Source organism: Amblyraja radiata, chromosome 7 (assembly GCF_010909765.2).
Source record: "Amblyraja radiata isolate CabotCenter1 chromosome 7, sAmbRad1.1.pri, whole genome shotgun sequence".
Lineage (NCBI taxonomy): Eukaryota > Metazoa > Chordata > Chondrichthyes > Rajiformes > Rajidae > Amblyraja > Amblyraja radiata.
In genome coordinates, this window is record NC_045962.1 from 86,206,780 (window position 1) to 86,350,037 (window position 143,258).

At 47.4% G+C, this 143,258-nt stretch overlaps 6 protein-coding genes across 10 annotated transcripts in view; 5 read left to right on the forward strand and 1 right to left on the reverse strand.

Annotated features, from left to right (window-relative positions):
- The first annotated feature begins 10,559 nt into the window (after window positions 1–10,559).
- On the forward strand, window positions 10,560–22,289 carry LOC116974906 (tubulin alpha-8 chain-like). The gene is made up of 4 exons (XM_033023515.1): window positions 10,560–10,595; window positions 14,795–15,017; window positions 16,979–17,127; window positions 21,298–22,289. Exons 1-4 carry the CDS (start codon window positions 10,560–10,562, stop codon window positions 22,270–22,272), a joined length of 1,383 nt encoding a protein of 460 aa, XP_032879406.1. The 3' UTR covers window positions 22,273–22,289.
- A 31,868-nt stretch (window positions 22,290–54,157) lies between these two features.
- Window positions 54,158–62,539, reverse strand: LOC116975603 (ensconsin-like). 3 transcript variants are annotated; one of them, XM_033024906.1, is made up of 6 exons: window positions 56,609–56,789; window positions 55,459–55,640; window positions 55,105–55,308; window positions 54,801–54,992; window positions 54,636–54,707; window positions 54,158–54,495 (listed from the first exon to the last, which is right to left on the reverse strand). In XM_033024906.1, the coding sequence occupies exons 1-6, from the start codon at window positions 56,646–56,648 to the stop codon at window positions 54,271–54,273; spliced, it is 915 nt and encodes a 304-aa protein (XP_032880797.1). In that variant the 5' UTR covers window positions 56,649–56,789; the 3' UTR covers window positions 54,158–54,270. The 3 variants fall into 3 exon arrangements, with proteins under 3 accessions (XP_032880797.1, XP_032880796.1, XP_032880798.1); XM_033024905.1 differs by lacking the exons at window positions 55,459–55,640; window positions 56,609–56,789 and adding an exon at window positions 62,169–62,539; XM_033024907.1 differs by lacking the exons at window positions 55,459–55,640; window positions 56,609–56,789 and adding an exon at window positions 62,169–62,539 and having other exon boundaries at window positions 54,358–54,494; window positions 54,618–54,707.
- A 422-nt stretch (window positions 62,540–62,961) lies between these two features.
- Window positions 62,962–98,366, forward strand: LOC116975600 (tubulin alpha-1A chain). 2 transcript variants are annotated; one of them, XM_033024901.1, is made up of 4 exons: window positions 62,962–62,980; window positions 90,988–91,210; window positions 93,518–93,666; window positions 97,314–98,366. In XM_033024901.1, exons 2-4 carry the CDS (start codon window positions 91,030–91,032, stop codon window positions 98,292–98,294), a joined length of 1,311 nt encoding a protein of 436 aa, XP_032880792.1. In that variant the 5' UTR covers window positions 62,962–62,980; window positions 90,988–91,029; the 3' UTR covers window positions 98,295–98,366. The 2 variants fall into 2 exon arrangements, with proteins under 2 accessions (XP_032880792.1, XP_032880791.1); XM_033024900.1 differs by lacking the exon at window positions 62,962–62,980 and adding an exon at window positions 84,478–84,616.
- Window positions 98,367–105,161: 6,795 nt separating this feature from the next.
- Window positions 105,162–118,850, forward strand: LOC116975601 (tubulin alpha-1D chain-like). The gene is made up of 4 exons (XM_033024902.1): window positions 105,162–105,286; window positions 114,118–114,340; window positions 114,483–114,631; window positions 117,071–118,850. The coding sequence occupies exons 1-4, from the start codon at window positions 105,284–105,286 to the stop codon at window positions 118,043–118,045; spliced, it is 1,350 nt and encodes a 449-aa protein (XP_032880793.1). The 5' UTR covers window positions 105,162–105,283; the 3' UTR covers window positions 118,046–118,850.
- A 7,069-nt stretch (window positions 118,851–125,919) lies between these two features.
- LOC116974908 (tubulin alpha-1C chain-like) lies at window positions 125,920–133,297 on the forward strand. Its single transcript, XM_033023516.1, has 3 exons — window positions 125,920–126,178; window positions 130,620–130,768; window positions 132,184–133,297. Exons 1-3 carry the CDS (start codon window positions 125,920–125,922, stop codon window positions 133,150–133,152), a joined length of 1,377 nt encoding a protein of 458 aa, XP_032879407.1. The 3' UTR covers window positions 133,153–133,297.
- A 9,821-nt stretch (window positions 133,298–143,118) lies between these two features.
- dnajb2 (DnaJ heat shock protein family (Hsp40) member B2) overlaps window positions 143,119–143,258 on the forward strand; it is a 53,764-nt gene continuing 53,624 nt past the window's right edge. For both annotated transcript variants that reach the window (XM_033024909.1, XM_033024910.1), the window contains exon 1: window positions 143,119–143,212. The gene's annotated coding sequence lies outside the window, so the exon portion shown is untranslated. The remainder of the gene's footprint in view (window positions 143,213–143,258) is intronic.

Here is a 143,258-nt window from a genome sequence, read left to right on the forward strand (position 1 = left end):
GCGCCTACGGCCCCTCCGACCACCACCAATCACTCACACACATTCACACACAGGCAAAGGTGGGTGAAGTGTCTTGCCCAAGGACACAACGACAGTATGCACTCCAAGCGGGATTCGAACCGGCTACCTTCCGGTTGCCAGCCGAACACTTAGCCCATTGTGCCATCTGTCGTCCCAAATGCACCAGCCAAGGTCGGTTTGGGGCGCTGAGAGTCGGCTGCCCTGCCAGCAGTCTGTTCATTATTTCAACTTTTTTTTTAGTGTGTCCAAGTGTGCTTTGGTGTCTCTCTGTGTGTCTTATGTGGGGGGTGGGGGGGAGGGGAAAGGGGGAAGCCGTTTTTCAGTCGAGAGGCGACTTTTTCCACGCCACTTCTCCGCCTCCCCTCTCGCGGCCTAACGGCTTGGATTGGAGCGGCCTTTCCCGGAGTCGGGCCCAGAGCTTCAGCAGCGGGCACAGCGTGGACTTTTCCATCGCAGAGCGGGGGCGAACCCTTGCGGGGGGGGGGGGGGGGGGGGGGGGGTGGCCAGAGATGGGTGCTCCGATCGCTGGCCTGGTGACTTTGACATCACGGAGCTGTGATCAGCGGAGGGATTTGTTTGCAAGTAACAACACAACATACAGTAATCAATTAATAAAACATTAAGAATAAAACATTAAAGTTTAAACAAAATACCAGAGCAAAAGGAGGCTGCAGATTTTTGGTTATTGAGTAGAGCAACTACTCGTGGAAATTTATTTTTTTAATGTCTGGCTGTGGCAGCTTTGACAGTCCGGAGTCGCCTTCCAGAGGGAAGTGATTCAAAGAGTTTGTGGCCAGGGTGAGAGGGCTCAGAGATGATTTTACCCGCTCGCTTCCTGGCCCTTGCAGTGTACAGTTCATCAATGGTGGGAAACATAGACAATAGGTGCAGGAGTAGGCCATTCGGCCCTTCGAGCCAGCACCGCCATTCAATATGATCATGGCTGATCATCCAACTCAGTATCCCATCCCTGCCTTCTCTCCATACCCCCTGATCCCTTTAGCCACAAGGGCCACATCTAACTCCCTCTTAAATATAGCCAATGAACTGGCCTCAACTACCTTCTGTGGCAGAGAATTCCACAGATTCACCACTCTCTGTGTGAAAAATGTTTTTCTCATCTCGGTCCTAAAAGATTTCTCCCTTATCCTTAAACTGTGACCCCTAGTTCTGGACTTCCCCAACATCGGGAACAATCTTCCTGCATCTAGCCTGTCCAACCCCTTAAGAATTTTGTAAGTTTCTATAAGATCCCCCCTCAATCTTCTAAATTCTAGTGAGTACAAGCCGAGTCTATCCAGTTGCAACCAATAACCTTCTCGGCTGATCTAAGGCGATGGGAGCAAAGTTTAACGGAGATGCGAGGGGCAAGGTTTTTTACACAGAGGGCGGTGGATGCCTGGAACATGCTGCTGGGGGTGGGGTGGTGGAGGCAGATATGTTAGTGGCGTTTCAGGGACGTTTGGGAAGGCACATGGACATGCAGGGGATGGAGGAGCAGGAGTCACGTGCAGGCAGAGATGAATCTGAAGAAGGCTCACAACCAGAAACATCGCCTATCCATGTTCTCCACAGATGCTGCCTGACCCGCTGAGTTACTCCAGCACTCTGTGAAACGGCACCTATCCATGTTCTCCACAGATGCTGCCTGACCCGCTGAGTTACTCCAGCACTCTGTGAAACGGCACCTAACCATGTTCTCCACAGATGCTGCCTGACCCGCTGAGTTACTCCAGCACTTTGTGTCATTTTTGGTAAACCAGCATCTGCAGTCCCTTGTTTCAAGAGTAGGAATGTTACAACATTTTGAGATGTTAAAAATCAAGCCTGTAATTTATCCCATCAGATAAAGCATAAAAGTAATTTTAATTTGAAACCTAATTCACTTTCATATCTTCAGTATTAAAAAAGTTATGGTCATTTTCATACTCGAAAATTAGCATCTTGTTCCCTATTGCTTTTCGATTGACTTAACACAAAAGCTGTGATCGAGGACAGTCAATTGACATAAAAGCCTATAACTTTATTAAAAATTAAGAGAACTGAATGAAATTTTCAGTTATTATAGATTGAAGCATTCTGATACATCCTACTTGGATGACCTGAAATTAAAGCATATAATTAGTTAACCTAATTGTAGCTAATTACAAAATTGAACGTTGTGACGGAAATAGTAATAAACACTCAGAATGCCTTGAAAATTCAAAAATATGATATTTTCAAGATCAGATCTTTAATATTATTGTAACTTTAAAACAAATAGTAAATACCCAACACAAAATTCATATTTATCATTATCATCAAATCAATTAAATTCATCTAAATTCAATTGCTGGACCTAAACAAATATCCCATTCTTAAGAAAAGACTAAAAATAATTGTTTAAATAGCCAAAGTATCCAAATAACAAACTGATCCCATTCACACAAGAATTCACAATATAACATGATTTTTAAATCTAGCTTTGTCATGAATTTGTATGCCAAACGGAATGAATTTAATGTTTAATTCCCATAAATTAATCCAGAAACATCCACTCTCAAGACAATCAAAATCATTACTTTTTTGCACAATACATCTGACTAAAACTGTACTGTGGATATTTAGTATGAAAATATTGATCATGGATAGACAATAACACAAAATATAGATTGATTTAGATGTTCTTATGACATAATTGTGCAAACAAAATAATGAATTTGATTATCTTGAGAGTGGATGTTTCTGGAATGTGATCGATTGCAATGTTGCCGCTGCCATGATTTAAGCATGACACGGACGATTCGTATCGGGGCCTAAATAACATTTTTTGCATCAGCAGATTAAAATGAACCACACCAAATAGCAAGATAATATGTTAAATAAACGACATCACTTTTGTTTTGTCCTGCACTTGCGATCCATGATGCTGAAGGCGTTTTTAGTCGTTTTAATTCAATCCAGGGACGCAATCAACCAGTGACTTTTTTTTAAAATCGGAGGCGGATTTTCTTCATCAGCTAGCAGTCCGAGGAAACTCCTCTCCGACAACCAATACAAACCTGCATTTTAATCTCCCCCCCCCCCAAAGCGTCCACAATCGCACGCACAGGCAATGAACTGGCCTCAACTACCTTCTGTGGCAGAGAATTCCACAGATTCACCATTCTCTGTGTGAAAAATGTTTTCCTCATCTCGGTCCTAAAAGATTTCCCCCTTATCCTTAAACTGTGACCCCCTTGTCCTGGACTTCCCCAACATCGGGAACAATCTTCCTGCATCTAGCCTGTCCAACCCCTTAAGAATTTTGTAAGTTTCTATAAGATCCCCCCTCAATCTTCTAAATTCTAGCGAGTACAAGCCGAGTCTATCCAGTCTTTCTTCATGTGAAAGTCCTGACATCCCAGGAATCAGTCTGGTGAACCTTCTCTGTACTCCCTCTATGGCAAGAATGTCTTTCCTCAGATTAGGCGAACAAAACTGTACGCAATACTCCAGGTGTGGTCTCACCAAGGCCCTGTACAACTGCAGTAGAACCTCCCTATACTCAAATGACGTCACAATGCCTCTGCTCCTCGCGGCGAACTCTGCAGGTTTTCCTGCTGGCCACTGTTTTCCATGAGCTGCGAGTAACGTGCCCCCCCCCCCCCTTCGCATAACCCGCACTCTGACGGCCACCCCTTGAGATGCCGAGCAGCGCCCGAGTGCGGCCTGGCCGTAGCGCCCCGCCCCCGCCCACAGCCCAGCTTAAAAATAGAAGGAATTTGCCTTGGTGCTTTGCTCACAAATAACAACACGATATACAGTAGACAATTAAAAATAAAATGTTATAATTTAAACACGTGAAGAATAAAATACCAGAGCAAAAGGAGGCTACAGCGGACATAAATATTATTAAAAAATAAAATAAAAAATAAAAAATAAAAAGAAGGGCCAAATGGCCTCCTCCTGCACCTATTTTCTATGTTTCTATAAGCCACGATCACATTGAATGACGGTGCTGGCTTGAGGGGCCGAATGGCCTACTCCTGCACCTATTGTCTATTGTACTTGAATTTGGCCTGATTGTATTTATCTGCCTTTGGAAAGTTGTAATTATATCAGCTTCTAGTTTCCTCTGGTAACCTGTTCCAGATATGGACTACCCTCTAAGTGAAAAAGTGCCTCTAGCAGTCCTTAAATCTCTCCCCCTTCACCTGTGCCCTCTAGTCTTAGAATCCTCTACCCTTGGAAAAATACTGTGAGCATTCACTTTATCCATTACAATAGACAATAGGTGCAGGAGTAGGCCATTCCACGCTGTATCTCTAAAATAAATTAAGCTAAACTAAACTAAACTAAGCCTTGATATGTATCCTGGCAACTCATGGCATCTATATGCTGTATGCAAATGCATTAAACAAATATGCTGCTATGAACAGCTACAGTTTGCATACAGGCAGAAGACAAGCTAACACAATGTATCCACTAGTGGGAGAGTCTAGGACCAGAGGGCTCAGAATATAAGGACGTACCTTTAGAAAGGAGATGGTGAGGAATTTCTTTAGTGAGAAGGTGGTGAATCTGTGGAATTCATTGCCACGGAAGAACGTGGGGCCCAAGTCAGTGGGTCTTTTTAAGGTGGAGATTGATGGATTCTTGATTCCTCCCCATCTTCTCTGAGAGATCTCCTCTAATTTGAGGAAGGACATCCTTGTGATTGAGGCAGTGCAGCGTAGGTTCACGAGATTGATCCCTGGGATGGCGGGACTGTCATATGAGGAAAAATTGAAAAGACTAGGCTTGTATTCACTGGAGTTTAGAAGGATGAGGGGGAGATCTTATAGAAACATATAAAATTATAAAAGGACTGGACAAGCTAGATGCAGGAAAAATGTTCCCAATGTTGGGCGAGTCCAGAACCAGGGGCCACAGTCTTAGAATAATGGGGAGGTCATTTAAGACTGAGGTGAGAAAAAACGTTTTCACCCAGAGAGTTGTGAATTTATGGAATTCCCTGCCACAGAGGGCAGTGGAGGCCAAGTCACTGGATGGATTTAAGAGAGAGTTAGATAGAGCTCTAGGGGCTAGTGGAGTCAAGGGATATGGGGAGAAGGCAGGCACGGGTTATTGATTGGGGACAATCAGCCATGATCACAATGAATGACGGCGCAGGCTCGAAGGGCCGAATGACCTCCTCCTGCACCTATTTTCTATGTTTCTATCAGATCTGCCAACACAACTGGGAGATTCCAGACTGGAGTTTCGAAGGATGAGAGGGAGGGGATCTAGTGGGAACATGTACTTCAATGTACGGGTGTCAGGGGTTATGGGGGGAAGGCAGGAGAATGGGGTTGAGAGGGGAAAGATAGATCAGTCATGATTGAATGGCAGAGTAGACTTGATGGGGCGAATGGCCTAATTCTGCTCCTATAACATATGAAGTTATGGAGATGGATACCAGGAAGTTGTACCCTACGGTGCCAAGTTCTTCACTGCCCTTGGACTCCATAGTGATGTCGGGCTTCTATCTAGGATGATGAGTGGGACATGGGACCTTGAGCATGGTCCACCATTCACCCAGGTCATGAGTGATCCACATAGCCAATGCCATCTCAATCCAACCACATCTCTGCCTTCAATGTAATGTGATGTGATGCTGCCTGACCCGCTGAGTTCCTCCAGCACTTTGTGTCCGCAGCCTTCAATGTCATAGCTTGGACCCATTATACACAGACCTTTGGGGCAGAGTTCCAAATGTTCATCCACTCTGTACGATGAAGTGCACCTTGATTTCACCATTGAAATCCACATTGTGAGGAGAATAGAAACATAGAAACATAGAAAATAGGTGCAGGAGTAGGCCATTCGGCCCTTCGAGCCTGCACCGCCATTCAATATGATCATGGCTGATCATCCAACTCAGTATCCTGTACCTGCCTTCTCTCCATTCCCCCTGATCCCTTTAGCCACAAGGGCTACATCTAACTCCCTCTTAAATATAGCCAATGAACTGTGGCCTCAACTACCTTCTGTGGCAGAGAATTCCACAGATTCACCACTCTGTGTGAAAAATGTTTTTCTCATCTCGGTCCTAAAAGACCTCCCCCTTATCCTTAAACTGTGACCCCCTGTCCTGGACTTCCCCAACATCGGGAACAATCTTCCTGCATCTAGCCTGTCCAACCCCGACAGTCCCCTCGATCCGAGTAGTAGCGGTCAAATGCGGGACAAGGGCGGTCCCATACGGGACAAACCAATTTAGCCCAATATACGGGATGTCCCGGCTAATACGGGACAGTTGGCAACCCTAGTGGCGGCAGGGCTCGTAATTAACGGTTGCCCAGTTGCCAATGGCCACCTAATGTCCCGCCGGGCAACCTAGCCCGGCTTGACACTGCAGATGCTGCTTTATACCGAAAAAGGTGGTGTAGCTCAGTGGGTCAGGCAGCATCTCTGGAGAAAAGGAATAAGTGACGTTTCGGGTCAGCGACGGCTGTAGTGCGGGGTGGCGGAGGGTCGGAGCGAATGACAGGCCCGCACAGCAGCAGCGGCAGCGACGTCGGCTCCACCTCTCTCCGCACCGCGCCCACCCTCATAGCGACCGTGCGTGCCACTCCGCCAACAGCGATAACCACTTTCCACACTGATCCCCATTCCCGCCTCTGTTCAGTCCTCACTGATATCCCTGTGCTCCCGTCCCCATCTACCCCCCCCCCCCCCATCTATTCATCCTGCATTGATCACCCTATCCGCCTCGCATTGATTCTTCTGCCATCCCCCATTTCATCCCACACTGGTCCCCCAATTCATCCTGTAATGAGGCCCCTTCCCATCCATCCTGCACTGCTCCCCCATTCATCCTGCACTGATCTCCCAATCCATCCTGTACTGAACCCCCCCCTCCATTTATCCTGCACCCATCCCCCCATCCATCCTGTACTGAACCCCACCCATCCCGTACTGACCTACCCATTCATCCTGCACTGATCTCCCAATCCATCCTGTACTGAACCCCCCCCCTCCATTTATCCTGCACCCAACCCCCCATCCATCCTGTACTGAACCCCCCCATCCATCCCGTACTGCTCCCCCCATTCAACCCCCACTGACATCCCCTGTACTCTCCCCTCACAATTTTACATACTCCAACCAACACACACTAATTCCCCTGCCTCAATCCATCCATCCCGCACTGATTGCCTTCTCAACCCCCCCCCCCTCGCCATTTATCTATCCTACACTGATTCACCCACTCCCCCCCCCCCCCCCCGACCCTACTGCGCTGGAAATGTCTTCAGAGCGAACATTGACTATGTTTGATAACGGAATGCAATCAAATATGTTTTAATTCCCAATGTTATTATTTGTTTTAATCCATAAAGATGGATTAATTAAATTGTGAACACGTGAAACATTAAAACCGCAGTGTTCGATTGTCACTGCTACCGTTGACACGTTATTACAGAATTCATTTTAACGGCAAATCAATGCTCTTAATATGGAGTATCAGTACTGTAGTTATTTAATGAGCAACATCCACAACTATACGTTGGATTTATCCAAGTTTTACCTCTACAGTCGGTTATATACATCACAAATTCGGTCAGGAGATATTTCAGTTGAAATTGTAATGTTAATTCTGAAGTGAGAATGATGTAAACAGCATTTATCAATAATTTTTTTTAAAATCTGGAGCGTACAAACTGGGTATCTTCATTGCTGTTCACAACACGTACATCTAATCTACATGTCCGGTAGTGTGGCGTTTTGACACCTTTAAACATTTTGCCAAAAAAACATTTGCTGCAGTTATGTCCTTTGGCCATCTCTTGTCAGTTCGTGTAATGTTTAACCTGTCAGATGGGTATAGTCAGTTTTAACAGCTATTACCATAATGATCATAATATAGAAATTTCCTTGCAACCTGTATATTTTGTTGTGGATAAATTATGTGGGAAGCGAGAGTGTTTCTGTACCAATAGCAATAACGACCCATGCTATGTCCATGTCATGATCATTTTCGGTCCTTCACAGAAAACAAGCTTGCATCAATCTGTTGTGTGCATATATGTTACCATGGTCCAGGATTTATTGACACAGGTTGATCATACGCTGAATAATCCAACCACATTTTTGTTTGGAAGTGGAACGAAATAAAGAAATTGCATTAATTGCAATGTGTAAAAAGAGTTGAGATACTGTATTATAATTTTGCTGCATGTCATTGTGGTATATATCATGACTTGATTGGTGAATGCGTTTAGTTTGTGACTTTATTTGAAGCAGAAATAATATGTGAATTCGTCCGAGCACATTATCGCACGCGTCATGCAAGCCGTCTTAAATGACCACCTAAACTATCATAGAAACATAGAAACATAAAATAGGTGCAGGAGTAGGCCATTCGGCCCTTCGAGCCTGCACCGCCATTCAATATGATCCTGGCTGATCATCCAACTCAGTATCCTGTACCTGCCTTCTCTCCATACCCCCTGATACCTTTAGCCACAAGGGCCACATCTAACTCCCTCTTAAATATAGCCAATGAACTGGCCTCAACTACCTTCTGTGGCAGAGAATTCCAGAGATTCTCCACTTTCTGTGTGAAAAATGTTTTTCTCATCTCGGTCCTAAAAGATTTCCCCCTTATCCTTAAACTGTGACCCCTTATTCTGGACTTCCCCAACATCGGGAACAATCTTCCTGCATCTAGCTTATCCAACCCCTTAAGAATTGTGTAAGTTTCTATAAGATCCCTCCTCAATCTTCTAAATTCTAGCGAGTACAAGCCGAGTCTATCCAGTCTTTCTTCATATGAAAGTCCTGACATCCCAGGAATCAGTCTGGTGAACCTTCTCTGTACTCCCTCTATGGCAAGAATGTCTTTCCTCAGATTAGGAGACCAATACTGTACGCAATACTCCAGGTGTGGTATCACCAAGACCCTGTACAACTGCAGTAGAACCTCCCTGCTCCTATACTCAAATCCTTTTGCTATGAATGCTAACATACCATTCGCTTTCTTCACTGCCTGCTGCACCTGCATGCCTACTTTCAATGACTGGTGTACCATGACACCCAGGTCTCGTTGCATCTCCCCTTTTCCTAATCGGCTATTTGGCAACCTAAAAAGTTGCCTAGGTTGCCCAGCTGGCAACAGGAAAAAAAAGTTAAGTGAGAGCCCTGGGTGGGTTTATGGAACGAGCTGCTGGAGAAGGTAGTTGAGGCAGAGACAGTCACAATGTTTAAAATACGTTCAGACAAGTACATGGATAGGACAGGTTTAGAGGGATGTGGGCCAAAAGCAGGCAGGTAGGACTAGTGTAGATGGGACATGTTGGCTGGGGTGTGGGCAAGTTGGGCCGAAGGGCTTGTTTCCACATTGTATGATGCTTCATTGTTAGTACATCTGACAACAAAACACTCCTTAAGAATAAGGGGTAAGCCATTTAGAACGGAGAGGAGGAAACACTTCTTCACACAGAGAGTTGTGAATCTGTGGGATTCTCTGCCTCAGAGGGCGGTGGAGGCAGGTTCCCTGGATACTTTAAAGTGAGAGCTAGAGAGGGCTTTTAAAGATAGCGGAGTCAGGGGATATGGGGAGAAGGCAGGAACTGGGTACTGATTGTGGATGATCAGCCATGATCACATTGAATGGCGGTGCTGGATTGAAGGGCCAAATGGCTTACTCCTGCACCTATTTTCTATAGGCAAGTATTTCTTACTTTATTGAATTAGTTATTACAATGGCCTGGATTAAGAGATCATTAATTTAGCAAGTACAAAACTCAACTGGCTCACGACCATCTTCTACAGAAAGAAACATCAGCTTGGACATTCATGACGTCAGATCCTTTTTTAAAGGGTTGACTCTCATTAGGGAGAATTGCAATTGCAGTAGATTGCAAATTATCTTAATTGCGATCATTTGACCAATCTGCAGTGTAGGCCTTTCAACAGCTGTATAAATAAGACACCATGGCAGTTGATTATTGTTGATAGCTTTTTTGTCTTATTCCCCAAACTGGGATCATTTTCTTCCCCACAGCAGCCACCTCAGAGAGAGGGAAAGAAAGACATTTCAAAATGGTGAGTGTGTTCAAAATGGCCAAAATCTAGTTCAGTTGAGTTTAGAAGAATGAGGGAGGAGGGAGGGAGGGAGGGAGGGGGGGGGGGGACCTCATTGAAACATACAGAATAATGAAAGGCCTGGATAGAGTAGATGTTATATTTGTGAATGTTCCTTGTGTTTTATGACGAGCTGGGTTCATATGAGATAAGTTCAAAGAGACTGCATGAAACTGCAGAGTTGTAGATGCAGCCCAGTCCATCGCGCGGATAGGTATCTAATCTGTCGGAAGGAACTGCAGTTGCTGGTTTAAACTGAAGATGGACACAAAAAGCTGGAGTAACTCAGCCGGACAGGCAGTGTCCCTGGGGAGAAGGAATGGGTGACGTTTTGGGTCGAGACCCTTCTTTTAGACGAGGAATGGAAACGAGATCTAGACTATGTGAGAGAGAGATGTAGAACAATGAATGAAAGATATGCAAAAAAGCAATGATAAAGGAAACGGGCCATGGTTGGCTGTATGCCGGGTGAAAACGAGAAGCTGGTGCGACTTGGCTGGGGGAGGGATAGGGAGAGAGGGAATGCCGGGGCTACTTGAAGTGAGAGAAATCAATATTCATACCACTGGGCTGTAAGCTGCCCAAGCGAAATATGAGATGCTGTTCCTCCAATTTGTGTTTAACCTAAAAGGCCTATCCCACTGTACGAGATAATTCAAAAGTTCTAAAAAAAAAATCAAACTCGTGGTAAGTACGTGGAATGTACGTTGCGGGTACGTCGGAGCTCGGGGTGTCTCTTAGCGGCTCGTAACGCTAACGGCAGGTACTCAGGAATCGCGATAAGCTCGTGAAGCTTTTTCAGCGCTGTAGAAAAATGTCCACGAGAGCCCCGAGTCCCTACGAACGGCTATTACCGTAATTCACCGAGTTCGAATCGGGGGAAACTCGGGAGAACTCTTGAATAACCTCGTACAGTGGGACAGCCCCTTCACTCTGACAATGGAGGAGACCGAGGACAGAAAGGTCAGTGTGGGAATGGGAAGGAGAATTAAAATGTCCAGCAACCGGAAGATCAGGTTGGTTCAGGCGGACTGAGCGGAGGTGTCCAGCGAAACGATCGCCCAGTTTGCGTTTGGTCTCGCCGATGTATAAGAGACCACATCTTGAACAACGGATACAGTAGATGGGGTTGGAGGAGGTGCAAGTGAACCTCCGCCTAACCTGAAAGGACTGTCGGGGTCCCTGGACAGAGTCGAGGGAGGCGGTATTGGGGCAGGTGTTGTATCTTCTGTGGTTGCGGGGGAGGGGGTGGTTTGGTTGGGAAGGGATGAGTTAACCAGGGAGTTGCGGAGGGAACGGTCTCTGTGGAAAGGGGTGGAGATGGGAAGATGTGTCTAGTGGCGGGATCCCGTTGGAGGTGGTGAAAATGTCGGAGGATTATGTATTGTATGCATAGGGGTGATGGGGTGGAAGGGAAAGACCGGGGGACTCTGCTTCTGTGACAAGGGGGAGCAAGGGCGGAGCTGCGGGATACCGAGGAGACACGAGTGAGGGCCTTATCTACGATGGGAGAGGGGAACCCCCATTCCCTAAAGAATGAGGCCATCCCATTCCCAGATCCTCATCTTCGGCGTAGATGGGGGAATTAATAGGGAGATAACTAATCTCCTCTGCCTGCATGTGATGCATATCCCATCACACTGTGTATTCAAGTGTCTATCTTAAAAACCTCTAAACATAGACATAGAAACATAGAAAATAGGTGCAGGAGTAGGCCATTCGGCCCTTCGAGCCTGCGCCGCCATTCAATATGATCATGGCTGATCATCCAACTCGGTATCCTGTGCCTGCCTTCTCTCCATACCCCCTGATCCCAAGGGCCACATCTAACTCCCTCTTAAATGTAGCCAATGAACTGGCCTCAACTACCTTCTGTGGCAGAGAATTCCACAGATTCACCACTCTTTGTGTGAAAAATGATTTTCTCATCTCGGTCCTAAAAGACTTCCCCCTTATCCTTAAACTGTGACCCCTTGTTCTGGACTTCCCCAACATCGGGAATAATCTTCCTGCAGCTAGCCTGTCCAACCCCTTACGAATTTTGTAAGTTCCCCCTCAATCTTCTAAATTCTAGCGAGTATAAGCCGAGTCTATCCAGTCTTTCTTCATATGAAAGTCCTGCGATCCCAGGAATCAGTCTGGTGAACCTTCTCTGTATTCCCTCTATGGCAAGAATGTCTTTCCTCTGATAAGGAGACCAAAACTGTATGCAATACTCGAGGTGTGGTCTCACCAAGACCCTGTACAACTGCAGTAGAGCCTCCCTGCTCTTATACTCAAATCCTTTTGCCACTATTTAAAGTGCCACTATTGCTTCCACGCTCCCCAACATTGACTCCATTCTACCCTTCACGCTGCCATGGAAAAACAGCCAACATGTCCCACCCACCCTGGTCATTCCTTTTCCCCTACACCCGTCCGGCAGAAGATGCAGGACCTGACTCGGGGGACAGCTTCTTCCCCTCTGCAAAAGGTTTCTGAACGATCCTTCCATAAGCTAAGGTACTGTCCGATTCACCTCTACCTCATTGCGGACATTGGACTTTGTCTCTGGAACTGATGCGCTACAATGCTGAGAACTATATTCTACACTCTTTGCCCAACCTGTTGGACTGGAGTTTGACTTGATTGTATATACGTATAGTATAATCTGATTGGATTAACAAAGCCTTTCACTCTTCCTTGGGTACACATGTTATTAATAAATCCAAACCTAAAGATGTTTTCTTAATGTGGTAAAGTAAGTTTAGTTTATTGTCCCGTGTACCGAGGTACAGTGAAAAGCTTTTTGTTGCGGGCTATCCAGCCAGCAGAAAGACAATACATGATTACACTCGAGCCGTTTATGGTGTGATAAGGGAATAACATTTAGAGCCAGGTGAGAAATGTTACATAGAAACATAGAAAATAGGTGCAGGAGGAGGCCATTCGGCCCTTCGAGCCAGCACCAACATTCATTGTGATCATGGCTGATCGTCCCCCATCAATAATCCGTGCCTGCCTTCTCCCCATATCCCTTGACTCCACTAGCCCCTAGAGCTCTATCTAACTCTCTTAAATCCATCCAGTGATTTGGCCTCCACTGCCCTCTGTGGCAGGGAATTCCATAAATTCACAACTCTCTGGGTGAAAAGTTTTTTCTCAGTCTTAAATGACCTCCCCTTTATTCTAAGACTGTGGCCCCTGGTTCTGGACTCGCCCAACATTGGGAACATTGTCCAGTCCTTTTATAATTTTACATGTTTCTATAAGATCCCCCTCATCCTTCTAAACTCGAGTGAATATAAGCCTAGTCTTTTCAATCTTTCCTCATATGACAGTCCCGCCATCCCAGGGATCAATCTCGTGAACCTACGCTGCACTGCCTCAATCACACGGACGTCCTTCCTCAAATTAGGAGACTAAAACTGTACACAATACTCCAGATGTGGTCTCACCAGAGCCCTATACAACTGCAGAATGGGCGGGTAAATGTATAACTTGGCCCCAGTGGGTGTAGGGTGGTGTTAATGTGCGGGGATCGCTGGTCGGCGTGAACCCGTTGGGCTGAAGGGCCTGTTTCCGTGTTGTATCGACACTAAACTAAACATTATACTCTTATCCTGTACACTGTGGATGGCTTGATTGTAATCATGTATAGTCTTTTCACTGACTGTATAGCAGGCAACAAAAAAGCTGGATGGAGTAAATGTGGAGAGGATGTTTCCACTAGTGGGAGAGTCCAGGACCAGAGACCGTAACTTCAATAAAAGGATGTACCTTTAGAAAGGAGATGAGGAGGGATTTCTTTAGTTAGAGGGTGGTGAATCTGTGGAATTCATTGCCACAGACGGCTGTGGAGGCCAAGTCAATGGATATTTTTAAGGCAGAGATTGACAGATTCTTGATTAGTACGGGCGTATCGGGGGTTATGGGGAGAAGGCAGAATAGTTTTGTTTATTGTCGCTTGTACCGAGGTACAGCAAAGCTTTTTGTTGTTGCGTGCTAACCAGTCAGCGGAAAGACAATACATGATTACAATCGAGCCGTCCACAGTGTACAGATACATGATAAGGGAATAACGTTTAGTGCAAGGTAAAGCCAGCAAAGTCCGATCAAGGATAGTCTGAGAGTCACCAATGAGGTAGATAGTAGTTCAGGACTGCTCTCTGGTTGTGGTAGGATGGTTCATTTGCCTGATAACAGCTGGGAATGGGGTTGAGAGGGAAAGATAGATTAGCCCTTTTTAAATGGCGGAATAGACTTGTTCCTGGAATTGTTGACATAGAAACATAGACAATAGGTGCAGGAGTAGGCCATTCGGCCCTTCGAGCCTGCACCGCCATTCAATATGATCATGGCTAATCATCCAACTCAGTATCCTGTACCTGCCTTCTCTCCATACCCCCTGATCCCTTTAGCCACAAGGGCCACATCTAACTCCCTCTTAAATATAGCCAATGAACTGGCCTCAACTACCTTCTGTGGCAGAGAGTTCCACAGATTCACCACTCTCTGTGTCCTAAAAGATTTCCCCCTTATCCTTAAACTGTGACCCCTTGTCCTGGACTTCCCCAACATCGGGAACAATCTTCCTGCATCTAGCCCGTCCAACCCCTTAAGAATTTTGTAAGTTAACTTTTCTCTGTACCTCGGTACATGTGACAAACTAAACTGTGTGGAATGTTCTAATTCCTTCCACCAGCGAGAGTGTATCTCCATCCATATTGGCCAGGCCGGAGTCCAGATGGGCAATGCATGCTGGGAGCTCTACTGCCTGGAACATGGCATCCAGCCCGACGGCTACAGACCAGACGGCAGCAGCACTGGCGGGACAGACGGCTCCTTCAACACCTTCTTCTGCGAGACGTCGGCTGGGAAACACGTGCCCAGGGCCATCTTTGTGGATCCAGAACCCTCTGTGATCGGTAATCAAGGCAATCAAAATGGTAGAAACAATGATGTATTCAAGAGAGAGCGATATATAGCTCTGTATAATACGAGGAAGGACATTCTTGCTATTGAGGGAGTGCAGCGTAGGTTTACAAGGTTAATTCCCGGGGTGGCGGGACTGTGTTATGCTGAGAGAATGGAGCGGCTGGGCTTGTACACTCTGGAGTTTAGAAGGATGAGAGGGTATCTTATTGAAACATAAGATTATTAAGGGTTTGGACAGGCTAGAGGCAGGAAACATGTTCCCGATGTTGGGGGAGTCCAGAACCAAGGGCCACAGTTTAAGAATAAGGAGTAAGCCATTTAGAATGGAGACGAGGAAACACTTTTTCTCACAGAGAGTTGTGAGTCTGTGGAATTCTCTGCCTCAGAGGGCGGTGGAGGCCGGTTCTCTGGAAACTTTCAAGAGCTCTTAAAGAGAGCGGAGTCAGAAACATTTTCTATGTTTCTATTCGGCCCTTCGAGCCACCACCGCCATTCAATGTGATCATGGCTGATCATCCACAATCAGTACCCCGTTCCTGCCTTCTCCCCATATCCCCTGACTCCGCTATCTTTAAGAGCCCTATCTAGCTCTCTTGAAGGTATCCAGAGAACCGGCCTCCACCGCCCTCTGAGGCAGAGAATTCCACAGACTCACAACTGTCTGTGTGATAACATTTAGTGCAAGGTAAAGTCCAAACAGGGGGTCTCCAATGAGGTCGATCGTAGTTCAGGACCGCTCTCCAGTTGTTGGTAGGATGGTTCAGACGGCTGACAACAGCTGGGAAGAAACTGCCCCTGAATCTGGGGGTCGCCTTTAGATTTGTACAGTCTACGTAAATGGATATATGTAGTTCTACGGTTGAAGATCAAAGTTCAAATCTATTTGTCACATGAACCATAAGGTGTGATGAAATGTAATTTACCATGCTGCTGTTACAATTTAAAAAAAGGACACAATACACAACATAATTCAACACGGATATCCATCACAGCATTCTTCACTATGGTGGAAGGCAGTACAGTTCAGATCAGAACCTGCCTTAAGGCCGCATCTGGCCTTCTAGGCCATTAAGTGCGGCCTTTTGAATGACTCCAAATTTTGCCAAACAAATCCTTTTATTTTTATTCATATGTTTTTGTTTGTCTTTTATTATTTTTATTTAAATCTTAAAATGAACGGATTTAAAATACCAAGGAGTAGAGATTAAACAAAATGCGTGCTTTTCAACCACTTATTGCTGCAAATCGACATTCTCCTACCGAACCCAAATCAAGACTCCCTTGTGCCCCTGTCCAACTTAGGAAACCCGAACAGAAACCTCTGGAGACTTTGCGCCCCACCCAAGATTTCCGGGCGGTTCCCGGAGGTTGCAGGTGGTTGCCGGAGGTTGCAGGTAGTGGAAGCAGGTAGGGAGACTGACAAAAACCTCCGGGAACCGCACGGAAACCTTGGGTGGGGCGCAAAGTCTCCAGAGGTTTCCGTTCAGGTTTCCTAAGTGGGACAGAGGCATTATGGTCACAAATGGTCACGGATACCCATCTAGAAGATCGGCTGAAACTGCGTACCTCCATCTTGTGCAACCAAATATTCAAATGATTTCCCACAAAAAAATTACTTTGTTACAACAAAGTAATTAAAAGATTAGTTAACTTTAGAAATAATAAAATGTTTTCCTTTTCTTGAAGTTCGTACATGTATTTAGATTTTTATAAAATAATGTACATTTTGAAGTCTATCTAATTGAAATTTCTTGGATGCGGCCTTGTTAGATTACAGCTAACTTAATGCGGGATTCCAACATGAAAAAGTTCCCCACCCCTGGTTCAGACAGTCCTCCTCCCGCCTCCATTCTTCACCTGTGGTCGGGGCCCTGTCATTCACAATAACAGTGCTTGCTGCTCGGCTAAAACAAATTGTAATCGACTCCGACTATGTCTTCCTAACTCGCAGATCAGGTCCGTGTTGGTACCCACCGCCTGCTCTTCCACCCCAAGCAGCTCGTGACTGGGAAGGAAGATTCTGCCAACAACTACGCTCGTGGGCGCTACAGCGTCGGTATTGGGATGATAGAGCCCGTCTTGGATAGGATTCGGAAACTGGTACGGATATCATTTATGCTTAAGGGGCCTGTCCCACTGTACGAGCTAATTGAAGAGTTCTCCCGGGTTTCCCCTGATTCGAACTCGGAGAATTACGAGTAATGGCCGCTCGTAGGTACTCGGGGCTCTCGTGGACATTTTTCAACATGTTGAAAAATCTTCACCAGCTTTCCCGAGTACCCGCTGTTAGCGTTACGAGCCGCTAAGAGACGTCCCAAACATCCGACGTACCCGCTACGTACATTCTACGTGCTTACCACGAGTTTGATTTTTTTTTTTTTAAACTCGGGAGAGCTCTTGAATTAGCTCGTACAGTGGGACAGCCCCTTTAGGGAACAACTGCAGGGTCTGTCCCACTTGGCCATTTTTTTTCAGCGACTGCCGACATCATTGAGTGACTTATCAGGTCAACGGAAAATACGCGCCGTGATGACGTATATTGGCGCGCGCTTTTTTTTCAAGTGTCGCAACTTTTTTTTTGTCGCCGCTGGATTTTGAAATGTTCAAAACCTTTTGGCGACACTGATATGACGCCGGCAGTCGCCGAAAATAAAATCGCCAAGTGGGACAGGCCCTTGCAGATGCTGTTTTAAACCGAAGACACACACAAAACGCTAGAGTAACTCAGCGGTCTTACAGCGTGGAAACGGGGCGCTTCCGCCCAACTTGTCCACAGCGGCCAACATGTCCCAGCTGCACTAGTCCCACCTGCCTGCATTTGGTCCATATCCCACCAAACCCCTTCCTATCTATCTTCCATCGAACATGTCCAAAGACAGGCAGCTCGGTTTGTTACTAATACCTATGTGTGTGAGAGAGAGAGAAGTGAGTGTTACCAAGCTTCTGAATTCACTGATCGGGGTGGAACCCTCTCCGAGACAGGCGTGAAGTTCGCCGTTTGACCTGTTTTTACAAAATGTTAAATGGTCAGCTCTGACCTTCCTTCCATCGAGGGGATTTATCGCAGTCGCTGCCTCAAAAAGGCTGGCAGTATCATCAAAGACCCACACCGTCCTGGCCACACACTCATCTCCCCGCTACCTTCAGGTAGAAGGTACAGGAGCCTGAAGACTGCAACAACCAGGTTCAGGAATAGCTACTTCCCCACAGCCATCAGGCTATTAAACCTGGCTCGGGCAAAACTCTGATTATTAACAACCCATTATCTGTTATTTGCACTTTATCAGTTTATTTATTCATGTGTGTATATATTTATATTATGGTATATGGACACACTGATTTGTTTTGTAGTCAATGCCTACTATGTTCTGTTGTGCTGAAGCAAAGCAAGAATTTCATTGTCCTATACAGGGACACATGACAATAAACTCACTTGAACTTGAACTTGATTACCAAACCTACACCAAACCCAAACCTATTAGGAGCAGACGAGGGAATTCGATCCAATTTGAGATACCAGCTACCAAGACACATGTGTACAGCAATTCGTTCTTCCCCCGCACAATTAAAGCATGGAATAGTCTCCACTCTACCATAGTTACCCAACCAAACGCAACTAAATTTAAGGTCGCTCTTCTCCAAAAACCCTTTTTTGCTTAAGTCCACCCTCCGCCACCTCCAGTTTAAATTGCATTAGGAATATTTTGTTGGTCCAAGAAACCACCCGTGTAACTGTTTCATAAATGTTGGAATAGTCCCCGCCTCAACTACCTCTTCTGGCAGCTTCCATAGACCCACAACACTTGGTGTGAAAAAGGTACCCCTCAGATTCCCATTAAATCTTTTCCCCTTCATCTTAAACTAATGTCCTCTGGTCCTTGATTCCCCTACTCTAGCCAAGAGACTCTTGTGCGTCTACCCGATCTATTCCCCTCATGATTTTATACACCTCTATAAGATCACCCCTCATCCTCCTGCGCACCAAGGTATAGAGACCCAGCCTACTCAACCTCTCCCTATAGCTCACACCATCTAGTACTGACATCATCCTCGTAAATCTTCCCTGCACGCATTTCAGCTTGTTCTATTAGGCAACTGGTGTGGCCAACTTTCTCACTCCCAGATAAGGGACAAAAGTTCAAACTACGGGACAAATTCCCGACGGCAATTCGTTGACCGACTCGGCCGTGGCTGGATGAATGATGAGTTGGCCCGGGTGCTGGACTGCACACAAAGCCCAGCCGGCGGGCCAGCTGAGGAGGTTTGGCCCAGTCACTGGACTTTGCGCACAACGTCGACCCGAAACGTCACCTATTCCTTCGCTCCATGGAGGCTGCCTCACCCGCTGAGTTTCTCCAGCATCTTTGTCTACCTTTGATTGTTCCAGCATCTGCAGTTCCTTCTTAAACACAACGAGTCATAGAGAGTGACCCTTTGACCCACACTAACCAACATGTCCCATCTACGAATGAAGATAGACACAAAGTGCCGGAGTAACTCAGCGAGTCAGGCAGCGTCTGCAGAGAACGTGGATAGGTGACGTTTCACAGAGTGCGGGAGTAACTCAGCGGGTCAGGCAGCGTCTGCGGAGAACGTGGATAGGTGACGTTTCACAGAGTGCTGGAGTAACTCAGCGGGTCAGGCAGCATCTGTGGAGAACATGGATAGGTGACGTTTCACAGAGTGCTGGAGTAACTCAGCGGGTCAGGCAGCATCTGTGGAGTGAAGGAAATAGGCAACGTTTTGGGCCGAAACCCGGAAGGGTTTCAGCCCGAAACGTTGCCTATTTCTAAAAGAGTTTTGGCCCGATACGATGCTGGTTCATTATGATGATAGACACAAAATGCTGGAGTAACTCAGCGGGTCAGGCAGCATCTGTGGAGAACATGGATAGGTGACGTTTCACAGAGTGCTGGAGTAATTCAACGGGTCAGGCAGCATCTGTAGGTATGTTACAATACTTACCTTCAGCAGCGCTGCAATTCTGCCACTGGCCGTGTGCGCGATTTTGGCGCCTTTGTGGAGGGGCGGGGTTAAAACACGTTTTTTTTCTTACCTTGTCCTGGATTATATTTGGTTGGAGTGCAAGCTTTTGCTGAAGAATCGTTCCGACGGGCATTCTGTGTAAATCGCATGACTAGTTCAGTGTTGGAGTAATTTTAAAATCAGCTTCTAAAGCCGTCAACGCCGACAATGGGGACGGATTTCATGTAGGTGACAGGTAAACGAAAGCCGTTTATTTTTATGTATAAAAGTGGTCCTTAAGATGCCTTTAGTTCACATTTTAAGTTGCGAAACGGTGATTTAGTCCCCATACCAACCGGCAATATTTTTCATGCCGATATCGGGGTCTAAATCACTGTAAACCGCAACGTTCCAAATGATCGCGTTCCAGAAAAACCCACTCGCAAGTTGATTTAAATGGCCATTAATTTACAGGTATTAAACATTAAATTCCTTCCATTTGGCCTATAAATCTATGACAATGAGATTTTAAAATTATGTTATATTGTGAATTCTTGTGTGAATGTTATTTGGACACTTATTTAAAAATGTTAATCTATTTTTAAGAAATTGATAGATGTTTAGATCTAGTTATTGAATTTTGTAATTAGCTACAATTAGGTAACTAACTAATTATATGCTTTAATTTCAAGTCATCTAAGTAAGATTGTTTCATATTTGTTTCAGAATGCTTCAATCTATAATAACTGAAAATTTATTTCAGTTCTCTTAATTTTTAAGAAAGTTATGGCCATTTGACTGTCCTCGATCACAGCTTTTGTGTTAAGTCAATGGAAAAGCAATAGGGAACAAGATGCTAATTTCCGAGTATGAAAATGGCCATAACTTTTTAAATACTAAAGATATGAAAGTGAATTGAGTATCAAATTAAACTTCTTTTTATGCTTTATCTGATAAATGGGATAAATTACAGACTTGATTTTTTAAATCTCAAAATTTTATAACATTGTGGAGAACATGGATAGGTGACATTTCACAGAGTGCTGGAGTAACTCAGCGGGTCATACAGCATATCTGGATAAAAGGAATAGGCGACGTTTCAGATTGAGATCCTTCTGTTTGGGAGGGGGGGAAACTAGAGGTATGGGAAGGTTTCAGAACCAAACATAATCTGCATCAATGATTCAGGAAATGTGGAACCCACAATGGAATAAGTCCCACCTGCCTGCGTTTGGCCCATAGCCCTCTAAACCCGTTCTATTCATCAATCTTAGAAGTAACTGGGGTGTTTTTTTATCTTCCCAGGCTGACCAGTGCACGGGTCTCCAAGGCTTCCTGGTGTTCCATAGCTTTGGTGGAGGTACTGGTTCTGGCTTCACCTCCCTGCTGATGGACCGTCTGACTGCCGACTACAGCAAGAAGTCCAAGCTGGAGTTCTGCATCTACCCGGCTCCACGGATCTCCACCGCTGTAGTGGAGCCCTACAACTCCATCCTGACCACCAGCACCACCCTGGACCACACTGACTGCTCCTTCATGGTGGATAATGAAGCCATCTACGACATCTGCCAGAAGCACCTGGGCGTCGAGTGTCCAGGCTACGTGAACCTCAACAGGCTCATTGGCCAGATCGTCTCGTCGATCACCACCTCCCTCCGCTTTGACGGGGCCCTGAACGTGGATCTGATAGAATTCCAGACCAACTTGGTGCCCTATCCCCGAATCCACTTCCCCCTGGTCACCTACGCCCCGGTCATCTCGGCCGAGAAGGCTCACCATGAACAAATGTCCGTGGCCGAGATCACCAAGTCTTGCTTTGAGCCGGCCAACCAGATGGTCAAGTGCGACCCTCGCTATGGCAAGTACATGGCTTGTTGTCTGCTTTACCGCGGTGATGTGGTGCCAAAGGACGTCAACGCTGCCATTGGTGCCATCAAGACCAAACGAACCATCCAGTTTGTGGACTGGTGCCCGACTGGGTTCAAGTTTGGCATCAACTACCAGCCTCCCACTGCGGTGCCCGGTGGTGACCTGGCCAAGGTGCAGCGTGCAGTGTGTATGCTGAGCAACACCACTGCCATCGCTGAGGCTTGGGCACGGCTCGACCACAAGTTTGACCTGATGTACGCCAAGCGCGCCTTCGTGCATTGGTACGTGGGGGAGGGGATGGAGGAGGGAGAGTTCTCCGAGGCCCGTGAAGACATGGCAGCCTTGGAGAAGGATTACGAGGAGGTTGGAGCTGACAGCACAAACAATGCTAATGAAGGAGAGGAATTCTGAGTCACTCCCAACCCTGGCCTTGAAGAGGTGATGGAGGAATTCTGACCTATTTAAATTTGAGCTTATTCTAGTTCCACTCCAATTTATGTAAGACTCATTTGAATTTGTCAGCTTCATTCATTTAAATGTTTGACCTCAACCCTCATCCTTCAGTAGACGAGATAATGGGGAAATGGTTTGGATTTCAATTATCTGTACTGCCTTCGATCTAAGTCTGCCAATTATTTGATGAATAGAAAGCATGGGCTGTGCAAAATAATTTGGTTTTGCTAATTTATCATTCCTGGAAGCACAAAGAAAGGTCTATCTCCATTGAGCTGTTGACATCTGGAAGCCATCTTGGAGATCTGACCATCTAACCTGCTGCTGGGTGTTAGTGTTTGAACTTCTTGATTGGATTAAGAACATGTAACAAGTCCCGTTGTATCTCATGATGGTTGCCACTATGGAATAGGATGGAGATAAACTGCACTAACAGTATGGAGGTAAAATCTGAACACTCAACGCATTGGAAGTATGTCTTCCCAGTATACTAGCTTCCATGTGACAGATCAAAATTCCAACATTAATGCCAAAAGCTTTGTCCATTTTCCCAGAGGAAAAATTGAGATGTATAAATGTTGAAGTTATTAAAATTTGCACCTTCTGTACTGACTGTTTTTGGATTTTTAATTATTGATCTCCTTTTAAAAAAAAAAAAAAAAAAAGATTATTATTTCAGATAGACAAAAGTGCTGGAGAAACTCAGCGGGTGCGGCAGCATCTAAGGAGCGAAGGAAATGGGCAACGTTCCGGGCCGAAACCTTTCTTCAGACTGATGTAGGGTGGGGGGGGGGGGGGGGGTTGAATGGGGAGAAAAAAAGGAAAAGGAGGAGCCCGAGGGCTGAGGGGGAGCTGAGAAGGGGAGGAGACAGCAAGGGCTGCAGGATATTGGCGAATTCAATGTTTATGCCACTAGGGTGCAGACTACCCAAGCGGAATACGAGGCGCTGGTCCTCCAATTTCCGGTGGTGCTCACTCTGGCCATGGAGGAGGCCCAGGACAGAGAGGTCGGATTCGGAATGGGAGGGAGAGTTGAAGTGCTGAGCTACCAGGAGATCAGGTTGGTTAATGCGGACAGATGCTCACCTGTCCATTCCCTCCACAGATGCTGCCCGACCTGCCGAGTTCTTTGTTTGAGTTGGAATGCTGTAGAACTCGTAGGAAGTTGCAGTTGGTGGTGTTTCCATAGGCGTTCTTGGATGGTGGGGGTTGAGTATTTGGGAGGTATTGATGGAGTACATGTATAGGTGGGCCTGGAGTGCAGGAACCAGGGTGCCTAGATTAACCAGGGAAGACTAGATTAATGCTTGAGAGGAATAATGGGAAAGGGGCTGGAAGATGCGGGACAGTGCAACGCAGAGTCTGAAGAAGGGTCTCATCCCGAAACGTCACCCATTCCTTTTCTCCAGAGATGCTGCCTGTCCCGCTGAGTTACTCCAGCATTTTGTGTTTATCTTAAATAGAACACAAGAAGTGAAGAAAGCTAATGGGATGTTGTCCTTCATAACAAGAGGATTTCAATATGGGAGTGGAGAGGTTCTTCTGCAGTTGTATAGGGCTCTGGTGAGACCACATCTGGAGTATTGTGTACAGTTCTGGTCTCCTGATTTGAGGAAGGACATCCTTGTGATTGAGGCAGTGCAGCGTAGGTTCACGAGATTGATCCCTGGGATGGCGGGACTGTCATATGAGGAAAGATTGAAAAGACTAGGCTTGTATTCACTGGAGTTTAGAAGGATGAGGGGGGGGATCTTATAGAAACACTGGACTAAGTGGGACCCGTTGGGTCCCAGCATCACACGGGAGGGCTGGTCACCAACGTAATATTCCACCTCCACCAATTCCTATACTGCTCGCCAGAGGGGAGGGGGGGGGGCTGTCTGTTGCGCTAGTATGGGTGTTGCAGGCCGAAGGTACTGGTTTCCAGAGGGCTAGTATAGACATTGTAGGCCAAATGGATTCTTGGGCTGGCAGCCAACTGTTGCAACGATTTAAAAAGCCAAACCAAGGCAAACAATTGGGCAGCAGTCACCCGATAACCAATCGGGCGCGGACGAGCTGGTCTAGTATTTATCTACACCGATCCCACTTGCCGGTAGTGTATAGACCTCGAGGCCTTGCGAGGTGTAGCTAGGTACTTGGTCAGCAGGCAGAGGGCCCATTTCATGCTGCATGCCTATGAATGGCCAGAGCAATTCGTTCTTCCCCCGCGCAATTAAAGCATGGAATAATCTCCACCCTACTATAGTTACCCAACCAGATGCAACTAAATTTCAAGTAGCTCTTTCTTCCCAATAACCCTTTCTGGTTTAAGTCCTCCCTTCACCACCTCCAGTTTAAATTCCATTTGGAATATTTTGGAGAACCAAGAACCAAGCAAGTCTATTGACTTCATGGGCATCCGATCCAGCACCACCAGCACCACACAGCTCAAGGTCCACCATTCAAGACCCGAGGTTATGGCACTAGATGCTGACATTTGGCCGAGCCAATGACCACGAGGTCTGCTGAGGAGCAACCCAACTATTCCAATCGCTAGATTACTGCATGTAGTTCCCGTCACCCAATTACAGAAATCGATGTGGTGGCTTTGGAGAGGATGCACAGAGGCATGCAGCATGGAGACAGGCCCGACAGCCCAGCCTGCCCACACGGACCAACCAACATGCCCCATCCACACATCCACACTAATCCTTCCTGCCTGCATTTGGCCCATGTCCCTCCAAAACCTGTCCTATCCATGTACCTGTCTAAAGTGTTTAAATGTTGAGAGAGTTTTTCTTTTCACTGAGCTTTTATTTTCTCTCTCGTTTGTCACCGCTCCCCGCCCCCACTCAACCCCCCCAACTTGTGGATGATTGATTGCCTCCATAGATTCCGTAATTTTCCTTGTGGGGGGGGGGGGGGTGATTGTCTCCGGGGGGGGGTTCGCCCGTCTCCGGAGTGAGCGCTGACGCCGCGCCCGCCCCTCCCACCCCCCCCCCCCCCCCCCCCCGACACGTTGGGGGATGGGACCCAATGGGTCCCACTTGGTCTAGTTTGACAATAAAACACACTTGATTCTTGACGCTTGTGGAATTCTCTGCCTCACAGGGCGGTGGAGGCCGGTTCTCTGGATACTTTCAAGAGAGAGCTAGATAGGGCTCTTAAAGATGGCGGAGTCAGGGGATATGGGGAGAAGGCAGGAACGGGGTACTGATTGGGGATGATCAGCCATGATCACATTGAATGGCGGTGCTGGCTCGAAGGGCTGAATGGCCTCCTCCTGCCCCTATTGTCTGAATGCCGGGTATTAAAAAGGAACAGCAGAAGTTAGTTTATACCAAAGATTTTTAGTTTGGATTATTATTATTGCCAGGTGTACAGCATCGGTGGAGAACATGGATAGGTAACGGTTTGGGTCGGGGCCCTTCTTCATATTGGAGTCTTCAACAGAGGCTTTACGTTTGAAACCCTGACCTCCTTTCGAATGCAGAACAGTCGGCTCTCAACCGAGGCCTTGGTTTAGTTTAGTTTATTTTCACATGTATATTTTCACATTTTATCTTGCGTGCAACCAGTCAGTGGAAAGACAATACATGTGTACAAGCTGTCCAGTGTATGGATACATCAGAGTTGTGAGTCTGTGGAATTCTCTGCCTCAGAAGGCGGTGGAGACGGTTCTCTGGAAACTTTCAAGAGAGAGCTAGATAGGGCTCTTGAAGATAGTGGAGTCAGGAGATATGGGGAGAAGGCAGGAACGGGGTACTGATTGTGGATGATCAGCCATGATCACATTCAATGGCGGTGCTGGCTCGAAGGGCCGAATGGCCTACTCCTGCACCTATTGTCTATTGTCTATAAAGGGAACTAGATTAAGTGGGACCCGTTGAGTCCCATGTTCACACGGGAGGGCTGGTCCCCCAACGTGATATTCCACCTCTCCACCAATTCCAATATTGGTGGCCAGTGGGGGGAGGGGGGGGGACTTTTTGGAGCGCTAGTATGGGTGTTGTGGGCTGAAGGGACTAGTTTCCAGAGGGCTAGTATGGACATTGTGGGCCGCATGGATTCTTGGTCTGCGGCTCAGTCACTCAAGCCTGGTGTGCTGGCAGCTCACTCACTCAAGGCTGGTGGGCTGGCAGTTGACTCGCGGCTATTCCTTGAAATGCCACTTCTAGCAGGGTGCAAGGCCACCAAATTCGAGCGCAGTTTCCTACCACTTCAAGCAGGGTGCAAGGCCACCAAATTCAAATGCAGTTCCATACCATTTCAAGCAAGGTGCAAGGCCACAAAAGACAGAGTCGTGACCTCTCCCTCCCCCTTCTTGCAGAGACTGAGCCACGCCCACACTTCCAGGTTTTATAGTCCCTCCCACCAGAAGGGGCGTGGCCTTCATGGTGTGAATCTCAACATTTTTTAAACACTAATAACTTATTTTTCATCGATGGGGAAAAATCATCGGCACCTGATGAGCGGAGGGCGGCTCTGAGTAAGATGGCCAAAAATCACAGCTGTACGTGGTAGCATTTTTCCTAAAATCAATATACAGCGCAAACTGGGTCAAGATTAGACTTTTAATTATATAGACGGCAAAGCAACTTTAGCTTTCTCAAACCAAGTTTTCAATTAGGCAAGGCATTCTCAAACCAGCTTTTCAATTAGGCAAGGCATTCTCAAACTAACTTTTCAATTAGGCAAAGCATTCTGAAATCAACTTTTCAATTAGGCAAGGCAACTTTAGCATTCTCAAACCAACATTTCAGTTAATAATAATAATGGATGGGATTTATATAGCGCCTTTCTAATACTCAAGGCGCTTTATCATCAAGGCGCTTTATCATCAAGGCGCTTTATTTATTCATTCATTCATTTATACATCGCATTATTCATTCACTCCTCAAGGCTGGTGGGCTGGCAGTGAGTCACACTCGGTGGTGGTAAGCTACTTCTGTAGCCACAGCTGCCCTGGGGCAGACTGACGGAAGCGTGGCTGCCAAACTGCGCCTACGGCCCCTCCGACCACCACCAATCACTCACACACATTCACACACATTCACACACAGGCAAAGGTGGGTGAAGTGTCTTGCCCAAGGACACAACGACAGTATGCACTCCAAGCGGGATTCGAACCGGCCACCTTCCGGTCGCCAGCCGAACACTTAGCCCATTGTGCCATCTGTCGTCCCAGTTAAACAGTTAGGCAAGGTAACTTTAGCATTCTCAAACCAACTTTTCAATTAGGCAAGGCAACTCTGGCAACTCAAGGCAACTGAAAAAAACATTTTTCACACAGAGAGTGGTGAATCTCTGGAGCTCTCTGCCACAGAAGGTAGTTGAGGCCAGTTCATTGGCTATATTTAAGAGGGAGTTAGACGTGGCCCGTTCCACGGCATGAAATCACAGAGCTTCAAAATCTTCACGTAACTCACGTGACTCTGAAGTTTGAAGTTTGATCTTTATTTTATGAGGAGTTATGTTGAGGGATTACGTTCCCTCCGCTCCCAACCCTCTCTCATAAAGATCAGCTGGTAGTTTATCGAATCTTACTATATTCAGTTCATCAACTGTTATCTGTGATTTCACACCGCTGCTTTGAAGATTGACGCGCATGCGGGCTGACAGCCTTCTTCACGTAATCCTTCAACGTAACTCCTCATAAAATAAAGATCAAACTTCAAACTGGTAAATTGGTAAATTCTCGTTTAATCTTACAATTATTATGGGCAACAAGGAAATGGCAGAAGAGTTGACCAGGTACTTCGGATCTGTCTTCACTAAGGATGACACAAACAATCTCGCAGATGTACTGGAGGACAGAGGATCTAAGGGGGTAGAGGAACTGAAATAACTTTTCATTAGGTGAGTAATAGTATTGGGTAGGCTAATGGGACTGAAGGATGATAAATCCCCTGGGCCTGATGGTCTGCATCCCAGGGTCCTCAGGGAGGTGGCTCTAGAAATAGTGGACGCATTGGTAATCATTTTCCAATGCTCAATAGATTCAGGATCAGTTCCTGTGGATTGGAGGATAGCTAATGTTATCCCACTTTTCAAGAAAGGAGCGAGAGGGAAAACGGGGAATTACAGACCAGTTAGCCTGACTTCGGTGGTGGGAAAGATGCTGGAGTCAATTATTAAAGAGGTAATAATGGGGGCATTTGGATAGCAGTAAAAGGATTAGTCCAAGTCAACATGGATTTATGAAAGGGAAATCATGCTTGACTGATTGACTGATTCTGGAATTTTTTGAGGATGTGACAAGTAAAATGGATGAAGGGGTGCCAGTGGATGTAATGTATCTAGCCTTTCAGAAAGCCTTTGATAAGGTCCCGCACGGGAGACTGGTGACTAAAATTTGAGCACATGGTATTGGGGGTAGGGTGTTGACATGGATAGAAAATTGGTTGGCAGACCGGAAGCAAAAAGTAGGAGTGAACGGGTCCTTTTCAGAATGGCAGGCAGTGGCGAGTGGAGTGCCACAAGGTGTTGGGGCCGCAACTGTTTACCATATATATTAATGATTTGGAAGAGGGAATTAGGAGCAACGCTAGCAAGTTTGCGGATGACACAAAGCTGGGTGGCAGTGTGAACTGTGAAGGGGATGTTAGGAGGTTGCAGGGTGACCTGGACAGGTTGAGTGAGTGGGCAGATGTGTGGCAGATGCAGTATAATATAGATAAATGTGAGGTTATCCACTTGGGCAGCAAAAACAAGGGGGCAGATTATTATCTCAATGGGGTTAGGTTAGGTAAGGGGGAGGTACAGCAAGACCTGGGTGTCCTTGTACACTGGTCACTGAAAGTTGGCGTGCAGGTACAGCAGGCAGTGAAGAAAGCTAATGGAATGTTGGCCTTCATAACAAGAGGATTTCGGTATAGGAGTATAAAGAGGTTCTTCTGCAGTTGTATAGGGCTCTGGTGAGACCACATCTGGAGTATTTTGTAGAGTTTTGGTCTCCTAATTTGAGGAAGGACATTCTTGTGATTGAGGCAGTGCAGCGCAGGTTCACGAGATTGATCCCTGTGATGGCGGGACTGCCATATGAGGAAAGATTGAAAGGACTAGGCTTGTATTCACTGGAGTTTAGAAGGATGAGGGGGTATCTTATAGAAACATATAAAATTATAAAAGGACTGGACAAGCTAGATGCAGGAAAAATGTTCCCAATGTTGGGCGAGTCCAGAACCAGGGGCCACAGTCTTAGAATAAAGTGGAGGTCATTTAAGACTGAGGTGAGAAAAAACATTTTCACCCAGAGAGTTGTGAATTTGTGGAATTCCCTGCCACAGAGGGCAGTGGAGGCCAAGTCACAGAGGGCAGTGGAGGCCAAGGAAGTACATTAGCTTTGAGGATGTGGAATCGATATGGGTAGAGCTGCGAAACACTAAGGGGCAGAAAACGCTAGTGGGAGTTGTGTACAGGCCACCTAACAGTAGTAGTGGAATTGGGGATGGCATCAAACAGGAAATTAGAAATGCGTGCATCAAAGGTAAAACAGTTATAATGGGTGACTTCAATCTACATATAGATTGGGTGAATCAAATTGGCAAGGGTGCTGAGGAAGAGGATTTCTTGGAATGTATGCGGGATAGTTTTCTAAACCAACATGTAGAGGAACCAACGAGAGAGCAGGCTATTCTAGACTGGGTATTGAGTAATGAGGAAGGGTTAGTTAGCAGTCTTGTTGTGCGTGGCCCCTTGGGCAAGAGTGACAATAATATGGCTGAGTTCTTCATTAGGATGGAGAGTGACATCGTTAATTCAGAAACAAGGGTCCTGAACTTAAAGAAAGGTAACTTTGAGGGTATGAAACGTGAATTGGCCAAGATAGACTGACGATTGATTCTTAATGGGTTGACGGTGGATATGCAATGGAAGGCATTTAAAGACTGCATGGATGAACTACAACAATTGTTCATCCCAGTTTGGCAAAAAAATAATTCAGGGAAAGTAGTGCATCCGTGGATAACTAGGGAAATCAGGGATAGTATCAAAACAAAAGATGAAGCGTACAAATTAGCCAGAAAAAGCAGCCTACCAGAGGACTGGGAGAAATTCAGAGACCAGCAGAGGAGGACAAAGGGCTTAATTAGGAAAGGGAAAATAGATTATGAAAGAAAACTGGCAGGGAACATAAAAACTGACTGCAAAAGCTTTTATAGATATGTGAAGAGAAAAAGATTAGTTAAAACAAATGTAGGTCCCTTGCAGTCAGAAACAGGTGAATTGATCATGGGGAACAAGGACATGGCAGACCAATTGAATAACTACTTTGGTTCTGTCTTCACTAAGGAAGACATATAATCTGCCGGAAATAGCAGGGGACCGGGGTTCAAATGAGATGGAGGAACTGAGTGAAATCCAGGTTACCCGGGAAGTGGTGTTAGGTGAATTGAATGGATTAAAGGTCGATAAATCCCCAGGGCCAGATAGGCTGCATCCCAGAGTACTTAAGGAAGTAGCCCCAGAAATAGTGGATGCATTAGTGATAATTTTTCAAAACTCTTTAGATTCGGGAGTAGTTCCTGAGGTTTGGAGGGTAGCTAATGTAACACCACTTTTTAAAAAGGGAGGGAGAGAGAAAACGGGGAATTACAGACCAGTTAGTCTAACGTCGGTAGTGGGGAAACTGCTAGAATCAGTTATTAAAGATGGGATAGCAGCACATTTGGAAAGTGGTGAAATGATTGGACAAAGTCAGCATGGATTTATGAAGGGTAAATCATGTCTGACGAATCTTATAGAATTTTTCGAGGATGTAACTAGTAGAGTGGATAAGGGAGAACCAGTGGATGTGTTATATCTGGACTTTCAGAAGGCTTTCGACAAGGTCCCACATAAGAGATTAGTATACAAACTTAAAGCACACGGTATTGGGGGTTCAGTATTGATGTGGATAGAGAACTGGCTGGCAGACAGGAAGCAAAGAGTAGGAGTAAACGGGTCCTTTTCACAATGGCAGGCAGTGACTAGTGGGGTACCGCAAGGCTCACTGCTGGGACCCCAGCTATTTACGATATATATTAATGATTTGGACGAGGGAATTGAATGCAACATCTCCAAGTTTGCTGATGACACGAAGCTGGGGGGCAGTGTTAGCTGTGAGGAGGATGCTAGGAGGCTGCAAGGTGACTTGGATAGGCTGGGTGAGTGGGCAAATGCATGGCAGATGCAGTATAATGTGGATAAATGTGAGGTTATCCACTTTGGTGGCAAAAACAGGAAAGTAGACTATTATCTGAATGGTGGCCGATTAGGAAAGGGGGAGATGCAACGAGACCTGGGTGTCATGGTACACCAGTCATTAAAAGTAGGCATGCAGGTGCAGCAGGCAGTGAAGAAGGCGAATGGTATGTTAGCATTCATAGCAAAAGGATTTGAGTATAGGAGCAGGGAGGTTCTACTGCAGTTGTACAGGGTCTTGGTGAGACCACACCTGGAGTATTGCATACAGTTTTGGTCTCCTAATCTGAGGAAAGACATTCTTGCCATAGAGGGAGTACAGAGAAGGTTCACCAGACTGATTCCTGGGATGTCAGGACTTTCATATGAAGAAAGACTGGATAGACTCGGATTGTACTCGCTAGAATTTAGAAGATTGAGGGGGGATCTTATAGAAACTTACAAAATTCTTAAGGGGTTGGACAGGCTAGATGCAGGAAGATTGTTCCCGATGTTGGGGAAGTCCAGAACAAGGGGTCACAGTTTAAGGATAAGGGGGAAATCTTTTAGGACCGAGATGAGGAAAATTTTTTTCACACAGAGAGTGGTGAATCTCTGGAATTCTCTGCCGCAGAAGGTAGTTGAGGCCAGTTCATTTGCTATATTTAAGAGGGAGTTAGATGTGGCCCTTGTGACTAAAGGGATCAGGGGGTATGGAGAGAAGGCAGGTACAGGATACTGAGTTGGATGATCAGCCATGATCATATTGAATGGTGGTGCTTGCTCGAAGGGCCGAATGGCCTCCTCCTGCACCTATTTTCTATGTTTCTATATAATCTTGACAGGGAAGTAGGTTATCCTTCTGTGCCGCCAAATCGTGAAGGCAGAAAGCCTTCATTACGACTTGAACAACGTACACAGCTCAGTACAGCACATAATTGGGGGTAGAGTGCTGACATGGATAGAGAAGTGGTTGGCAGACAGGAAACAAAGAGTAGGGATTAACGGGTCCCTTTCAGAATGGCAGGCAGTGACTAGTGGGGTACCGCAAGGCTCGGTGCTGGGACCTCAGCTATTTACAATATACATCAATGATTTAGATGAAGGGATTCAAAGTAACATTAGCAAATTTGCAGATGACACAAAGCTGGGTGGCAGTGTAAACTGTGAGGAGGATGCTATGAGGATGCAGGGTGACTTGGACAGGTTGGGTGAGTGGGCAGATGCATGGCAGATGAAGTTTAATGCGGTAAATGTGAGGTTATCCACTTTGGTAGCAAGAACAGGAAGGCAGATTACTATCTAAATGGCGTCAAATTGGGAAAAGGGGAAGTACAACGGGATCTGGGAGTCCTTGTACATCAGTCTATGAAAGTAAGCATGCAGGTACAGCAGGCAGTTAAGAAAGCGAATGGCATGTTGGCCTTTATAACAAGAAGAATCGAATATAGGAGCAAAGAGGTCCTTCTGCAGTTGTACAGAGCCCTAGTGAGACCACACCTGGAGTATTGTGTGCAGTTTTGGTCCCCTAATTTGAGGAAGGACATTCTTGCTATTGAGGGAGTGCAGCGTAGGTTTACAAGGTTAATTCCCGGGATGGCGGGACTGTCATATGCTGAGAGAATGGAGCAGCTGGGCTTGTATACCTTATTGAAACGTATAAGATTGTTAAGGGCTTGGACACGCTAGAGGCAGGAAACATGTTCCCGATGTTGGGGGAGTCCAGAACCACGGGCCACAGTTTAAGAATAAGGGGTAAGCCATTTAGAACGGAGACGAGGAAACACTTTTTCTCATAGAGAGTTGTGAGTCTGTGGAATTCTCTGCCTCAGAGGGCGGTGGAGGCAGGTTCTCTGGATACTTTCAAGAGAGAGCTAGATAGGGCTCTTAAAGATAGTGGAGTCAGGGGATATGAGGAGAAGGCAGGAACGGGGTACTGATTGGTGATGATCAGCCATGATCACATTAAATGGCGGTGCTGGCTGGAAGGGCCGAATGGCCTACTCCTGCACCTATTTTCTATGTTTCTATGTTTGACAAAAATGCTGGAGAAACTCAGCGGGTGAGGCAGCATCTATGGAGCGAAGGAATAGGTGACGTTTGGGGTCGAGACCCCAAACGTCACCTATTCCTTCGCTCCATAGATGCTGCCTCACCCGCTGAGTTTCTCCAGCATTTTTGTCTACCTTCCATTTTTCCAGCATCTGCAGTTCTTTCTTAAGCATAGCACATAATAATGCTATCTCACTTATTTATGAACAACTAATGATGAACAGATACCGGTATACCAGAACCGAACACAGTCACAGTCAAGGAGAAAAAACATGTACAAATCCAGAATCGACAAACTTACCCCCTGGGTAGGTAGGTGAAATTTGCCCTCTGGGGTAAATCCTTGCCTGAAAGCCATCCCCCCCTCATCTTTGAGGTTTTATTCCACGAGTAGTTGCTCTACGCAACTTTTTTTTTCCACCACGTGTAGTAGCTCCACTCAATAACCAAAAATTCTGTTGCCCCCTTTTGCTCTGATATATTATTTAATGCACATGTTCAATCAATAATGTTTTATTATTTATGTTTAATGTTCTATGTATCATTCCTAACTGTCACTGTATGTCATGTTGTCACTTGCGGGCGGAGCACCAAGGCAAATTCCTTGTATGTGAATACTTGGCCAATAAACGTATTCATTCAGTGGACGGTAACATCGGGAGCTCGCAAGTCCCTGGTTGGTGACCGATTTTCGGGAGCTCCCGCAACGGCAGCTTCGTCCGCCCCGAATCGCGGAGTTTTAATCGGCCCGTTGGCGGAGCTTAAAATCGGTCGCAGGTTTTACCATCATCCGGCAGGAGCTTCAACATCGAGAGCCTCGATTGCCTCGACTCAGCGGGAGAACAAGCAAGGAAGAGATAAGACTTTTTGCCTACCATCACAGTGTGGAGGTGCATGGAGATTCACTATGATGGATGTTTGTGTTAAATTGTGTTAAATGTGTGTTCTGTTGCCTTTTTTCTGTCATGACTGCATGGTACGAAATCTCGTTCAACCTTGTTTGAATGACAATAAAGGAAATTCAATTCAATTCATTCATTCCCGTGGTTCTCTGCAGTTGTACAGGGCCCTAGTGAGACCACACCTGGAGTATTGTGTGCAGTTTTGGTCCCCTAATTTGAGGAAGGACATTCTTGCTATTGAGGGAGCCCAGCGTAGGTTCACCAGGTTAATTCCCGGGATGGCGGGACTGTCATATGCTGAGAGAATGGAGCGGCTGGGCTTGTACACTCTGGAGTTTAGAAGGATGAGAGGGAATCTCATTGAAACATATGAGATTGTTAAGGGCTTGGACACGCTAGAGGCAGGAAACATGTTCCCGATGTTGGGGGGAGTCCAGAACCAGGGGCCACAGTTTAAGAATAAGGGATAAGCCATTTAGAACGGAGATGAGGAAACACTTTTTCTCACAAAGAGTGGTGAGTCTGTGGAATTCTCTGCCTCATAGGGCGGTGGAGGCCGGTTCTCTGGATGCTTTCTAGAGAGAACTGGATAAAAATAGCGGAGTCAGGGGATATGGGGAGAAGGCAGGAACAGGGTACTGATTGGGGATGATCAGCCATGATCACATTGAATGGCGGTGCAGGCTCGAAGGGCCGAATGGCCTCTACTCCTGCACCTATTGTCTATTGTCTATTGAATGGCGGTGCAGGCTCGAAGGGCCGAATGGCCTCTACTCCTGCACCTATTGTCTATTGTCTATTGAATGGCGGTGCTGTCTCGAAGGGCCGAATGGCCTACTCCTGCACCTATTGTCTATTCTGGAGAAAAGAGGCTCCAACAGTCAGTTATCATTGCAGATTGCCAGTGTAGGCCCGTTTTATTTATGTGACATTCTTCCGAACACGTTTACCGTTGAAGAGGTAGTTTAGAAACAGACAAGGGGCTCAAGAAAAGTAATTGTGCAAATTAATCTGCGAACAGTTCAGACGACCAGGCACTACCACGAAAGCACACCAAGTCCTTGGACGAGAGGCAAATGAGTTGAATGGGGCAAGGGCCAGCATAGATCTACAACCATCTGGGGAGGAGAGAGAAACACATTGTTCTACTGCAGAACAGGGGGATAGGAATCCCAAAGCTAATCAAATCTGCAAGTTTTGACCGAATAAGGAAAGGTGGACAGGGTGCGGGCAAGTAATTGAAGAGGATTTTGCAATAAAATTCCACAGGAATTTATACACTTGCAGCTTGAAATGCGGATGGCGGTACACAAACAGAGACGGTTCAATCAGACTTTAGTTTAGTTTATTGTCACGTGTACAGAGGTTGAGTGAAAGCTTTTGTTGCGTGCTATCCAGTCAGCAGAAAGACTGGATTTTTTTCCACCCGGAGAGTTGTGAATTTGTGGAATTCTCTGCCACAGGGGGCAGTGGAGGCCAAGTCACTGGATGAAGGGGCTAGCGGAATCGAGTGGTATGGGACGGGTTACTGATTGTGCCGAGCAGCCATGATCACAATGAATGGTGGTGCTGGCTCGAAGGGCCAAATGACCTTCTCCGCATCTATTTTCTATGTTTCTACGTAATACATAATTACAAATTGTGCCATTTATCTTGCACTGAACATTATTCCCTTTATCCTGTATCTGTATGCTATGGATGGCTCCATTGTTGAGTTTAGAGATAGTGTGGAAACAGGCCCCTTGGCCAGCTGAGTCCGTCCGTGCTGACCAGCGATCCCCGCACACTAACTCTATCCAACACACACTAGGGACAACCAAGCCAATTAGCCTACAAGCCTGTACATCTTTGGAGTGTGGGAGGAAACCGAAGCTCTGAAAAGCCTCACAGGTCATGGGGAGACATACAAAACCCCTACAGCCAAACACCCTTTCAGGATCGAACCTAGGTCTCCAGCGCTGCAAGGCAGCAACACTACTGTTGTGCCACCCTATCCTGTACAAATGAAGGTGGAGGCCGGTTCTCTGGATACTTTCAAGAGAGAGCTAGATAGGGCTCTTAAAGATAGCGGAGTCAGGGGATATGGGGAGAAGGCAGGAAAGGGGTACTGATTGGGGATGATCAGCCATGATCACATTGAATGGCGGTGCTGGCTCGAAGGGCCGAATGGCCTACTCCTGCACCTATTGTCCGTAATCTTTTCATACAGAGGGTGGTGGAGTCTTTTGCCCAGAGTAGGGGAATCGAGGACCAGAGGACATAGGTTCAAGGTGAAGGGAAAAAGATTTAATAGGAATCCGAGGGGTAACTTTTTCACACAGAGGGTGATGGGTGTATGGAACAAGCTGCCAGAGGAGGTAGTTGAGGCTGGGACTATCCCAAGAAGCAGTTGGAGAGGTACATGGATAGGACAGGTTTGGAGGGATATGGACCAAGCGCAGGCAAATGGGGACTCGTGTAGCTGGGACATTGTTGGCCGGTGTGGGCGAGTTGGGCCGAAGGGCCTGTTTCCACACTGTATCACTCTATGACTCAATAAAGCATTCTTTCGGGTTTGTAAATTAATTGGTCTCTGTAAATTGTTCCTAGTACCTTGGGAGTGGATGAGATGGTTGGATAACATAGAACTATTGTACGGGTGATCGCTGGTCGGTGTGGACTCGGTGGGCTAAAGAGCCTATTTTCCACACTGTGTCTCTAGACTAAGCTAAATCATTTCACAACTGCAATAGTCTCTGCAGTTGAATACGCCTTTGATGTGAGCCTTCACTGCCCTCTGGTGGCTGACAATAGACAATAGACGGTAGACAAAAATGCTGGAGAAACTCAGCGGGTGCAGCAGCATCTAAGGAGCGAAGTAAATAGGCAACGTTTCCGGCCGAAACCCTTCTTCAGACTGATAGGGGGTGGCGGGGAGAAGGAAGGAAAAAGGAGGAGGAGGAGCCCGAGGGCTGAGGAAGGGGAGGAGACAGCAAGGGCTAACAAAATTGGGAGAATTCAATGTTCATGTCCGCAGGATGCAGACTGCCCAGGCGGAATATGAGGTGCTGTTCCTCCAATTTCCGGTGGTGCTCACTCTGGCCATGGAGGAGACCCAGGGCAGAGAGGTCGGATTGGGAATGGGAGGGGGAGTTGAAGTGCTGAGCCACCGGGACGTCAGGTTGGTTATTGCAGAACGAGCGGAGGTGTTCGGCGAAACGATCGCCCAACCTCCGCTTGGTCTCACCGATGTAGATCAGCTGACATCTAGAGCAGCGGATGCAATAGATGAGGTTGGCGGAGATACAGGTGAACCTCTGTCGCACCTGGAACGACTGCTTGGGTCCTTGAATGGAGTCGAGGGGGGAGGTAAAGGGACAGCTGTTGCATCTCTTGCGGTTGCAACGGAAAGTGCCCGGGGAGGGGGTGGTAAGGTAGGTGCGGGAGTAGGCCATTTGGCCCTTCGAGCCAGCACCGCCATTCAATGTGATCGTGGCTGATCATCCCCAATCAGTACCCCATTCCTACCTTCTCCCCATATCCCCTGACTCCGCTATCTTTAAGAGCCCTATCTAGCTCTCTCTTGAAAGTATCCAGAGAACCGGCCTCCACCGCCCTCTGAGGCAGAGAATTCCACAGACTCACAACTCTGTGTGAAAAAGTGTTTCCTCGTCTCCGTTCTAAATGGCTTACCCCTTATTCTTAAACTGTGCGGTCCCTGGTTCTGGACTCCCCCAACATCGGGAACATGTTTCCTGCCTCTAGCGTGTCCAAACCCTTAACAATCTTATGTTTCAATAAGATGCCCTCTCATCCTTTTAAACTCCAGAGTGTACAAGCCCAGCCGCTCCATTCTCTCAGCTGAGTTTGTTTGGGATGTCCAAGAACCGACAAACAACCTTCTTTCCACCCCTCCCCTCATTCCTTGACCCCGCATGGACTCACACCCATTTCTCCCCCACCTCTTCCACCCACATTCCTTCCTCTGGCTTCACAGTCCACACCTCTTCTATCCTTATCACCTTACCCTATGATGAGCGTTGGACTTCACTGGGCTTGTACCCGCTGGGATTTAGAAGGATGAGGGGAGACTTCATCGAAACTTAAAGGTCTGTCCCACTTGGCCGTCATTCGCGCGCCATTTACGCGACCTGCTAGCGTGTGGGTAGCGTGTGGGTAGCATGTGGGTAGCGCGGGATGGGCGCATGGAGTGGCGTGGACTTCTTCCTGCACTAAATCTTCGCGCGCCACTGGCCGGTCGCGTAACCGACGGCCAAAGTGGGACAAGCCCTTTACCGACTAGTGAAAGCCCTGGATAGAGTGGATGTGGAGAGGATGTTTCCACCAGGGGGAGAGTCTAGGACCAGCGGGCACAGCCTCAGAATTAAAGGATGTTCCTTCAGGAAGGAGATGAGGTGGAATTTCTTTAGTCAGAGGGTGGTGAATCTGTGGAATTCATTGCCACAGACGGCTGTGGAGGCCACAAGTCAGTGGGTAATTTTAAAGCAGAGATAGACATATTCTAGTTTAGTACGGGTGTTAGGGGGTTATGGGGTGAAGGCAGGAGAATGGGGTTGAGAGGGAGAGATAGATCAGCCATACTGGAATTGAATGGCAGAGTAGACTCACAAGTTATAGGAGTAGAATTAGGCCATTCGGCCCATCGAGTCTACTCTGCCATTCAATCATGGCTGATCTCTGCCTCCTAATCCCATTTTCCTGCCTTCTCCCCATAACCCTTGACACCCGTTCTAATCAAGAGTTTGTGTATCTCTGCCTTAAAAATATCCACTGACTTGGCCACCACAGCCCTCTGTGGCAATGAGTTCCACAGATTAACTACCATCTGACTAAAGAAGTTCCTCTTCACCTCCTTTCTAAAAGAGCGCCCTTTAATTCTGAGGCCATGACCTCTCTGCCTCAGAGGGCAGTGGAGGTGGGTTCTCTGGATACTTTCAAGAGAGAGAGCTAGACAGGGCTCTTAAAGATAGCGGAGTCAGGGGATATGGGGAGAAGGCAGGAATGGGGTACTGATTGGGGATGATCAGCCATGATCACATTGAATGGCTGTGCTGGCTCGGAGGGCCGAATGGCCTACTCCTGCACCTATCGTCTGTTCGTCCTGGACTCTCCCACCAGTGGAAACATCCTCTCCACATCCACTCTATCCAGGCCTTTCATTATTCTGTAAGTTTCAATGAGGTCACCCCTCATCCTTCTAAACTCCAGCGAGCACAGGCCCAGTGCCGTCGAACGCTCATCAAATGCTAATGATTCTTGGAATCATTCTTGTAAACCTCCTCTGGACCCTCTCCAGAGCCAGCACATCCTTCCTCAGATATGGGCCTCAATGGGCCAAATGACCCTAATTCTGCTCCTATGACTTATGAACTAGTAAGTCACTGGCAACGATACCGCAGGACCTCAGCGTCTTCCGGAAGTGGCAGCTTTGCCTTAGCAGCTGCGGCTCGCCTGCAGTCCGTCCATTCATTCTTTTTTTGGTCTTTTCTTGTCCTGTTTTCTGTTTTAGTTAGTTAATTTGAGTTATTAGGTTGTGTATGTGTGTGGGGGAGGAGAAACTTGTTTTTGTCTCTTCCTTCGGTGGGGTGTGACTCTTCTTGTCGTACCCCCCGTCTCTGTCTCCATCTGCGCTGAGGCCTAATGGCAGAGCTTGCGGCCTCCAACTGGGACCGACCTCGAGGCTCCGGAGGCAGAGCCAGCCAGGACTTACCAGCGCAAGGCTGGCCGACTTCGGAGCTGAGGCGGCGCTGCGGCGCAACTCAGAGCTGAGGCGGCGTTCCGGCTTTCAGCGGCCCGACTCGGGGCTGAGGCGGCGTTCCGGCTTTCGGCGGCGGCCCGACTCGGAGCTGAGGTGGCGGCGGCCCGACTTCGGAGGTTCGGCCGCGGGCCCGTGGACGACATCGTCGGGAGCTCGCAGGTCACAGGTTGGTGACCTGTTTTTTCCGGAGCTCCCGCAACAACAGCTTCGTCCGCTGGACTGGAGGGCGGCAGCTTAGGCAGCTTCGACCACCCCGGGCCACGGAGTTTGAACCAGCCCGTTCGCGGAGCACGGTTGAGCCGCGGCACTTACCATCACCCGGTGGGGTCACAACATCGGAAGCCTGGATCACCTCAGTGCAGAGGGAGAGCAAGGAGGGAAAAGACAAAGACTTTAAGACTTTTGCCTTCCATCACAGTGAGGAGGTGCCTGGTGAACTCACTGTGGTGGATGTTAAATTTGTGTTTATTGTGCGTTTTGTTATTTTATTATATGTATGACTGCAAGGCAACAACATTCCGTTCAGACCGAAATGTCTGAATGACAATAAAGGATACTTTGACTTTGACTTTTGATGTAGAGAGTTGATGACCAAGTATAATTCGTCCGTTGGCATCTTGGCGTTGGCTTAAGATGGGATGTAGAATATTGACAAGATGGTGGAGGTGAATTCACTCAGTTGTATCATAGAATCATAAAAAATAGGTGCAGGAGTAGGCCATTCCTATCTGTCATTGTATGTCGTTGTCACTTGCGTGCGGTGCACCAAGGCAAATTCCTTGTATGTGAATACTTAGCCAATAAACTTATTCATTCATTCATCTTTGATCAGACTTTGCTGGCTTTACGTTGCTCTAAACGTTATTCCCTTATCATGTATCTATGCACTGTAAATGGCTCGATTGTGATCATGCGCACGCAGCAGAAGCTTTTCACTGTACCTCGGTACATGTGACAGTAAACTAAACTGAAATGAAGTGCCTTTGGGGCAGCAGGGCGAAGGCCGCGGACGCCAACAGGATCAACAAACTCATCGGGAAGGCCGGCTCTGTCCTGGAGTTGGAGTTGGAGTTGGATCCACGGGAGGTTGGTCTTGGAGGGGAGGATGCTCATCAAACTGCGGAGCATCCTGGACAATACAGCTCACCCCCTCCGTGACACACTGGACAACCTGAGGAGCACCACCAAGATGCAGCACAGAATGCCACAGGAGATCCTTCTTCCCTGTGGCTATCAAACTGTACAACTCCTCCCCCTTCTGTCGTGGGGTAGACTGACTCTCCACCCCAATCTTTGCCCAATCTTGGACTTTCCACTTGTCACTTTAATTTAATGTTCGTGTATCTGGTTGTGTTTCATGACAGTTGCCAGACCAGTTTCTCTCCTGGGATAAATAAAGTCCGATCGTATTGTATCGTATGTATCTATACACTGTAAATAACTCGATTGTAATCATGTATTGTCTTTCCGCTGACTGGTTGGCATGGAACAAAAGCTTTTCACTGTACCTCGGTACACGTGACATTAAACTACACTGAAATGGAGTACTATATCCTTGTAGTGGAGGCACTACTTGCCTCCACAGATGCTGCCTGGCCCACTGAGTTCTTGTTCCCGAGCCGCAGTACTGGCTCCGGCCACACGACGGCGGCAGACACCAAATTGTTGAGGTGGCAACTAGATCGGTCCATCGTAGCACCGCCACTGGCAGTGATGGGGTACTGCACCTGCCTTTACAGCGCCGCCCCATGGCGGTAATGGGGCACAGCAAGTGGACTCCTATGTATCAGAGAGATCAAGCTGTACACCTTGGCTCAGTCCATCTAGACCTACGTGATTTCCTGGTTGCTAAATACTTGCTAAATAACTACAGGAGATGCTACACTTACTGTAGAAACATAGAAACATAGAAAATAGGTGTAGGAGTAGGCCATTCGGCCCTTCGAGCCTGCACCGCCATTCAATATGATCATGGCTGATCATCCAACTCAGTATCCTGTACCTGCCTTCTCTCCATACCCCCTGATCCCTTTAGCCACAAGGGCCACATCTAACTCCCTCTTAAATATAGCCAATGAACTGGCCTCAACTACCTTCTGTGGCAGAGAGTTCCACAGATTCACCACTCTCTGTGTGAAAAATGTTTTTCTCATCTCGGTCCTAAAAGATTTCCCACTTCTCCTTAAACTGTGACCCCTTGTTCTGGACTTCCCCAACATCGGGAACAATCTTCCTGCATCTAGCCTGTCCAACCCCTTAAGAATGTTGTAAGTTTCTATAAGATCCCCCCTCAATCCTATAAATTCTAGCGAATACAAGCCGAGTCTATCCAGTCTTTCTTCATATGAAAGTCCTGACATCCCAGGAATCAGTCTGGTGAACCTTCTCTGCACTCCCTCTATGGCAAGAATGTCTTTCCTCAGATTAGGAGACAAAAACTGTACGCAATACTCCAGGTGCGGTCTCACCAAGACCCTGTACAACTGCAGTAGAACCTCCCTGCTCCACCTGTCGCTTTACCTCCCCCTTCGACTCCATTCAAGGACCCAAGCAGTCGTTCCAGGTGCGACAGAGGTTCACCTGCATCTCCTCCAACCTCATCTATTGCATCCGCTGCTCTAGATGTCAGCTGCTCTACATCGGTGAGACCAAGCGCAGGCTTGGTGATCGTTTCGCCGAACACCTCCGCTCGGTCCGCGTTAACCAACCTGATCTCCCTGTGGCTCAGCACTTCAACTCCCCCTCCCATTCCGCATCCGACCTTTCTGTCCTGGGCCTCCTCCATGGCCAGAGTGAGCACCACCGGAAATTGGAGGAGCAGCGCCTCATATTCCGCTTGGGCAGTCTGCACCCTAGCGGCTTGAACATTGACTTTTCCAATTTCCGGTAGCCCTTGCTGGCTCCTCCCCTTCCCAGCTCCCCTCAGCCCTTTGGCTCCACCTCTTCCTTTCTTCTTTCCCCTCTGCCCCCCCCCCACCCTGCACCAGTCTGAAGAAGGGTTTCGGCCCGAAACGTTGCCTATTTCCTTCGCTCCATAGATGCTGCCGAACCCGCTGAGTTTCTCCAGCACTTTTGTCTACCTTCGATTTTCCAGCATCTGCAGTTCCTTCTTGAACATGCTAAATACTTTAACTCCCCCTCCCCATTCCAACGCTGACCTTCCAGTCCTGGGCCTCCTCCATTGTCAGAGTGGGGACCAGCACAAACTGGAGGAACAGCATCTCATATTTCACTTGGGCAGCTTACACCCCACCCCGGGATGAACATTGACTTCTCTAACTTCAAGTAACCCTTGCTTTCTCTCTCTCTCCATCCCCTCTCCCTTCCCTGTTGTCCCACCAGTCTTACTGTCTCTGACTACATTCTATCTCTGTACCGCCCCCTCCCCCGACATCAGTCTGAAGGGTCTCGACCCGAATCGTTGCCCATTCCTTCTCTCCAGAGAGGCTGCCTGTCCCGCTGAGTTACTCCAGCATTTTGTGCCTACCTTGGGCAGCTTCCAACCCAGGGCAACAAACAACCAACGTTGGGCTGTTTCCTTTCTCATCGTTTCCTTTCTCATCTTTCATTCATTGTTCTTTATCTCACTATATCATCATCTATATCTCTCGTTTCACTTTCCCCTGACTATTCTGAAGAAAGGTCTCGACCCGAAACTTCACCCATTCCTTCCCTCCAGAGATGCTGCCTATCATGCTGAGTTACTCTGGCATTTTGTGTCTATCCAGTAGGTATGAATATTGATTTTTCTAACTTCAAGAAACCCTTGCATCCCCTCTCTCTCCGTCCCTTCCCCACACTAGTTGCCCTACTTAGTTTGTACCCCCTCGTTATCACCTTCTCTACAGCCAACAATGGACCATTGTGGGCTCCACCTTTCCTTGATCATCATTGATGGCTTTGAGCTCCTTTTGCATACCTTTCATCCATTTGCTCTATGTACCTCTTCATACCACTAGTTTCCCTCTCATGTGATAGGAGCAGAATTAGGCCATTCGGCCCATCGTCTATTCTGCCCTTCAATCATAGCTGATCTATATCTCCTTCCTAACTCCATTCTCCTACCTTCTCCCCATTGCCTCTGACACCCATACTAATCAAGAATCTATCTATCTGCTGTAAAAATATCCATTGACTTGGCCTCCACAGCCTCTCCCCTGACTCTCAGTCGGAAGAAGGGTCTCGACCCGAAATGTCACCTATTCGTTTTTTCCACAGATGTTGCCTGACCTGCTGAGTTACTCCAAGTATTTAAGAAGGAACTGCAGATGCTGGAAAATCGAAGATAGACAAAAATGCTGGAGAAACTCAGTGGGTGCAGCAGCATCTATGAAGCGAAGGAAATAGGCAACGTTTCGGGCCGAAACCCTTCTTCAGACGCAGTCATCCAAGTAAGATGTGTCATATTCGTTTCAGAATGCTTCAATCTTCCATAACTGAAAATTTCATTGGAAATAGGCAACGTTTCGGGCTGAAACCCTTCTTCAGACTGAGTCTGAAGAAGGGTTTCGGCCCGAAACATTGACTATTTCCTTCGCTCCATAGATGCTGCTGCAACCGCTGAGTTTTTCCAGCATTTTTGTGTACCTGCTCAGTTACTCCACTTGGGCAGCATACAGCCCAGTGGTATGAAAATTGATTTCTCTAACTTCAGGTAGCCTCGGCATTCCCTTTCTCTCTACCCTTCCCCACCCAAGTCGCATCAGCTTCTTGTTTTCATCCAACAAACAGCTAACAATGGCCTGTTTCCTCTATCATCGTTACTTTTAAAAATATCTTTAATTCATTGTTCTTTATCTCCCCTCATCGCCGTCTATATCTCTTGTTTCCCTTAACCCTAACCAGTCTGAAGTAGGGTCTCGACCCGAAACGTCACCCATTCCTTCTCTCCAAAGATGTTGCCTGTCCCGCTGAGTTACTCCAACACTTTGTGTCCATGCATAGGGTCACACCTGTCCTTGCACTGCCCCCCTGTTGGCAGTAATGAGGTAGTACACCTGCTGTTATAGCGCCGCCTCTGGCAGTAATGGAGCACTACACCATCATTACTCCGTTGCCTGGCAATAACACCGTTGCAGCGCCACCTCCAGTAAGTAATTGGATACTGCGCCATTACAGCATCAAAGGAGAGGGTTAGTAATATTTTTGCAATGAGACTTCATGGAAAGAGTAACCAAAATATTATTACATTTTATATTAAAGTTGTAAATTGAGTCAAGAACCAGGATTTTCAATCTAAGCAAAGAAAACTCTTAACGGGGTGAGAGCTTGACTGGAAATTACATTGTTTGGTTCAAGTCAAGTGAGTTTTCAAGAAGGAACTGCAGATGCTGGAAAATCGAAGGTACACAAAAAAGCTGGAGAAACTCAGTGGGTGCAGCAGCATCTATGGAGCGAAGGAAATAGGTAACGTTTCGGGCCGAAACCCTTCTTCAGACTCAAGTGAGTTTATTATCATGTGTCCCTGTATATAGGTATGTTACAATACTTACCTTCAGCGGCGCTGCAATTCTGCCACTGGCCATGTGCGCGATTTTGGCGCGTTTGGGGGGGGCGGGGTTAAAACGGGGTTTTTTTCCCGAGTGCAAGATGTTGCTAAAGAATCGTTCCAACGGCCATTCTGTGTGGTTTTTTTAAAAATTCGCCTGACAAGTTAATCGCTGGAGTGATTTTAAAATCAACTTCTGAAGCCGTCAATGCCAACAACGGGGCCAGATTTTATGTAGGGGACAGGTAAAAGAAAGTAGTTTATTTTTATGTATAAAAGTGTTTCTTAAGATGTATTTAATTCACATTTTAAGTTGCGAAACGGTGATTTAGTCCCCGAACGAACCGGCAGTGTTTTTCATGCCAATATGGGGTTTAAATTCACCGCAACCGCAACGTTCCAAATGGTCCCGTTCCAGAAAATTCCACTCGCAAGCTGATTTAAATGGCCATTAATTTACAGGTATTAAACATTAAATTCCTTCCATTTGGCCTATAAACCCATGACAATGAGATTTTAAAATTATGTTATATTCTGAATTCTTGTGTGAATGTTATTTGGACATTTAGGCTATTTAAAAATGTTAATCTATTCTAAAGAAATGGATAGATGTTTAGATCTAGAAATTGAATTTTGTAATTAGCTACAATTAGGTAACTAACTAATTATATGCTTTAATTTCAAGTCATCTAAGTAAGATTGTTTCATATTTGTTTCAGAATGCTTCAATCTAAAATAACTGAACATTTCTTTCAGTTCTCTTAAATTTTAAGAAAGTTATGGGCTTTTAAATGTTCTCGATCACAGCTTTTGTGTTAAGGCAATGAAAAAGCAATTCAAAACAAGATGCCAATTTCCGAGTATGAAAATGGCCATAACTTTTTTAATACTGAAGATATGAAAGTGAATTAGGTGTCAAATTAAACTTCTTTTTATTCTTTATCTGATGGGATAAATTGCAGACTTGATTTTAAAAATCTCAAAATTTTGTAACATTGCTACTGTATAGGACAATGAAATTCTTGCTTTACTTCAGCACACAGAACATAGTAGGCATTTACTACAAAACAGATCAGTGTGTCCATATACCATTATATAAATATATACACACATGGATAAATAAACTGATAAAGTGCAAATAACAGATAATGGGTTATTAATAATCAGAGTTTTGTCCGAGCCAGGTTTAATAGCCTGAAGGCTGTGGGGAAGTAGCTATTCCTGAACCTGGTTGTTGCAGTCTTCAGGCTCCTGCACCTTCTACCTGAAGGTAGCAGGGAGATGAGTGTGTGGCCAGGATGGTGTGGGTCTTTGATGATACTGCCAGTCTTTTTGAGGCAGCGACTGCGATAAATCCCCTCGATGGAAGGAAAGTCAGAGCCTGAATACAGCGCGGAAACAGCCCTTTGGCCCACCGAGATCGCGCTGACCAGTGATCCCCGCACGCTAACACTGCCCTAGACACACCAGCGACAATTCACAATTTTGCCAAGCCAACAAACCTGTACGTTTTTGGAAAGTTACGTCTCACACTGTACGTTAGTGTGAGATGAAACTAAAGACCACAGAGGAAATCCACGCAGCTCACGGGGAGAACGTACAAACTCCATACAGACAGCACTCGTGGTCAGGATCGAACCCGGGTCTCCGGCGCTGCATTCGCTATAAGGCAGCAACTCTAGCGTAACCGTGACTTACTGATCAAGAATCTGCCACTCTCCGCCTTAAAAATATCCATTTGATTTGGCCACCACAGCCGTCTGTGGCAATGAATCCCACAGATTCACCACCTTTTATTATTGCCATGTGTACTGAGACACACAGTGAAAAAATCAGTTTGCGTGCTATGTAGGCAAATCATACCATACCCTATCATCATGGTGAACCGACGATCCCCTTCTCACCCATCCACCTTTGTGCCCTGGGTCACCTATCGCAGCCGGCACATGCGGGACAATTTACAGAAGCCCGTTAACCCGCAAGCCTGCACGTCTTTGGAGTGTAGGAGGAAACCTGGAGTATTGTGTGCAGTTTTGGTCCCCTAATTTGAGGAAGGACATTCTTGCCATTGAGGGAGTGCAGCGTAGGTTTACAAGGTTAATTCCCGGGATGGCAGGACTGTCATATGCTGAGAGAATGGAGCGGCTGGGCTTGTATACTCTGGAATTTAGAAGGATGAGAGGGTATCTTATTGAAACATGTAAGATTATTAAGGGTTTGGACATGCTAGAGGCAGGAAACATGTTCCCGATGTTGGGGGAGTCCAGAACCACTTTTTCGCACAGAGAGTGGTGAGTCTGTGGAATTCTCTGCCTCAGAGGGCGGTGGAGGCCGGTTCTATGGATACTTTCAAGAGAGAGCTTGACAGAGCTCTTAAAGATAGCGGAGTCAGGGGATATGGGGAGAAGGCAGGAACGGGGTACTGATTGTGGATGATCAGCCATGATTACATTGAATGGCGGTGCTAGCTTGAAGGGTCGAATGGCCGACTCCTGCACCTATTGTCTATTGTAGGGATGTTACAAAATTTTGAGATGTTAAAAATCAAGCCTGAAATTTATCCCATCAGATAAAGCATAAAAATAACTTTAATTTGATACCTAATTCACTATATCTTCAGTATTAAAAAAAGTTATGACCATTTTCATACTCGGACATCTTGTTACCTATTGCTTTTCCATTGACTAAACACAAAAGCTGTGATTGAGGACAGTCAATTGACATAAAAGCCCATAACTTTCTTTTAAAAAATGAATGAAATTTTCAGTTATGAAAGATTGAAGCATTCTGAAACGAATATGACACATCTTACTTGGATGACCTGAAATTAAAGCATATAATTAGTTAGTTACCTAATTGTAGTTAATTATAAAATTAACCTTTGTGACGGAAATAGTAATAAACACCCAGACTGCCTTGAAAATTCAAAAATACGATATTCACAGAATAATATTATTGTATCTATATTACTAAAAGTCTGATCTTGACCACTTCTTGTTGTTCTGTATATTGATTTTAGAAAAAACGCTGCCACGTACGGCTGTGATTTTTGGCCATCTTACTCAGAGTACCCCTCCGCTGCGCAGGACAAGGGGATTTTTCCCATCGATGAAAAATAAAAGAGTTATTAGTGTTTAAAAAATGTTGAGATTCTCTCTCCTGAAGGCCACGCCCCTTCCAGAGAGGCTATCACCACCCCCCCCTCCCCCCCCCGGAAGTGTTGAGTGCCTCAGTCAGTCTCCGCAAGATGGGGGAAGCGAGAGGGTCACGTCTCTCAGTCTGAGAATAACATTGTCACCCCACTGGTCACCAATATTGGAATTGGTGGAGAGGTGGAATATTGCTTTGGGGGACCAGCCCTCCCGCTTGATGCTGGGACCCAACGGGTCCCACTTAGTCTAGTTATATGCTATAAGTACGTAACAGACAGGTAAAGAAATGACAATTTCTAATAATAGACCAAGTCTTTATGGAGAAAATCAGTTGCCAGCTGGTACATTGGCATATTGTAATTAGTAGCATCATCATACTCCTCAGATTGCAAACAATAAGCAACACTGTACAACTTGTTTTTCCTCAACTTTTCAATTTTGGCATTGTAAACTATAGGTTTTTGCTCTTCAAACCACGCATGACATGCTTTTCTGCCCACTACTTTCCCATTAAGAATGTCCTGTAGATCATCACATTTGGAGTAGTCCAAATTCAGATAATCGCTGTGAATGCCGAGTTCAACTGCACTGCGTGGAGGAACACGATCCAGATCAAGTCCACTCTGCTTGTGGAACTGGCTCATCAGGATTGGAACGTTTGCTGCGGGTGTTTTGTTTACGATGCACCGTCAAACACATGCATCCTTGTTGTGGAGGAGTAAGTCTTCTGGTCCACATTTGACTTGACAATACAGGCAGCCTCCAGAGTTTCTATTGCTTCTTTGAGGACAAGATTGTCCAATTCGAGGCGTCTCACCTCCTCTTGCCTGTCCTTTAGTTTTTCCTGAACTTTCCTGTACTGGTGAATTGAAACAGTTTCCCCCTTTTTCTCACTGCCACGAAACTTGAGCAATTGACTGTGTGCTTTCTGAAGTTTCAAAAACTCTGCCTTTGTTTCAGCAAGCTCTCGTGCCAAAGTATTCCCACGTAATTTGGCTTTGAGTTCCTGAATCTTTCTGTCCTTCGTATCTATTTGGTTTTGCTTTCTCTTTAAGGCTTGATTAACGACACGTTTTGGAGTTTTCAACTGAGCCCTAAGTTCACTGATCCTTGTGCGATACTTTAGTGTAAGAGCGGCAATGGATGTAGACAGAAAGTTTAGTCTTTTTTTTATTTTCTGTTCCCTTGGTGTAAGACTTAGAAGTTGTCTGGTACATCAAGCCCGAAACGTCACCTATTTCCTTCGCTCCATAGATGCTGCTGCACCCGCTGAGTCTCTCCAGCATTTTTGTGTACCTTCTCTGGTACATATTGTGTCTTGAAATATGGGCACTTGGATTTCGGCAGGGGTCAAGGATTCAGGATCTTGAGCACCAGGCGGTGGAATGTCATGTAAAGAAATGCGTTGACTGCCTTCTGGAAATTTAAACGTTTCATTACAAATTTCCGTAAATGCTCCAAGTTCCTTGGGACTGCTGAGTTTTTTAAACTTAAGCAAAGTCCGGGAAATGAGACTCTTCACCTTTAAGGTAACAGCACCAATTGAACACCCTTCGGCATCCGGCAAAGAGTAATGTGAACTCAACCATTTCCGAGTTTCAGCCAGACCTTTACCAAATGAGGTATACATGTATAAGATCTAACATGGTACACCAGTCATTGAAAGTAGGCATGCAGGTGCAGCAGGCAGTGAAGAAAGCGAATGGTATGTTAGCATTCATAGCAAAAGGATTTGAGTATAGGAGCAGGAAGGTTCTACTGCAGTTGTACAGGGTCTTGGTGAGACCACAGCTGGAATATTGCGTACAGTTTTGGTCTCCTAATCTGAGGAAAGACATTCTTGCCATAGAGGGAGTACAGAGAAGGTTCACCAGACTGATTCCTGGGATGGTAGGACTTTCATATGAAGAAAGACTGGATAGACTCGGCTTGTAATCGCTGGAATTTAGGAGATTAAAGAAGTTCTTATAGAAACTTACAAAATTCTTAAGGGGTTGGACAGGCTAGATGCAAGAAGATTGTTCCTGATGTAGGGGAAGTCCAGAACAAGGGGTCACAGTTTAAGGATAAGGGGGATTTTTAGGACCGAGATGAGAATTTTTTTTTTCACAAAGAGAGTGGTGAATCTGTGGAATTCTCTGCCACAGAAAGTAGTTGAGGCCAGTTCGTTGGCTATATTTAAGAGGGACTTAGATGTGGCCCTTGTGGCTAAAGGGATCAGGGGGTATGGAGAGAAGGCAGGTACAGGATACTGAGTTGGATGATCAGCCATGATCATATTGAATGGCGGCGCAGGCTCGAAGGGCCGAATGGCCTCTACTCCTGCACCTATTTTCTGTTTCTATATTTCTAGATCTAAACATCTATCCCATACTTAAGAAAAGGCTAAAAATGAATGTTTAAATAGCCAAAGTATCCAAATAACAAACTGATCCCATTCACACAAAAAATCACAATATAACATGATTTTTAAATCTCACTTTATCATGAATTTCTATGCAAATCAAAGGAATTGAATGTTTAATTCCCATAAATTTTACTCTGTTGGTTTATTACACTGCAGCAGCAAGGGCCGTTTCACACAGACATGTGTTCAAAATCCACAAACATCCACTCTCAAGATAATCAAAATCATTATTTTTTTGCACGACCATGTCATAAGAACATCTAAATTATCTATGTTTTGTGCAATTGTCTATCCATGATCAATATGCTAAATTTTCTATGTTTCTATGTTTCTAATATTTTCAAACTAAATATCTGACTAAAAATGATGTGCTGTGGAAATTTTTAGTCAGGTATTTAGTATGAAAATAATGATCATGGATAGACAATAACACAAAATATAGATTATTTAGATGTTCTTATAACATGATTGTGGAAAAAATAATGTATTTGATTATCTTGAGAGTGGATATTTGTGGATTATGTTACAGGGGTGGGAGATTGCAACCTTCACGTGGTCCGGCTCGTTTCGACGAATGCAATCAACCCGGCGTGCACAATCAAATAAGATCAAATGGAACAAGTTGTACTACAGCTTTAGGATGTGCACGCCATACGCAAGAAGAAGATTTTGATACTGAGATCGATTTGTGGCTCAGGGTTTGCCCGATACCAATCTACCAGCTCCCCCTCTTGTTCCCTGCTGAAGTCATACGGTGGTGTAACAGGTCTCCTGAACTTCTTCATCACACTTGAGGCAGCAGTGTCCTGTGCATAGCCTGGGCCAGAGTCAACACCAGCAACAGCAGCACCTGTGGCCTGTGGCCTGGAGTAAAGGGCCTGTCCCACGAGCATGCAACTGCATGCGGCGAGCGCGACCTAATGTGGTCGTTTGAGCCGTACAGCCTCGCGGGGCCGGTCCCACTTCGATCGCCGGAGCCGTATGGAGTTGTGCGGGGCTGGTCCCGACATCGCGCGGTGCTCCGAAAAACTGAAGGGCCTGTCCCACCAGCATGCGACTGCATGCAGCTAGCTCGACAAAACCGGAAGCGGGGGTCGCACGGAGGTCGAGTGATCCCCGAGCGAGTTGACGTGAAGTTCGAGCGAAGTCCGCGGGAAGGTCGCGCGTGACGTCATTTTTACTCATATAAACGGGGGTTTGCAGGCTCATCATGGAAGAGATACAGATTGCATTGCTGCAACAGCAAGAGAGACTTCTGTTAGCAGCAGCCCTCATGCTGACAGGTCAGCTGGGCAGGAGTTCAACAAGGAAAGCTATCAAGAAACCCAGGAAGAGGTCTGTGTGGACGAGGTCTTTGTTCCGGATGAGACCCACTTTGGGCCAGTATGAGAACATGGTGACGGATCTGCAGCAGAAAGATGAGGCTGCCTTTAGACATTTCACCAGGTTACCCCCTGACCTGTTTCAGGAGCTAAAGACACGAGTCGGACCTCTTCTGCAGAAAACGGACACCGGCATGCGGAAGTCACCTGAACCAGGCCTGTGCCTAGCCGTCACCCTCCGCTACCTTGCGTCAGGGGATTCCTACAAGAGCCTCTTGTACATCTTCCGTGTGGCTCACAACACCATCAGCAAGGTCGTCCGAGAGACCTGTGATGCCATCAACAATGCGTATGAAGAAATGATTGACTGCCCTAGTACACCTGACGAGTGGAGGAGAGTGGCGCACGGATTTCAAACCAGATGGAACTTCCTGCACACATGTGGGGCAGTTGACGGGAAGCATGTGGCCATCCGGTGTCCACCCAGGGGAGGTTCTGTGTACTTTAACTACAAGAAGTTCCATTCCATCGTGCTGTTAGCTGTGGTCGATGCAAACTACAACTTCCTGTATGTGAATGTGGGCACACCTGGCAGTGCCGCAGATGGAGGGATCTGGAGAGAGACCTCCCTTGGGCAAGCACTGGAAGAAGGGAGAGCAGGCCTTCCTGATCCAGTACCTCTGCCGGGAGAAGACAATCCTGACATCCCCTACACACTGGTTGGTGATGATGCCTTCGCACTCAGGTCATGGATGATGAAGCCAAACCCTCACAGGCAGATGTCAAGGGAGCGAAGGATCTTTAATTACAGGCTGTCCAGGGCTAGGAGGGTCGTGGAAAATGCTTTTGGTATCCTTGCTAGCAGATTCAGATTCCTGCTGACTACAATGGAGCAGGAGCCCGAGAATGTGCAGACCATTGTCTACGCGGCATGTGTCCTCCACAACCTGATCCGCAGCAAAGGTGCAGCAGCAGCCATGGTGGAGGGTGACACGGTGGACAAACAGACAGGAGACGTCACACCAGGTTCATGGAGAGCTGCAAGCAAGACAGGCTGCACCGATGGTGGCACTAGGCACATTGCAAGGAAACACCAGCAACAAAAGAGCAAAGGAGCAGAGGGACCATCTCTGTGCTTACTACAACTCCGAGCGAGCGAGGCAGTGTACCCTGGCAGAACAATATGTGGCGAGGATCAACAGCAAACATCCCACACCACAGAGGACCACCACTGCAGGAACTGATCTAATAAAAGGAGGGTTAATGGAGGGTTTTTGTATGTGAAATGAGTAATACTGTGATGATAATAATACCTCACACATCGCACATTGCACTTTCTTTGAAATGCCATCATTTTAAAAGCGGATAAATGTGTTTGTCTGCTTTATATGACGTCTCATGACACACTTTACAATTCAATGCCTGTGTGTGTTTTATTTATCTAATAAATTGAGGATTTTATATGTGAGATGCATCCCATAACTAGACGTGGTTTCCATATGAGAGATCAACGCCATGATTAACAAACTGCTTTCTCCACTACACGAAAAGGTTACACTGAAGTTTAATAATCAAGTTGTGGGTGAGGTTATCTCCGATAAAGACAAAGACCCATGACTTTATAAGAATTAATTTGTTTATTTAGTACAAACAAACAATAAAATTTTAATGTGAATAAAACTTAAATGTGCAACGCACAAGCAAACAGAATAGTGAATGTTGGAGAGAGCATCACTCTTCACGGCCCATTTGCACTGGGCAATCCTCCATCAGATAGTCAGAGAGATTCAGGGTGAAGTTGACGCTTGGGTCAGGACCCTCCAATCGCGCCTGGAAATCTGTTGCTCCGAGCCTTTCCATGCCGGGTGACGCATGATGTGGCGTTGAGCTGGCTGCCCTGACATGGGGGGGGCCTGCCATCCACGGGTGTGCCATAGGTCGGGATCCCATCATTGCTTGTGGGCGAAACACATTAGCATATCAATATGTATGTGGAGCCAAACAAATCATATAAAACAAATCACAACCTTTCACAAGCTGTGTGTCAGAGACAATCTAGAGTCAGACTGAAGACTCACAAAGGTTTCACAGTGTACCTGGGGAGCATGTTGTGGTGCCATCATCCCCATTTGTGGGTGCGGCATGAATGACATGGGCCTCATCGGACTCTGCAACACCAAGGAATTCGTAGTGAGTAATTCATAAAAAGCATGAAAGTAAAACATTTATAAATTCAATAAACTTTGATGAAAAGATTTTACTGGCAGAAGATGTCTGTGTGCCCTTGCCAAGACCAAGCCCTCCAAGCAGTAGCTGTGCCATTGCGACTCAGGGATCTGCAACATCTCCTCCCTCAGTAGGGCTGAGTAGGCATAAACGATTCTTTCGTGCGGCGTCCTTGGCTGAGACAAGTCGCTTATTGTCTCGGCAGTGGTCTTAGCCTGTTGCATGATCTGCAACAAAGAGAGTGCAATCCTGGTGAGTATTTTCTGGGAGGCGATGGAGAAACATGGACGTAGGGCGGAGTGAATGAGATTTGCCGACGGTTCACCCGAAAGCACTTACATCCGCGAACATCTCCCGCTGAAGTTGTTCAACAGGCGCATCGCAATCTGCCGCAGTTGTGCAGGCCGGTTTCCGCTTAGCGTGCTGCTGTTTGTCCGCAGTGCCGTAGCCAGAGGGTCCCTCTGAGGGTTCCTCTGGGGGTCCCTCTGGCGGATCCGTCTCGCCCTCACTCGAGTTGGCGCGCGATGATATCCCCATGGTGAGCTGGAAGAAAGTAAATGTGTATCAGAAATGTGCAAGGCCATCATGACGCAGCAAGCAAGGTGACCACCAAGTTATCATTGTCAAATATCATTTTGACTATCTCACTTTCCAACAAATTTCAATTGTCACATCATTTTCTTAACTATTCACCTTCCTGCCGCTCTCCTTCCTCTGCACTTGGACCATGTGGTTCTGCACGAACCCCCATTTCTCCACTATCCACTGCTCTCTGTCAGTCAGTGGCTTACTGGCCCAGCCAGACTTGCCAAGACTGCTCGACAGTTTCCCGAACCGTGTCCTCTGACTCTTGAGCCATTGACACAGTTGGTCATCTGTGAAAACATAGATAGATAGATATAATTTATTTGCCACACAACCAGGGTTGGTGGAAATTTGGGTTGTCAGCAGCAGTACAATAATAAAGAACACACAATAAAACTGTAACACAAACATCCACCACAGCATTCATCACTGTGGTGGAAGGCACAAAAATTTGGCCAGTCCTCCTCCATTTCCCCCCCGTGTACAGGACCAGAGTCCAGAGTCAGTCCAGGATCGGCTCTTCCTCACCGGAGACCGCGGCTTTAGATTGTTGTAGGCCGCAGGCCGGCGGTCGAGATTTAAAGTCCCCGCCGCAGCCAGAAGCACCGTAGACTGCAGGGCCGGCGGTCGAAGCTCCCCTCCAGGGGTGATGGTAAGTCCATGCCGGCCCCGCGGTAGAAGTTGGCCGCGGGCCGGCAGTGATGGCTTCTTCTTCCCCCGGGTCCCCAACGTGAGATCCCGGGCTGTAGACGCCGCACCAGCTGGAGCTCTGCAGACCGCGGCTTCAGGCTGCGACTTCAGGCTGCCGGCTGCCCCGGGCCAGCGAAACGGAGCGCTCCCCTCCAGCGAGCCCCAGCGAGGGTCGCCCGCTCCACGCCGAGAGTCCACGCTGCGCCCGCCGCTGAAGCCCCGGGCGTGTCTCCGGGAAAGGCCGCGTCGATCCTTGATGTTAGGCCACGGGGGAGGCGACCTGGAAAAAGTCGCCTCTCCATGGAGGAGGCGACCGAAGCGGTTTCCCCCTTACCCCCCCCACACCACCCCCCACACAAAACACACAAGAAACACAAAATACACACTTTAAAACATACAAATTTTTTTTTTAAAAAGCTGGAAAAACTGACGCGCTGCTGACATGGCTGCACACAGAGGAGCGCCCCCTACAGGATAAATGAAGATCAGTGTTGAGCAAATTATAATCTTAATTGGAACTGCAATTACAACCACAGAAATGTAGACAAACTACAAAGTATGTACTAACAAGAGCAGTCAGGGAACTCCTTCGCCTTGTCTTCATGCATCGCGTTGTGGAGATCCGTGCTCCTGAAATCACGATGGCTCTTATCGTACAGTTCACGGTGGGCCCCGATACCATTCTACCCGGTCTCCCTCTTGTTCCCTGGTAAAATTATAAGGCCTTGTGACCAACCTCTTCTTCTTCTTCTTCTTCTTCTTCTTCTTCTTCGCCGGCGCAGCTGAGGCATCAGTTTCCTGAGCCAAATCCGAGTCCCATTCTGCAGCAGCAGCTGGGGCTGGAGCTGAAGCAGGAGATGGGGCAGGAGCTGGTGAAGGTGCTGAGGCAGTAGATAGGGCAGGAGATGGGACAGGTAGTGAAGCAGGAGCAGGGTCAGAAACAGCAGCATGGCCAGAAGTAGTGTCTGGACCCTCCAGGATCTGTATGTTCTCTATAATAACCTGCTTTACCTTGTCCTGCATGGATTTCTTCTTGATGTTCCTGGGGTTCCTTGTTCACCTCATGTTCTCTGGTGATCGATGCAGCTGGGAAGAACTCCGTTGCAAGAAACTCCGTTGCAAGAAACGCCGTAAGTGGTGGTTATTTTCAAATCGCGCGCGGTTTTTGTGTGTCGCGGTAAAGGCGGGCCAACTGATAATGGACGTCGTACGGCGTCGGGCGGTGACGTCATCGCACAACGCCACGCGCTAGGCGTACACCGTCAAGACGCTGCGTACGCCGTCGAGGCTCTGCGTACGTCAAGACGCTGTGTACGACATCGAGACGCTGCGCACGTCCTCAATGCGGCTGCGGGCCGACAAGCCGTTGGCGCGCGGGATTTTTGGACAGTGTCAAGGGCCTGTCCCACCAGCATGCAACTACATGCAGCGAGCGCGACCTAATGTGGTCACTTGAGCCGTACGGCTTCGCGGGGCCGATCCCACTTCGATCGCCGAAGCCGTACGGAGTTGTGCGGGGCTGGTCCCGACATCGCGCGGGGCTCCGAAAAACTGACACTGTCCAAAAATCCCGCACGCCAACGGCCTGTCGGCCCACAGCCGCATTGAGGACGTAAGCAGCGTCTCGACGCCGCACACAGCTTCTTGTGGGCGTACGTCTAGCGCATGGCGTTGCGCGATGACGTCACCGCCCGATGCCGTGCGACGTCCATTATCAGTTGGCCCGCCTTTACCGCGACACATAAAAATGGCGCGCGATTTGAAAATAACCACCACTTACGGCGTTTCTTGCAACGGAGTTCTTCCCAGCTGCATCGATCACCAGAGAACATGAGGTGAACAAGGAACCCCAGGAACATCAAGAAGAAATCCATGCAGGACAAGGTAAAGCAGGTTATCATAGAGAACATACAGATCCTGGAGGGTCCAGACACTGCTTCTGGCCATGCTGCTGTTCCTGACCCTGCTCCTGCTTCAGTACCTGTCCCATCTCCTGCCCTATCTTCTGCCTCAGCACCTTCACCAGTTCCTGCCCCAGCTCCTGCTTCAGCTCCAGCCCCAGCTGCTGCTGCAGAATGGGACTCGGATTTAGCTCAGGAAATTGATGCCTCAGCTGCGCCGGCGAAGAAGAAGAAGAAGAAGAGGTTGGTCACAAGGCCTTATAATTTTACCAGGGAACAAGAGGGGGACCTGGTGGAATCCGATCAGGCCCACCGTGAACTGTACAATAAGAACCATCGTGATTTCAGGAGCACAGATCTCCGCAACGCGATGCTTGAAGACAAGGCGAAGGAGTTCCCTGACTGCTCTTGTAAGTACATACTTTGTAGTTTGTCTACATTTCTGTGGTTGTAATTGCAGTTCCAATTAAGATTACAATTTGCTCAACACTGATCTTCATTTATTCTATGTTTTCACAGATGACCAACTGTGTCAACGGCTCAAGAGTCAGAGGACACGGTTCGGGAAACTGTCGAGCAGTCTTGGCAAGTCTGGCTCCGCCAATAAGCCACTGACTGACAGAGACCGGTGGATAATTGAGAAATGGGGGTTCGTGAGGAACCACATAGTGCAGAGGAAGGATAGCGTCAGGAAGGTGAATAGTTAAGAAAATGATGTGACAATAAAAAATTGTTGGAAAGTAAGATAGTCAAAATGATATTTGACAATGATAACTTGGTGGTCACCTTGCTTGCTACGTCCTGATGGCCTTGCACATTTGTGATACACATTACTTTCTTCCAGCTTACCATGGGGATATCATCGTGCACCAACTCGAGTGAGGGCGAGACGGATCCGCCAGAGTGACCCTCAGAGCGACACTCTGGGTCCGGCACTGCGATCAAACAGCAGCACGCCAAGCGGAAGCGGGCCTGCACAACTGAGGCAGATTGTGATGTGCCTGTTGAACAACTTCAGCGGGAGATGTTCGCGGATGTAAGAGCTTTTGGGTGAACCGTCGGCAAATTTCTCATTCACTCCGCCCTACGTCCACATTTCTCCATCGCCTCCCAAAAAATACTTACCAGGATTGCACTCTCTTTGTTGCAGATCATGCAACAGGCTAAGACCACTGCCGAGACAATAAATGTCGCAGCCAAGGACGCCGCACGAAAGAATCGTTTATGCGTACTCAACGCTACTGAGGGAGATGTTGCAGATCCCTGAGTCGCAATGGCACAGCTACTGCTTGGAGGGCTTGGTCTTGGCAAGGGTGCACAGACATCTTCTGCCAGTAAAATCTTTTCATCAAAGTTTATTGAATTTATAAATGTTTTACTTTCATGCTTTTTATGAATTACTCACTAAGAATTCCTTGGTGTTGCAGAGTCCGATGAGGCCCATGCCATTCATGCCGCACCCACAAATGGGGATGATGGCACCACAACATGCTCCCCAGGTACACTGTGAAACCTTTGTGAGTCTTCAGTCTGACTCTAGATTGTCTCTGACACACAGCTTGTGAAGGGTTGTGATTTGTTTTATATGATTTGTTTGGCTCCACATACATATTGATATGCTAATGTGTTTTGCCCACAAGCAATGATGGGATCCCGACCTATGGCACACCCGTGGATGGCAGGCCCCCCCCCATGTCAGGGCAGCCAGCTCAACGCCACATCATGCGTCACCCGGCATGGAAAAGCTCGGAGCAACAGATTTCCAGGCACGATTGGAGGGTCCTGACCCAAGCGTCAACTTCACCCTGAATATCTTTGACTATCTGATGGAGGATTGCCCAGTGCAAATGGGCCGTGAAGAGTGATGCTCACTCCAACATTCACTATTCTGTTTGCTTGTGCGTTGCACATTTAAGTTTTATTCACATTAAAGTTTTATTGTTTGTTTGTACTAAATAAACAAATTAATTCTTATGAACTCATGGGTCTTTGTCTTTATCGGAGATAACCTCACCCACAACTTGATTATTAAACTTAAGTGTAACCTTTTTGTGTAGTGGAGAAAGCAGTTTGTTAATCATGGCGTTGATCTCTCATATGGAAACCACGTCTGGTTATGGGATGCATCTCACATATAAAATCCTCAATCTATTAGATACATAAAACACACACAGGCATTGAACTGCATTGAATTGTAAAGTGTGTCATGAGACGTCATATAATGCAGACAAAGGCATTTATCCGCTTTTAAAATGATGGCATTTCAAAGAAAGTGCAATGTGCGATGTGTGAGGTATTATTATCATCACAGTATTACTCATTTCACATACAAAAACCCTCCATTAACATACATAGATCCTCCTTTTATTAGATCAGTTCCTGCAGTGGTGGTCCTCTGTGGTGTGGGATATTTGCTGTTGATCCTCGTCACATATTGTTCTGCCAGGGTACACTGCCTCGCTCGCTCGGAGTTGTAGTAAGCACAGAGATGGTCCCTCTGCTCCTTTGCTCTTTTGTTGCTGGTGTTTCCTTGCAATGCGCCTAGTGCCACCATCGGTGCAGCCTGTCTTGCTTGCAGCTCTCCATGAACTTGGTGTGACGTCTCCTGTCTGTTTATCCACCGTGTCACCCTCCACCATGGCTGCTGCTGCACCTCTGCTGCGGATCAGGTTGTGGAGGAAGCATGCCGCGTAGACAATGGTCTGCACATTCTCGGGCTCCTGCTCCATTGTAGTCAGCTGGCATCTGAATCTGCTAGCAAGGATACCAAAAGCATTTTCCACGACCCTCCTAGCTCTGGACAGCCTGTAATTAAAGATCCTTCGCTCCCTTGACATCTGCCTGTGAGGGTTTGGCTTCATCATCCATGGCCTGAGTGCGAAGGCATCATCACCAACAAGTGCGTAGGGGATGTCAGGATTGTCTTCTCCCGGCAGAGGTACTGGATCAGGAAGGCCTGCTCTCCCTTCTTCCAGTGCTTGCCCAAGGGAGGTCTCTCTCCAGATCCCTCCATCTGCGGCACTGCCAGGTGTGCCCACATTCACATACAGGAAGTTGTAGTTTGCAACCACCACAGCTAACAGCACGATGGAATGGAACTTCTTGTAGTTAAAGTACACAGAACCTCCCCTGGGTCGACACCGGATGGCCACATGCTTCCCGTCAACTGCCCCACATGTGTGCAGGAAGTTCCATCTGGTTTGAAATCCGTGCGCCACTCTCCTCCACTCGTCAGGTGTACTAGGGCAGTCAATCATTTCTTCATATGCATTGTTGATGGCATCACAGGTCTCTCGGACGACCTTGCTGATGGTGTTGTGAGCCACACGGAAGATGTACAAGAGGCTCTTGTAGGAATCCCCTGACACAAGGTAGCGGAGGGTGACAGCTGGGCGCAGGCCTGGTTCCAGTGACTTCCGCATGACGGTGTCCGTTTTCTGCAGAAGAGGTCCGACTCGTGTCTTTAGCTCCTGAAACAGGTCAGGGGGTAACCTGGTGAAATTTCTAAAGGCAGCCTCATCTTTCTGCTGCAGATCCGTCACCATGTTCTCATACTGGCCCAAAGTGGGTCTCATCCGGAACAAAGACCTCGTCCACACAGACCTCTTCCTGGGTTTCTTGATAGCCTTCCTTGTTGAACTCCTGCCCAGCTGACCTGTCAGCATGAGGGCTGCTGCTAACAGAGGTCTCTCTTGCTGTTGCAGCAATGCAATCTGTATTTCTTCCATGTTGAGCCTGCAAACCCCCGTTCATATGAGTAAAAATCACTTCACGCGCGACCTTCCCGCGGACTTCGCTCGAACTTCACGTCAACTCGCTCGGGGATCACTCGACCCCCGCTTCCGGTTTTGTCGCGCTAGCCGCATGCAGTCGCATGCGGCCTGCATGCGGCAAGTGCGTCCAAACTGGAAGCGGGGACCACGCGGAGGTCGAGTGAGTGACGTGAAGTTCGAGCGAAGTCCGCGGGAAGTTCGCGCGTGACGTACGACGTCGAGACGCTGCGTACGGCCTCAATTTGACTGCGTGCCGGCAGGCCGTTGCCGCGCGGAATTTTTGAACACGGTCAGTTTTTCGGAGCCCCGCGCGATGTCGGGACCAGCTCCGCACAACTCCATACGGCTCCGGCGATCGAAGTGGGACCGGCCCCGCGAGGCCATAAGGCTCAAGCGACCACGTTAGGTCGCGCTTGCCGCATGCAGTCGCATGCTCGTGGGACAGGCCTTTTACCTTAGTCCGGGGTGGGGCGATGCTGCGGACACGATACACCTCCTCCTGGTCCTCCTCCTCTTTGACCCGGGCCTCCTCCACCTTCACCTCAATCTCCTGGGCCTGGGCCTGGACCTGGGCCTCCACCTCGGCCTGCTCCTCCTTCACGTTGGCCTCAATCTCCTGGTGGGTCTCGGCCTCCTCCTTCACCTCAATCTCCTGAGCCTGGGCCTGAGCCTGAGCCTCCTCCGACTCCTCCTCCACCTTGACCTCAACCTCCAGGCCCTCCTCAGTTTTAATCTGCCGGCTGAGTAGGGGTTGCGCCTCGCCAATGGGCAGCACCTTCCATCTTATTGGAACCATTTTTTTTGCGATGTTCACCCTCGTCTGCCCCGCTCCAGCGTCACGACGTCTGCCCCCAACTCAGCGTCAAGACGTCTGCCCCTCTCCAGCGTCATGACGTATGCCCCTCTCCAGCGTCACGACGTGTGCCCCTCTCCAGCGTCACGACGTCTGCCCCTCTCTATCCGCCCGCTTAACGTCTGCCCCGCTCCAGCGTCACGACGTCTGCCCCTCTCCAGCGTCACGACGTCTGCCCCTCTCCAGCGTCAAGACGTCTGCCCCCAACTCAGCGTCACGACGTCTGCCCCTCTCCAGCGTCAAGACGTCTGCCCCCAACTCAGCGTCACGACGTCTGCCCCTCTCCAGCGTCAAGACGTCTGCCCCCAACTCAGCGTCACGACGTCTGCCCCTCTCCGGCGTCACGACGTCTGCCCCTCTCCAGCGTGCTGGAGCTGGGCCAAGATGGCGCCGCTGGCGGGAGAGCGGTTGAGGTAAATGGCGGCACTGACGGACGGAGGGAGCTCAGCCGCGGCCTCAGTGTGCGTGAAGCGGGAGCCGCTGCCCCCCCCCCCCCCGGGTACAACTAGCGCGGTCACGGTGACGCAGCGGTAGAGTTGCTGCTTCACAGCGCCAGAGACCCGGGTTCGATCCCGACCACGGGTGCTGTCTGTACGGAGTTTGCACGTTCTCCCCGTGACCTAGGTTTCCTCCCACACTCCAAAGACGTGCAGGTTTGTAGGTTAATTGGCTTGGTTTAAAAAAATGTTAAATTGTCCAAATCAAATCAAATCAACCTTTATTGTCATCCTGCAAAGCAACAGTTGTACAGTGCAAAATGAGAAGACGTTTCCCAGGGAATACCGGAGCATCGCACATGAAACTTAAAACATTTCACACATAATAACAGTAAAAACAATCCAGTCCCTGATGAAACAGTATAAATAGTTAAAAGCAGGTAAAATAGCAACATTAAAATACAGTAAAAACAGTCATTAAAATGTCCAGGGCAGCTGATTTGAGAGGCCAGTGCCAGAGTTATTAAAATGTCAGTGCAAAGCCGCAGAATCAGGTGACTGTGAGTACAGAGAGTCTGAAGAAGGGTTTCGGCCCGAAACGTTACCTATTTCCTTCGCCCCATAGATGCTGCTGCACCCGCTGAGTTTCTCCAGCATTTTTGTGTACCTTCGATTTTCCAGCATCTGCAGTTCCTTCTTGAACAGTACAGAGTGACTGTTTAGCAGCCTCACAGCCTGTGGCAGGAAGCTGTTTAGCAGTCTTGTAGTCCGGGCTTTGATGCTACGGTATCTCTTGCCTGATGGCAGGAGATCCAGGTGTGTGTGTGGAGGGGGTGCAGTTTGTCCTTAGCTATTCTCAGAGCTTTTTTCAGACAGCGGCTCTGGAAGTTGTAGCAATGTTACAAAATTTTGAGATTTTAAAAATCAAGTCTGTAATTTATCCCATCAGATAAAGCATAAAAAGAAGTTTAATTTGACACCTAATTCACTTTCATATCTTCAGTAGTAAAAAAGTTATGGCTATTTTCATACTCTGAAATTAGCATCTTGTTCCCTATTGCTTTACCATTGACTTAACACAAAAGCAGTGATCGAGGACAGTCAAAAGCCCATAACTTCCTTAAAAATTAAGAGAACTGAAATAAATTTTCAGTTATTATAGATTGAAGCATTCTGAAACAAATATTAAACAATCTTACTTGGATGACCTGAAATTAAAGCATATAATTAGTTAGTTACCCAATTGTAACTAATTACAAAATTCAATTACCAGATCTAAACATCTATCCATTTCTTAACAAAAGATTAACATTTTTAAATAGCCTAAGTGTCCAAATAACATTCACACAAGAATTCACAATATAACATGATTTTTAAATCTCATTGTCATGAATTTATAGGCCAAATGGAAGGAATTTAGTGTTTAATTCCCGTAAATTAATGGCCCTTTAAATCATCTTGCGAGTGGGATTTTGTGGAACGAGACCGATTGGAACGTTGCGGTTGCGGTGAATTTAAACCCCATATTGGCATGAAAAACACTGCCGGTTCGTATGGGGCCTAAATCACCTTTTCGCAACGTAAAATTTGGATTAAGGTAATCCTAAGAAGCACGTTTATATGTAAAATAAACGGCTTTCCTTTAGCTGTCCCGTACCTGAAATCCGTCCCCGTTGTCGCCGTTCACGGCTTTAGAAGCTAATTTTTATTTTACTCCAGCGCTGAAATTGTCCAGCGATTTATTAAAAAATAAAAAAAATTCACAGACCGGCAGTCGGAACAAATCTTCAGCATAAGCTCGCACCCCGAGAAAATAAAACTCCGGCAGGCAGGAGAAAACCACATTTTAACCCCGCACCCCCCCCCCCCCCCCTCAAAGGCGCCAAAGTCACGCACACGGCCAGTGACAGAACTGCAGCGCCGCTGAAGGTAAGTTTTGTAACATACCTGCAAGTTGGCGATATGCAGAGTACTGCCCCCTGCCAACTACAAAATTCAGAAGAATCTTCCGTTTCCTCCCACACTTCCAAAGACGTACAGGTTTGTAGGTTAATAATTGGCTTGATAAAATGTAAAAATTGTCCAGTGCTGAGTGACGTTCTACCTAGAGCTTTTCCGTGTACTACATCCAGATCCAGAACTCTCCCCTTACCCCCCCCCCCCCCCCCAGGGTACAACTCCCCGCCACACCCCCTGGTCAACTCTCCCCTTACCCCCCACTCCCTTCCCTGGTACAACTCTCCCCTTACTCCTGCTCCCCCCCGGTACAACTCCCCCTCCCCCCGGTACAACTCTCCCCCCCCCCCCCCACATCCCTGGTACATCTCTACCCTAACCCCCCCACCCCCCACCCCCCACTACTCCCTCCCCTGGTACAACTCTTCCCTTACCCCCACCAACTTATGTCAGGAGCACATGTTGCGCAAGAAGGGAGTCTGTACCAAGACTTGGCAAACCCATGAAAGATAACGGGAATACATTGAATCCATCTAGAATATGACTTCTAAAAGTGTTAAAATAATGTGATCGTGGATGATCATTCACAATTAGTACCCCGTTCCTGCCTTCTCCCCATATCCCCTGACTCCGCTATCTTTAAGAGCCCTATCTAGCTCTCTTGAAAGTATCCAGAGAACCTGCCTCCACCGCCCTCTGAGGCAGAGAATTCCACAGACTCACAATTCTGTGTGAAAAAAGTGTTTCCTCGTCTCCGTTCTAAACGGCTTACCCCATATTCTTAAAGTGAGTGCTGCTGGAAGGTCATCAACTCGGTGAAAGATGCTCTTTGTTTAAGAAGGAACTGCAGATGCTGGAGAAACTGAGTGGGTGCAGCAGCATCTATGGAACGAAGGAAATAGGCAATGTTTTGGGCCGAAACCCTTCTTCAGACTGATGTAGGGTGGGGGCGGGGGGGAGGAGAATGGAAGAGGAGGAGCCCGAGGGCTGAGGGGGAGCTGAGAAGGGGAGGAGACAGCAAGGGCTACCGGAAATTGGAGAATTCAATGTTTATGCCACTAGGGTGCAGACTGCCCAAGCGGAATATGAGGTGCTGCTCCTCCAATTTCCGGTGGTGCTCACTCTGGCCATGGAGGAGGCCCAGGACACAGAGGTCGGATTCGGATGCTCTTTGGTCTGCCCGAGCGTTGTTGACTACCCAGCGGAGCGAGATGTCCGTCGGGGAATGTTGCCGACTGGCCCACTGCAGACTGCAGGAGTACGTGCTGAGGGGCGCACTGAAGCTCTGTGCAGCCAACGCCAAGGCTCAGTGGGGGAGGACCACAGTCTAGAGTCCTTCCGCTGTTGGACATGGGGGGGGGGGGGGGGGTGCGGCAGGGTGTGGTGGAGACGCCCCTCAAAATAAGGAAAGGGAATCCACGCCAGGGGGCCACATGAGTGGCAAGGGTGTGGGGTAAAAATTGTGATTTGGGGAAACTATTGTATGTATAGCCTCCGAGAATGTCGGATGGAGTTTTGTAAGGATCGTGTATTGTATATATTTATTTCTAGTAATTATAGTCTATTTTGAAAAAAAAAGAACTGACTGGAGGTGTTGGGCGAAGCGATCGCCAAGCCTGCGCTTGGTCTCACCGATGTAGAGCAGCAGAGTTTCATTGTTCTATCTGGGACACGTGATAATAGACCACTCTCGACTTGTCCCTTGAACTATAGACCAGTGAGCCTAACATCTGTGACCGGCAAGTTACTGGAGAAGGATTACATAGAAACATAGAAAATAGGTGCAGGAGGAGGCCATTCGGCCCTTCGAGCCAGCACCGCCATTCATTGTGATCATGGCTGATCATCCCCAATCAGTATCCCGTTCCTGCCTTCTCCCCATATCCCCTGACTCCGTTATCTTTAAGAGCCCGATCTAGCTCTCCCTTGAAAGCATCCAGAGAACCTGCCTCCACCGCCCTCTGAGGCAGAGAATTCCACAGACTCACAACTCTCTGTGTGGAAAAAGTGTTTCCTCGTCTCCGTTCTAAATGGCTTACCCCTTATTCTTAAACTGTGTGGCCCCTGGTTCTGGACTCCCCCAACATCGGGAACATATTCCGTTTCGTATTGTATGAAATGGCCTCCGCCTGCGCCTATTTTCTCTGTTTCTGTGAAGTCTCCTCAGTCGCCCAAAGAGTCGTAGCGTCTTTCTGGTCGCCGCTGGATTTTCAACACGTTCAAAACTTTTCGGTGACAGTCAGCAACCGTGGGCTTGACGTAGCTTGTCTTCACCTGACGTAGGTGCTGTCGTAGGTTGTCGCCAGGATAGCGTAGGTTGTCGGTGAAATCCATTGTCATAGTCACTGGCAGTCGCCTAAAAATAAAATCACCTGAGTGGGACAGGTCCTTAAAGCTTTTCATAACACCTCAGTACAAGTGACAATACTAAATCTTGGACAATTCATCCAGCACAGTTCTAATCTTCAGGTTTTTTTTTAATTGAAATTAAATCATGCAGAAACGAGCAAGTCAATGGTAAAATCCAGACATTATTATATTTGCAGCGTGATTAACAGTCAGGACCATGTTATTCTCGAAGAGACTGTTGCCTTCCACATCACTTAAATCGTGCAATGGACGTAAACAACAAAATGTGGAGGAAGGAAAGGCAGATGTCGATTTAAATCGAAGATAAACACAAAATACTGGAGTAACTCAGCGGGACAGGCAGCATCTCTGGAGAGAAGGAAAGGGCGACATTTTGGGTCCAGACTTCGGGTCTAAAGAAGGGTCTCGACACATTCCTTCTCTCCAGAGATGCAGTCCGTCCTGCTGAGTTACTCCAGCTTTTTGTGTCTATCGGTTTAACCCAACATCTGCAGTCCTTTCCTGCACATATCCTTAAACAAAGAACCCTTGTCACTCAAGTGGCCTCCAGGGGTGATATCCTTTCCCTTGTTTGAGGGGTGCCCCCATTGGACCCCATTCCTCAATTTTCAGCAGCAGAAGGAACTTAGACTGACATTCCCCTCCCCCCTCTACCTCCTCTCTCCCCCCCTCCTCTCTCCCCCTCCTCGCTTCACCCCCTCTTCTCTCCCCCCCTCCTCTCTCTCCTCTCCCCCTCCTCCCCCTCTCTCTCCCCTCCCCCTCTCCCCTCCTCCCCCCTCTCTCCCCTCTGCTTCCTCCCCCATCTCTCTCCCCTCCCCCCACCCTCCTCCTCTCCCCCCTCCTCCTCTCCCCTCTCTCCCCCTCCTCTCTCCACCCCCTCCTCTATCCCCCCTCTTCTCTCCTCTCCTCCTCTCTCCCCTCCCCTCCTCCCCCCTCTCTCCCCTCCCCCTCTCTCCTCTCCCCCCTCTCTCCCCTCCCCCCTCTCTCCTCTCTCTCCCCTCTCTCTCCCCTCGCCCTCCTCCCCTGGCCCTCCTCCCCCCTCTCTCTGCCCTCTCCTCCTCCTCTCCTTCCGTGTGAATGTATACCTTCCAGTTCATACCACCGGAGAATCAACCTATACCCGTCCACTGATACTCTCCTCCGCCTAGCGTCGTTGGTCCTTACCCTCAATAACTTCTCGTTTGACTCCTCCCATTTCCTCCAAATACAAGGCGTAGCTATGGCCACGCGCATGGGCCCCAGCTACGCCTGCCTCTTTGTCGGGTACGTCGAACAATCCGTTTTCGAGGCGTACCAGGGCCCCATCCCCGACCTCTACCTCCGCTACATCGACGACTGCTTTGGTGCCACCTCCTGCACCCACACACAACTGACTGACTTCATCCACTTCACCACTAACTTCCATCCGGCACTCAAATACACCTGGACCATTTCCGACACTTTCCCACCATTTCTTGACCTCACTATCTCCATCGCAGGTGATAGACTTCTGACCGACATCCACTATAAACCCACTGACTCCCATGGCTATCTAGACTACACTTCTTCCCATCCTGCTTCCTGTAAGGACTCCATCCCCTACTCCCAATTCCTCCGTCTACGACGCATCTGCTCGCAGGATGAGGTGTTCCACACCAGGGCATCGGAAATGTCCTCATTCTTCAGGGAACGGGGGTTCCCCTCCCTTACTATAGATGAGGCTCGCACCAGGGTCTCTTCCATACCCCGTAACACTGCTCTCTCTCCCCATCCCCCCACTTGTAACAAGGGCAGAGTCCCCCTAGTCCTCACCTTTCACCCCACCAGCGTCACATACAACAAATAATCCTCCGTCAGTTTCGCCACCTCCAACGTGACCCCACCACTCGCCACATCTTCCCATCTCCCCCCCTGTCTGTTTTCCGCAAAGACCGCTCCCTCCGTAACTCCCTTGTCAATTCTTCCCTTCCCATCCGTATCCACCCCTCCCCGGGCACTTTCCCTTGCAACTGCAAGAGATGCTACACTTGTCGCTTTACCTCCCCCCTTGACTCCATTCAAGGACCCAAGCAGTCGTTCCAGGTGCGGCAGAGGTTCACCTGTATCTCCTACAACCTCATCTATTGCATCCACTGCTCCAGATGTCAGCTGATCTACATCGGTGAGACCAAGCGTAGGCTTGGCAATGGTTTCGCCCAACACCTCCGCTCGGTGCACAATAACCAATCTGACCTCCCCGTGGCTCAGCACTTCAACTCCCCCTCCCATTCCGAATCCGACCTCTCTGTCCTGGGCCTCCTCCATGGAGGAACAGCACCTCATATTCCGCTTGGGTAGTCTGCACCCTAGCGGCATAAACATTGAATTCTCCAATTTCCGGTAGCCCTTGCTGTCTCCTCCCCTTCTCAGCTCTCCCTCAGCCCTCTGGCTCCTCCTCTTCCTTTTTCCTTTCTTCTACCCGCACCCCTCCCCCCACACACTCCATCAATCTGAAGAAGGGTTTCGGCCCGAAACTTTGCCTATTTCCTTTGCTCCATAGATGCTGCTGCACCCGCTGAGTTTCTCCAGCATTTTTGTCTACCTTCGATTTTCCAGCATCTGCAGTTCTTTCTTAAACACCTTCCAGTTCCATGCTGGTATCTCTTGTCATTCTGAATTCACTCTTGTATTTATCAGTCTCTCTTCGGTTCACTCTCACCTGGGGGGAGGTACAGCGGTAGTGTTGCTGCCTCACAGCGTCAGAGACCCGGGTTCGATCCTGACTACGGGTGCTGTCTGTACGGAGTTTGTACGTCCTCCCCGTGCATGGGTGTTGATTGAATGGATGACCACCAGACTTGAGTGTAAGAAGATAGACACAAAGTGTTGGAGTAACTCAGTGGGACAGGCGGCATAAACACTGCCCAGTCCATCATCGGCTCTGACCTCCCTACTATCGAGGGGATCTATCGCAGTCGCTGCCTCAAAAAGGCTGGCAGCATCATCAAGGACCCACACCATCCTGGCCACTCACTCATCTCCCCGCTACCTTCAGGTAGAAGGTACAGGAGCCTGAAGACTGCAACAACCAGGTTCAGGAATAGCTACTTCCCCACAGCCATCAGGCTATTGAACTCAACTCAAACAAAACTCTGAACATTAATAACCCATTTACTGTTATTTGCACTTTATCAGTTTATTTATTCATGTGTGTATATATATATACAATGGTATATGGACACACTGATCTGTTCTGTATTCATGCCTTCTATATTCTGTAGTGCTGAAGCAAAGCAAGAATTTCATTGTCCTATCTGGGACACATGACAATAAACTCTCTTGAATCTTGAATCTCTGGAGAGAAGGAATGGGTGACGTTTCGGGTTGAGACCCTTCTTCAGACTGAGAGTCGGGGCAAAAAAGGAAACGAGAACAAGAGACATAGACGGTGATGGAGAGAGATATAGAACAAATTAATAAAAGATAAGCAAAAAAGGTGAGGATGATAAAGGAAACAGGCCATTGTTAGATATTTGGTAGGTAAGAATGAGAAGCTGGTGCGATATGGGTGCGGGAGGGATGGAGAGAGAGGGAATGCAGAGGTTACTTGAAGTTAGAGAAATCAATATTCATACCACTGAGTTGTAAGCTGCCCAAGCGAAATATGATTAAGAAGGAACTGCAGATGCTGGAAAATCGAAGGTAGACAAAAAATCCTGGAGAAACGCAGCGGGTGAGGCAGCATCTATGGAGCGAAGGAAATGGGCAACGTTTTGGGTCGAGACCCTTTTCAGAAGAAACCCTTCACCTGCAGTGAAATATGAGATGCTCTTCTTCCAATTTGTGTTTCGAGTCACTCTGACAATAGAGGAGGCCCAGGACAGAAAGGTCAGCGTGGGAAGGGGAATTAAAGTGTTTTGCGACCGGGAGATCGGGTAGGTTGAAACTAGAGACTACAACTTGACTAAAGTTAAATGACGGTAGACATTTGGCAAATCCAAATACTCCATGTGTTCATGTCCATTACACTATTGAAGTGATGTGGATGGCGATTGTCTCTTCCAGAATAAGAGGGCAGCACAGCAGCCCAGCGATAGAGTTGCTGCCTCACAGCGCCAGAGACCCGGGTTCAATCCTGACTGCGGGCGCTGTCTGTACGGAGTTTGTACGTTCTCCCCACGACCTGCATGGGTTTTCTCTGGATGCTCTGGTTTCCTCCCACACTCCCAAAGACGTACAGGTTTGTAGGTTAATTGCCTTTGGTAAAATTGTAAATTGTCCATTGTCAAAGTCAAAGTAGCCTTTATTGTCATTCAGACCTTGCGGAATTTTGATCAACGAAATGTTGTTGCCTTGCAGTCCTACATATAGTAAAAATAACAAAACCACACAATAAACACAACATCCACCACAGAGACTTCACCAGGCACCTCCTCACTGTGATGGAAGGCAAAAGTCTTAAGTCTTTGTCTCATCCCTTCTTATTCTCCCTCTGCGTTGAGGCGATCCAGGCTTCGGATGTCGTGACCCCGCCGGGCGATGGCAAGTGATGTCAGTCCCGCGGCTGAATCCAAGCTCCGCGAACGGGCCGGTTCAACTCCGCAGCCCGGGGTGGTCGAAGCTGCCGCTGTGTGTAGGATAGTGCAGGTGTACGGGGTGATCGCTGGTCAGCGTAGACTCAGTAGGCCTAAGGGCTTGTTTCCGTGCTGGATCTCCAAAGTCTTAATAGTTCTACAAGAAATTCGGTGCCTTCTTTAAAGGACATTGACATTTAGTTTATTAATATAAAGTGTGATAGACTGGGCTACATCTACCACACACTGTATTTTAGAAACATAGAAAATAGGTGCAGGAGGAGGCCATTCGGCCCTTCGAGCCAGCACCGCCATTCATTGTGACCATGGCTGATCGTCCCCAATCAATAACCCATAGATTTTCTTGTGGTCTTGGGCAGAGCTATTTCCAAACCAGGCTAAAGTGTAGAAAGGAGGAAATGCAGATGCTGGTCTTAAAAAAAAAAAAAGACACAAAGTGCTGGAGTAACTCCACGGGTCAAGCAGAATCCCTGAAGAACATGGATAGGTGATCTTTCTGGTCGAGATTGATATCTTAACTTTTCGAGGGCATGGTTTTTACGGTGAGAAGGTCAAAGGTTATGGGAGATGTGGGGGGCAATTTTTTTACACTTAAGCTGGTGCTGGGGTTGGTGGTGGAGACAGATACGATGGTGTAGGAAGGAACTGTAGGTGCTGGTTTATACCGAAGATAGACACAAAGCTGGAGTAACTCAGCGGGACAGGCAGCATCTCTGGAGAGAAGGGATGGGTGACGTCTGAAGAAGGGTCTCGGCCCAAAAGGTCACCCATTCTTGGTTCTTGGTTTCTTGGCCCTCCAAAATATTCCAAATGGAATTTAAACTGGAGGTGGTGAAGGGAGGGCTTAAGCCAGAAAGGGTTATTGGGACGAAAGAGCTACTTTAAATTTAGTTGCATCTGGTTGGGTAACTATAGTTGGGTGGAGATTATTCCATGCTTTAATTGTGCGGGGGAAGAAGGAATTGCTGTACACATCTGTCTTTGTAGCTGGGATCACAAATTGGATCGAATGCCCTCGTCTGCTCCTAATTGGTTTGGGTTTGGTGTAGGTCTTGTGATCTATGTCGAGCTGACCATTTAACATTTTGTAAAAACAGGTCAAACGGTGAGCTTCACGTGTGTCTGTCTTGGAGAGGGTTCCTTCCACCCCAGAGAATTCAGAAGTTTGGTGACACTCGCTTCTCTCTCATAGGTGTTAGTATTCCTCATCTCCTGAGGTATGATCGTGGTATTTAAGAGGCTTTTGGAAGGCACATGGATTGCAGGGAATGGAGGGATAGGGATATGAGATTATTTTACTTAGTTTATTTCAGGTTAGAGATGCAGCTTGGCAACAGGCCCTTCGGCCCACCGAGTCCATGCTGGCCGGCGATCAACCAGTACACTAGCACTATCCTACACACGAAAGACAATTTACAAGTTGCAGAAGCCAATTAACCTGCAAACCTGCGCGTCTTTGGAGTGTGGGAGGAAATTGGAGCGCCCGGATAAACCCATGCGGTCATGGGGAGAACGTATAAACTCAATAAACAATAGGTGCAGGAGTAGGCCATTTGGCCCTTCGAGCCAGCACCGCCATTCAATGTGATCATGGCTGATCATCCCCAATCAGTACCCCGTTCCTGCCTTCTCCCCATATCCCCTGACTCCGCTATTTTTAAGAGCCCTATCTAGCTCTCTCTTGAAAGCATCCAGAGAACCGGCCTCCACCGCCCTCCGAGGCAGAGAATTCCACAGACTCACCACTCTCTGTGAGAAAAAGTGTTTCCTCGTCTCCATTCTAAATGGCTTACCCCTTATTCTTAAACCGTGGCCCCTGGTTCTGGACTCCCCCAACACCGGGAACATGTTTCCTGCCTCTAGCATGTGCAAGCCCTTAACAATCTTATATGTTTCAATGAGATACCCTCTCATCCTTCTAAATTCCAGAGTGTACAATCCGTACAGGCAGCACCCATAGTCAGGATTGAACCCGTGCCTTTGGCGCTGTGAGGCAGCAACTCTACTGCTGCACCCCCTTGCTGCAAGAGAGAGAATTTTATCGTTCCGTTTCGGAACATGCGGCAATAAAACATTTAACTCAAACTCCTGTTAGCTCTTCGTTGCACTTACAAACATAGAAAATAGGTGCAGGAGGAGGCCATTCGGCCCTTCGAGCCAGCACCGCCATTCATTGTGATCATGGCTGATCGTCCCCAATCAATAACCCCTGCCTGCCGTCTCCCCATATCCCTTGATCCCACTAGCCCCTAGAGCTCTATCTAACTCTCTCTTAAATCCATCCAGTGACTTGGCCTCCACTGCCCTCTGTGGCAGGGAATTCCACAAATACACAACTCTCTGGGTGAAAAAGTTTTTTCTCACCTCAGTCTTAAATGGCCTCCCCTTTATTCTAAGACTGTGGCCCCTGGTTCTGGACTCGCCCAACATCGGGAACATTTTTCCTGCATCTAGCTTGTCCAGTCCTTTTATAATTTTATATGTTTCTATAAGATGCCCCCTCATCCTTCGAAACTCCAGTGAATACAAGCCTAGTCTTTTCAATCTTTCCTCATATGACAGTCCCGCCATCCCAGGGATCAATCTCGTGAACCTACGCTGCACTGCCTCAATCACAAGGATGTCCTTCCTCAAATTAGGAGACCAAAACTGTACACAATACTCCAGATGTGGTCTCACCAGAGCCCTATACAACTGCAGAAGAACCTCTCTACTCCTATACTGAAATCCTCGTGTTATGAAGGCCAACATTCCATTAGCTTTCTTCACTGCCTGCTGTACCTGCACGCCAACTTTCAGTGACCGGTGTACAAGGACGCCCAGGTATGACAGTCCCGCCATCCCAGGGATCAATCTCGTGAACCTACTTGAGATTTGTTTACAATAAGTCACAACTTCCCGCTTTTTCTCCCTCCCTTTTTCAGCACCGTACAACCTGTTCAGCACCCAGTAAAATAATCCTGAAAATACTTGGTGAAATCTGCGCTCATGCAAGCAAAAGAATGCACAATCGAACTGCATTTACACAGTGGGCCATTGTAATTGCAAGAGAGGAGATTAAGCTTTCTTCAACCGATAAAGGAATAATGTTACAACTCCAGTATTGACATAAGAACTAAAATTAAACCAAGTAGTTCAATTGCAGCAGGTGTGAGTCGTAGGTTCATACAGCACAGAAAGAGACCCTTCGGCCCAACTTGACAATGCCGACCAATATAGCCCATCTACACAAGTCCCACCTATCTGCATTTGGCCCATATCCTTCTAAACCTTTCCTATCCATGTACCTGTCCAAAAGTCTCTTAAATGTTGTTACAGTCCCAGGGGCCACAGTTTAAGAATAAGGAGTAAGCCATTTAGAACGGAGACGAGAAAACACTTTTTCTCACTGAGAGTGGTGAGTCTGTGGAATTCTCTGCCTCAGAGGGCGGTGGAGGCCGGTTCTCTGGATGCTTTCAAGAGAGAGCTAGATAGGGCTCTTAAAAATAGCGGAGTCAGGGGATATGGGGAGAAGGCAGGAACGGGGTACTGATTGGGGATGATCTGCCATGATCACATTGAATGGCAGTGCTGGCTCGAAGTGCCGAATGGCCTACTCCTGCACCTATTGTCTATTGTCTGCATTTGGCCCATATCCTTCTAAATCTTTCCTATCCATGTACCTGTCCAAAAGTATTTTAAATGTTGTTACGGTCACCACCTCAACTACCTCCTCCAGCAGCTCGTTCCATTCACCCACCGCCCTTTGTGTGATAATCTTGCCCCTCAGATTCCGATTATAGAGTCTGCGCATTTACCCTGTCTATCCCCACATGATACTATACACCTCCATAAGATCACCCCTCATCCTCCGGCACACCAAGGAATAAAGTCCCAGCCTGCTCAACCTCTCCCTACAGCTCAGGCCCTCGAGTCCTGGCAACATCCTCGTAAATCTTCTCCGCGCCCTCTCCCGCTTGACAACACTTTCCCTACAGCCTGGTGATGCAGGCTGAACACAATGCTTATCACAATCCAGAAGAGGCAGAGGTTCACCTGCACCTCCTCCAACCTCATCTATTGCATCCGCTGCTCTAGGTGTCAGCTGCTCTACATCGGTGAGACCAAGCGTAGGCTCGGCGATCGCTTCGCCCAACACCTCCGCTCAGTTCGCAATAACCAACCTGATCTCCCGGTGGCTCAGCACTTCAACTCCCCCTCCCATTCCCAATCCGACCTTTCTGTCCTGGGCCTCCTCCATGGCCAGAGTGAGGACCACCGCAAATTGGAGGAGCAGCGCCTCATGTTTTGCTTGGGTAGTTTACACCCCAGCGGTATGAACATTGACTTCTCCAATTTCAGGTAGTCCTTGCCAAAGATCTTATAGCGGAGCAAGATGGCCTACTCCTCCGCAAAACACGTAGTACGGTCTTGGGCAGATTCATGGGCGATTATAGGACCCATTTTAGCAACCAGCCTCCGCCATCTTGTTCCGCCATCTTGCTTCGCCATCTTGCTTCCAGCCAAAGATCGGATCTTTGCTTCCGCCTCCGCTCCCGTATCTTCGCAAGCAAAGATCTTATAGCAGAGCCTTGCTTTCTCCCTCCTTCCCCTCCCCTTCCCAGCTCTCCCACAGCCTACTGTCTCCTCCTCTTCCCTTCTTCTTCCCGCCCCCCCCCCCCGCACCCCACATCAGTCTGAGGAAGGGTCTCAACCCGAAACGTCACCTATTCCTTTGCTCCATAGATGCTGTCTCACCCGCTGAGTTTCTCCAGCACTTTTTGTCTATCTTCGATTTTTCCAGCATCTGCAGTTCTTTCTTAAACGATGCTTATCTTGGCATCATGTCCAGCAAAGACATTGTGGGCCGAAGGGCCTAGTCCTGTTGGGTGATGTCCTATGTTCTACGTACCGGGAAGCATAGGGAAGCAACAGTGAGGGTGAGGCTGCTCATTTGGATGGTATTTTTGATTTATTGATTAAAAAATGGAAGCAGGTCTTCGACTCACCAAGTCCATGCCAACTATCGATCACCCGTTCACACCAGATCTAAGTTATCTCACTTCCGCATTCATTCCCTGCACACCAGGCCCAATTTACCGAGGCAAATGAGTAGCCCTGTCCCACGGTACGAGTTCATTCCAAGAGCTCTCCCGAGTTTAAAATAAAATCAAACTCGTGGTAGGCACGGAGAATGAACGTAGCGGGTACGTCGGAGCTCGGGGACGTCTCTTAGCGGCTCGTAACGCCAACGGCAGGTACTCGGGAAGACTCGCTAACGGCAGGTAAGCACGGGAAGACTCGTGAAGATTTTTCAACATGTTGATGAAAAATGTCCACGAGAGCCCCGAGTACCGACGAGCGGCCATTACCCGTAAATCTCCGAGTTCGAATCAGGGCAAACTCAGGAGAGCTCTTGGAATGAACTCGTACCATGGGACAGGGGTTTAACTGTGCTAAAGATGAGAGACTGCGATTCAGAAACAAAGTGTTGTAGATGTTGGTTAATACATTCATCCTGACCCAGGGAAATGATTTCCACGCACCTTGATAATAATCTTTATAGTAGTAATCTTTCAAAACTCTTTAGATTCTGTAGTAGTTCCTGAGGATTGGCGGGTAGCAAACGTAACCCCACTTTTTAAGAAGGGAGGGAGAGAGAAAACGGGGAATTACAGACCAGTTAGTCTAACATCGGTAGTGGGGAAACTGCTAGAGTCAGTTATTAAAGATGGGATAGCAGCACATTTGGAAAGTGGTGAAATCATTGGACAAAGCCAGCATGGATTTACAAAAGGTAAATCATGTCTGACGAATCTTATAGAATTTTTCGAGGATGTAACTAGTAGCGTGGATAGGGGAGAACCAGTGGATGTGGTGTATCTGGACTTCCAGAAGGCTTTCGACAAGGTCCCACATAAGAGATTAGTATACAAACTTAAAGCACACGGCATTGGGGGTTCAGTATTGATGTGGATAGAGAACTGGCTGGCAAACAGGAAGCAAAGAGCAGGAGTAAACGGGTCCTTTTCACAATGGCAGGCAGTGACTAGTGGGGTACCGCAAGGCTCAGTGCTGGGACCCCAGCTATTTACAATATATATTAATGATCTGGATGAGGGAATTGAAGGCAATATCTCCAAGTTTGCGGATGACACTAAGCTGGGGGGCAGTGTTAGCTGTGAGGAGGATGCTAGGAGACTGCAAGGTGACTTGGATAGGCTGGGTGAGTGGGCAAATGTTTGGCAGATGCAATATAATGTGGATAAATGTGAGGTTATCCATTTTGGTGGCAAAAACAGGAAAGCAGACTATTATCTAAATGGTGGCCGACTAGGAAAAGGGGAGATGCAGCGAGACCTGGGTGTCATGGTACACCAGTCATTGAAAGTGGGCATGCAGGTGCAGCAGGCAGTGAAGAAAGCGAATGGTATGTTAGCTTTCATAGCAAAAGGATTTGAGTATAGGAGCAGGGAGGTTCTACTGCAGTTGTACAGGGTCTTGGTGAGACCACACCTGGAGTATTGCGTACAGTTTTGGTCTCCAAATCTGAGGAAGGACATTATTGCCATAGAGGGAGTGCAGAGAAGGTTCACCAGACTGATTCCTGGGATGTCAGGACTGTCTTATGAAGAAAGACTGGATAGACTTGGTTTATACTCTCTAGAATTTAGGAGCTTGAGAGGGGATCTTATAGAAACTTACAAAATTCTTAAGGGGTTGGACAGGCTAGATGCAGGAAGATTGCTCCTGATGTTGGGGAAGTCCAGGACAAGGGGTCACAGCTTAAGGATAAGGGGGAAATCCTTTAAAACCGAGATGAGAAGAACTTTTTTCACACAGAGAGTGGTGAATCTCTGGAACTCTCTGCCACAGAGGGTAGTCGAGGCCAGTTCATTGGCTATATTTAAGAGGGAGTTAGATGTGGCCCTTGTGGCTAAGGGGATCAGAGGGTATGGAGAGAAGGCAGGTACGGGATACTGAGTTGGATGATCAGCCATGATCATATTGAATGGCGGTGCAGGCTCGAAGGGCCGAATGGCCTACTCCTGCACCTAATTTCTATGTTTCTATTTTGACTCCATCCTATCTCCACCCTGGTCCAATCTCTCCCAACCTATGTCCAAGATATCTCACACACCCATCGTCACTTTAATGACTTCCGCTTTCCGAGCCCCCACTCGGGAGAGTTCTTGGAATGAACTCGTACCATGGGACAGGGCTTTAACTTATAAACCCGCAACTCTTTGGGATGTGGGAGGAAACCGCAGCACCCCACACGGTCAGAGGGAGAACGTGTAAACTCCACGCAGACAGCACCCGGAGTCAGGATGCAACCCGGGACTCTGGCGCTGTGGGTCTGTGGCTCCACCAGCTAGGAGTTGGTTGGAGGAGGGGAGGCAACGAGGTTTCTACACAACACTCTGTAACAATAACGCATTCCTTTATGTTGTTCACAATGTGCGCTCAGCCGAGTGTTGTCACCAAGCTTTCCACGGTTCCTATACCTACTGTAAACAAAACCAGACGTCCCTAGCAACAAGCGAGTACGGAGCAACGCTCAACAATAATAGCCACCTCCACACAGTACCTGGCTAAAAATTAAAACCCATTTACATAGTGCCCTTCATGTTTCAATAGACAATAGACAATAGGTGCAGGAGCAGGCCATTCGGCCCTTCGAGCCAGCACCGCCATTCAATGTGATCATGGCTGATCATCCCCAATCAGTACCCCGTTCCTGCCTTCTCCCCATATCCCCTGACTCCGCTATCTTTAAGAGCCCTATCTAGCTCTCTTGAAAGTATCCAGAGAACCTGCCTCCACCGCCCTCTGAGGCAGAGAATTCCACAGACTCACAACTCTCTGTTTCCTTGTCTCCGTTCTAAATGGCTTACTCCTTATTCTTAAACTGTGGCCCCTGGTTCTGGACTACCCCAACATCAGGAAAATGTTTCCTGCCTCTAGTGTGTCCAAGCCCTTAACAATCTTATATGTTTCAATGGGATGCCCTCTCATCCTTCTAAACTCCAGAGTGTACAAGCCCAGCCGCTCCATTCTCTCAGCATATGACAGTCCTGCCATCCCGGGAATTAACCTTGTGAACCTACGCTGTACTCCCTCAATAGCAAGAATGTCCTTCCTCAAGTTGGGAGACCAAAACTGCACACAATACTCCAGGTGTGGTCTCACTAGGGCCCTATGCAACTGCAGAAGGACCTCTTTGCTCCTTTACTCAACTTGTTATGAAGGCCAACATGCCATTCGCTTTCTTCACTGCCTGCTGTACCTGCATGCTTACTTTCATTGACTGATGAACAAGGACCCCCATTGTACTTCCCAGTACTTCTAGGTTCAACACCTAGGTTCAATCCTGACTACGGGTGCTGTCTGTACAGAGGTTGTACGTTCTTCCTGTGAGCGTGTGGGTTTTCTCCGGGTGCTCCGGTTTCCTCCCACATTCTAAGGAGGTACGGGTTTGTAGATTAATTGGCCTCTTCATTGGATAATAATAATAATGGATGGGATTTATATAGCGCCTTTCTAATACTCAAGGCGCTTTACATCGCATTATTCATTCACTCCTCAGTCACACTCGGTGGTGGTAAGCTACTTCTGTAGCCACAGCTGCCCTGGGGCAGACTGACGGAAGTGTGGCTGCCAATCTGCGCCTACGGCCCCTCCGACCACCACCAATCACTCACACACATTCACACACATTCACACACAGGCAAAGGTGGGTGAAGTGTCTTGCCCAAGGACACAACGACAGTATGCACTCCGAGCAGGATTCGAACCGGCTACCTTCCGGTCGCCAGCCGAACACTTAGCCCACTGTGCCATCTGTCATCCCAATAGTGCCAGTGTGCGGGGATCGCTGGTCGGCACGGGGCCTGTTTCCAAGCTGTGTCTCTCAAACTACAAAACTGAAAATGACACTTGGATAAGTACGTGGATAGGAATGGTTTCGTGGGAATATGAGCCAAAAGTCAGCAAATGGGATTCACCTGGAAAGGCAAGGTCGGGAAGTCCAGGTGTCAACTTCTCTACATCGGCGAGACCAAGCGCAGGCTCGGCGATCGTTTCACTGGACACCTCCGCTCATTCCGTCTTAACCTACCTGATCTCCCGGTGGCTCAGCACTTCAACTCCCCCTCCCATTCCCAATCTGACCTTTCTGTCCTGGGCCTCCTCCATTGCCAGAGTGAGGCCCAGCGCAAATTGGAGGAGCAGCGCCTCATATTTCGCTTGGGTAGTTTACACCCCAGCGGTATGAACATTGACTTCTCTAACTTCAGATAGTCCTTGCTTTCTCTCCCCCTTCCCAGTTCTCCCGCTAGTCTTACTGTCTCCGACTACATTCTATTTCTGTCCCGTCCCCTCCCCTGACATCAGTCAGAAGAAGGGACTCGACCCGAAACATCGTCCATTCCTTCTCTCCAGAGATGCTGCCTCACCCGCTGAGTTACTCCAGCATTTTGTGTCTAACTTCGACAAGGACAGGTTGCGCCAAAGGGGCTGTATGACTATCTTGAAGAGTTAAACTCAATGTCCTAGCCAAAAGATATTCCTCGATTGGCATTGCTAAATTAAAATATTAGGTCATTTGCACATTGGCATCCGTGACACCCTTCCGTTCACCCATTGACCGCTGCCTTCTAACGTTACAGAGTACTTTCCTAAAATAGTACATTGTCGATACATTGCATTGGGATGTCCTGAAATTGTGAAGGGCCAATGCATACATTCCAGCTCTTGGTGGTTTATTTCCTCCATTTCCTTCCAGGAAGTTTCCCCCTTGGGTTGGGAAGTCTTTTGGGGCATTTATCAGGAAATCCTGAATCACAATTGACTTTGACACGAGTAAATAAGCAGAAAGAGGTTCTTCTGCAGTTGTATAGGGCTCTGGTGAGACCACATCTGGAGTATTGCGTACAGTTTTGGTCTCCTAATTTGAGAAAGGACATCCCTGTGATTGAGGCAGTGCAGCGTAGGTTCACGAGATTGATCCCTGGGATGGCGGGACTGTCATATGAGGAAAGATTGAAGTGACTAGGCTTGTATTCACTGGAGTTTAGAAGGATGACGGGGTATCTTATAGAAACATATAAAATTATAAATGGACTGGACAAGCTAGATGCAGGAAAAATGTTCCCAATGTTGGGCGAGTCCAGAACCAGGGGCCACAGTCTTAGAATAAAGGGGAGGTCATTTAAGACTGAGGTGAGGAAAAACTTTTTCACCCAGAGAGTTGTGAATTTATGGAATTCCCTGCCACAGAGGACAGTGGAGGCCAAGTCACTGGATGGATTTAAGAGAGAGTTAGATAGAGCTCTAGGGGCTAGTGGAGTCAAGGGATATGGGGAGAAGGCAGGCACGGGTTATTGATAGGGGACGATCAGCCATGATCGCAATGAATGGCGGTGCTGGCTCGAAGGGCCGAATGGCCTCCTCCTGCACCTATTTTCTATGTTTCTATGTTTCTAAATTGTTTCCTGATAGTACGGCAATCTGAGGACACACGTTTTGCGGCATTTTCAACAGAAACAAAGGTACCAGAGGGGTGAATGAACTGTCTGAAGAAGGGTCTTGGCCCAAACAACAGTAGGGAGGTTGGGGATAGCATCAAGCAGGAAATTAGGGATGCGTGGTACAGAGGCTATCATGGTTGGCTTTAATCTACATATACATTGGGCCAACCAGATCAGTTACAGTGCTGAGGAGGAGGATTTCCTGAAATGTATACGGGATGGGATTTTAAACCAATATAGAAACATAGAAAATAGGTGTAGGAGTAGGCCATTCGGCCCTTCGAGCCTGCACCGCCATTCAATATGATCATGGCTGATCATCCAACTCAGTATCCTGTACCTGCCTTCGCTCCATACCCCCTGATCCCTTTAGCCACAAGGGCCACATCTAACTCCCTCTTAAATATAGCCAACGAACTGGCCTCAACTACCTTATGTGGCAGAGAATTCCAGAGATTCACCACTCTCTGTGTGAAAAAGGTTTTTCTCATCTCGGTCCTAAAAGATTTCCCCCTTATCCTTAAACTGTGACCCCTTGTTCTGGACTTCCCCAACATCGGAAACAATCTTCCTGCATCTAGCCTGTCCAACCCCTTAAGAATTTTGTAAATTTCTATAAGATGCCCCCTCAATCTTCTAAATTCTAGCGAGTACAAGCCGAGTCTATCCAGTCTTTCTTCATATGAAAGTCCTGACATCCCAGGAATCAGTCTGGTGAACCTTCTCTGTACTCCCTCTATGGCAAGAATGTCTTTCCTCAGATTAGGAGACTAAAACTGTACGCAATACTCCAGGTGTGGTCTCACCAAGACCCTGTACAACTGCAGTAGAACCTCCCTGCTCCTATACTCAAATCCTTTTGCTATGAATGCTAACATACCATTCGCCTTCTTCACTGCCTGCTGCACCTGCATGCCTACTTTTAATGACTGGTGTACCATGACACCCAGGTCTCGTTGCATCTCCCCCTTTCCTAATCGGCCACCATTCAGATAATAGTCTACTTTCCTGTTTTTGCCACCAAAGTGGATAACCTCACATTTATCCACAATATGTAGAGGAACCGACTAGAGCAAACGCCATCCTGTAATGAGGAAGGATTAGTTAGCGATCTTGTTGTGCGAGGCCCCTTGGGCAAGGGTGACCATAATATGGTGGAATTTTGCGTTAGGATGGAGAGTGACACAGTCATTTCGAGGACTTTGGTTCTGAACACATTGGTGATCTTTTCCTAATGTTCTCTCGACTCTGAATCAGTATTAAATGACCTCCCCTTTATTCTAAGACTGTGTGGCCCCTGGTTCTGGACTCGCCCAACATTGGGAACATTTTCCCTGCATCTAGCTTGTCCAGTCCTTTTATCATTTTATACGTTTCTATAAGATGCCCCCTCATCCTTCTAAACTCCAGTGAGTACAAGCCAAGAGGGGGAGAAGAAGGGTCTCGACCCGAAAGGTCACCTATTTCCTTCGCTCCATTAGATGCCGCCTCGCCCGCTGAGTTTCTCCAGCATGTTTATCCGCCAGTAATTCCTACACTGTAGACAAAAATGCTGGAGAAAATCAGCGGGTGCAGCAGCATCTATGGGGAGAAGGAAATAGGCAACGTTTCGGGCCGAAACTCGGCCCGAAACGTTGCCTATTTCCTTCGCTCCATAGATGCTGCTGCACCCGCTGAGTTTCTCCAGCATTTTTGTCCACCTTCGATTTTCCAGCATCTGCAGTTCCTTCTTAAACAATTCATGCACTGTCCCTGCTTCACACAAAGGGTTAAGACAGCCAACACCGATGGTGTGCAAAAGGGCATGAAATACAAGCTGCAAGTAAACGGTCTCCAAGCAAACTGACTGCTTGGGTAGTAGGTGGGGCAGCAGCACAATAGAACCGCCACGCGGTTGACCAGTTTCGGTGACTTTGATTACGGCGTTTCATTAACCTCTCCTCACTAGTAAGTCAGCCCTCTTGGCAGCCTGGGAGTCTGTGGGGGTATGTTACGTTGGAGACCGAGTTGGTAACTTGAACGCTGGTCTCCTGGGCAAAGCTGATTGTAAAAAGCAATCATACCTCATTTACCGGTTGCTACCAACAAACCTCCCCAGCTTCCCCTCACAACCCTTTGTCACTTCTTCTCTATAAATCCGCAGACAGAGACAGACTTCAGTCTGCTGATAGATCTTCTCGGTCGATTCTTTAAAGTCGCACTGTGGGAGATCCTTAGCCATGGTGAGTGTTCTGGCTTTATCCATGGGTACTCTGCTCCTTGCAATGTGGGCAGACACAAAAAGCTGCAGTAACTCAGCGAGACAGGCAACATCTCTGGAGAGAAGCGTCCACTGTAAATGTGGCTTGTCACAAAATATCTACACTGAGCTGCACAAGGGGAGAGGATGAAGTGTTTGGTCGACAAAATTTCATTTTTAAACTGTGTGTTATAAAATGACATATACAGAGAGAGAGAGAGAGAGAGAGAGAGAGAGAGAGATGGAGAGGAGAAAGAGAGACGGGAGAGCGAGAGAAGGGTGTAGAGAATAAGAAAGAGAGGGGGGGGGGCGAACAAGAGGGAGGAGGTAGAGAGGGCGAGGGAGGGGGAGAGGAAAGCGTGAGATAGTTAGAGAGAGGGGGAGAGGAAAGGGGAGAGAGGTAGAGAGGGTGAGGGAGGAGAGAAAGAGATACGGCAAGAGGGAGAGAGAGGGGGAGGGGGAGAAAGAGGGGGAGGGGGAGATAGAGAGGGGGAGGGGAGAGAGGGGGGGTGAGGAGGAGAGGGGGAGGGAGAGAGGGAGATAGAGAGGCTGATGGTGGTGGAGAGGGGGAGATAGAGAGGGGGAGGAGGAGATAGAGAGGTGGAGGGGAAGATAGAGAGAGAGGGGGAGGGGGTGATAGAGAGGGGGAGGGGAAGATAGGGAGGGGGAGGGGGAGAGGGACGGGGAGGGGGAGATAGAGAGGGGGAGGGGGAGATCTAGCTTGTCCAGTCCTTTTATAATTTTATATGTTTCTATAAGATGCCCCCTCATCCTTCTAAACTCCAGTGAGTACAAGCCAAGAGGGGGAGAAGAAGGGTCTCGACCCGAAAGGTCACCTATTTCCTTCGCTCCTTTAGATGCCGCCTCGCCCGCTGAGTTTCTCCAGCATGTTTATCCGCCAGTAATTCCTACACTGTAGACAAAAATGCTGGAGAAACTCAGCGGGTGCAGCAGCATCTATGGAGCGAAGGAAATAGGCAACGTTTCGGGCCGAGAGGGGGAGGGGGAGATAGAGAGGGGGAGGGGGTGGAGAGGGGGAGATAGAGAGGGGGAGGGGGGAGATAGAGAGGGGGAGGGGGGTGGAGAGGGGGAGGGGGGGTGGAGAGCGGGAAGAGAGAGAGAGGGGGAGAGAGAGGGGTAAGGTGAGAGGGATCATGGAATGACAGTGTTTGGGACCTACATAGTCCATGACAAGTGGCCGTTGTTGGTGAGGCCAGGATTGGAAGGGATGAAGAGGTCAAGATCGCTGAGGGTTGTAGGGCTGAAGGAGACGATACTCATAGGGTTGGCAATGTAAAAATTAGAGTGTTTAATTCAAGTAACCTTTGTCTGGGAGATGGAATGTCCAGGAGTAGGCGCGGAGTTGTATGTAACATGCATAATTTAAAGTGTTTGGCTTGCCTGACAAGTCATCCCACATCAGATATCACAATGTGTTGTGTGATGGAAGCAGGGGAGGAGTGGGGAGAGGGGCTTGTGGACGTAGGGATTTTCAGCTGGAAACTTCTGCAAGACCTGTAACATCAGAATTTAGAATTTAGAAGATTGAGGGGGGATCTTATAGAAACTTACAAAATCCTTCAGGGGTTGGACAGGCTAGATGCAGGAAGATTATTCCCGATGTTGGGGAAGTCCAGAACAAGGGGTCACAGTTAAGGATAAGGGGGAAATCCTTTAGGACCAAGATGAGAAAAACATTTTTCACACAGAGAGTGGTGAATCTGTGGAACTCTCTGCCACAGAATGTAGTTGAGGCCAGTTCATTGGCTATATTTAAGAGGGAGTTAGATGTGGCCCTTGTGGCTAATGGGATCAGGGGGTATGGAGAGAAGGCAGGTACAGGATACTGAGTTGGATGATCAGATATGATCATATTGAATGGCGGTGCAGGCTCGAAGGGCCGAATGGCCTACTCCTGCACCTATTTTCTATGTTTCTCTGTTTCTATGTCAGGATGTATTTCACTCATTGAGAACCGTAGCCTCTGATACACTGTTTAGCTTAACTCAGCGGGTGAGGCAGCATCTATGGAGCGAAGGAATAGGTCTGAAGAAGGGTTTCGGCCCGAAATGTTGCCTATTTCCTTCGCTCCATAGATGCTGCTGCACCCGCTGAGTTTCTCCAGCATTTTTGTCCACCTTCGATTTTTCCAGCATCTGCAGTTCTTTCTTAAACACTGTTTAGTATTGTTTAGTTTAGAGATACGGTGCGGAAACAGGCCCTTCGGCCCACCGGGTCCGCGCTGACCGGGGATCCCCACACATTAGCACCATCCTACACCCACTAGGGACAATTTTTACATTTACCAAGCCAATTAACCTACAAACCTGCACGTCTTTGGAGTGTGGGAGGAAGCCGAGGACCTCGGAGAAAACCCACGCAGGTCACGGGGAGAACGTGCAAACTCCGTACAGACAGCACCCGTAGTCGGGATCGAACCCGGGTCTCGGGCGCTGCATTCGCTGTAAGGCAGCAACTCTACCGCTGCGCCACCGTGATTCTGTTGGGGGCGGCACGGTGGCGCAGCGGTAGAGCCTCTGCCTCACAGCGCCAGAGACCTCGGTTCGATCCTGACTATGGGTGCTGTCTGTACAGGGTTGGTACGTTCTCCCCGTGACCACGTGGGATTTCTCTGGGTGCTCTGGATTTTCCTTCCACTTCCACACTCCAAAGACGTGCAGGTTTCTAGGTGAATTGGCTTCTGTACATTTCCATAGTTGTCACGTTTACTGAGGTGCAGTGCAAAGCATTGAGGGTGCAAGTGTACGGGGTGATCGCTGGTCAGCGCGGCCTCGGTGGGCTGAAGGGCCTGTTTCCATGCTGTATTGCTAAAGTCTACATATGTCACTAGACAATAGACAATAGACAATAGGTGCAGGAGTAGGGCATTTGGCCCTTCGAGGCAGCACCGCCATTCAATGTGATCATGGCTGATCATCCCCAATCAGTACCCCGTTCCTGCCTTCTCCCCATATCCCCTGACTCCACTATTTTTAAGGGCCCCATCTAGCTCTCTCTTGAAAGCATCCAGAGAACCTGCCTCCACCGCTCTCTGAAGCAGAGAATTCCACAGACTGTTTCTCTATCCGAGTGCTGCAGCTCATGGAGTCTCAATGTTACAAGTATCTTCTGTTGTGGTCTAGCAGTTCCTGTGCCACAACTGTGGTTGTTCATCGCCACGGAGACTCGTTGCTCGGGAGACTAGCAAGAAACAAGCAACCATAGTGAATGCTGGTTTATAAAAGGAGACACAGAGTGCTGGAGTAGCTCAGAGGGTCAGGCAGCATCTACAGTGAGGGGTTATGGGGAGGAGAATGGGGTTGAGAGAGGGAAAGATAGATTAGCCATGATTGAATCGCAGATTGGACTTTTTTTTTCACTTCAATTGTTATTGATTTTTAAGAGATATATACAAAACAGTGCAACACCGTCGCCCTAAATAAAACAAAGTAAGAAAAACAGCAATCAAAATAAAAAAATAAGTAGATAGGGGGAAAAAAAAAGAAGTAAATAAATTTTAAAAATTGGAATAAGACCGTGTGGTTCAATTACCAAATTAAAAAAAGAAAAAAACATTACATTGATTAGTTATCTGGAGATAATTCAACATTCATACGAACATACCATCTAGTTCTATATAACGCAATCTTCCCATATCTCGCTCGGCATTTATCTAATTGGTATCATGGCTCTAATAAACCGTCCATTTTTCCCAGATCTTCTCAAATGAATCGCAGATTGGACTTGATGGGCCGAGTGGCCTAATTCTGCCCCTAGAACCCATGACGACTAGACACATAGCTTAGCAAAGCAGGGAGAGCGTGGCTATTAGAAATGAGTCCAGAGAACGTTGGGGTAATGCCAAAGATCTCTGTTTTCCAGAGCTGTTGCTATGTTACGATGAAGTCAGCCATTCTACGGATGGATACTTTGCATCCATTCAAAAAGGAAGCAAGGAATCTTCGCAGTCCACTGGGCTGCTGCTTGTTTGTTATAGCTCCAATACATCCCTTCCAAGCGGACTGCTATCAGTATTCCACAAGGGAGTCCGCATCTGCTGTTGGTATTGCCGCCGCCTCACTAATGTGCCACTGCGCATTTCAAATGATTTGCTTTACCCGACATACAGCATTAACCTCTGTGAAAAACGACTGCGACTTCAAGAGAAAGGCTTGCCTGCCAAATCCCACAGTCGATACACATAACATACAAGATACATTTATTTGTCACATGTACCAATTGGTACAGTGAAATTTGTAGTCGCCATACAATAGACAATAGACAATAGGTGCAGGAGTAGGCCATTCGGCCCTTCGAGCCAGCACCGCCATTCAATGTGATCATGGCTGATCATCCCCAATCAGTACCCCGTTCCTGCCTTCTCCCTATATCCCCTGACTCCGCTATCTTCAAGAGCCCTATCTAGCTCTCTCTTGAAAGCATCCAGAGAACCGGCCTCCACCGCCCTCTGAGGCAGAGAATTCCACAGACTCACCACTCTCTGTGAGAAAAAGTGTTTCCTTGTCTCCGTTCTAAATGGCTTACTCCTTATTCTCAAACTGTGGTCCCTGGTTCTGGACTCCCCCAACATCGGGAACATGTTTTCTGCCTTCAGCATGTCCAAACCCTTAACAATCTTATATGTTTCAATGAGATACCCTCTCATCCTTCTAAACTCCAGAGTGCACAAGCCCAGCTGCTCCATTCTCTCAGCATATGACAGTCCCGCCAACCCGGGAATTAACCTTGTAAACCTACGCTGCACTCCCTCAATAACAAGAGAGTGGTGAGTCTGTGGAATTCTCTGCCTCAGAGGGCAGTGGAGGCAGGTTCTCTGGATGCTTTCAAGAAAGAGCTAGATAGCAGAGTCAGGGGATATGGGGAGAAGGCAGGAACGGGGTACTGATTGGGGATGATCAGCCATGATCACATTGAATGGCGGTGCTGGCTCGAAGGACCGAATGGCCTACTCCTGCACCTATTGTCTATTGTCTATTATCACTCCGTACACGAGCACTATCCTACACACCAGGGACAATCCGGTAATTTTACTGAAGTCGCAAACCTACAAACCCTCAATGCTTTGTGCACCGTACCTCAGCAAACGTGACAATAAACGAAAACTATCCGACGCACTAGGGAAAACGTACAGAAGTCAAATAATCTACAAACCTGTACGTCCTTGGAGTGTGGGAGTAAACCGGAGCACCCGGAGACAACCAATGCGGCCACGGGGAGAAGGTACAAGCTCCGTGTGGACAGCACCCCTCGTCGGGATCGATCCTGGCTCCGAGGCACTGTAAGGCCACTGGCGCAGCGGTAGAGTTGCTGCCTTACAGTGCCTGTCCTCAAGGGTATGATGAAACATAGAAACATATAAAATAGGTGCAGGAGGAGGCCATTCGGCCCTTCGAGCCAGCACCGCCATTCATTGTGATCATGGCTGATCGTCCCCAATCAATAACTCGTGCCTGCCTTCTCCCCATATCCCTTGACTCCACTAGCCCCAAGAGCTCGATCTAACTCTCTCTTAAATCCATCCAGTGACTTGGCCTCCACTGCCCTCTGCGGCAGGGAATTCCACAAATTCACAACTCTTTTTTCTCACCTCAGTCTCAAATGGCCTCCCCTTTATTCTGAGACTGTGACCCCTGGTTCGGGACTCGCCCAACATTGGGAACATTATTCCTGCATCTAGCTTGTCCAGTCCTTTTATAATTTTATTTGGTTCTATTAGTTCCCCCCCTCCTCATCCTTCTAAACTCCAGTGAATACAAGCCTAGTCTTTTCAATCTTTCCTCATATGACAGTCCCGCCATCCCAGGGATCAATCTCGTGAACCTACGCTGCACTGCCTCAATCACAAGGATGTCCTTCCTCAAATTAGAAGACTAAAACTGTACACAATACTCCAGATGTGGTCTCACCAGAGCCCTATATATCTGCAGAAGAACCTCTCTACTCCCATACTGAAATCCTCGTGTTATGAAGGCCAACATTCCATTAGCTTTCTTCACTGCCTGCTGTACCTGCACGCCAACTTTCAGTGACCGGTGTACAAGGACACCCAGGTATGACAGTCCCGCCATCCCAGGGATCAATCTCGTGAACCTACTTGAGATTTGCTTACAATAAGTCACAACTTCCCGCTTTTTCTCCCTCCCTTTTTCAACACCGTACAACCCAGTAAAATAATCCTGAAAATACTTGGTGAAATCTGCGCTCATAGACTGTGGCCCCCTGGTTCTGGAAGTGTGGTGAGATAATATCTGGTTTGGACCTATTGGGGTTAAACGGCTTGCTGATGTGTTGTGACTTCCGAACGCTGACAATTGTTCATTTTTTATCCCACAGCGTGAGTGTATCTCCATCCATGTCGGCCAGGCCGGTGTCCAGATGGGCAATGCATGCTGGGAGCTGTACTGCTTGGAACATGGCATCCAGCCCGATGGACAGATGCCCAGTGACAAGACCATCGGAGGGGGCGATGACTCCTTCAACACCTTCTTCAGTGAGACTGGAGCGGGGAAGCATGTCCCACGAGCCGTCTTTGTCGATCTAGAGCCAACTGTGATCGGTAAGGTCATTGAAAAACTTAGCATAATACGAAAAGGGAATTATTTTTTTGTTTAGGATAAACGCAATAGACAATAGACAAAAGACAATAGGTGCAGGAGTAGGCCATTTGACCCTTCGAGCTAGCACCGCCATTCAATGTGATCATGGCTGATCATCCCCAATCAGTACCCCGTTCCTGCCTTCTCCCCATATCCCCTGACTCCGCTATCTTTAAGAGCCCTATCTAGCTCTCTCTTGAAAGTATCCAGAGAACCTGCCTCCACCGCCCTCTGAGGCAGAGAATTCCACAGACTCACCACTCTCTGTGAGAAAAAGTGTTTCCTCGTCTCCGTTCTAAATGGCTTACTCCTTATTCTTAAACTGTGGCCCCTGGTTCTGAACTCCCCTAACATCAGGAACATGTTTCCTGCTTCTAGTGTGTCCAAGCCCTTAACAATCTTAAATGTTTCATAGAGATCCTCTCTCATCCTTCTAAACTCCATAGTGTACAAGCCCAGCTGCTCCATTCTCTCAGCATATGACTGTCCCGCCATCCCGGGAAAGAACCAGGGGCCACAGTTTAAGAATAAGGAGTAAGCCATTTAGAACGGAGACGAGGAAACACTTTTTCTCACAGAGAGTGGTGAGTCTGTGGAATTCTCTGCCTCAGAGGGCGGTGGAGGCGGGTTCTCTGGATACTTTCAAGAGAGAGCTAGATAGGGCTCTTAAAAATAGCGGAGCCAGGAGATATGGGGAGAAGGCAGGAACGGGGTACTGATTGGGGATGATCAGCCATGATCACATTGAATAGCAGTGCTGGCTTGAACGGCCGAATGGCTTGCTCCTGCACCTATTGTCTATTGTCTATTGGATATGCAGGGAATGGAGGGATATGGATCAGATCCAGGCAGAGACATGACATCATATTTGGCAAGGACATCGTGGGCTGAACTCTTCTATGTTCTCTACAAGTGAGCCCGCATTACGGTATTTAAACTAACATCTGTCGTTCCTTCCTAGATATTTCCGGAGATGTAAATATGCCCTATATCTCATTGGAATGCATTAATCTTTAAAAACAGAATAAAAATTCACTCTTATAAAATCTATAAGAAATTAAGTAAAGCGCTTTTCTTGACGAATGTGCAGATGATGAATCTCTCATTCTCTGCCTTAATAATACCCAATGACTTTGCCTCATCAGCAGTCTGTGGCAATCAATTCCACAGATTCACCGCCATCAGACTAGAGAAAAATGTTCCTCATCTCCTTTCTAATTTCCATGTAGGTAGGGCCAAGGCTTTATCATTTGAAAATAAGAGAGCCATGTGCAAGTGCAAACAGTAAATAGACAATAGATGCAGGAGTAGGCCATTCAGCCCTTTGAGCCAGGACCGCCATTCAATGTGATCATGGCTGATCATCCACAATCAGTACCCCGTTCCTGCCTTCTCCCCATATCCCCTGACTCCGCTATCTTTAAGAGCTCTATCAAACTGTCTCTTGAAAGCATCCAGAGAAACGGCCTCCACCGCCCTCTGAGGCAGAGAATTCCACAGATTCACAACTCTCTGTGTGAAAAAGTTTTTCCTCATCTCCGTTCTAAATGGCTTACCCCGTATTCTTAAACTGTGGCCCCTGGTTCTGGATTCCCCCAACATCGGGAACATGTTTCCTGCCTCTAGCGTGTCCAAACCCTGAATGATCTTAAATGTTTCAATAAGATCGCCTCTCATCCTTCTAAATTCCAGAGTATACAAGCCCAGCCGCTCCATTCTATCAGCATATGACAGTCCCGCTATCCCGGGAATTAACCTGATGAACCTACACTGCACTCCCTCAGTAACAAGAATGTCTTTCCTCAAATATGGAGACCAAAATTGCACACAATACTCCAGGTGTGGTCTCACGAGGGTTCGGTACAACTGCAGAAGGATCTCTTTGCTCCTATATTCGATTCCTCTTGTTATAAAGGCCAACATGCCATTCGCTTTCTTCACTGCCTGCTGTACCTGCATGCTTACTTTCATAGAATGATGTACAAGGACCCACAGATCCCGTTGTACTTCCCCTTTTCCCAACTTGACGCCATTTAGATAGTAATCTGCCTTCCTGTTTTTGCTACCAAAGTGGATAACCTCACATTTACCCGCATTAAACTTCATCTGCCATGCATCTGCCCACTCCCCCAACCTGTCCCAAGTCACCCTGCATTCTCATAGCATCCTCCTCACAGTTCACACTGCCACCCAGCTTTGTGTCATCTGCTAATTTGATTTATTGCGTATAATCTTCCTTAAGTACAGCTTGCAATCCTGCATTCCAGATGAGGTCCGCACTGGTACCTATCGGCAGCTGTTCCACCCCGAGCAGCTCATCACCGGCAAGGAAGATGCCGCCAACAACTATGCCCGTGGGCACTACACCATTGGCAAGGAGCTGATCGACCTGGTTCTGGATAGACTTCGCAAGCTGGTGAGAGAGGACAGAATGACAATAGGTTCATGAAATACTTAAACACTTGCACTAATATTGCACTTTATATTGCGTGTAGTTCAGGTTGCCCCTTTAGAAGGATGCGAGGGGATCTTATAGAAACATATAAAATTCTTAGAGGATTCGTTCACTAGTGTGTCAGACGACGCAGAGCTCGCTGTTGGCTTCCGTCGTCGTCCAACATGTTGACAGAATTGGGCGCCCGACACGTCACAAAGTGCATCGTGTCGTCATTTCCGGGGATCGTCACTAGGAGGCTTCTGTCATGAACCCCCTTAGAGGATTGGACAGGCTAGATGCAGGAAAATTGTTCCCGATGTTGGGGGAAGTCCAGAAGCAGGGGTCACACAGTTTAAGAATAGACAATAGACAATAGGTGCAGGAGTACGCCATTCGGCCCTTCGAGCCAGCACCGCCATTCAATGTGATCATGGCTGATCATCCCCAATCATAGAAACATAGAATCATAGAAAATAGGTGCAGGAGGAGGCCATTCGGCCTATCGAGCCAGCACCGCCATTCAATGTGATCATGGCTGATCATCCCCAATCATAGAAACATAGAATCATAGAAAAGAGGTGCAGGAGGAGGCCATTCGGCCATTAGCAGCAGCACCGCCATCAATGTGATCTGGCCTGATTCGTCCCCTATCAATAACCGTGCCATGCCTTCTCACCATATCCCTTGAATCACCTAGCCCATGAGCTCTATCTAACTCTCTCTTAAATCCATCCAGTGACTTGGCCTCCACTGCCCTCTGTGGCAGGGAATTCCATAAATTCACAACTCTCTGGGTGAAAAAGTTTTTTCTCACCTCAGTCTTAAATGACCTCCCCTTTATTCTAAATTCAATCAGTACCCCATTCCTGCCTTCTCCCCATATTCCGTGACTCCGCTATCTTTAAGAGCCCTATCTAGCTCAATAAGGGGTAGGCCATTTAGGACTAAGCTTTTTCATCCAGAGAGTTGTGAATCTGTGGAATTCTCTGCCACAGAAGGCAGTGGAGGTCAATTCACTGGATGTTTTCAAGAGAGAGTTAGATTTAGCTCGTAGGGCTAAGGGAATCAAGGGATATGGGGGGAAAAGCCGGAACGGGGTACTGATTTTGGATGATCAGCCATGATCATATTGAATGGCAGTGCCGGCTCGAAGGGCCGAGTGGCCTACTCCTGCACCTATTTTCTATAATTCTATTCATAACAGGAACAATGTAGAGGCTTGTTCAAGAAGGAACAGCAGATGCTGGAAAATCGAAGGTAGACAAAAGTGCTGGAGAAACTCAGCGGGTGCAGCAGCATCTATGGAGCGAAGGAAATAGGCGACGTTTCGGACCGAAACCCTTCTTCAGACATTCTTCAATGTAGAGTCTTATAGGGTATAAGGAGAGGTGGGATACCTTAAATCTCTGGAGCCTCGGATACCAAGGGAAGAACTGATAGAAGTATATCAAATTATGAGAGGCATAGCTAGAGTACAATGACAGATCTTTTACCCTAAGATGGAAATATCAAATACGACAGTCATAGTTTAAGGTGAGAGCGGCAATGTTTTAAAGTAGATTTGCAAGGCAGATTTTTTTTTAGTGCAGATCGCACAACCAAGAAGGATGATAGAAGTTTATAACATTATGAAAGTTATAGATAACTGAAGCCAGGGTGCAATTGTCAACACTTGAGGGTATAGCCATAAAGTTGGAAGAGAAAATGTAGTTTACACACAGTGGTCTGGCAGTAGAGCAGCTATCTTAATGCCAGAGACCCGAGTCCAATCCCGACTACGGGTGCTGTCTGTACGGAGTTTATACGTTTTCCCTGTGACCACGTGGGTTTTCTCCAGGTGCTCCGGTTTCCTCCCATGCTCCAACGACATGCAGTTTTGTGGGTTAATTGGCTTCGGTAAAAATTATAAATTGTCCCTAGTGTGTAGGATAATGTTAGTGTTGGGGAATCGCAGGTCGGCGCATTCTCAGTGGGCCGAAATGCCTGTTTCCGCGCTGTATCTCTAAAGTCTAACGAGAGTGTGCATTTTGTGTCTATCTTTTAGGCTTAGACACAAAATGCTGGAGTAACTCCATACCCCGCAACACTGCTCTCTCTCCCCATCCCCGCACTCGCAACAAGGGCAGAGTCCCCCTAGTCCTCACCTTTCACCCCACCAGCCGGCAAATACAACAAATAATCCTCCGCCATTTCCGCCACCTCCAACGTGACCCCACCACTCGCCACATCTTCCCATCTCCCCCTATGTCTGCCTTCCGCAAAGACCGCTCCCTCCGCAACTCCCTCGTCAATTCTTCCCTTTCCTCCCGTACCACCCCCTCCCCGGGCACTTTCTGTTGCAACCGCAAGAAATGCAACACCTGTCCCTTCACCTCCCCCCTCGACTCCATTCAAGGACCCAAGCAGTCGTTCGTTGTGCGACAAAGGTTCACCTGTATCTCCTCCAACCTCATCTACTGCATCCGCTGCTCTAGATGTCAGCTGATTTACATCGGGGAGACTAAGCAGAGGTTGGGCGATCGTTTCGCCGAACACCTCCGCTCAGTCCGCAATAACCTACCTGAACTCCCGGTGGCTCAGCACTTCAACTCCCCCTCCCATTCCCAATCCGACCTCTCTGTCCTGGGTCTCCTCCATTGCCAGAGTGAGCAACACTGGAAATTGGAGGAACAGCACCTCATATTTCGCCTGGGTTGTTTGCGTCCGGATGGCATTAACGTTGAATTCTCCCAGTTTTGCTGGCCCTTGCTGTCTCCTCCCCTTCCTTAACCCTCGAGCTGTCTCCTCCCATCCCCCCGCCCTCGGGCTCCTCCTCCTCCCTTTTTCCTTCCTTCTCCCCCCCACCCCCCATCAGTCTGAAGAAGGGTTTCGGCCCGAAACTTTGCCTATTTACTTCGCTCCATAGATGCTGCTGCACCCGCTGAGTTTCTCCAGCATTTTTGTGTACCTTCGATCTTCCAGCATCTGCAGTTCCTTCTTGAACACATCTCTGGTTTTTAGATTAGATTAGATTCCTTTATTTGTCATTCAGACCTTTCGGTCTGAACGAAATTTCGTTGCCTGCAGTCATACATATAATAATAAATAACAAAACACACAATAAACACAAATTAACATTCACCACAGTGAGTTCACCAGGCACCTCCTCACTGTGATGGAGGCAAAAGTCTTAAAGTCACTGTCTCTTCCCTCCTTATTCTCCCTCTGCGCTGAGGCGATCCAGGCCTCCGATGTTGTTACCCCACCGGGCGATGGTGAGAAGGAATGGGTGACGTTTTGGGTCGAGACGCTTCTTGAGTCTGAAGAAGGGTCTCGACCCGAAACATCAGTTTGAAAAAGGGTCTCAACCCGAGACGTCACCCATTCCTTCTCTCCACAGATGCTGCCTGCCCCACTGAGTTACACCAGCCGTTTTGTGTCTATCTTCGGTTTAAACCAGCATCTGCACTTCCCTTGTTTAGGCTACCTTGGCTTCTTGTTGGCTATCTTTTAGCCTATCTTGCTAACCTGATTTGACTTTCAGTCGCACGCTTTGTTTCAGGTATTCAATGTAATATCAAGGATGTCTCCACTCATATATCCTTCATTTGCCACAATGTAGCTAAGCCTATGTGTTTTGTCCACAGGCTGACCAGTGTACAGGACTCCAGGGTTTCCTCATCTTCCACAGCTTTGGTGGAGGCACCGGCTCCGGTTTCACTTCCCTGCTGATGGAACGTCTCTCCGTTGACTACGGCAAGAAGTCCAAGCTGGAGTTCTCCATCTACCCAGCTCCTCAGATCTCCACCGCAGTGGTGGAGCCCTACAACTCCATCCTGACCACCCACACCACCCTGGAGCACTCAGACTGCGCCTTCATGGTGGACAATGAAGCCATCTACGATATCTGCCGCAGAAACCTGGACATTGAGCGACCGACATACACCAATTTGAATCGACTCATTGGTCAGATTGTGTCCTCCATCACGGCCTCCCTTCGCTTTGATGGTGCCTTGAATGTTGATCTGACAGAGTTCCAGACCAATTTAGTCCCATACCCGCGCATCCACTTCCCTCTAGCTACCTATGCCCCTGTAATCTCAGCTGAGAAGGCTTATCACGAACAACTGTCTGTGGCCGAGATCACCAATGCCTGCTTTGAGCCGGCCAACCAGATGGTCAAGTGTGACCCTCGCCATGGCAAGTACATGGCTTGTTGTCTGCTTTACCGCGGTGACGTGGTGCCAAAAGATGTCAATGCTGCCATCGCCACCATTAAGACCAAACGTACCATCCAGTTTGTGGACTGGTGCCCGACTGGGTTCAAGGTTGGCATCAACTACCAGCCTCCCACTGTGGTGCCCGGTGGTGACCTGGCCAAGGTGCAGCGTGCAGTGTGTATGCTGAGCAACACCACTGCCATCGCTGAGGCTTGGGCACGTCTTGACCACAAGTTTGACCTGATGTACGCCAAGAGAGCCTTCGTGCACTGGTACGTGGGGGAGGGGATGGAGGAGGGAGAGTTCTCCGAGGCCCGTGAAGACATGGCAGCCTTGGAGAAGGATTACGAGGAAGTTGGCACTGACACTATAGATGGGGAAGGTGAGGCAGAAGGAGAGGAATATTAGTCTGCAGAAAGTAGTCCAGATGGTGATAAATATGGGATCAATAGCATGATATGATTCAACGTAAACTTTGAAATACATGAAGCATAAAAGGCAATGAAAGTTGGTCTGATCCTGTCCTTTCTAATTTCTTGACTTTTTCTATTGCAAGCTGCACCGATACCAATCTTAACAACAACTTGATCAGTCATGATCACATTGAATGGCGGTGCTGGCTCGAAGGGCCGGATGGCCTACTCCTGCACCTATTGTCTATTGTCAACACAAAATTGTTCATTGCTCGTGCAGTATATTGAGACTATCTAGTTTAATCACAACTGTGTAGATGGCAATAAAATAATAATGCATTGTCGGAATGTGTGGTTATATGTACAGCAAACAAACAAAATAAAATGTTGTTGATATTCTGTGATGTGTCTGTGACATTTTCATTTGAGGGGGGAGCAGGAAAAGGCGCCGTTTAGTTTAGGATTCATTCGACTCTCAACTCCATTTTTCTTTAATGCTTCCAACATCCTTTTTTCCCCCCCTTAACAAGGAACAAGGGAGCCTGCTCTGAGCTATCAATATTTCAAAGACGTTTCCTTAACTACGGCTTGATGATGGCAAAAAAACCTATACTTAAATTTTGGAAAAACGCACCCACCCCAACGCTTAAAATGTGGATCACAAGCTTGTCTGAGACGCTACATCTTGAAGATATGAGACTCGTCTTAGCAGGAAAATCTTTAAAGACACGGTCTCCTTTTATTGATTCATTACAAGTATAGCATGGTGCAACACTATTCTGGAATTAAACCGATTCATGGACAGGGTGATGGGTGTGGTGAGAAATGAAGCAGGTATATCAAAACATAAGGATCTCTGTTTTTCTTTTTCTTTATTATTTTTGGTTTTTGTCTTCTTACTCTTCTTAGGCTTTTACTCGTTCACTCCTGGGCTGCACTATCTGGCAGTCTAGGGGTTTACACATCACTACTTCTTTCACTCTCTCTCTTTCTCGCTCTTTCTCTCTTGTTCTACTTCTCTCTTGTTAAATTTAAAATAGAAGATGTACATTAAATGTATTTTGTCATATGCCGCGGTCTATACTACAGTACGCTGCTTCTAATAAAAAATAAAAATAAAAAAAACAAGGAGCTTTGATTCCATAATCACATTTGCAAAGTACTGCAAAGATCAAAACTGCCGAGCAGTTTGCAAACATCAAGCAATCAATCATCAAATTACAACATTATCATCCATATCGGATGGTGCAGAGGTAGAATTGCTGCCTCACAGCGCCAGAGACCCCGGTTTGACCCTGACCACGGGTGCTTGTCTGTACGGAGTCTGTATGTTCCCCCCCCCTGACCTGTGCGAGATTTCTCCGGGTGCTCCGGTTTCGTCCCACTCTCCAAAGACGTACAGGTTTATAGGTTAATTGACTTGGTAACATTGTACATTGTCCTTAATGAGCGGGGACCGCTGGTCCGCGCGGACTCGGTGGGCCGGAGGGCCTGTGTTCATGCTCTATCTCTAAACTAAACACTCAAATACACCTGGACCATTTCCGACACTTCCCTACCATTTCTTTACCTCACTATCTCCATCGCAGGTGATAGACTTCTGACCGACATCCACTATAAACCCACTGACTCCCATGGCTATCTAGACTACACTTCTTCCCACCCTGCTTCCTGAAAGGACTCCATCCCCTACTCCCAATTCCTCTGTCTACGCCGCATCTGCTCCCAGGATGAGGTGTTCCACACCAGGGCATCGGAAATGTCCTAATTCTTCAGGGAACGGGGGTTCCCCTCCCCTACTATAGATGAGGCTCTCACCAGGGTCTCTTCAATACCCCGTAACTCTGCTCTCTCTCCCCATCCCCCCACTTGTAACAAGGGCAGAGTCCCCCTAGTCCTCACCTTTCACCCCATTAGCCGTCACGTACAACAAATAGTCCTCCGTCAGTTTCGCCACCTCCAACGTGATCCCACCACTCGCCACATCTTCCCAACTCCCACCCCCCTGTCTGCTTTCCGCAAAGACCACTCCCTCCGTAACTCCCTTGTCAATTCTTCCCTTCCCTCCCGCACCACCCCCTCCCCGGGCACTTTCCCTTGCAACCGCAAGAGATGCTACACTTGTCACTTTACCTCCCCCTTCGACTCCATTCAAGGACCCAAGCAGTCGTTCCAGGTGCGGCAGAGGTTCACCTGCATCTCCTCCAACCTCATCTATTGCATCCGCTGCTCTAGATGTCAGCTCATCTACGTCGGTGAGACCAAGCGTAGGCTTGCCGATCGTTTCGCCGAACACCTCAGCTCGGTCTGCAATAACCAACCTGATCTCCTGGTGGCTCAGCACTTCAACTCCCCCTCCCATTCCGAATCCGACCTCTCTGTCCTGGGCCTCCTCCATGGCCAGAGTGAGCACCACCGGAAATTGGAGGAGCAGCACCTCATATTCCGCTTGGGCAGTTTGCACCCTAGTGGCATAAACATTGACTTCTCCAATTTCCGGTAGCCCTTGCTGTCTCCTCCCCTTCTCAGCTCTCCCTCAGCCCTCGGGCTCCTCCTATTCCTTTCTCCTTTCTCCCCCCCCCACCCTACATCAGTCTGAAGAAGGGTTTTGTTCCAAAACGTTGCCTATTTCCTTCGCTCCATAGATGCTGCCGCACCCGCTGAGTTTCTCCAGCACTTTTGTCTACCTAATAAATTCATTATGAGTTTAATGGTTGTCAGAGGTTAAGGAGAGAAGGCAGGAAAATGGGGTTGAGAGGGAAAGATAGATCAGCCATGATTGAATGACAGAGCTGATTTGATGGGCCGGATAGGCTAATTCTGATCCTATAAGGTATGAACATGAACTAAATATCAATAGCATGCAAAACATTTTTTATCCACTGTACCACAACACGCATGACAACAATAAACCTAAACCTGAAACTGCCAGTATCTGGAGGATGTAAGGTGTCTGCAAAGGCATGAATTGCCACCGGGAGATCTGGTTGGTTAATGCGGAATGAGCAGATATGGAGCATTAACCAACCTGATCAGCGATTGCTGATTACACATTGATCCAGTACAGTTGGTCGAGCCCATCGACGAGCTGTACACTGCAAGGGCCAGGAAGCATGCGGGTAAGATCATCTCTGACCCCTCACCCTGGCCACAAACATTTTGAAGCACCTCCCTCTGGAAGGCGACTCCGACTGTCAAATCCACCACAGCCAGACATAAAAACAGCTTTTTTTCCACGAACAGTAGTTTTACTCAATAACCAAAAGTCTGTAGACTCCTTTTGCTCTGGTATTTTATTTAATTCTTCACATGTTTAAATTGGCGCCGCAACTGATTACCATCTCCCCCCATCAGTCTGAAGAAGGGTTTCGGCCCGAAACATTGCCTATTTCCTTCGCTCCATAGATGCTGCTGCACCCGCTGAGTTTCTCCAGCATTTTTGTGTACCTTCGATTTTCCAGCATCTGCAGTTCCTTCTCAAATAGCATATATATTAATGATTTGGAAGAGGGCATTAGGAGCAACACTAGCAAGTTTGCGGATGACACAAAGTTGGGTGGCAGTGTGAACTGTGAAGAGGATGTTAGAAGGTTGCAGGGTGACCTGGACAGGTTGAGTGAGTGGGCAGATGCCTGGCAGATGCAGTATAACATAGATAAATGTGAGGTTATCCACTTTGGCAGCAAAAACAAGGGGGCAGATTATTATCTCAATGGGGTTAGTTTAGGTAAGGGTGAGGTACAGCGAGACCTGGGTGTCCTTGTACACCGGTCACTGAAAGTTGGCTTACAGGTACAGCAGGCAGTGAAGAAAGCTAATGGAATATTGGCCTACATAACAAGAGGATTTCAGTAAAGAGGTTCTTCTGCAGTTGTATAGGGCTCTGGTAAGACCACACCTGGAGTATTGCGTACAGTTTTGGTCTCCTAATTTTAGGAAGGACATCCTTATGATTGAGGCAGTGCAGCGTAGGTTCACGAGATTGATCCCTGGGATGGCGGGACTGTCATGTGAGGAAAGATTGAAAAGACTAGGCTTGTATTCACTGGAGTTTAGGCTGAGGGGGGAACTTATAGAAACATATAAAACTATAAAAGGACTGGACAAGCAGGAAAAATGTTCTCAATGTTGGGCGAGTCCAGAACCAGGGGCCACAGTCTTAGAATAAAGGGGAAGCCATTTAAGACTGAGGTGAGAAAAAACTTTTTCACCCAGAGAGTTGTGAATTTGTGGCATTCCCTGCCACAGAGGGCAGTGGAGGCCAAGTCACTGGATGGATTTAAGAGGGAGTTAGATAGAGTTCTAGGGGCTAGTGGAATCAAGGGATATGGGGAGAAGGCAGGCACGGGTTATTGATTGGGGACGATCAGCAATGATCACAATGAATGGCGGTTCTGGCTCGAAGGGCCGAACGGCCTCCTCCTACACCTATTTTCTATGTTTCTATTAGAATGTTTTATTTGTAATTGTCTACTGTATATCAGGGAGTTTCGGAGGGAACGGTCTCTGCGGAAAACGGAAAAGGGTGGAGATGGGAATCCCGGAGGTTTTTGTCTGTCTCCCTACCTGCTTCCACTACCTGCAACCTCCGGCAACCACCTGCAACCTCCGGGAACCGCACGGAAACCTTGGGTGGGGCGCAAAGTCTCCAGAAGTTTCCGTTCAGGTTTCCTAAGTTGGACAGGGGCATTAGGCTGGAGGAGTTCAGAGAGGTATGGGGGAGCGAGATTGTGGAGGGCTTTGAAAATGAGGAGGAGAATCTTAAAATCAATGCGGTATTGGGCAGGGAGCCAGTGCAGTTGTTTGAGGATGGGAGTGATGTGTTCGGTGGATGGGGTTCTGGTGATAATGCGGGCAGCTGAGTTCTGGACCAACTGGAGTTTATGGATGGACTTGTGGTGTAAACCAGAGAGGAGAGAGTTACTGTATGCTGATGTGCTGTATGCGACGGCTGATGGGGTGGAAGGTGAGGACAAGGGGGGTAGGATCATCGGCTCTGACCTCCCGTCCATCGAGGGAATCTATCACAGTCGCTGCCTCAAAAAGGCTGGCAGCATCATCAAGGACCCACACCATCCGGCCCACACACTCATCTCCCCACTACATTTCAGGTAGAATGTACAGGAGCCTGAAGACTGCAACGACCAGGTTCAGGAATAGCTACTTCACCACAGCCATCAGGCTATTAAACTCGGCTCGGACAAAACTCTGAACATTAATAGCCCATAATCAGTTTATTTATTCATGTGTGTACATATTTATATAATGGTATATGGACACACTGATCTGTTCTGTATTCATGCCTGCTAACTTCTGGTGTGCTACGGCTGCTGCGGCTCAACCCCGGAGTGCGGAAGCTCCAGCTGCAGCCGCAGGTCCGTTGGACTGGAACATCGGGAGCTCACGGGTCCGGGTAAGAGACCGTTTTCAGGAGCACCCGCAACGCAACTTCTCCCGCCCGTGTCGCGGGGTTGGAATGACCCGGAGCGGGGCCGTACATCGCTTTAATGGCCGTGGGACATTCCAGCGCCCGCCGGGGGCTCCAACTTGTGACTTTTGGGCCTGGAGCGGGGCCGTACATCGCCTGGTGTGGCCTAAAATGGCCGTGGGACTTAACATCGCCCGCCTGGGGCTTTGACATCGGGGGGGGAAATGGTGCAGGGGAGAGAAAAGACTTTGCCTTCCATCACAGTGAGGAGGAGATTCACTGTGATGGATGTTTGTGTTAATTGAATTGTTTGCATGTCTTGTAAGAATTGTCTCTGGTTGTATGGCTGTGGAAACTAAGTTTCGTTTGAGCCTCACTGAGGTTCAAATGACATAGAAACATAGAAACATAGAAATTAGGTGCAGGAGTAGGCCATTCGGCCCTTCGAGCCTGCACCGCCATTCAATATGATCATGGCTGATCATCCAACTCAGTATCCCGTACCTGCCTTCTCTCCATACCCTCTGATCCCCTTAGCCACAAGGGCCACATCTAACTCCCTCTTAAATATAGCCAATGAACTGGCCTCGACTACCCTCTGTGGCAGGGAGTTCCAGAGATTCACCACTCTCTGTGTGAAAAAAGTTCTTCTCATCTCGGTTTTAAAGGATTTCCCCCTTATCCTTAAGCTGTGACCCCTTGTCCTGGACTTCCCCAACATCGGGAGCAATCTTCCTGCATCTAGCCTGTCCAACCCCTTAAGAATTTTGTAAGTTTCTATAAGATCCCCTCTCAATCTCCTAAATTCTAGAGAGTATAAACCAAGTCTATCCAGTCTTTCTTCATAAGACAGTCCTGACATCACAGGAATCAGTCTGGTGAACCTTCTCTGCACTCCCTCTATGGCAATAATGTCCTTCCTCAGATTTGGAGACCAAAACTGTACACAATACTCCAGGTGTGGTCTCACCAAGACCCTGTACAACATGTAATAAATATTCTATTCTATTCTAAAGCAAAGCAAGAATGTCATTGTCATATCAGGGACGCATGACAATAAACTCTCTTGAACTCTTGAACTTCTTGAGCAAGAGCGGAGCTGCGGGATATCGAGGAGACCCTCGTGAGAGCCTGGTATGGTGCCGTTTCGGACAAGTGTGTATATATTTATATTCTGGTATATGGACACGCTGATCTGTTTTGTAGTAAATGCCTACTATGTTCTGTTGTGCTGAAGCAAAGCACGAATTTTATTGAATTATACAGGGACACATGACAATAAACTCACTTGAACTTGTATTCTCTTTTCACCCTATCCCATTCTGCAGAGCTGACGGGCTGAACGGCCTTGTCCGCAGAGGCGGCCGCTCACGTGACGGTGGGCTGACTTGACTTACGCGAGTGTGGGGGGCGGGCGGGTTGGCGCATGCGCTCCGGCTGCATCCCGCCCGCTTTTAAGCTGGCGCAGAGGCGCGGCAGCGCATGTGCAGTGCCGCCACCGACTCTCTACCATCACTCGAGGGCGAAGCGCGTAGACGGACGGACGGACAGCCAGAATGGTTCGTGTCGCTCCGTTATTTCCTTCTTGAATAACGCAACAAAAAACAAAACCTTGTCTTTTCTCTTTTATTCCTTTCCTTCCTCTTTCTCTTTCTCTTAGGGATCGACGCGACGACGTGGGGTTTCGACGGATTTGATCCGAAAATTGCCTCAGTCGTTTTATTTTTCCTTTCCCCTCACAGCAGCGGCTTCCCGCGCTCGGCGGGCGGGCGGGCGGCGTCCGGCGGCGGCCGCTTTATTATCTTTCCCTTCGAACACGCGATTCCCGTTTCTCCTCCGGAGCGCATGTTTTTATTGATTTTTTTATTTTTTTTTAACCGCGGAGTGGGGTTTTTTCTCTCTCTTGTTTCTCTCCCGTCTTTTTCTTCTCCCAGTTCAACCGTAAAAGGCGCTCAAGATGGCGGCGCTGCTCCCCCTTCGGGCGGAGCGGACGGCGGCCGCGCGCATGCGCCACGCCCTGGGGGGGGAGGGGGAGGGCCGGCTGAGGGGTCCGTCGTGCGCATGCGGGTTGGCTAGTGGCTGGCGCATGCGCACGGCCCCGCCGTCTGGGGTGTGGCTCATGCAGGAACAAAGGACTGCGGATGGATGCGGAGCGACACGAAAATGTTGCAGTAAACCCGGGCGGGTCGGCAGGCAGCCTCTCAGGAGGAAGGGGAATGCAGTTGATGGTTTAAACCGATGACAAGACAGACGAGAGAGTGTAGGAAGGGACTGCAGATTCTGCTTTAAAAAAAAAACTAAGATAAGACATAAAATGCTGCAGTGGGTCGGGCATCCTCTCTAGAGATGACTTGTGTCGGAAGGGAAATGCAGTTGATGGTTTAAACCGATGACAAGACACACGAGAGAGTAGGAAGGGACTGCAGATTCTGCTTTAAAAAAAAAACTAAGATAAGACATAAAATGCTGCAGTGGGTCAGGCATCCTCTCTAGAGATGACTTGTGTCGGAAGGGAAATGCAGTTGATGGTTTAAACCGATGACAAGACACACGAGAGAGTGTAGGAAGGGACTGCAGATTCTGCTTTAAAAAAACAAAGATAAGACATAAAATGCTGCAGTGGGTCAGGCATCCTCTCTAGAGATGACTTGTGTCGGAAGGGAAATGCAGATGCTGGTTTAAACCGAAGACAGACACATGAGTGTGTACAAAGGACTGCAGATCGACGCAGAATGTTGCAGTAACCCGGGCGGGTCGGCAGGCAGCCTCTCAGGAGACGGCTAGTGTAGGAAAGGAAATGCAGTTGATGGTTTAAACCGATGACAATACGCACGAGAGAGTGTAGGAAGGGACTGCAGATTCTGCTTTAAAAACGAAGATAAGACATAAAATGTTGCAGTGGGTCAGGCATCCTCTCTAGAGATGACTTGTGTCGGAAGGGAAATGCAGATGCTGGTTTAAACCGAAGACAGACACATGAGAGTGTACAAAGGAACTGCAGATTCTGGTTTAAACCAAAGATAGACATAAAATGTTGCAGTAACCCAGTGGATCAGGCAGCCTCTGGAGATGCCCGAGATGATCAGTGCAGAAAAAAAGAAATGCAGATGCTGGTTTAAACCGAAGACAAGACACACGAGAGTGTAGGAAGGAACTGCAGATTCTGGTTTAAACCGAAGATAGGCACAAAATGCTGGAGTGACCCAACCCAGACAGGCAGCATCTCTGGATAGAAAGAATGGGTGACAATCAGGGGGAGGGAGGAGGCACAAAATGCTGGAGTGACCCAACCCAGACAGGCAGCATCTCTGGATAGAAAGAATGGGTGACAATCAGGGGGAGGGAGATACAGAGATAAGGAAATGTAAGGTGTGACACGAGACAAAGGGGATGGAGATCAAGGAAAATGGAGAATAGATCATTGTTCGCTAGGAGAAGATAATCACAAAGAAAACAGATCAAATGTAAACGAGGACAGTCAGACTAATCTGAGAACTGGGATGGGGGAAGGGATGGAGAGAGAGGGAAGGCAAAGGTTACTTGCAATTAGCAAAGTCAATTATTCATACTGCTGAGGTGTAAGCTGCCCAAGCAATATATGAGGTGTTTTTCCAATTTGCGCAGGAAACGGCAGATGCTGGTTTAAACCTACTCCTGCACCTATTGTCTAAACCGAGATAGACACAAGGGAGCTCGAGTAACTCAGCGGGTAGCTGTATGCTTTTGTTTCCACCCCCATTTTGCTAACAATGATCCATTCTACATTTTCCTTGATCCCCATCCCCTTTGATGTCTTGTTTGTACACCTTACATTTCCTTAGCTCCTATTCTACCTCTCCCCTGACTGTCTAAAGGGTCTCGACCCAAAACATCGCCCATTCCTTCTATCCAGAGATGCCGCCGATCCCGCTGAGTTAGTGATTCATTTTTGTGTCTTATCAATGTCTGCAGCATCCGTGGAGATGATGAAGATGACCAGCAGGATGACTGGTGGGGGAGGGACAGAAGGAGGAGGAATTCTGGGGATACTTGAAGCTAGGGATGCTCAGTCTGAAGAAGGGTCTAGTGAGCGGTCCAGAAAATAGATGCTGGGGGAGGGAGGGCGGAGAGCTGAAGGTGTGGATAGACCAGGATCAATTAAAACTGGTCACAAATGGCCTCAGGCAGGATGGTGCCTGGTAAACCCATTGTTCGCTAGGGATGCTGAGTTACTCCAGCACATTGTGTGGCGCGTTTGAGATACCGCACTGATACGTGCCCTGCAGTCCATCAGTTCCACGCAGACCGTCGGTCATCCGTAAGGCAAAGGAGAAGAATTAGGGCATTCAGCACATCAAGCCTGGCGTGGCACAGTGAAGCAGGGGTAGAGTTGCTGCCTCACAGCGCCAGAGACCCGGTTTAGTCCTGACTACCAGTGCTGTTTGTACATTCTTCCTATGGGGTTTCTTCGGCTGTTCCAGTTTTCTCCCACTCTTCAAAGACATGAATGTTCCGAGCTTTTAGGTTAATTGGCTTCTGTAAATTGTCCCTAGTGTGTAGGATGGTGCTAGTGTAGTTCCAAGGTTGGCGCAGACCCTGGGCTGAAAGGTCTGTTTCCTCCCTGTATCCCTAAAGTCTTAAGCATTTACTCTGCCATTCAATCTTGGGTGATCTATTTTTTACCTCTCCCTCTCATTCTCTTGCCTTCTCTCGTCACTTCTTGACACCCTCTCTAATCCAAGAAATCCTAATGACCTGTGCACACCAGTTCTATGTTATCCGTTTCTCATCCGCTCAATACACATTAGGAACAATTTACAGCGGATCGTTAACCTAGAAAACCCATGATGTGACTAGGAGAATGTGCAAACTCCACACAGACATCAGCTGAGGTCAGGGTCGAAGCGGGGTATCTGGTGCTGTGAGGCAGTGGCTCCACCAGCTGTGCCAGGTTAAATGGCTTCTATAAATTACCCCATATAGTGTAAGGAATGGATGAAAAAGTGGGATAAAACAGAACCAGTGGTGAAGGGGTGATCGATGCTTGGTGTGTATTCTGGCTGGGGAGCCTGTTTCAATGCTGTGTCTCTAATCCTAAAGCCCGCACGTCTTTGGGATATGGGAGGAATGTGCACACTCCACTCAGTCAGGATTGAATACAGGTCTCTGGTGCTGTGAGGCAGCAGCTCTACCAGCTGCGCCATTGTGATGCATGCAGTTTTGCTGTAATGCGATGACTGCGTTCCTTGTGTCAGAGATCGCATTGGAACAATGTGTCTTGAGGGAGTGGGGTTTTCGGGCAGCAGAGTTTCAGTCGTGTGATCAGTTATTTTTCCTGCAGAACTTACAGAACCAAAGGTCTTTTTAATAATAGATATAAATTTATGCTACTCATTCCACTGGGAATAGTTTGGGGAATATGTAAGTGGGTTTAAGGGGAAACGGGATGGGGAAAGAAGACTGCAGACACAAGGAATTGCAGATGTTGGAATCCAGTGAAACACAAAATGCTGATGTAAAAAATGCTAAAAATGTAATTTGCAGGAGTCTTATAGAAATGATTGCTTCTGAATTTCAATGGCAAGCTGCGGTGATACTGACATTCTGCATTCTTTAAAGGGACAGTGTGGTATCTGGTTACTGCGGGTATTTACATAGAAACAATTTCTCTTCCTGATTTATTTTTTGCAAAACAGACTTTTTCTGCTAGACAATTTGCAAAGTAAATACTTCATTAGCTCAGTCAAAATTGTGTTATAACCATTTTGACCTGTAATACACATTGTTCCCTAATTCATCAATCGAGTTATTTCTAATTCACAGTATGGGCACGTGTGTTACAGCAGAAATTATGGACCAGCAAGATGGACCACTCCTGCTAAATGCAATGGGCTGACGTGTAGTACGCAACGGAGCGTGGGCCTTCTTTTCATCCATAACCGGACCCGACCCGACTCGCAGTGTAATCAACGTTGTGGGGGGACAGTTTGTGTCAATAAATTAAAATTCTGAAAGTGAGAAGATTTTTCCCAAATAACTTTTATGTTTACGAGGATGTTTCCGCACTATTATCCTATGGGATCTTTGGTGCGGAGACGGAAGCCGGTTACGGAAATGGAGCCTATAATTACCCATGAATCTGCCCATGACCGTACTACGTCTTTTTCGTCGAGTGGACTATCTTGCTCGCTATAGGATCTTTGCTGGTTTGAGGCTTCCAAAAACAGACTTCCACCATTCTCCCATACCTATGGCGGGCCAATTTTGGATCTAATTTGCCAACATGTCTTAGATCCTATAAATTCAAACATATACAAACGAGACTATAGTTTTACTACCGATAGGGAAAACTGCACTGAGATAGTTGCAGAAGAGATGTAGGATGCTATCTTGTAGCTGTAAAGAAAGATAGAATAAACTTGTGTTGACATTGAAATTAAGAGTGAAAGAAAACTAGTCATTCCCATACATTTGCGGGTCTTGGCGTAAATGGGAAGTTCTTATTTCCTTTACCAGAGAAGTCAAATGCTAGACGGTATGGGTCTAACTTCAAATATCCCTTGCTTTCCCTCTCTCCATCTCCCCCCCTTCCCAGCTCCCACCAGTCTTACTGTCTCCGACTACATTCCATCTGTCCCGCACACCCCCCTGACATTAGCCTGAAGAAATGGTCTCGACCCAAAACATCACCCATTCCTTCTCGCCAGAAATGCTGCCTGTCCCCGCTGAGTTACTCCAGCATTTTGTGTCTATCTTGGCTTTAAGATTTGATTGGAAAGGGGATAAGAACTGCTTTTGTCTGGAAGCTGAGCGAGGCAGAGTTCTTGGGTGTGCTCTTGAGCTGTGACCTTCAGACCTATGGACTGAATTTTAAAGGTGAGATCAGGATAGGCTGAAACGCAGTGCAGCATTGTGAAGTTTCTTTGATTTTCTAAGAGCACGTTCCCTCCACTAATTATTTAGACCAGAGCTATCTAGACTTAATAATTGAGGTCCAAGATTCCAGCATCTGCAGTTTCCTGGGTCTGCATCCATCTTTAATAATATTCGAAATGTTTGGGGTTGGGTTTTACACTCTCAGTACATGCCCTGCTGGAAACACAAATAAACTTAACCCCCCCTAACTGTTCCCATTAGCCATTTCATCCCCTGGTATCCTTAGCCTGTTCTATCGCAAATATTCCCTTTGTTCAATCCATTTCCCACTTTTCTGCATCTTAAGTGCTTTTTAAATTTTATTTTTTGAATTCTGACTAAGGGTCTCCAACCTAACATATTGATGGTTTTTCCACAGATCCTGCCTGAGCCGCTGACCGTTTCCAGTGTTTTCTGTTTTGCTTCATGTATTGTTAAAGGATGGTTTTCGAACTGTAAGGATATGTATTTATGCCAAGCGTACAAATTTATTTAAGTGGAAAGATCTAAAAAAAAAATATTGCGCATACTGTTCCGTGACCTAACCTTTAACTGCCTAACTTCAGATAAATCTTTATTCAAAACTCTGTGTCAGTGTGGTTGGTGAGAGTGGATGTAATCAGCTTCCTGAATGCGTAATGCTTGTGGAATTTGGCAACTGCTTATACCCATAGTCGGTGAAATCCATGCATGAGCAGTTCTTGTATCAGCAAATTCCAACTTTTTAATCATTTCAAGCATTTTCATTGTTCCTACCTAACCAGTCACTTTTGTCTTTTGCATAGAACAGTGAGCCTTAGGGGATTTGTCTTTGGACTGGCTATGTAATAGGTTCAGCTGTTTGATGCATGCTGTTCTGATCTAATGTAGGCAAAGGCCGTTGACAACGTTTGTTTTGTGGAACCCCTAAGCCTCAAGTAGAATGTTAAATAGAATCAGCACTGTAATTGTATTTTAAACAAGCATACATAAAATTTATTTATAACAATTTAAAATGTACTCCACCTTCCTTTTGTTTTTGGGTTGTGCTGGGCATGTGCAACCATTTGTTTATGAATCATAAATCGAATCATAAATAAAAAGTAGTTCAATAAGTTAAAAAATCTGCAGATAGAAGGGAGGATTAATAATGTAGATAATGAGGACTTAGAATGCAGTGAATATGGATTTTTACATGGCATTGAATAAGATGCCACATGAAAAGTTGTACACCGGCCATGGGGGAATGGGAGAATACGCTAGAGAAAGTGTTGACTAGATTATTGAGGATAGAAATAACTGCAACTTTTTTCTAGTTAGTGGCCAGTTAGGGCAGCACAATGGTTCACAAGATACAGTTCCAGGGTATCCTCGGTTAATCATACAGTGATGGCTTGGGAATGGTGATGAAAAGGCAAAGATTGTTGCCATTACAAAGTTTAAAAAGAAATAACTGAGAATAGATTCTTGATTAGTATGGGTGTCAGAGGTAATGGGGAGAAGGCAGGAGAATTGGGTTAGGGAGAGATAAATCAGCCATGATTGAATGGCGGAGTAGACCTCATGGGCCGAATGGCCTAATTCTACTCATTCCTTATGACAATAGTGGAAACTGCTGCACAAGATAGGTTATTAAATAAAAGTGGGGTAAGATTCATTCTTTTAAGAAAAATTAGATCTTTTATGCTGAGAAAGTGATGAATAATAGATGGGGAAAGGGGCCTGGGTAAACTTACATGATACATTAACGTGTGGGTATGTTACATGGTACACTAACATGAAGAATTATGGCAAATGTTCATTTTAATTTAAAGTGTGGGGATATAAATGTAAGGAAATCTTGCTCTGATTAAAAACACCTTTTTACAGAGTAATTTTGGTTTCCATGCTTAAAAATGACACATCCTGGATTTACTAGTTGAATTCTTATGATCAGATAACCTTGGAAAGAGTGCATTGGCTCTGCCTAGTTTACTGAAGATTAGAAGGGAGGTGAGGTTGTTGAAACATAAAAATTCTGAACAGATGGATTTTGTTTTGCTGCCAATGGTCTGGAATTGTCAATCTTGTTTTCTTTTTTTTCCCCCAGAGATTGTGATATTTGCAATCTACCCCAAGGACCATTCATGTTTGTTTTAAATTATTACGAGTAGAGCTGATGGATTTTTTTGGAATAATGCTTTGGCACAAACTGAAGTAGGGTCCCAACCTGAAACATTGTCTATTCATTTCCCTGCTTGGATGCTGCTTGACATGCTGAGTTCCTATGGCACTTTATGTATCACTTGAACCTGGTCTGCCATTCAATATGGAGATTGTAAGATGGAGTTTAAATCTAGAATCATTCATGATCTTAAATGAAATGGCTGTTCAGATTCACATGATCTATAATCTGTTTCTAATTATCTTGCGTTTAGAGAAGTGCTTGCCAATTGGAGCGAAGGAAGAGGGTGTGTGAGATCAGAATCTAGGAACTAGACCTAATGGAGGGTTTTGTGGAATTAGAAGCAGAAATCTGAATGGTTTGTAGATCGAGGCATTGGGAGATAGAGGAACCAGTACAAATGAATAGTCCGTGACATGAGTATTGCAAGGAGTTGGGCAACTATGAAGGATATGTATGCATTAAAGTGAATTTACCACATGATTGTCATGGGGGGGGGGGGAAGATAATTGAGAGCTTTGTTGACTACTGAGAAGATTAAAGCCATCAGTGCAGATACTAGGGATTGTAACGGTGAAAATACAGAGCAAGTTGGACAACAGCTGTGAGCAGAGAAATTTTGCCTTTTATTGGTGGTTTAAAAGAAAACTGATACAGTTGGATATTATGACAATAAATAGTGAAACAATAAGATAATAAAATTAGGATAATCAAAAAATGATTTAAAAAACAAATGTCTGGAAAATAATACTTTATTTACTGGGTCTAGAATGTGAATTCTCTGCCAATGCCGTTCAGGCACGTCTGCAAGTGGGAACTAACTTTGTTTTTTCATTCACTTCGATTAAAACATCAATAATTGTGAAATTCAATTCAATTTATCTCCTCTTGCTGTTACTGTGATTTTACTCGAGAGATACAGTGCAGAAGCGGGCCCTTCGGCCCAGTGAGTTCGTGCTGACCAGCCATCGCCCACCATCCTACAACTAGGAACAATATACAATTTTACCAAAACCAATTGACCTACAAATCTGCACACATATGGATTGTGGGAAGAAACCGGAGAAAACCCATGCGGTTGTAGAGAGAATGTATAAATTCCATACAGACTGCATCCATGGTCAGAATTTAACCCGAACCTCTGATGCTGTGAGGCCGCAACTCTACTGCTGCGCCTCCCTTAAAAAAGAATCATTTTACAAGAAGAAAATTGCATCATGTGCTTGTGCATTAATATCTAACTGCTTCATGTGCCTAATAAGGAAACAATAGTATGACATGCTGCATTTGTGACATCTAAATTTGTTGCTTTCCAAGTTATGATTTGTGCTAATCGCTTGTTTCATTCCACAGCGGGAATGTATCTCTATCCATGTTGGCCAGGCTGGTGTCCAGATGGGCAATGCCTGCTGGGAGCTGTACTGCTTGGAACATGGCATCCAGCCCGATGGACAGATGCCCAGTGACAAGACCATCGGAGGGGGCGATGACTCCTTCAACACCTTCTTCAGTGAGACTGGAGCGGGGAAGCATGTCCCACGAGCCGTCTTTATCGATCTAGAGCCAACTGTGATCGGTAAGGCCTGCCAGCGAGAAATAGTTGTAATTCTCCTGTTTACGGAGCCTCTTGTTAGAAAGTCAAATAGTATTTTATTTAGCTGCTACTCTGTGTGTGGTTGGAAGAATGGAAAAAGATTTGCTGCTGTTTTGCATTCCAGATGAGGTTCGTGGTGGTACCTATCGCCAGCTGTTCCACCCCGAGCAGCTCATCACTGGTAAGGAAGATGCTGCCAATAATTATGCACGTGGGCACTACACCATTGGCAAGGAGCTAATTGACCTGGTCCTGGACAAGCTTCGTAAACTGGTGAGATTTTTGCCTTACAGTCAGTTGAACAAGAGGGGAGACTAGTACTCTGTTAATTGGTTTAATGGAATATCATGACCACACTACTTATATATGATCTATTTTCATATATTTTATCAGAGGACCTGATGGTGTACTCGGCTATGATGGCGGCTTCAGAGATTTCCCTTCACATCCGAAAACCTGTGTTTCAATCCTGACCAGGGAGTGGATAACTAAAAGATCACATCTCCTTGATGCGTGTTTAGAGCCACAAGTGAAATGCCTTCTTGTAGTTTCCAAACCAGCTGCTGGTAAACATCTGTCCACAGCTCTTAAGGTACCCCTGTGTTGGATGGTTTGAAGGTGTAGATCATTGAACTGGCACCTGAAAATAGAGTAAAATAGAACGATCCTGCATTGTACTGACAATTGCAGAGAACATACAGCGCCCTCCATAATGTTTGGGACAAAGACCTGTCATTTATTTATTTGCCCCTGTACTCCACAATCTGAGATTTGTAATAGAAAAATATCCACCACTGTGTTTCTCAGATGAGGTGGTATGCTTTTGGATCTTGGGCAGTTCCTTCTCTCCTCCATACTGTGCTCTTGCCATCACTCTGATCTAAGTTAATCTTTGTCTGTCTACAAGACCTTTTTCCAGAACTGTGGTTTTAAGTACTTCTTGGCAAACTGTAACCTGGCCATCCTATTTTTGAAGCTAACCAGTGGTTTGCATCTTGTAGTGTAGCCTCTGTATTTCTGTTCATGAAGTCTTCTGTGGACAGTGGTCATTGACAAATCCACACCCGACTCCTGAAGAGTGTTTCTGATCTGCCAGACAGGTGTTTGGGGATTTTTCTTTCTTATAGAGATAATTCTTCTGTCATCAGCTGTGGAGGTCTTCCTTGGCCTGCCAGTCTCTTTGCGATTAGTAAGCTCACCAGTGCTCTTAATGAGTTGATTTGGGCATTGTTGCGCATCAGTTCCAGAGACCAAGTTAAAAGTCCGCAATAGTGTAGAGGTTAATCGAACAGTGCGCAAGCTTATGGAAGCCTAACAACAGAGGAGGGGGGGGGGGGTCCTGAGTCTGGTGGTGTTACATATAAACCCCTCCATTAGGTCTCCAGTTCCTAGATTCTGATCTCTCACACACCCTCTTCCCTCGCTCCAATTGGCAATTACTTCTCTAAGTGCAAGACCATTACAAATTGATCATGTGAATCTGAATTCCATTCAGTTAAGATCATGAATGATTCTAGATTTAAACTCCATCTTACACAATCTCCATACTGAATGGCAGACCAGGTTCAAGTGATACATAAAGTGCCATAGGAACTCAGGTCAAGCAGCATCCAAGCTGGGAAATGAACAGACAATGTTTCAGGTTGGGACCCTTCTTCAGTTTGTGCCAAAGTGTTGGTCCAAAAAAAAAATCCATCAGCTCTACCTGTAATAATTTAAAATGAACATGGATGGTCCTTGGGGTAGAGAATTGCAAAGATCACAACCTCTGGAGAAAAAAATGATTGACAATTCTTGACCATTAGCAGCAAAATAAATGTTTGTTTCAACAACCTCATGTCTCATTCTTCTAAACTCCAGTAAACTAGGCACAGCCAGTGCACTCTGTCCAAAGTGGGGTAAGAATGAATCTTGCCCCACTTTTATTTAATAACCTATTTCGTGCCTCAGAACAGGTGACAATAATAACCCCACACCTAGACAATTCACGCAGAATGGGCATTGAAAGGGAAAGTCACCGAGTGCAAATATAGTGCTCAGCATTGTAGCGCATCAGTTCCAGCGACCAAGTTCAATGTCAGCAATAGGGTAGAGGTTAATCGAACAGTGCCCAAGCTTATGGAAGCCTAACTACAGAGGGGAAGAAGCTGTTCCTGAGTCTGGTGGTCCTGCATTTAAGCTTCTGCATCTTCTGCCCAACGGGAGAAGAAGGAAATCCATTTGTTTCCTATTAGTAAATCGTGTGGAGTAAGTTGTTTTATCTTAGATGATAACTGGCACGATGGGTGGCTGTTGGATCCCAATGGCATTCAAAGCAGTCTCAAACAATTAAACCTGACAATTGCCAAATGCAAACTGAGAAGGAGCACAGTTGAACATAGAATACAAAGAAACACAATACCCAAGTACAGGCTGACAAGAATTGGCTTATGGTTTATTGATCATTCACAAAGTAATAATTCATTTAATCAAATTTGAATTTTGGTGATTTTCGAAATACTTTAGGGTTTTTTTAAAAAATGGTACAAAATTGGCGTATAGGGGGTTCAGTGATGGTTAGTACAAATTATTCGTGGACTTGGTGAATCAGTAAACAAATATTAGAACAAAACCAGTAACATTTGAGGAAATTTAAATTATCTGCCTTCAAACTCCATATGGTCTAGCTGTTTTGTAACGTGTTCCGTTTTGTTTCCACTCTTAACTTCACAGGCTGACCAGTGTACAGGACTCCAAGGTTTCCTCATCTTCCACAGCTTTGGTGGAGGCACCGGCTCCGGTTTCACTTCCCTGCTGATGGAACGTTTGTCTGTAGATTATGGCAAGAAGTCCAAACTAGAGTTTGCCATCTACCCAGCTCCTCAGATCTCCACCGCAGTGGTGGAGCCCTACAACTCCATCCTGACCACCCACACCACACTGGAGCACTCAGACTGCGCCTTCATGGTGGACAATGAAGCCATCTACGATATCTGCCGCAGAAACCTGGACATTGAGCGACCAACATACACCAATTTGAATCGACTCATTGGTCAGATTGTGTCCTCTATTACAGTGTCCCTTCGTTTTGATGGTGCCTTGAATGTTGATCTAACAGAGTTCCAGACCAATTTAGTCCCATACCCACGCATCCACTTCCCTCTAGCTACCTATGCCCCTGTAATCTCAGCTGAGAAGGCTTATCACGAACAACTGTCTGTGTCTGAAATTACAAATTCCTGCTTTGAGCCGGCCAACCAGATGGTCAAGTGTGACCCTCGCCATGGCAAGTACATGGCTTGTTGTCTGCTTTACCGCGGTGACGTGGTGCCAAAAGATGTCAATGCTGCCATCGCCACCATTAAGACCAAACGTACCATCCAGTTTGTTGACTGGTGCCCGACTGGGTTCAAGGTTGGCATCAACTACCAGCCTCCCACTGTGGTGCCCGGTGGTGACCTGGCCAAGGTGCAGCGTGCAGTGTGTATGCTGAGCAACACCACTGCCATCGCTGAGGCTTGGGCACGTCTTGACCACAAGTTTGACCTGATGTACGCCAAGAGAGCCTTCGTGCATTGGTACGTGGGGGAGGGAATGGAGGAGGGAGAGTTCTCCGAGGCCCGTGAAGACATGGCAGCCTTGGAGAAGGATTATGAGGAGGTTGGAGCTGACAGCGTTGAGGATCAAGGTGAAGAAGAAGAATATTAGATAATCTGAACCATTCCTAATTGTTGATTGAGGTTAATTTGCTGGTTGGATTTATGCTGTACTTCTAGGGAAAGAGATTTGATTTCTAGTATGTTTTTCCTATGAAATGGAAGTTTGCTCTCATTATTAAAATTCTGCTGCTTTTGTCGAATATTTGCTGAGTATTACAATTGTAAGAAAGTGTAACAATCTTGAGCAGAGTGGACAATTAGTAAACATTCATATATCGGAAAAGGATTGGTTATTCACCTTGTACAGCAAAATATATAGCTACACCATCAACAGTGGAAGTAAATATGACAGTTTAATCCATACCTTTGGGCCTAGTGAGATCTTTGATGTATCCACTAATTTCTTAGAGTTTGGATTGCTTAATTTAATGACCACACACAATAGCATTCCAGCGCAGATCATTGGACCAGTTTACTCCCAACTGCTTATGAAGACAACTGCCCTCATTTATCAAAACACTGCATGCCAGGCAACACAACTGGTTAACAGAATTATTCAAAATGTATTCCGTACCAAAGTTTCAGTGGAAGGAATTATCCCTTTGTAAACTGTATCCTGCATTATAACTGAGGCTGAGTATTAGCAGAAAAAGCCCACTTCAACAGAAGCATTGTTTTTTCAGGTGACTCCTGTTCACCGCTCTCTGATCTAGAGCACAGCATTGGTGTAAAATGGTATGTCTTGTGCCTGAATGGCACTGCTTCCTGTTTAAAATGTCAAGAGAAATAATTAACCATTCTCAATATTTGTAATGTTTAGAACAAACTTTTAATAAACTAAAAGTTGAATTGAACATCTGCAGTTTTGTTTATTATTTGTTCCAATGCTAATCGTGGGATTTCGAGGGTGGGGTGGTTGGCCTTGGTAAGCCAATACATAGTGTCTCCAAATATTTGATGACCTAATGCCTTAACAATTTATATCAAGAGTCGTGTTTTATCTTCATATGTTCTGTAACAGAACAATTAAACCCTTACTTGCAGCGCCACACCAGATAAGGAAACATGGTACTTATTCTTGAGACCCACAGGGATATAAAGACAATAAATCCCAAAAGTTAAAAAAAAGATGGATGCGTTGTATTATTCTTAAGAGATACCAAGACAAGAAGGGTCCTGACCCGAAATGTCACCTGTCCGCGTTCTCCAAAGATGCTGTCTGACCCGCTGAGTTACTCCAGTACTTTGTTTTCCTTTTATTGCTCAAAAATAAATCTAAGTGAAAAAGAAAAAAAAAGGTGTATGCATTTGGAAAATCAGGCTGTATCTGTGACATCTCGGGTTCTTTGTTCGTGACATTTAAATTTGTGCTGAAAACAGCATAGAGTAGGCAGACACAGTGTGAAGACAGCAGCATCACTACAGCCATCAGGCTTTTAAACACTACAATGTAGGAACTGCAAATGCTTGTTTACACCAAAGATGATGGACACCAAATGGAACTCGGCAGGACTCCTCCGTGGATTCCAGTCTTCATCTGAAATGCATTTCTTTGTTCTGGACAAAGCGCATATTCATCCTTGTCAACCTCCTCAGTGGCTCTGCTACAGTTGGTAGGTTTAGACGTGATAAAGGAATAAATGAAACTTCCTCCGTGGATTTCAGTCTTCTAGCAAGTGGAACAGAAATTATCTGATCAGCAGCACACGCAGGCCTCATCTGGGCTAGCTCCTCGCAAGGCCAAAGCAGTAGAAACAGCAGTTGCCCCATGGCCCGATGAACAGCAAACATTGCTGTTGGCACGGTGATACAGCACTAGAGTTGCTGCCTTGCAGTAGAGTTGCTGCCTTGCAGCGCCAGAGACCCGGGTTTGACCCTGATTTTGGGTTCAGCCTGTACAGAGTTTGTACCTTCTCCCCATGAAACCCCCAGTGGGTTTTAACCGAGATCTTTGATTTCCTCCCACCCTCCAAAGACATATAGGTTAATTGGCTTGGTATAAGTGTAAATTGTCCCTTGTGTGTGTAGGGCAATGTTAATGTATGGGGATCACTGGTCGGCGTGGACTCGGTGGGCAGAGAGGCCTGTTCCTGCGCTGTCTCTCCAAATGGAACTAAACAGTAAACAAAGGAAGTTGGTGTGATATTACAGTGAAACTGTCTGCTCAGATCAACGGAACCAAGGAAGATCTCGGGAGAAAACCTATGCAGTCACGGGGAGATCATGCAAATTCTGTACAGACAGCACCCGTAGTCGGGATCAAACCCAAGTCTCTGGCATTGTAGACATTGTAAGGTAGCAACTCTACCACTGCGCCACCATGCTGCCCTAAGTGTACATCGGTGAGACCAAGCATGGGCTTGGCGCTCGTTTCTCCGCTCATTCCGCAATAACCAACCTGATCTACTGGTGGCTCAGCACTTCAACTCCCCCTCCCATTCCGAATCCGACCTTTCTGTCCTGGGCCTCCTCCATGGCCAGAGTGAGCACCACCGGAAATTGGAGGAGCAGCACCTCATATTCTGCTTGGGCAGTCTGCACCCTAGCGGCATAAACATTGACTTCTCCAATTTCCAGTAGCCCTTGCTGTCTCCTCCCCTTCTCAGCTCTCCCTCAGCCCTCGGGCTCCTCCTCTTCCTTTCTCCTTTCTTCTCCCCCCTCCCCCACCCTACATCAGTCTGAAGAAGGGTTTTGGCCTGAAACGTTGCCTATTTCCTTAGCTCCATAGATGCTGCTGCACCCGCTATGTTTCTCCAGCACTTTTGTCTAGCAACTATCTTTATGATAGGAGAAGGATTAGCCATTTGGCTCATCAAGTCTACTCCGCCATTCAATCATGGCTGATCTATCTCTCCCTCCTAACCCCATTCTCCTGCCTTCTCCACATAACTCCTGACACCTGTATTAATATATGTGTATATACAGTATACACAACGCTCTTGCTCCCCTTCCCCCCCAGTCGTAACAGGGACAGAGTTCCCCTTGTCCTCACCTTTCACCCCATCAGCCGTCGCATACAACACATAAACCACCGACATTTTCGCCACCTCTAACGGGATCCCGCCACTAGCCACATCTTCCCATTTCCACTCCTTTCCGCTGAAACCGTTCCCTTCACAACTCCCTGGCCAACTCGCCCCTCCCAATAGACAATAGGTGCAGGAAAAGGCCATTCGGCCCTTTGAGCCAGCACTGCCATTCAATGTGATCATGGCTGATCATCCCCAATCAGTACCCCGTTCCTGCCTTCTCCCCGTATCCCCTGACTCCGCTATTTTTAAGAGCCCTATCTAGCTCTCTCTTGAAAGCATCCAGAGAACCTGCCTCCACCACCCTCTGAGGCAGAGAATTCCACAGACTCACCACTCTCTGTGAAAAAAGTGTTTCCTTGTCTCCGTTCTAAATGGCTTACCCCTTATTCTTAAACTGTGGCCCCTGGTTCTGGACTCCCCCAACATCGAGAACATGTTTCCTGCCTCTAGCGTGTCCAAGCCCTTAACAATCTTATATGTTTCAATGAGATATCCTCTCATCCTTCTAAACTCCAGAGTGTACAAGCCCAGCTGCTCCATTCTTTCAGCATATGACAGTCCCGCCATCCTGGGAATTAACCTTGTCAACCTACGCTGCACTCCCTCAATAGCAAGAATGTCCTTCCTCAAATTAGGAATTTGAGGAAGGACATTCTTGTTCCTCCCCAGGCACTTTCCCCTGAAACCGCAGGAGATGCAACACCTGTCCCTTTATCTCCCCCCTCGACTCAGTCCAAGGACACTGACAGTCTTTTCGGGTGAGGCAGAGGTTCACTTGCACCTCCACCAACCTCATCAACAGTATCCGCTGCTCCAGGTGTGGACTCCTGTAGATCGGCTTGCCGATCATTTTGCTGATCAACTCCGCTCAGTCCGCCTGAACCTATCTGAGCTCCCGATTGCTGGACACTGACCTTTCTGTCCTGGGCCTCCTCCACTGTCAGAGTGAGGCCCGGTGGAAATTGGAGGAACAGCACATCATATTTTGCTTGGGCAGCTTGCACCCCAGCGGTATGAGCATTGACTTCTCTAACTTCAAGTAACCCTTGGTTTCCATCTCCCTCCATCCCCTCTCCCTTCCCAGTTCCCTGACCAGTTTTACTGTCTCTGAGTAAGTTTTATCTGCTTGCTTTGTTGTTAGATTCTCCCAGCTAACAATGATCTACTCTACATTTATCTTGATCACCATTACCTTTGTCCTGTTTTCACACCTTCAAACTTCCTTATCTATAGGGGAGTTGCACGTAAGGTCACCGGGTGATAGGGCTTGACGCACGGTGCTGCACAATACATCTGGAGGACACCTCAGCTTCCGGTATATGTTGTTAATACACGAAATGCGTACTTTCCTACCTGTTAAAAACCGCCAAATGGTGAATTTTTGCGCTGTAAAAAATTGTGGAAGTTGGGGTAAGCACGAGAGACATGTACCCATCTTCAGAATTCCAAAAGTGAAGTGAAATGAAGGTAAAGAGAAGGGACAACAACAGCTAAAGTGCTTGGCGAACAGTGGCCATGCAGATATCGAAATTGAAAATATTGGGAATTATCGCGTTTGTTCACTGCATTTCATCAATAGTAAGGCATTATTTGTGTTTTTTCTTGATTCCTTTGGTATCTAAAAAGTCTCAGAAGTGATAAATCTGGCTGCAAAATTTTAAAAACGCCCGTGGTTCTGATGTGGGTTTTTGCAATCAAAAAGAAAACACTTCTGACGCTAAATTTATCATTAAAAAAACCTCCAGACTTACGAGTGGTGTGTGGAAAAGTGGAAAGGTAAGTCTTCTATCATTGTGCTATTGAGATGTATATTTTGGCAAATAATGACAGCTGACAGCTTAAACACCCACTCCCTTTCAATAGGATATTGTCAATTTGCTGAGGTTGATTATGTCCAATTAACAGCTAACATGCCATTCCTTGGCTTGCATCTGAGTAAAATGTAATTCAAAACCCACGTATGGTCTGCGATTTTTTTTAATGATAAATTTTGCTTCACAGGCATTTTCTTTTTGTATGTAAAAACCCACTTGAGAACCATGGGCGATTTAAAAATTTTACAGCCAGATTTATCACTTCTGAAACTTTTTAGATGCCAAAGGAATCAAGAAAAAACACAAATAATGCCTTACTGTTGATGAAATGCAGTGAGCAAACGGCCAATGTTCGCCAATCACTTTGGCTGTTGTTGTCCCTTCAGCTCCCGCTTCTATCTACCGTCATTTCTCCTCACCTTTGGAATTCTGAAGTAGGATAAATGTCTCACGCTTATCCCGATTTCCATAATTATTTACAGCGCAAAAATTGACCATTTCGGCGGGTTTTAACGGGCCCGCTACGCTGGAAACAATGGTCAGTGCTTACCTGCAGTTCATCGCGTGTACTCCAGTTGGCGTAGCGTAGCAACAGTACCGGTCATGGGTCATGACCCAACTGCCGTGCAACCTCCCTATTGTCAGTCTGAAGAAGGGTTGTGGCCCGAAACGTTGCCTATTTCCTCCGCTCCATAGATGCTGCTGCACCCGCTGAGTTTCTCCAGCATTTTTGTCTACCTTCGATTTTCCAGCATCTGCAGTTCCTTCTTATACACACACACCTTGTTTTTTCTCGTTTATTATATTGTTTACAGTGAACTATGCTTAAATAGTCCGTTCTGCTGCATCGCCCTGACTGCAGATGGTTTGACTGCCCCGAACGTGGGAGAATAAAGAAGTTTGGACTTTAATGCCTTCCATCACAGTAAGGAATGTGGGGAATCTGCTGTGATGGATGTTTATGTGAACTTTTAAAAATAAATGGTAATTCGAGTTCCACTGTACCTTAATTGGCACATGTGACAATAAAATGACCATTGAACCCCATAAAGTGTGAGTTTTGTTGTTCTAGCTGGGAAATGACAATGAAACATTCTTGAGGCCATTTGGCCCATCACAGCCAAGGTGACCAGGGACCCGCGCATGCGCAGACGGGTGCGTTGTCAGCGCCATTGTTGCCGCTGAGGCGCGCGTGCGGGGCCAGGCGGGCGGGGCCAGGAGGGCGGGCGCTGGAGGTTTTGGCGGGAAGTCGGAGCGCGCGCGCGCGGGTCGGACATGGTGAGGACGGGCGGGGAGGGAGAGGGCGGGCCGAACGGCCGCTGGGAGGGCCCGGCCCGCACAACCAACTCAACCCCCCCCCTCAACCCTCACACCCCCCCCTCAACCCTCACACCCCCCCCTCAACCCTCACACCCCCCCCTCAACCCTCACACCCCCCCCTCAACCCTCACAACCCCCCCCTCAACCCTCAACCCTCACACCCCCCCCTCAACCCTCACACCCCCCCTCAACCCTCACACCCCCCCCTCAACCCTCACACCCCCCCTCAACCCTCACCCCCCCCTCTCACAACCCCCTCCCCGTCACAACCTCTTGCTCATAACTCACCCCCTGACATATTTCACATCCCCCTCACAAACGTCCTCCTCACCACCTCCCACTCCCCCCCCTCACAACCCCCTCTCCCTCACATCTCCCCCCTCACAACGCCCTCCCCTCTCCCTCACAACCAAAGATCTATAATCTTGCTCACAACCGCCTCCCCAACTCTCCCCTCAACCCCCTCCCCAACTCCCCCCCCTCACATCTCCCCCTCACCAATCCCTCCCCTTCACAACCCTTTGCTCATAACTCACAAACTTCCTCCTCACCCCCTCACAACCTCCTGCTTACAACTCCCCCTCACAACCCCCTCCCCCTCACCCTCACATCTCCCCCTCACATCTCCCCCTCACAAACTTCCTCCTCACCCCCACACAACCCCCTCCCCAACTCCCCCCTCACAACCTCTTGCTCACATCTCCCCCTCCTCAAATCTCCCCTCACAACCTCCTGCTTACAACACGCCCCTCACAACCTCCTCCTCACGACCTCCTCCTCACCCCCTCACAACTCCCCCTCCTCACACCCTCCCCAACTCGCTCACAACCCTCCCCACTCCCACAACCCGGGGGACGGGACGGACCCAGCGACCACTGGGGAGGGCAGCCCGGATCCTACAGCGGGCCCTCACAACCCCCTCCCCAACCTCACAACTCCTCACCCCCTCACCCTCACAATCCCCTCCCCATCTCAACTCCTCCCCTTCATCCCCACCCCCTCACAAACCCACCCCTGCCATCAGCCCAACCCCATCACCAGCCCCCCCACCATCTCGTTCCCACCCTAGCAACCCCCACCCCCAGACCATTCCTCCGCTCCAACCCAGCCCCCCTGCCCACCCCCTCCCATTCATAACTTATTTTGAGTATAGGAGTAAATAGGTCCTTCTGCAGTTGTACAGGTCCCTAGTGAGACCACACCTGGGGTATTGTGTGCAGTTTTGGTCACCTAATTTGGGGAAGGACATTCTTGCTATTGAGGGGGTGCAGCGTAGGTTCGCCAGGTTAATCCCCGGGATGGCGGGACTGTCATATGAGGGAAGATTGGAAAGACTGGGCTTGTGTTCACTGGAATTTAGAAGGATGAGACGGGATCTTATAGAAACATATAAAATTATAAAAGGACTGGACAAGCTAGATGCAGGAAACATTTTCCCAATGTTGGGGGGGTCCAGAATATTGGAGCAGAAAAACACAATCAGCTGGAGGAACTCAGCAAGGGATGGACTAAGATGCTTCTTCTTATCGAGTCCGCACACAAGATTAGAAGTTGTTCAGCCAGAGAATCTGCATACAATGGTGTCTGTCTTGTGGCTTCTTGTGCGTGGTGGTGGAAAGATTGGTGGAAACAGGGCCGCGACGTGAAAGCTCTTTCCTTGACCCCGACTAAGATGCTGTCTGTATTCCTCCGGAGGCTTGTTTTCCTCCCCAGCATCTTGTGCGCTCTTGTGTCTCCACTGCCTCGCCCTAACTCTAATGCTTCGTAATAACTTTGAACTTATCGGTTCACAGCATGAGTGTATCTCCATCCATATTGGCCAGGCTGGTGTCCAGATTGGAAACGCTTGCTGGGAGCTCTACTGTTTAGAACATGGTATCCAACCTAATGGATTCATGCCCAGGGATTGGACGTATGGAGCTGCAGATAATTCCTACAACGCGTTCTTTACCGAGACAGGAGGTGGAAAGCTGGTCCCTAGAGCTCTCTTCATTGATTTAGAACCTACTGTGATTGGTAAGTCAAACTTAATCTGGCGCTACATCATGTTTTAATTTCATCTTTGTATTATTTTAGAACCTAAATGATGAAAGGAATTTTGAATATCGCGAACACTGCTTGTAAGGAGCTGGGATCGGAGGATACCATTTATCCTTAGCCTTTTCCTGTTTAGTTTCTTTTAGAGATACAGCGTGGAAACAGGCCCTTCGGCCCACCAAGTCCACACTGACCTGTACAATTGTTCTATGTCATCCCAGTTTCGCATCCTACGCCCTGGGGACATTTATATTTATTCCAAACCTACTAACCCGCACATCTTTGGGATGTGGGAGGAAACCGGAGTACCCGAAGAAAACCCACGCAGTCATAGGGAGAACTTACAAACTCCGTAAAGACCGTACCGGAGGCCATGATCGAGCCCAGGTCTCTGGCGCTGTGAGGCAGCAGCCCTACCACCTGCGACATTGTAATGACATGTTCAGAATGTTTAGGGGGCTCCATAGAATAGGTGCAAAACACAAAATGCTGCAGGAACTCAGAAAATGGGCAGATGGTGTTTCAGGTCGGGTCCCTTCGGGAGCTGACATCTCCCCGATGCAGGAGCAGATCGCCTCGACGTGGATGGCCCGAAATGCAGCCGGCTACGGGAGTCGAGATCGTGCCGTCAACGGGGGCTCGAGGCCCACGACCGAGGAAGAACTAAGGAAAGGGACTTGAACTTTGTTTCGCCTTCTATCACAGTGAGGAATGTGTAGGAGTCACTGTGGTGGATGTTCATGTTAAAATGTGTTTTTGAGTGATCTGTTGCTTTTAATTGTATGGCTAACCTGGCCAATGAAATTCCTCGAATGTTGCCAAACATACTTGGCGAATAAAGTGAGATTCTGATTCTGATTCTTCAGACTGGAAACGCCCTCTGTCCATTCCCTCCACAGATGTTGCCTGGCCCACTGAGTTCCTCCAGCACTTTGTGTTTTTCTCAAAATTCCAGCATCTACATTTCTTTTGTGGCTGAATAGAATAAGGGGCAGCATAGACTGCAGTTGCTGGAATCTGGAGCAAGAAACAAACTGCTGGAGGAACAGAGCAGGTCAAGGTAGCATCTGTGCAGGGAAATGGACAGAATACATTTTTGGATGAGATAGACACAAGCTGCTTAGTGGGTCAGGCAGCATCTCTGGAGGAAAGGGACGGGTGACGTTTTGGGTCAGGATCTTATTGAAACATAATAATAATAATAATATCTTTTATTGTCATTGCACATAAGTGCAACGAGATTTGGTATGCAGCTTCCATCCGATGTCATAACTTAAATAACTAATAAAATTTAGATTTAGATACCCCGAGAACATGGTTTGTAAAAAGAACATTAAAACAGTAAAGCTGTCAAAACAGTTCAAACAGACTAAAGTGCAGATGTGTCTGTGCGACGTGACCATCCGAGGGAGACAGTCCATGGGGGTGGGGGGCACTCAGCAGGGCCGGTTCAGAGCAGCTATAGCTCTGGGAATGAAGCTGTTAATGAGTCTGGAGGTGCGGGCGTCGAAGGCCTTGTAACGTCTGCCGGAGGGAAGTAGTTCGAACAGTCTATTACAAGGGTGTGAGGAGTCTTTTTCGATGCTGACGGCCTTCCTGAGGCACCGTGTGTGGTAGATGCCCTCCAAGGCTGGTAGCTGTGTCCCAATAATCTTCTGCGCTCTGTGGACGACGCGCTGAAGAGCTCTCCTCTCCGCCTCCGTGCAGCTGAGATACCACACAGAGATGCCATACGTTAGTATGCTCTCTGTGGTGCAGCGGTAGAAGGTTGTCAGCAGCTGTTGGGGCAGACCAGTCTTTTTTAATGTTCTCAGGAAGAACAGTCGTTGCTGTGCCTTCCTGACCAGCGCAGGTCAGGTAGCAGGTGGATCATGTGAGGTCTTCTGAGATGTGAGTGCCCAGAAACTTAAAGCTGGACACTCTCTCCACACTGTTCCCGTAGATGGAGATTGGGGCGTATTCTCCATTATGTGACCTCCTGAAGTCGATAATCAGCTCCTTGGTCTTGGAGGTGTTTAATGACAAGTTGTTACGTGCGCACCAGTCCGCCAGGTTCTGCACCTCCGCTCTGTATTTTGTTTCATCACCGTTGGTGATCAGCCCGATCACCGTTGTGTCGTCTGCAAACTTGACGATGGTGTTGGTGTCGAATGCAGGAACACAGTCGTGTGTGAAGAGGGAGTAGAGGTTTGGACACGCTAGAGGCAGGAAACATGTTCCCGATGTTGGGGGAGTCCAGAACCAAGGGCCACAGTTTAAGAATAAGGGGTAAGCCATTTAGAACGGGGATGAGGAAACACTTTTTCACACACAGAGTTGTGAGTCTGTGGAATTCTCTGCCTCAGAGGGCGGTGGAGGCCAGTTCTCTGGATACTTTCAAGAGAGCTAGATAGGGCTCTTAAAGATAGCGGAGTCCGGGGATATGGGGAGAAGGCAGGAACGGGGTACTGATTGGGGATGATCAGCCATGATCGCATTGAATGGTGGTGCTGGTTCGAAGGGCCGAATGGCCTCCCCCTGCACCTATTGTCTCTTTTTTAAGACAGGTAGAATATGTGTGGGAAGGGCGTATCCCTTGGCTGAAGAGAATAGAACTAAGGGTCACCGTTTCAAATATAAGTGGTGGCCATTTGGCTCTGAAATAACAGGAGACATCAACACTCCAGAGGTGGGGAATATTTGGAAATTCTGACCATAGATTGAGGTATTTCAGTCTTGGGTTGAAATGAAAACTGGGATTGGTGGATATTCGGGGAATGAAGGGTTGAGGGGGAATAGACAGGACATTTGTGCTTCCAGTACATGATTTTATGAGCAAAATAGAAAGTGCTGAAGGAACTCAGCCGGTCAGGCAGCATCAGCGGGGGGAATGAACAGATGAAACATAATCCTGCTCCTATTTCATAATCCGTTAAAGTAATAACAAATTCATCTGAGTGTGGAAGATTGACGGGGAATTTACTTGGAGAGTTTAAGCTGTTAAGAGTTAATAGGTGTATAGATGGAAACTAGTTTTTCTGGTGGGAGAGGTGTTTTACTGTGTGACACAAAACAAATATTATTCCGAGTCACAAGCTGCTGAATGTGACATCTTTCGGAGAATCAACATCATCTTCCCAGCACTGCCCTCAGCATTCAGTACTCATTCAGTGGCCGATTAGGAAAAGGGGAGATGCAACGAGACCTGGGTGTCATGGTACACCAGTCATTAAAAGTAGGCATGCAGGTGCAGCAGGCAGTGAAGAAAGTGAATGGTATGTTAGCATTCATAGCAAAAGGATTTGAGTATAGGAGCAGGGAGGTTCTACTGCAGTTGTACACGGTCTTGGTGAGACCACACCTGGAGTATTGCGTACAGTTTTGATCTCCTAATCTGAGGAAAGACATTCTTGCCATAGAGGGAGTACAGAGAAGGTTCACCAGACTGATTCCTGGGATGTCAGGGCTTTCATATGAATAAAGACTGAATAGACTCGGCTTGTACTCGCTAGAATTTAGAAGATTGAGGGGGGATCTTATAGAAACTTACAAAATTCTTAAGGGGTTGGACAGGCTAGATGTAGGAAGATTGTTCCCGATGTTGGGAAAGTTCAGAACAAGGGGTCACAGTTTAAGGTTAAGGGGGAAGTCTTTTAGGACCGAGATGAGGAAAACAATTTTCACACAGAGAGTGGTGAATCTCTGGAATTCTCTGCCACAGAAGGTAGTTGAGGCCAGTTCATTGGCTATATTTAAGAGGGAGTTAGATGTGGCCCTTGTGGCTAGAGGGATCAGGGGGTATGGAGAGAAGGCAGGTACAGGATACTGAGTTGGATGATCAGCCATGATCATATTGAATGGTGGTGCAGGCGCGAAGGGCCGAATGGCCTACTCCTGCACCTATTTTCTATGTTTCTATGCATGCAGAGCAACGTGCTGTTTAATATCAGATATTACAATGCAGAAGCTAAAATAAATAGGATGATGCCCATAGGTTTGTTAATGTACTTTCACAATGTCCTTTGTCTGAAAATATGCATTCCAGTCAGTGATGTTTACAGCCATGAAACATTTGCATATTTGATTTTCAGTTTCAGTATTTAATGAGTACTTGCACAGAAAAATAGAATAAAGATTAACTGGTTCATTGTGTCTTGAATGAGTTAAATGAAGGCCTTGAGTTACATGAGCAGAATAGAAAGTGCTGGAGTAACTCAACCGGTCAGGCAGCATCTGCGAAGGGAATGGACAGATGACGTTTCCCGAATCGTCGTCTACCATTCTTTCCATAGATGTCGCCTGACCCACTGAGTTCCTCTGGCACTTTTTGCTGGACATTCCAGCATCTGCAGTTTCTTGTGTCGTCAGAAAATACTCTCTGACTATGGTTGATTCTTTCTCCCTAACGCGGCCCCTGAAAAGCTGTTGTTCCTCATTCCAGATGAGGTCCGCACTGGTACCTATCGGCAGCTGTTCCACCCCGAGCAGCTCATCACCGGCAAGGAAGATGCTGCCAACAACTATGCTCGTGGGCACTACACCATTGGCAGAGAGATAGTCGATCTAGTTCTGGATAGAATACGCAAACTGGTGAGAGTCTTTTTCTATGGAACGTAGAAGCACAAATTTTTGCCTAATCCTCGGCAAATTAAATGCAGTAAAACTTTGGTACTGTCAGAGCAGCAGATTTTCCAGACCATTAGTTGTTATTCATATGAACTTTCAAGATGAACTTCCTTCCCAAAATGAGCAATATATTGTGTTTGGGTCTAAGTTATATACTTGTTCTGGAGCTCTCTACTATCTACCTCATTGGTGACCCTCGGACTATCCTTGATCGGACTTTAATGGCTTTACCTTGCACTAAACGTTATTCCCTTATCCTGTATCTGTACACTGTAAATGGCTCGATGGTAATCATGTATTGTCTTTCCGCTGACTGGATAGCACGCAACAAAGGCTTTTCACTGTACCTCAGTACACGTGACAATAAACTAAACTGAACTGACGAGCACTGTGGGAGTATCTTCACTTCCACTGCCACACTTCAAGGTGATGGCTCACTAACAACATTAATAATAATAATAATAATTAATAATAAATGAATCAATAGACAATAGGTGCAGGAGTAGGCCATTCGCACTACTCAACAATGTACCTCGGTGACTGCCAATCACCCCCCCCCCCCCCCGGACACTCCTCCCACAGGAAAAATACTATGTCTGTATTCATGTAAATAGATTTATTTATTGAAATCATATTCTATGTCGCTCTTCCAGGGAGATGCTAACTGCATTTCGTTGTCTCTGTACTGTACACTGACAATGACAATTAAAGTTGAATCTGAATCTGAATCTGAATCTTCGGCCCTTCGAGCCAGCACCGGCATTCAATGTGATCATGGCTGATCATTGAATCAAAAGTCAAGGGTCTTTAATTGTCATATGTATCAACAATAGTCTTGTTTGCTGCAGCATAACGGGCCTGTAAACACATTACACGTAGATAATATGTATACAAAGGTCAATAAATTAATACTGCCAATACTTGAAGACAACAAATATGACCTGGATATTTTGACATTGACTGTTGAGCTGTAAGCTGGTGCAGCGGTAGAATTGCTGTCTTACAGTGCTAGACATCCGGGTTCAATCCGGAATACGGGTGCTGTCTGTACGGAGTTTGTACGTTCTCCCCGTGACCGCGTGGGTTTTCTCCAGATGCTCCAGTTTCTTCCATCACCCCAAAGACGTACAGGTTTGTAGGTTAATTTGGCTTTTGTAAAAATTATAAATTGTCCCTAGTGTGTAGGAGAGTGCTAGTGTACGGGGTAATTGCTGGTCTGCGCGGACTCGATGGGCCGAAGGGCCTGTTTCTGCGCTGTATCTCTAAAAACTGAAACCAAAACTAAAGAATGTTTGAAGAATTTAAACCAAATGGTTTTGGTTACAACCGAAGTGTATGATTACAGAAAATAAATCCAGACCGTGTCATATTTTCTCTAGGCTGACGAATGCACAGGACTCCAGGGTTTCCTTGTGTTCCACAGCTTTGGTGGAGGGACTGGCTCTGGGTTCACTTCCCTGCTGATGCAGTGCCTTTCTGTTGACTACGGAAAGAAGACAAAGTTTGAATTCACCATCTACCCAGCTCCCCAGATCTCGACAGCAGTGGTGGAGCCCTACAACGCAATCCTCACCACCCACACCACCCTGGAGCATTCCGATTGTTGCTTCATAGCAGACAACGAAGCCTTGTACGATATCTGCCGCAGGAACTTGGACGTTGAGCGCCCAACATACACCAACTTGAACCGGCTGCTTGCTCAGGTTGTCTCCTGTATTACCTGCTCCCTTCGGTTTGAAGGAGCTCTGAATGTCGATCTCATCGAATTCCAGACTAACCTGGTCCCATACCCACGCATCCATTTCCCATTAGTTGCTTACGCCCCGGTCATCTCGGCCGAGAAGGCTTACCACGAGCAATTGTCTGTGGCACAACTCACCAATGCTTGCTTTGAGCCGGCCAACCAGATGGTCAAGTGTGACCCTCGCCATGGCAAGTACATGGCTTGTTGTCTGCTTTACCGAGGTGACGTGGTGCCGAAAGATGTCAATGCATCGATCGCTAACATCAAGACCAAACGCAGCATTAGGTTCGTTGACTGGTGCCCGACTGGGTTCAAGGTTGGCATCAACTATCAGCCTCCCACTGTGGTGCCCGGTGGGGACCTGGCCAAGGTGCTCCGTGCAGTGTGTATGCTGAGCAATAGTACAGCCATCGCTGAGGCTTGGGCACGGCTTAACCACAAGTTTGACCTGATGTACGCCAAGCGCGCCTTCGTGCACTGGTACGTGGGGGAGGGGATGGAGGAGGGAGAGTTCTCCGAAGCCCGAGATGACTTGGCAGCCTTGGAGAAGGATTATGAGGAGGTTGGCAAGGACACTTCTGAACTTGATCGTGAAGAATATTAGAAGTGCGAACTCCTTCTCCCAAAGATGAAGTAAACATGTGTTAATAAAATGATTAGGTTTACTTGTTTGTCTGACGTACCATCATGGCTTGTAACTAACCCAGAAATTATTGCTTTGATACTATTTAAAATGATGCTGGATAAACAATCTAATACTGTAACATAGTTGGTTTAAATATAGTCATGCAACATGGAAACGAGCTCTTCAGCCCATCTTGTCCATGTCACCCTAACCTAAGATGCATCTAAGCTAGGTCTATTTGCTCACGTTTGGCCCAACCCCCTCGCAACCTTTTCTATCCATGCACTATCCATTCTTTTCTATCCATGAAAGGATCGACTGGACTTATATTCACTGGAATTTAGAAGGACGGGATCTTATAGAAACATATAACATTCTTGAGAGATTGGACAGGCTAGATGCAAGAAAAAAAAAATCCCGATGTTGGGGGAATGCAGAATCAGAGGTCACTGATTAAGAATAAGGGGTAGGACATTTCGGACTGAAATGAGGAAATGTTTTTACACCTGGAGAGTTGTGAATCTTTGGTATTCTCAGACACAGAAGGCAGTGGAGGCCAATTCACTAGATGTTTTCAAGAGAGAGTTAGATTTAGCTCTTAGGGCTAACGGAATCAAGGGATGTGGGGAGAAGGCAGGAACAGGGCACTGATTTTGGATGATCAGCCATGATCATATTGAATGGCGGTGCTGGCTCGAAGGGCCGAATGGCCTTCTCCTGGAACCATTTCTATGTTTCTACTTGTTCAGCTTTTTAATATTGATTTCTGTAATTTCAAGTAACCCTTGCATTCTCTCTCGCTCCACCCCTCCCCCACCCTAATAATTCTGCTAGTTTCACTGTTCATATCGCTTCAGAATCACCTCCCCCACAGCCAACAATGGCTCCACTTTTCCTTGGTCATCGGTGCCGGCTCTGATTTGTTCTGTACCGTTTCATACCTCTAGTTTCCCTCTCCCCTGACTCTCAGTCTGAAGAAAGGTCTCGACCCGAAATGTCACCTATTCCTTTTCTCCAGAAACGCTGCCTGACCCGCTGAGTTACTCCAGCATTTTGTGTTTATCTTCAAGCACTTTAAATCCTGTTATAGATCTGCTTATTAAATCTTTCCCCTCTCACCTTAAACCTATGCCTTCTGCTTCTTGTTTCCCCTCCTCTGGGGAAATGTTTTTTTGCATTCAACCTATCTACGGCCCTGGACACAAAATGCTGGTGTAACTCAGTGGGTGAGGCAGCATCTCTGGAGAGAAGGAATGTGCGACGTTTCGGGTCGAGACCTTTCTTCAGACTATCTATGGCCCTCATGGTTTTAGATATCTGTGTATGAGCTTAGGTGTAAACTCGAGCAATAAAACGGATTGGATATAAATATACAGAACCCGGTTCAATTTACTGTTGCAGGCAGTTAGCTTTGTGACTAACAAGCACAGCTTTGTGAACACAGATTGGCAGAATTGACGGGTTGCCTGTTTATGAGTAGGAAGGAACTGCGGATGCTGCAGAATTAGGCCAATCTGTCTATCTATCTCTATACTTATATAACTCTGATCTTGGATTTGTGTGTATTTGTACGATGTTCGTGTGCGTTTCACATCTCCTCGAAAACACAACACGCTAACGGTGAAATTTTTACAAATTCCGATAGAGATTTACGCCATGGTCAAAAATCGCCTTATCTGAAAATGTCGTATTATTTCTCGAGTTATTTATGAAAATGTTCAAAAATCTCAAAAATCTTGGAAAAAAACAACTTCCTTTCGCTTATTCCCTGTGCTTAGCCCTGCTCGCAACATTATTGCTTTCCAAGTACACTGAGTCCTGCTAGCTAGCAAGTGCAAATGCATTTTTTTTAAAGTCACAGTACACTGAGTCCTGCTAGCTAGCAAGTGCAAATGCATTTTTTAAAGTCACAGTACACTGAGTCCTGCTAGCTAGCAAGGGCAAATGCATTTTTTAAAGCCACAGTACACTGAGTCCTGCTAGCTAGCAAGGGCAAATGCATGTTTTAAAGTCACAGTACACTGAGTCCTGCTAGCTAGCAAGTGCAAATGCATTTTTTTTAAAGTCACAGTACACTGAGTCCTGCTAGCTAGCAAGTGCAAATGCATTTTTTTTAAAGTCACAGTACACTGAGTCCTGCTAGCTAGCAAGTGCAAATGCATTTTTTTAAAGTTTAAAAATGAGGGAGGCTGAATAAGGCGAAATGAGCGGCCCCTGCGCAGTTGTCGGCTATGGGTGAGTGCTGGAATATTGCGTTGGGAGAACGGGTTGTGTTGGAGAAAGGGGAACGGGTTGCGTTGGGGACCCAGGCCTCCCGTGGGGGCTATGGGTGAGTGGTGGAATATTGCATTGGGGAACGGGTTGCGTTGGGAGACCAGGCCTGCCGTGGGGGCTATGGGTGAGTGGTGGAATATTGCATTGGAGAACGGGTTGCGTTGGGGGACCAGGCCTCCTGTGGGGGCTATGGGTGAGTGGTGGAATATTGCATTGGGGAACGGGTTGCGTTGGGGGACCAGGCCTCCCGTGGGGGCTATGGGTGAGTGGTGGAATATTGCGTTGGGGAAAGGGTTGCGTTGGGGGACAAGGCCTTCCGTGTGACAGGGACCCAATAGCTCCCACTAGGTCTAGTCTCTCCTTAAAAATATCCATTCACTTGGCCTCCACAGCCTTTGTGGCAATGAATTCCACAGATTCACCACCCTCTGACTAATGAAATTTATCCTCATTTCGTTTCTAAAAGAATGTCCTTTTATTCTGAGACGATGGTCTCTGGTCCTAGACTCTCCCCCTAGTAGAAACATCCTCTCCGAGTCCACTCTTTCCAGGTCTTTCACTGTTTGGTAAGTAAGGGTTTATGCTGAACATGGACACAAAATGCTGGAGTAATTCACCAGGTCAGGCAGCATCTCTGGAGAAAAGGAAAAGATTTTTTATTTTCTCCTGAGAGATGCTGCTTGACCCGCTGAGTCATCCAGCATTTTGTGTCTTCTCTACCTGTTTATGATCTTTGCTCAGAAATAGCGCATGACATTCCAAAACATGTTCTGTGTAACTTGATTAGTGTATAAAATCACGAGGGGAATTGATAAGGTGAATGCACAAGAGTATTTTACACAGGAGTAATGGAATCAAGAACCAGAGGACACAGGTGGGGCCTGAGGGGCAACTTTTTCACACACAGAGTGGTGGGTAAATGGAGCGACATTTTAAAGGCATCTGGACAGGTACATAGGGAAGGTTTAGAGTGATACGAGCCAAACGTGGGCAAATGGGACTGGTGTAGGTGGGGCATCTTGGTTGGCATGAGCAGATCGGCCTGATTCCTTGCTGTACAACTATGATTCTGGGGTGGGAGATTGCAACCTTCACGTGGTCCACCCTGTTTCGACTAATGCAATCAACCTGGCGTGCACAAACAAATAGAACAAGTTGACTTGCAACTTTAGGCTGTGCACGCCATACGCAAGAAGAAGAAGAAGACCTGTTATTCTAGTTAAAATACACATAATACCTAATATTTAAAGTATGTATTGTAGGTAAATATATTGATTTTATTATGTTAATGCTCTGATTACATGAAGCAACATTGATCCTATTTGTGGCATGTGTATTAATCATTGAATATTCTCTAATAAAAACCATACAATATATACCTCTGTTTTAGATATGTTTCCTTTCTCTGCAGTTATGACCAGATTAGTATTTATTACTAATGCACCCGCTGAGTTTCTCCAGCATTTTTGTGTACGTAGTATTTATTACTGTCATATTCTGTTTCATTTTTTAATTTTCTGAGCAAAACGAGTCACGGTGGCGCAGCAGGTAGAGTTGCTGCCGAACAGCAAACTGTAAGGGTTCGATCCCGACTACGGGTGCTGTCTAAAATGATCCAACTTCCAGTCTAGTCCCTGGTGGACTCTTCGGAAGGTACAAGGTACAACACATTTTCAGTATTACATTTCAAGATTCAAGAGTTTATTGTCATGTGTCCCTGATAGGACAATGAAATTCCTGCTTTGCTTCAGCACAACAGAACATAGTAGGCATGACTACAGAACAGATCAGTGTGTCCATACGCCATTAAATAAATATATACACCTGAATAAATAAACTGATAAAGTGCAAATAAACAGATAATGGGCTATTAATGTTCAGTGTTTTGTCCGAGCCAAGTTGACCAACCAAGCCAAGCCGAGCACATTTGTGCAAAGTGCACTGTAAAGCTATACAAAATACACCAAAATACACAAGTGCATTGTAAAGCTATACACAATGGTGCAGCAGTAGAGTTGCTGCCTTAAAACACCAGAGACTGAGGTTCGATCCTGACTACGGGTGCTGTCTGTGTGGAGCTTTACCTTCTCCCTGTGACCGCGTGGGTTTTCACCGGGTGCTCCGATTTCCTCCCACACTCCAAAGACGTACAGATATATAGGTTAGGTTTTTCAGCGGCCTCTCCACTCTGCTGGGCCCCTCTTTGTTGTCAGTTGCCCCCCCCCCCAACCCTGCTGGGTCCCCCTTTGTTCCCATCGGCTCCTCCCGTGCCGGGTCGTTCTTTGTTCTCGGTGGCCTGACCTTCTCTCGGCAACCCCACCTCGTCGGCCCACCGGGTCCGTTCTTGCACGTCTCCGCAGATGGCTATGTGGCGCTTCCCGGGAGCTTCCCTTCTACGCCGGGAGCTTCTCGGTATAGCCAGTTGCCCCGGCACTTTGTGTCTTGTTATTGGTAAGCCAACATCTCCAGTTCCTTGTGTTGACGTCATGTCACATTTGTACAAGAGGCCGTACCTCGTGTCCTGTGTCAAGCTTTGGTCACCTTGCTGTGGGAATAATGCTATTAAGCGGAAAAGGGTGCAGAGGCGGCACAGTGTCGCAGCGGTAGAGTTGCTGCCACACAGCGCCAGAGACCCGGGTTCGATGCTCACCACGGGTGCTGTCTGTGCAGAGTTTGTACATTCTTCCCGTGACCTGCGTGGGTTTTCTCCGAGATCTCTGGTTTCCTCCCACACTCCCAAAGACGTACAGGTTTGTAGGTAAATTGGCTTGGTACAATTGTAAAAATTGTCCCCAGTGTGTGTGTAAGTGTGTGGGGATGGCTGGTCGGCACGGACTCAAGATTCAAGAGAGTTTATTGTCATGTGTCCCTGATAGGACAATGAAATTCTCGCTTTGCTTCAGCACAACAGAACATAGTAGGCATTGACTACAAAACAGATCAGTGTGTCCATATACCATTATATACGTATATACACACATGAATAAATAAACTGATAAAGTGCAAATAACAAATAATGGGCTATTAATGTTCAGAGTTTTATAGCCTGATGGCTGTGGGGAAGTAGCTATTCCTGAACCTGGTTGTTGCAGTCTTCAGGCTCCTGTACATTCTACCTGAAGGTAGCAGGGAGATGAGTGTATGGCCCGGATGGTGTGGGTCCTAGATGATGCTGCCAGCCTTTTTGAGGCAGCGACTGTGATAGATCCCCTCGATGGAAGGGAGGTCAGAGCCGATAATTAATTGTCTCTAGTGTGTGCATGATCGTGTTAACGTGCGGGGATCGCTGGTCGGTGTGGACTTGGTGTGCCGAAGGGCCTGTTCCTGCGTTGTATCTCTAAACTAAACTAGACTGATCTAATATCATCCTACACTATGGTTGCTGGTTGCACAAATGCTCAACCGAGTACATTCTGTGTGATTTTATTTGGCAAAATTGTTCTGTCCCTGCTGATGGTGCGTGAGAAGTAAAGGTTTCGATTTACAAGCTGCTCTGATCTCTTCTTTCTTCTGGAATATGTAACGATAGTGTGGGAAATGGCTGACAAGTACATCTGTAACAATCACTCATAGGGTTACAAGTGATAGGAGCAGAATTAGGCCATTCGGCCCCATCAAGCCTACTACGCCATTCAATCATGGCAGATCTATCTCTCCTAACCCCATGCTCCTGCCTTCGCTCCATAACCACTGACACCCGTACTAATCAAGAATTTGTCTATCTTTGCCTTACAAATATCCACTGACGACATCCACAGCCCTCTGTGGCAATGAATTCCACAGATTAACTATCCCCTGACTAAAGTAGTTCCTCCTCACCTCCTTTCTAAACAGCGCCCTTTCATTCTGAGGCTGTGACCTCTGGTCCTAGACTCTCCCACCAGTGGAAACATCCTCTCCACATCCATTCTATCTAAGCCTGTCACTATTCGGCACATTTCAATGAGGTCTCCCCTTATTCTTCTAAACTCCAGCGATAGGGCTCTTAAAAATAGCGGAGTCAGGGGATATGGGGAGAAGGCAGGAACGGGGTACTGATTGGGGATGATCAGCCATGATCACATTGAATGGCTGGCTCGAAGGGCCGAATGACCTACTCCTGCACCTATCGTCTACAGGCCCAGTTTCATCAAACGCTCATCATATGTTAACCCACTCGTTCCTGGGATTGTTGTTATAAACCCCCACTGGACCCTCTCCAGAGCCAGCACATCCTTCCTCAGATATGGGGCCCAAAATTGCTCACCAGACTTATGCCATTTATGATCAGGGTGCCTGCATTATTTCTGTTCTAAAACTTTGGAAACCTGGAATTTGACCGGAGACTATTATTAAACCATAAGACTGTCAGAAATAGGAGCAGAATTAGGCCATTCGGCCCATCACAAGGTAATTTGCAAGTTGAATCAGTAGTAAGGAAGGCAAATGCAATGTTAGCATTTATTTTGAGAGGATTAGAGTGTAAAAACAGGGCTGTACTGTTGAGGCCCTATAAGACACTGGTCAGACCGCATTTGGAATATTGTGTACAGTTTTGGGCCCCATATCTGAAGAAGGATGTGCTGGCATTGGAGAGGGTCCAGAGGAGGTTTACGAGAATGATCCTAGGGATGATTGGGTTAATGCATGGTGGGCGTTTGACGGCACTGGGCCTGTACTCGCTGGAGTTTAGAAGGATGGAGTAAAGGTGGGGTTGAGAGGGGAAAATAGATCGGTCATGATTGAATGGTGGAGTAGACTTGATGGGCGGAATGGCAAATTCTGCTCCAATGACTTATGAACTTGTCAAGTCTGCTCCACCATTCATTCATGGCCAATCTATCTTTCCCTTCCAAACCCATTCTCCCGCTTTCTCCACATACATAACCCTAGACGCCCTTACTACTCGAAGAACCTGTTAATATCCGCTTTAGAAAAACCTGCAAACCTGCACGGCTCTGGAGTGTGGGAGGCAACCCGGGCACCCGGAGAAAACCCACGCGGTCACGGGGAGAACGTACAAACTCCGTACAGACAGTTATGGTCCCCTAATTTGAGGAAGGACATTCTTACTATTGAGGGAGTGCAGCGTAGGTTTACAAGGTTAATTCCCGGGATGGCGGGACAGTCATATGCTGAGAGAATGGAGCAGCTGGGCTTGTACACTCTGGAGTTTAGAAGGATGAGAGGGTATCTAATTGAAACATATAAGATTGTTAAGGGTTTGGACACGCTAGAGGCAGGAAACATGTTCCCGATGTTGGGGGAGTCCAGAACCAGGGGCCACAGTTTAAGAATAAGGAGTAAGCCATTTAGAACGGAGACGAGGAAACACTTTTTCTCACAGAGAGTGGTGAGTCTGTGGAATTCTCTGCCTCAGAGGGCGGTGGAGGCCGGTTCTCTGGATGCTTTCAAGAGAGAGCTAGATAGGGCTCTTAAAAATAGCGGAGTCAGGGGATATGGGGAGAAGGCAGGAACGGGGTACTGATTGGGGATGATCAGCCATGATCACATTGAATGACGGTGCTGGCTCGAAGGGCCGAATGGCCTACTCCTGCACCTATTGTCTATTGACAGCATCAGTAATCAGGATCGAACCCGGGTCTCTGACGCTGCAAGGCAGCAACTCTACCGCTGAGTCACTTTGCCGCCCCATCCATGTTCTCCTGAGATGCTGCCTGATGCGCTGAGTTACTCCAGCACTTTTAGTCTTTTTGTGTATTAACCAGCATCTGCAGTTCTTTGTACAATTATCTGTGAGGAAACAAAGAAGTGCAGATGCTGGATCCTGAGGCTGTTAATCAAGTTAATATTTTTATGGTAAACCAGTAGCTGCAGTTCCTTGTGTCTGAGATCTACTTAAGGCTCTATGAGGCTTGAGGCTCTTTAAGGTGCTGGTCAGGCCACATTTGAGTATTGTGAGCAATTTTGGGCACCATATCTGAGGAAGGATATGCCAGCTCTGGAGAGGTTCCAGAGGTTTACAAGAATGATCCCAGGAGTGGGTGAGTTAACCTATGATGACGTTTGTCGGCACTGGGCCTGTACTCGCTGGAGTTTAGAAGAATGAGAGGGGGGACCTCATTGAAACGTACAGAATAGTGAAAGGCCTGGATAGAGCGGATGTGGAGAGGATGTTTCCACTAATGAGAGAGTCCAGGACTAGAGGTCCTAGCCTCAGAATTAAAGGACGTTCTTTTAGGAAGGCGACGAGGAGAAATTTATTTAGTCAGAGGCTGGTGAATTTGTGGAACTCTTTGCCACAGACGGCTGTGGAGGCCACAAGTCAGTGGATATTTTTAAGGCAGAGATAGATAGATTCTTGATTCGTACGGGTGTCGGGTTATGGGGAGAAGGCAGGAGAATGGGGTTAGGGGGGAGGGATAGATCAGCCATGATTGAATGGCGGAGTAGACTTGATGGGCCAAATGGCCTAATTCTGCTCCGATCACATAACCTTAGAGGGCCACAGTAGAGGGGGGAGAGGGGAGAGCAGGGAGAGGGGAACAGAGAGCGGAGGAAAGAAAGGAAAGAGGAGAGAGCAGGCGAGGGGAAGACTTCCCATTGAGTCTTCGGCCCGTTTCCCAGCCTCATCGAGTTTGCTGCCCTTCCCTCGGTCACTGAAAGAGTCCTGCCTTGCAGTTTGCCTTGCCGCAGAGTCTCTTATTTTGTGTTGCAAATGAGAGCGCAGAGGAGGGGGGGGGGGGGGGGGGGGAGAGCAGATAGGGGAGGAAGTAGAGCTGAGAAGAGAGGAAAGGAGAGGGGGAGGGAAAGTGTGGAGAAAGTGGTGAGTAGAGGAGAGCAAGGAGGGGAGAGGAGGGAAGCGAGTGGGAAGAGAACAAAGAAGAGAGTAACGAGAAGAGCAGAGGGAAAAAGGGGAGAGGGCAGAGAAGGGAGAAGAGCGGAAAGCAGTGGAAGGAGGGGAGAGAGAGAGCAGAGGAGAGCAGCTAGATGGGGGAGGGGGAGAGAGCAGAGAAGAGGACAGGGGAAGAGAGCAGAGAGGCGAGAGCAGGATGGGGGAGGGGGGAGCAGGGGAAGAGCCGAGGAGAAAGAGCAGGAGAGGGGGAGGGGGAGAGAGAGCTGCGGAGAGTGGAGAGGAAATGAAGAGACAGGAGGGGGAGTGGAGAGAGAGACCAGAGCAGAGGGGGGAGGGGGAGAGTGTGCAGAGAGGTAAGAGGAGTCGAGGAGAGGGGAGAGAGCAGAGAGGGAGCAGAGAAGAGAGGAAGAAGCGGAGACGGGAGAGTGGGAAGAGGAGGAGAGGAGAGGGGAGAGAGAGAGGAAGGAGGGGAGGAGAGAGCAGGGGGAGGGGGAGGGAGAGAGTAGAGAGGAAAGGAGAGGGGAGAGAGAGAGGAACGAGGGGAGGGGGGAGAGAGCAGGGAGAGTAGAGAGGAAAGAGGAGGGGAGGAGGGAGAGAGAGAGGAATGAGGGGAAGAGACGGGAGAGAGGAAAGAGGGGAGAGGGATGGAGAGCAGAGAGGGAAGAGGAGGAGAGAGAGTGGAGAGAGGGAAGGAGAGGAGAGAGCGAGAGAGAGAGGAAAGAGGAGGGGAGAGAGCAGAGAGAGAGGGAGAGAGAGAGTACTGAGTAGAGACTAGAGGAAAGAGGAGAGGGAGAGGGAGCAGAGGGAAAGAGGAGGGCGGTGGGGAGGGGAGGGGGGGGAGTGACGGGGGGGGGGCAGTTTCTGGGCGTTTCTGCGGCTTTATTGTCGACGTCGGCGGTGAGATCAGAGAGTGAAGCGGCGGCGGCTGGAGGGCGGGAGGGCGGGAGCAGAGAGCCGACACCGCGGCAGGTAGGGGTGGGGGGGGGGGGGAGTGGGTGGGGGAAGGGGAGGGTGG

Coding starts and splice junctions, on each gene's coding strand:
- LOC116974908 (XM_033023516.1), top strand. CDS start 125,920: ATGCTTCGTAATAACTTTGAACTTATCGGTTCACAGCATGAGTGTATC. Junction 126,179..130,619: donor TTTAGAACCTACTGTGATTG/GTAAGTCAAACT, acceptor TCCTCATTCCAG/ATGAGGTCCGCACTGGTACC. Junction 130,769..132,183: donor TGGATAGAATACGCAAACTG/GTGAGAGTCTTT, acceptor TATTTTCTCTAG/GCTGACGAATGCACAGGACT.
- LOC116975603 (XM_033024905.1), bottom strand. CDS start 62,510: ATGGTTCCAATAAGATGGAAGGTGCTGCCCATTGGCGAGGCGCAACCC. Junction 55,309..62,168: donor TCGCCCCACCCCGGACTAAG/GTAAAAGGCCTG, acceptor ACTTTCTTCCAG/CTCACCATGGGGATATCATC. Junction 54,708..54,800: donor CACACAGACATCTTCTGCCA/GTAAAATCTTTT, acceptor TTGGTGTTGCAG/AGTCCGATGAGGCCCATGTC.
- LOC116975601 (XM_033024902.1), top strand. Junction 114,341..114,482: donor TCTAGAGCCAACTGTGATCG/GTAAGGCCTGCC, acceptor TTTGCATTCCAG/ATGAGGTTCGTGGTGGTACC. Junction 114,632..117,070: donor TGGACAAGCTTCGTAAACTG/GTGAGATTTTTG, acceptor TTAACTTCACAG/GCTGACCAGTGTACAGGACT.
- LOC116974906 (XM_033023515.1), top strand. CDS start 10,560: ATGGTTGGCTGTATGCCGGGTGAAAACGAGAAGCTG. Junction 10,596..14,794: donor CGGGTGAAAACGAGAAGCTG/GTGCGACTTGGC, acceptor TCCTTCCACCAG/CGAGAGTGTATCTCCATCCA. Junction 17,128..21,297: donor TGGATAGGATTCGGAAACTG/GTACGGATATCA, acceptor TTATCTTCCCAG/GCTGACCAGTGCACGGGTCT.
- LOC116975600 (XM_033024900.1), top strand. Junction 91,211..93,517: donor TCTAGAGCCAACTGTGATCG/GTAAGGTCATTG, acceptor CCTGCATTCCAG/ATGAGGTCCGCACTGGTACC. Junction 93,667..97,313: donor TGGATAGACTTCGCAAGCTG/GTGAGAGAGGAC, acceptor TTTTGTCCACAG/GCTGACCAGTGTACAGGACT.